Source organism: Arachis hypogaea, chromosome 1 (genome assembly GCF_003086295.3).
Source record: "Arachis hypogaea cultivar Tifrunner chromosome 1, arahy.Tifrunner.gnm2.J5K5, whole genome shotgun sequence".
NCBI lineage: Eukaryota > Viridiplantae > Streptophyta > Magnoliopsida > Fabales > Fabaceae > Arachis > Arachis hypogaea.
This window is the reverse complement of record NC_092036.1, coordinates 889,797-1,015,338: the sequence shown is the minus strand read 5'-3', so window position 1 is coordinate 1,015,338 and position 125,542 is coordinate 889,797. Positions and strand designations below refer to the sequence as shown.

At 30.7% G+C, this 125,542-nt stretch overlaps 8 protein-coding genes and 1 non-coding gene across 15 annotated transcripts; 6 read left to right on the top strand and 3 right to left on the bottom strand.

The window, feature by feature from the left end:
* Positions 1-7,668: 7,668 nt before the first annotated feature.
* On the top strand, positions 7,669-12,041 carry LOC112789033 (BTB/POZ domain-containing protein At3g50780). Of its 2 annotated transcripts, XM_025830760.3 has the most exons (3): positions 8,030-8,272; positions 8,380-9,185; positions 11,008-12,041. In XM_025830760.3, the coding sequence occupies exons 2-3, from the start codon at positions 8,553-8,555 to the stop codon at positions 11,965-11,967; spliced, it is 1,593 nt and encodes a 530-aa protein (XP_025686545.1). In that variant the 5' UTR covers positions 8,030-8,272; positions 8,380-8,552; the 3' UTR covers positions 11,968-12,041. The 2 variants fall into 2 exon arrangements, with proteins under 2 accessions (XP_025686537.1, XP_025686545.1); XM_025830752.3 differs by having other exon boundaries at positions 7,669-9,185.
* Positions 12,042-24,224: 12,183 nt separating this feature from the next.
* LOC112789025 (pectinesterase-like) lies at positions 24,225-26,662 on the top strand. The gene is made up of 2 exons (XM_025830740.2): positions 24,225-25,217; positions 25,745-26,662. Exons 1-2 carry the CDS (start codon positions 24,308-24,310, stop codon positions 26,434-26,436), a joined length of 1,602 nt encoding a protein of 533 aa, XP_025686525.1. The 5' UTR covers positions 24,225-24,307; the 3' UTR covers positions 26,437-26,662.
* A 33,677-nt stretch (positions 26,663-60,339) lies between these two features.
* LOC112789013 (BEL1-like homeodomain protein 2) lies at positions 60,340-73,962 on the top strand. 2 transcript variants are annotated; one of them, XM_025830719.3, is made up of 5 exons: positions 60,340-60,819; positions 61,136-62,672; positions 63,816-64,201; positions 66,904-66,964; positions 73,039-73,962. In XM_025830719.3, the coding sequence occupies exons 2-5, from the start codon at positions 61,296-61,298 to the stop codon at positions 73,642-73,644; spliced, it is 2,430 nt and encodes an 809-aa protein (XP_025686504.1). In that variant the 5' UTR covers positions 60,340-60,819; positions 61,136-61,295; the 3' UTR covers positions 73,645-73,962. The 2 variants fall into 2 exon arrangements, with proteins under 2 accessions (XP_025686504.1, XP_025686513.1); XM_025830728.3 differs by having other exon boundaries at positions 60,444-61,034.
* Positions 73,963-79,553: 5,591 nt separating this feature from the next.
* On the bottom strand, positions 79,554-86,532 carry LOC112789005 (protein DA1-related 1). 3 transcript variants are annotated; one of them, XM_025830707.3, is made up of 12 exons: positions 86,016-86,532; positions 84,518-84,608; positions 84,252-84,342; positions 83,220-83,541; positions 82,518-82,638; positions 82,276-82,359; positions 81,724-81,843; positions 81,404-81,616; positions 81,229-81,291; positions 80,555-80,673; positions 80,405-80,463; positions 79,554-80,144 (listed from the first exon to the last, which is right to left on the bottom strand). In XM_025830707.3, exons 2-12 carry the CDS (start codon positions 84,599-84,601, stop codon positions 79,804-79,806), a joined length of 1,617 nt encoding a protein of 538 aa, XP_025686492.1. In that variant the 5' UTR covers positions 84,602-84,608; positions 86,016-86,532; the 3' UTR covers positions 79,554-79,803. The 3 variants fall into 3 exon arrangements, with proteins under 3 accessions (XP_025686492.1, XP_072090691.1, XP_072090694.1); XM_072234590.1 differs by having other exon boundaries at positions 84,518-85,160; positions 86,016-86,408; XM_072234593.1 differs by lacking the exon at positions 86,016-86,532 and adding an exon at positions 85,512-85,637.
* A 386-nt stretch (positions 86,533-86,918) lies between these two features.
* On the top strand, positions 86,919-86,992 carry TRNAI-AAU (transfer RNA isoleucine (anticodon AAU)). Its single transcript has one exon. It is a non-coding gene; the product is annotated as a tRNA-Ile (tRNA).
* A 5,819-nt stretch (positions 86,993-92,811) lies between these two features.
* Positions 92,812-100,386, top strand: LOC112788984 (V-type proton ATPase subunit H). 3 transcript variants are annotated; one of them, XM_025830679.3, is made up of 12 exons: positions 92,812-93,085; positions 93,199-93,284; positions 93,460-93,585; positions 93,683-93,785; positions 93,903-93,975; positions 94,552-94,617; positions 94,731-94,842; positions 96,012-96,173; positions 96,821-96,946; positions 97,143-97,268; positions 98,521-98,700; positions 99,778-100,386. In XM_025830679.3, exons 2-12 carry the CDS (start codon positions 93,255-93,257, stop codon positions 100,024-100,026), a joined length of 1,353 nt encoding a protein of 450 aa, XP_025686464.1. In that variant the 5' UTR covers positions 92,812-93,085; positions 93,199-93,254; the 3' UTR covers positions 100,027-100,386. The 3 variants fall into 3 exon arrangements, with proteins under 3 accessions (XP_025686464.1, XP_025686473.1, XP_025686481.1); XM_025830688.3 differs by having other exon boundaries at positions 92,863-93,091; XM_025830696.3 differs by having other exon boundaries at positions 92,962-93,107.
* Positions 100,387-100,931: 545 nt separating this feature from the next.
* Positions 100,932-103,135, bottom strand: LOC112788976 (lysM domain receptor-like kinase 4). The gene has a single exon (XM_025830667.3). The coding sequence runs from the start codon at positions 102,993-102,995 to the stop codon at positions 101,076-101,078; it is 1,920 nt and encodes a 639-aa protein (XP_025686452.1). The 5' UTR covers positions 102,996-103,135; the 3' UTR covers positions 100,932-101,075.
* Positions 103,136-106,913: 3,778 nt separating this feature from the next.
* On the top strand, positions 106,914-111,486 carry LOC112788966 (uncharacterized). Its single transcript, XM_025830656.3, has 3 exons — positions 106,914-107,075; positions 107,209-107,476; positions 111,129-111,486. The coding sequence occupies exons 1-3, from the start codon at positions 107,027-107,029 to the stop codon at positions 111,184-111,186; spliced, it is 375 nt and encodes a 124-aa protein (XP_025686441.1). The 5' UTR covers positions 106,914-107,026; the 3' UTR covers positions 111,187-111,486.
* Positions 111,487-114,716: 3,230 nt separating this feature from the next.
* Positions 114,717-116,000, bottom strand: LOC112788955 (fatty acid elongase 3-like). Its single transcript, XM_025830650.3, has one exon. The coding sequence runs from the start codon at positions 115,861-115,863 to the stop codon at positions 114,973-114,975; it is 891 nt and encodes a 296-aa protein (XP_025686435.1). The 5' UTR covers positions 115,864-116,000; the 3' UTR covers positions 114,717-114,972.
* Positions 116,001-125,542: the final 9,542 nt, after the last annotated feature.

Below are 125,542 nucleotides of genomic sequence, written 5' to 3'. Positions count from 1 at the left end.
TAAATAAAAATATTTTATTTACAATGCATTTTGATAAATTATTTGACACGTTTCTCTAAATTTATTAAATAATAAATCACTCAATATTAAGTGATTTATTACTAACACTAAAATAATATATAAAAAAATATATCGTAATATACGAAGGGAAAAATATGTATACAAATATAATATGTAAATATTCTTAGAATCATTTAAATATGATATGTAATTATTTTAATCATTATTTTTTTTGCAATTCTTTCTATATATCAAATTAATTATAGAAGAAAAATATAGTACTAAAAAATAAATGTATGATATTATAAGGGATAAGAGTGAGAAGAGTGAGTTAAAATTAGGGTAAATATTCAGGAAATAACATAATTTAGTTAGTCAGCAATTTTATTATAGAGTTAGTATATATATATATATATATATATATATATATATGTGTGTGTGTGTGATGCGTGTATTTGATTCTAGTGTGAAAAGTAATAAGAAATATTTTTCCGTTACCTTCTATTTCTACTCTCAATTTTTTTTGTGTCAAAAAATTAGCACTTGCTACATAGCTTTTTGCTGCATCCTTTATGGTATCAAGAGCTACCATTTTATCATTAGATCCACAATGAAAATCACGTTATTAGATTGAATAAAGAAGACCTTCTCACCCATTACTAAAAAATTCAATGAAAACAACTCCTCAACTTGGAGATATCTTACACTTCTCACCATTGAAAGTTTGGAACTTAAAATCCACCTTGATCTATCGAAAGTTCTAGAACAATTCACATCAAATGCCACCAAGAAAACACTCACTGAATCAGAAGAGTTCAAAAATTGGTGCCAGCGTGATAGAACCCTCACAACCTGGCTGATAACTTCGATGACAAGCTCCTTCAAGAATAAAATCATTCATCTATCCAAATTTTCCAATATGTGGAATCAAATAGATAAATACTTCCAAGCTGCCTCCTCTGCGCGTGTACAAAGCCTCAAGAGCCAACTACGATCCTGCAAAAAAAACTGGTCCAATAACTGAGTACCTTGCCAAAATTCATAAAATTGTGGATTTCTTGTTTGCTGTGGGATATGAAGTACCAGAGGATGATCACCTTCAAGCTATCATTGATGGTCTTTCTGAAGATTATGTCGTATACATCTCTTCCATCACAGCAAAGAGAGGATCTTTCCGAGTTGTTGAGGCTGAAGCATTTCTCCTTTCGCATGAAGAGATGCTCGAGCGCTTCAAAAAACCTGATATTGGTATGCCAATTGCTCATTATGTTCAAAATTCTCCATCGAACTTTGATTACAACCCTACTACCGCCAATCGACGCAGCCGTGAAGCAGAAATGGTCGTGGTGGTGGACGTTTTGGCTTCAATAACAACAATTCAAGAGTGCAGTGTCAGCTATGTGGAAGATTAGGGCATGTGGTGTGGAACTGCTACCACAGATTCGACCATTCGTTCAAACCCAATTCTGAGAACCCTTCTACGACACCTCAAATTCCATACATCAATGTGGTTAATCTCGCTTGTCAATGTTATGGCGGCGGCATAAGAGCGGTGGTTAGTCCCGCTTACGTTGAGATGTGACGTCTATGACTGAGTATCCCGCTCGCATCCTTTTAGAATCACAAGAGTGTGTGTGGACACTATATTCTTGGACCGTGTGTCGGCCACGATATCCCTGGGGTACCTATTTGATTCGGACCGAAAGACAACATCTCCATGGAGATGTGTCGGGCTGACAGTTGAACCGACAATATGATATTACAGCCAATAGGGCAGGCATTCATCATGTGCATCTTCTATATGGTTGCTTGCTTTGTTTACTTGCATAATATGTCTAATTGTATAACCTGCTTAAGTGCTTCTTGATTTACCTGCTATACTTGAAAATTACTTGTGCTTTACTTGTATGAATTACTTGTATTTTCTACTGGGATTGAAGAAGATCAGTAGGCAGTGACAATGGAATCGCATGACAATTAGACTGGTAAAGACTGTGAGACAACAATGTGAATATTAGTCTAAAAAATCCATAAAATAGAGAATACTTTATTTTATTATGATTTTAAAATTATGGTTTTATTAGTTAGTGAAAATCCCTCGTATTAACTATTAACCCAACAATGTCACCAAGAATGCAATATTGTAAATACTAATATTTATTAATTAATGATATTTGAACAAATGAATTAAAATTAAAAAATTTAAACTCTGAATTTTAAATCTTAAATTCTTATTATAACTCAAAAATAACATGGGATGTTCAATACTATAAACATTAATAATTAAAAAAATCTTAAACCCTAAACTTCTCATGTAAACCTAAAATACCATCGAATACTGAACACCATAAACACTATTAATTAAAAAACACAAATAAAAAATCTTAAATCCTTTCTATCAATATGTTAAATGTCATGAAGAACCCTATACCATAAATACTAATATCTATTAGTTAGTAATATTTGAACAGATGTATTAAAATTAAAAATTTTAAACTTTAAATCCTAATTTATATAAATTTAAATATAAATAAAATTATAAATCCTAAATCCCTCCTATAAATCCAAAATGTCATAGGATAGTCAATATTATGAACGCTAATAATTTGAAGGGTAAAATATATTGTAAAAAAATATCTTTTAAATTTTATTTTATTTTAATTTTGTTCTTGAAATTTTTAATTTATATCAAATATATCTCTGACAATTAAATTTTTATAAAATTAAAGACCAATCCAGCAATAATACATGATATCTATGTCTAATTTGTTTATGTTAAAGGTTGTTTTTGTAAAATTGTTACTAAATCTATCTTAAATTTTTTTAAAAATCAACCGTCAGAATTATATTTGATACAAATTGAAAATTTTTAAAATAAAATTAAAATAAAATAAAATTTAAAAATACTTTTAAAATTTTTAATAAATTTTAAAGATAAAAAAATATACTTTACCCTAATTCAAAAATAAACTAAACTCTAAATTCCTTCTATAAACCAAAAAATGCAATGGAGTGCTCAACGTCACAAATACTAAATTTATATATAAAAAAAAAAACTGAATCCCGAACCCTAAATCTTTTCTATGAATCCAACAATGTCATTAAAAATCTAATACCATAATCACTAATATTATTTAGTTAAGTGAATATTGTACAGTCGTACAAAATTAACTATTTTTACTTATATTTTAAATTATTACATCATAGATACTAATTTATAAAACATTTGTGAAATAAAAAAATTGCTAATTCCATGAAAAATTGGAATTCATAACTTAGTCATATTATAAAAATTATTTAGCTCTAATAATGACCAAATTCTAAAAGAATATGTGCTGACGTATCTATTGTTTTTATTCATAAATGCTACTCTAGTGAAACATTATTGAAGATCCTAAAAGTTAAAATTGAAAAAAAAATAATGAAATGTTAAAGAATGAAAATACATTGTTTAGATTTAGTTATAATGTTTATTTATATGATTTATAAATGTTATGTTTATATAGATTAAACTATAATCATTAAAATATTTATATTATTTTAGATAAAATGAATGAAAATACACTGTTATTTTATAAGTTTATCTTTTAATTCTATCTTATTGTTTCCCACTTTATTTTATTACCAAGAACCGATTAATAATTTGATTTAATCTAATTAAGATCAATAATCAAAAGAATAAGAATATAAGTTGTGTTCATTAATGGTAATTATTTACTTTTTTGACAAAAATAAACACATTAAAACATATTACTATTAATTTGGGATAAGGTTGTGAAAGTAATGACTCTTTTACAAATCTCGCAACGTCCCACTTGCCTTGACTGACATTTCAATTCATTCGATCACTCCATGGCTCATGCGTCGTGGTATGACCATTATAGCTTTAATTTTATTTATGAAAAATGATTTGGAATCCACATTTATTTAGAAATTAATTTATGAATGGATTAATAAATGGTGATATCTTAGTATATTGGTGTATGGCGTGTGATGCACAAATATGGAGTTATCATGGTCAGATCTCCTCAAAATACAGATTACGTTTTGATGGAAACGAAAAATGAAAAAACTGCGTCTAGAGCAAAATGCAAACTGCGTTTGGCACGGAGAGTAAATCATGTCTCGAAACATGTTTCTTGTTCCCTGCATGCAGACATGATCAGTATTTGACCACCTTGAAACGCACCAATAAACACAGGTTACGATTGGCAAGTGACAAAGTCAAATTGAAGGTTGTGATTGGCAGGCACAAAAAGTGTATGAACGACACGTGTGCATGGAAAGTGCTGAAGCGGTCTTTATAAACAAAATGCAAGCTGGGCTGGGAGTGAAGCAAGGTTTTCACTTCTGCTGCGTTGCTGTAGAAGCCCTCTGCCGCCACCGGAGTTGCCCAAAATCACTGTTGTTGCTGCCATAGAAACAGGTGCTGGAATTGCTAATGGAGCTGCCATGTTTGGTAATTTTTGCGAGTTTTGACATTAAGATAGGGAATTATTTCAAAATAAAAATATTTTGGACTTTGAATACCTGAGAAGTTTAGTAGATTAATGCAAATAGATAAATACTTGTGATGTAAATGATTTTCTACTGTGATTGAACATGTTGTGTTTGAAAGATAGATATTATGATGTTTGGTCATGTTGATGCTGAATTTTAGATTGAAATTGATAATGATTGATTTTGAATGACAGATTTAGAAATGTTGAATTGAGAAAATTCATGAAGGGTGGTAAACTCTTATTTTTAGGGGAGGTTCTGTCAAAATTTTTGTAAAAATCGAAGGATTTTGGAAGTTTTGGTTATGATTTTAAAAATGAGTTTGGTTTAATTAATTCATCCAAAGAAATATGGCTTGAGTACTTTTTAAGATTTTAAAGTAAGTAAAGTAATGGATTTGAGGATAGATATTTTTGGGGTTTTTAATTAGGATTTTCAGTTTTAATATGGCTTGAAATCTTATTAAAAAAGTTTTAAAGATTGAAATAATTTTAAAATTGGTTTATGATATAACTTATTTAATTCTGAATAACAACAAAAAGAAATTTATTTATTTAGTTAAAGTTTTAAAAATTTAAATTACTTATTAATCCACGCATTCAGGTTTAAGAAGTGTGAAAGAAAAAATGTTATTAGAGTTAAGCAATGGGGTTGAAGGGAAAAAAGATACCGTGGAAGATGTAGTTAAGTTATGATTTATAAGAATTATGAGGTAATGATTGAGAATCTTGGGAATATTAGATTGATATCGAGAGAAATTGAGAAGTGAAGGATTGAATTAACAATGAGTTGATATTGTTGAATGAGATGATGATGATGATTGAATTTGATTGAGAACAATGAGGTTGGCTATGAAAATAAAGAATGACGAGGATTAATTTTAATTATGATTTTTGAATGAAGTGGAATGATATTGAGAATGGATTTGAAAATGAGATTGTATCTGATTGAGAAATACCACCGAGTAAGATGCAGTGATGTTGTCCACTTGCTACGGGTAAAGGTTCGAGACATCGAGTAAGATGTAAGGGTTGAAGTTGTCTCCCTTGCTCCAGGTTACGCGGGTAAGATGCAAGGGTTGCGGTTTAGTTCCACTTGCTCCGTGTTGTGGTGTTCCTGTCCAGGGTTCGCTACCGGACATGTTAGGTTTGGTTGTATAACCGATAGATGAGCTCATTGGCCATAGAACAGACATGCATACTTGCTATATTGTATTTACCTGCTACTTGATCTAATCGTTGTATCTGCTCTCTATACTTGTGTATTTCTTGTATGTTATGTATGTGTTTGAAAACTGAGAGATCTCTTATGCTGGTAGTGGTGACATTGAGGGTTGTCCCTATTGTAGTGAGGGAGGTTGAGGCAGATTGGACTAGGTATTGCCTTATTTCTCTAGTTTATGTATTTGATGGATAGGAATGAGCAATGTAAGTTTGTCGGGTAGGAAGCCTTTAGGCACATTTTTTGTCCTTTCTTTTTTTAAACACTTTATTTTACGGAATTATAAACTAAAAGAGTTTTTTTATGATCTTTCAAAGTAGATCTTCCCACAAAATTTTTTCAAAAAGTTATTTCGAAGATAAACTGTTTTTATAATGAAATTCTTTTTATTTGTAAGTATTTCTTTGCTTTGATGGTATTCCCTTCCCTATTGAGAACCTGCGACAACGATGTTCTCACACCCCTACATATTTTTCTTTTTTAGTGACAAGTTCAGGAAACTTTGGCGCGAATTCGTGATCGAACTACAGAGCTTTATGTATATATATGTTTTCATTTTCTATGTTTGATTTAGTCTTAGTTTTTATTTTTCCTTTCGTCGTTTATTGTTTTGGTTTTTAAGGGGGTAGAACCTCTATTTTAAAATTTTGAATAAATTTATGTATTTAATATTATGCGGATATAATTATGTGATTATGTGGTTTAAAATAAAAGTTTTTTTTATTATTTTCATAATTAAAAATTCGATTTGTATTTACGAAGGATCAATATTAAATAAATATAGTACCAAAATAAATGATTAAAAGTAGGTAGCACATGGACTTTTAGTATAATCATAAAGTATTAAAAGTTAGGGTGTAAAAAAAAAAATCTTCAAAGACCTAATTGAATAATAACTAAAAATAAAATAAAATTAAATGTAAAGTGGTTGAATTGTTACATGCATGGGTCAGAACACTGTTGCATAATTGCATTGTAATTTGAAAACATTGGTCATTGGGCTACCCATCTTTTTTTAGGTCCACATACAGGTATCGTTAATGCCATTTTTTCCCCCTTTTTCCTTTCAACAAGACGAAAGTGTTTTGTTCAAAACAAAATTTGCTGCTTGAATTTAATACTTAGCTGAAGTCTTCATTTTATCAATTCCCCTTAAAAGATAAACTCAGTCTTCCGCCTCAGCATTAGGTGCTTAACAGGAGTAATTTGTTGTACCCGTAAAAGCCAAACTTTTCATATATTAATTTTATATACACATTTTTTTTCTTAAATAATGGTTCAGTTTTTCAATTTTAAAAAATCTTAATACTTTATATACAACATTTGTTACATTAAAAAAAATTAATGTCTTCAGATTAGATATGACTGGATTTTAAATATTTTATCAGATATTTTAGATAAGGAAGTCGATATAAGAACACTTGTACTGAATTTGTATGTACTCGAGAACATTCGGTTAAATCTTTGAAGTAATACGTTTTTATTATTTTAATTGAATAAACTGAAAGTTTTTAAAGCGTAGGAGTAACCCAATAAAAATTTATCATTATAAAAATCTTAATAAATAACTTTATATTTTTTTTCAAAAAAAAACTATTTTCATTCATAAAAAAAGTCAAAACAATCTATTTAGAGAAAAAATATTAATGAAAAGTGAAGTCGACTTCACGTGAAATTAATACCTGAGAGCCGTTGGATAAAAAATTAGTCAAATCATCTAACGACTTTCAATTATTAACTTCAGGTAAAGTCGACTTACCAAAAATAAAATAAACAAAAGAGAACAACAAACAATGCGGCGTGCATGCTCATTTTTCCTTACAGTGTCTTGTTGTGTTTAGAGAACGGAGAACTGCATTTGGCAATTAGTAATTGACTAATTGCACATTTCACATTTGCAATCTTTCTTCCTCTCCTTTTTCTTTCTGGAAACAATCATACCATAGACAAGTTGCGTAATTCTGGGGTCCAAAGATGATGGCATTGCAAATTCTTAGACCCACAAAAGATACAAACATAATCATCAAAACTCAAAAGCATGCCACTGTCAACTGCTAAAGCGATAAAAAAGAAACAACAAAGGAGAACACGTTCAATGAGGTATCATTATCACCATCATCACCATCATCTATTCTCCATTCCCTTTTTCTTTCTCGTGTCTTGTGGTGTCTTTGTTTTTCTCTGCTTTACTGATTAAAACAGAGACTGCTATTACTATAACTACACTGCTCTAATTATGCTCCCCTCTCTCTCTCTCTCTCTCTCTCTCTCTCTCTCTCTCTCTCTCTCTCTCTCTCTCTCTCTCTCTCTCTCTCTCTCTCTCTCTCTCTCTCTCTCTCTCTCTCTCTCTCTCTCTCTCTCTCTCTCTCTCTCTCTCTCTCTCTCTCTCTCTCTCTCTCTCTCTCTCTCTCTGTGAGTGGTTCCCTTGAAGCTTAATAGTTAAAACTGCAACTCCATTTCAATCATATTTCAACATTCTTTGGGTTGAGTATTCTTTACCTAAGACATGGGCTTTAAAGAAGAGGCTTTTCATGAAACCATTTATTTCTCGGTAAGTTTCATTTAATGCTTACCCTTTTGAAAAAAAAAATAAAGTGTAGTTAGTTAGTGCTAATTTTTTTTTAATCTAATTCGCTTTTTCCATTTCATGCATGAAAGTAAGAAAGTAATTGATTACTCATTTGAGAATCAAACCCTTTACCCATTTGAGGTTCATAAAAGAAAAAAAAATCGGTGCTGCCATTGAACATTTCTCATTTCCCATGCAAATTTAATGAAAGCAATCTTCATCAACAATCTTCATGTGAAAAATTCTGTTACAACTTACCAACATGTCTGAAATTAAGCATAACCGGGTGGAACAAGGACAAACAAAGATTAAGAATGTTCCAATAGCTGTCACCCCAGAAGGGTTTTGGTGTTGTCCATCACCTGCTGTGTTCCAGAAAGGCCTCAGAAACCAAAATCCTTTGAATAAACCGACACCCTCTTCGCCGCTGCCGGCAAGAAGCACAGTCAAGAAAAAGACTGTTCCGGTGACAATGAATGAAAGAAGAGCTTCTTCTGCACCGCCAACCCCATCAAGATTGGTGAATTCTGATGAAAAGCAATGTCCGGAGCAGTCTTCTGCTAATGCGTCCGTGGTGTCGCCACGGGCGAAAATCGAGTCTTTGCCGAGGAAGGTTGCTATTGAGTTTGGTGATCCAGGAACGTGTGATATGAAGGTGGTGTTGGTGGGGAAGCAGGGGCTTTGTGTGAAGTTGAGTGTGCACAGGGATGTTCTGAAAGAGAAGAGTGTTTTCTTCTGTGAGAAACTTTCTGATGAAACCAACTTGTCGTGGCTCCAAATCAATGAATGCGAGGATGTTGAAATATATGTTGAAATCGTAGGTCTCATGTACTGCAAGGAGATTAGGCAGAGGCTTATGAGGCAAAGCGTTTCTCGCATTCTTCGAATACTAAAGGTAAGTTGTATAAATATAAGTGTGGTTTAATTTATTTTCAATGTATATTATATTTTAATATATATTTTAGATTGATGGCTGATTTTTGTGTAGACGTAACATAGTTGATTTAAGCCAGTAGTATGCTCAAGTTCAAGGTGTGGTTTTCCCATGCATCTCAAATCTTAATTAGATTGAAACTACACCAAAAGTTTGGAAATCACACCAAACTACTTCCACACATAACAAACTACTTTAAAATTAGTTTACAATATAGTACATTAGTTTAAATCAATTCACAAAAGAAAACGTTTTAATTTTATAAGACAAGTTAAAATGTGTATATATGAGAAAATCGATTTTTAACATATAGAAAACAGTAAAGTTACATAGGAAATTCTATGGTGCTGATAGTAAAAATCAGCATGTGATGCTAACACTAGATATTGCACTATAAAACTGCTGTGTGTGTAGGAAATATGTCTGTTTCACGTTATTTATTACTGCATTGTGACGGACCCAATATTATATTTTTCAAAAAATCGAAACGGAATAATTGGATCCGTCACAATGTGGTGATAAATAACATGAATCAGGCATTTTTTCTATACACACGATAATTTTATGGTGCAATACTTAGTGTCAGCATCACATACTAATTTTTACTATCAACACCGTAGAATTTCTCATATTATATAGCCAATAAATATTATCATTTTGAAACATTAATAGTTTGCACCCATGATAAAATTTATGACTTTTCTTCTTAATCTCTCTTACTTTTTCTCTCATGATTTTTTTGAATTCTCACATGATATACTAGTATTTTTCTTTTACATAAATAAAGAAGAAGGAAAACCTAAAAACTTGAGACATGACTCGAGAATAATTTAAGACATACTAGTCAAGTTTAGGAAAAACTCAGAACTACAATATGAACCAATTGAGAAAAAGAGGAAGAATGACTCTCATGTGCAGTATATGCTCAATGCGACGCCTCTCTTTCTGCAATTGTGCTGATGTCTTTCGTTACATAAAAATCACAATTCAAAATCTGTTCTACTACTTTGTCATTTTATGTCGTTATGCTAACTACAAAATTGTTAAGCCATAATTCTTTTTGTGTTTTTTTTTTTGTGCGGAATTGAGTCTTCAAGTTATACCCTTTACAAATGTTTTTAACTATTAAGCTATATATTGTTGTGGGAAATCAAATCTGTTCCCTTCAAATTATATTTCTTGACATTATTTAACCAATGAGGTATATATATTTTTTTATTTGTTGTGTGATATATATATATATATATATATATATATATATATATATATATATATATATATATATATATATATATATATATATATATATAATGCAGCCTAAGTGGCAGTTGGACATTAATGTTCTTCAATGCAAATGATTCTGTTTTTATCATAGAATTTACAGCAGTATACTAATGTGATCCTGCTGAATCTGCAGAACAGTTTTACCCCATTCGTTCAAGTTTTTGTTCTTGTTTATATCTATGTAGTTAAATTATATTCTGCCCCTATGAGGCCATTCATTTTTAGGAAATCTAAAAGAAACTATTTCCATTTTAAGGAGGATATCATAGTTCTGATACCATATTAGAAACAAGAGACTAAACTGGAGAAAAGATTTATGTATTATTGAGTGTATTTAAGTTATTTATCCAAATTGTCTGAAATGATACAATATAAAAGAGTATTTATAGATACTAAGAAAATCATAATAATAAAGACATAATTTTCTATAATAAATATTCAGATATACTAAATAATACTAATTCATCCTAATTGATCCTAATTATATTCTAACACACAGGTTGCGGAATTCCTGAGCTTCGGTTCATGTATAGAATCATGTTTGGAGTACTTGGAAGCAGTCCCATGGGTGGGAGAAGAAGAAGAAGAAAAGGTGGTTTCAACTGTACGACAACTCCAAGGAGAAGGAATTGGAGTCAACCCTGTGCTGAAACGAGTTTCTTCAAACATTTCTAGTGTCCGAAACGACCCTGTCTCGCAGATTATCGATCTTGTTCTCAAGAGCAACGAAGAAAGAGGTCGTCGAGAAATGAAGTACATAGTTCTGAAGCTCCTTAGGGAGAGTAACAGCGTTGCAAATCAAGGCGGTTCAACTGACATGATTTATAATTCATGCACAAGTTGCATGGATTCTCTGTTGTGTCTGTTCAAGAAGGCTTCAGAACCAGGCTTTGCGAAGAAACCAAGCGATATGAGAGATCCTGTTGTAAAGCAAATAGCTCTGGAATCTGATAACCTCTCATGGTTGGTGGAGATCTTAATGGAGAAGCAAGCGGCCGGTGAGTTTGTGGGCAAGTGGGCGAACCAGCGGGAATTGGCCATCTTACATGTAAAGCTGCCAACTGTATACCGGTATCACGTCAGCTGCATTTCCGGAAGGTTGTATGTTGGCATCGGAAGAGGGCAGTTGCTGCCGTCGAAGGAGACGCGGCAGTTGTTGTTACAGACATGGCTTCAGCCTCTAATCAATGATTACAACTGGCTACACCATGGATGCAGGGGATTTGATGGAAAGCTTGTGGAAGAAGGAATTGGGAGGACCATTCTGACGTTGCCGCTGGAGGATCAGCAGAGTATTTTGCTTTCTTGGTTGGCAAGTTTCTTGAAAAATGGTGATAGCTGCCCCAATCTTCACAGGGCTTTTGAGGTGTGGTGGAGGAGAACTTTCATTAGACCATATGTGCAAAGTCAAGGCAGCAATGCCATGACTCATACTTCAATGTTATCAAAGCAGCAATGATTATTTCAAATTAGTATAGATGGGATTTCAGGAACAACAATACTACATAAATATTATTTTATGTTCTGTGCTAATAATTTACATTCATATGTAGGGAGTTACTTATATAAATATAAAGCGCTTAAAACGTCTTTTTTTTTAAATGTTTTTTAATAACTAAAATTTAACTTATATAATCGATCAAACTGTGTAATTTTTGTTAAAATTAGACCAAATAAACTAAATTGACCAAAAAATTAATAAATTAAATTTTGAATCGATCTAAATTAATATTTTTTTTATAAAAAATGACTATAATACTTTTATTATAAAAATGACTAAAATATTCTTATTATATATATTAATTTTAAAAATCTTAAATTCTAATTCTACGATGGCATAGAGAGAAAAGAAAGATTAGAATTTAGAATTTTAAAATATATAGTAGAAATATTTTAAGTCATTTTCTATAATAGGAGTATTATAGTTATTTTTATAAAAAAATATTAATTTAAATCGGTTCAAGATTCGATTTATTGATTTTTCGAGTAAACCGATTTATTTTATCTAATTTTGACAAAAATAACATAATTTGTTTGATTATATAAGTTGAATATTAATTATTAAAAAAACATCTTAAAAAAAAGATATTTTAAATATCTTTATGTGCGTAACCCTTTCATATTTATATATAGATTTTAGGATAAAACAAACGAATAGATCATTTTAGCCTCAAAATTATGCCAATGTCTTATTTTAATTTTCGGTATAAATATGTCCGGAAAAATTCAATAGATTTGATTTACACTTTTTAGTAGTAAATCGAATAAGCTTAATTCGACTTAGTACTTTTAAGTTAATTGTTTATTCTATATTAACTTTAAAATATAAATGTCAATAAAACAATATTTTTATTTGAATTTAATTAAAATATAAATAAAACAAAATGAATAAGAATAGAAATCTAACTTTTGTGTTTTAATTTAAATCTCAAAAAATCTACATTTTTATAAACTTATTAATTTAAGACAAAACAATAAACGATTTCTAAAAATTCATTAAAAATCATCATTTGACTCATTAGTATTTAAAAAATTATTACCGAGACTATTGATGTTAAAAAAGTTAATATAAAATATAGTCCTCCAAAATGACATAGGGGTGGCAAACGGGCCTAAACACGTCGGGCTGACTCGCGTAACCCATCGAAAAAGGCAGGTCGGGTTGAAAAATTGGGACCGCCAAATAGTAAAAATCCGCCTAACCCGCACGCTTAAACCGCGGACTTTGGCGGGGCAAGGTGGCCTTTCCCGTCAGGCTTAGTATTTTCTTGACAAGGGGGTATTTTCCAATTTTTTGCCAAAATCCAATATCTCCCAACCCAACTTACAAGAGAATGAAGATGAAAATTAAGTGTTTTGGATTATGTTTATTTCGCTTTGGAAACAATATTTATAATTATATTTTGGATGAAAACTTGGTTTATAATTATGTTTATTAGATATTTATAATTACAAAGACTTTAATGTTTGTGAATATAAAAATTATAATTTTTTTATGCCTTTAGAAATTATATTATATTATTTAATAGTTAATAGTAAAAAGGAAAATGCTATGTATCCTTTAAAACTCAATCTTTATTCAGCCTTTAAATTTAAATAATATTATTTAAATAAATTTTAGTTAAAAGACATTCCTAATTTGTAGTTAAACATGTTGGTAATTAAAATTAATTTAAATTTCAAATACTAGAATTTCTCTAACTTCCTACCTACTTCATAAAATAATTATTTTATTAGTTTTTTATTTATTTGCACGTCCCCCTCCCCTCTCACGTTCTTTTTTTTTCTTCTCTCTCACTGTTCTTCACAAAAATTTTCATAGAAGAGTATTATTTCTCTACAGGTAAATTTATTATTTCATATTTAATATTTTATTATTATTATTATTATTATTAGATGAGTCGTGCTATTTTGTTTCTATTTCGAGTGACTTACATACTAATTCAAAACTCATTCATCATTATTGTCAAATGAAATTTTAATAAGATTATATCAACATTTGAATTAAACAATAAATAATCAGTGTATATATCAATATTCTTTTCTTCTTCTTTATTTTTTCTTTCTTTCTTTCTTTCTTTTTTTTTGAATTTTTTCATTGCTTATTTGAATATTAACGCTTTTAAAATTATTAAAATGTATGTTCGTAAAAATTATTTTTTTTCAATTGTAACACATCTAAAATTATTAAATTATACATAAAATATTTTTAAAACACATCCAAAATTATAAATCTAAAATTTAAATTTAAGCATTAAAAATAAAATTAATTTTTTATATCTTATTCGAGAAAAACTCATCTAATATTTCTCTTTTTTTAATAGTTAGATTTTTTGTTACTTATTTTAATATTAATGCTTTTAAAAGTATTAAAATGCTTGTTTGTAAAAATTCGATTTTGTTTTCAATTGTAACACATCTAAAATTATTAAGTGATACAAAAATATTTCTGAAACACATCCAAAATCATAAATAAAAAATTTAAATTTAAATATTAAATATAAAATTAATTTTTTTTATATCTTATTCGATAAAATTCATCTAAGATGGTTTAAGATTTATTTTAGAATTTTAAATTCAAAATTTTGAATTATAACTAATTTGATTTTTGGATGTGTATTTAAATTGTAATTATAATATATTAATAATTAAATATATTAAATTTGAAATAGAAATTTAAAATTTAAATTTAAATTTTAAATTTCAGTTTTATTTAGTTTGTATTTTGAATGTGTATTTAATTTTAAAAAGACACTAAATCTATTTAAAATTTTTAAATATGTTTGTTTTATTTTTTTTAAATTATTGTAATAAAAGGCTGAATATTGTACAACTTTTAAAGGATACCTAGTTGAACTGTAGTAAAAAAAGAGAGGAGATTTGGTAAGTTTAGCCCGTCAGCCCGCAGTTAGGCGGGGTGGGATGAGATCTTAGGACCGCCTCACTAGGCGGGGCGAGGCGGGTTAACCCACCAAAAGTGGGCTTTCAGCGGGACGGGGCGGGCTTTCCCGCTTGCGACCCCCTAGTTATACAATATATAATTAAAACTTCAAATATATTATTTTTCAAATTACATATTATATAAATATAGTTATTCTTTTTATATTGTATAACTATCTGAGTACTATCGGAATTACCATAAAAAATGAATAAAATTCGACGGTATAAACCTAGCTAAAAACTAATTCCGTCGGATTTCTTCATCCGACAGTAATTACCATCGGATTCTGTGATGGATTACTTGTCCAAAAAATTATTTGGTTACCGGCGAATTTTTCCAACGGTAACGTCGATACAACAATATCTTGTTTTCCGCCCTATTACCGTCAGATTATGCCCTCGGTAAATCCGATGGTAATGTCATTTTTTTAAATATTGTGACAATTTTTTTAAAAGTTTTGCTTTTTAATTTTAAAATTTTATTTAAATATAATTTTTACACAAATTAGTGGTTAAATTATAAATAATAGAAACTAACTATGTAATATTAAATATCAAATGTTCAAATAAATTAAAAGTCAAATACATCAAATACAATGAAACAGTAAAAAAAATTCCTAATCACTAAAGATCCTAGTAGTCGTCGTCATCATCATTCCCGTGGTCCTGCTGAGGAGGCAGAGAAGGCGATGATGTCAGTGTCCCAGCAGCAGCGCCGCTGCCATCGGCACGCATCTGAGCCTGGTACATCACCATCTATTGCTCTATCCGTTGAAGCCACTCCAGTTGCTCCTTCAACTCTAGCCTGAGGTCATCCGTGTCCGTCACGCGTGTGAGGATATCCTGATACCTATCCCGAGTCTCGGTCAGCTCCTGAGCCTATTCATGAAGGCTCTGAATGAGCTCCTGCACCTGCAGCCTCAAATCAATGCCTTCCTTGAGATCAATGGCTCAATTGGTGGCAGAGAAAAATGATGGCCTCAACCAGGACGTGCAGCAACTGCTGGTAAAGAATGACCCCAGTCCATATTTGTGGTTCTTGTATGATGTTGAGGCGGTCTCGTGCCATCGGGATCGACGACAGAAACTGTAGAGCCATTGGCGTCCTCCCCGCTTTGTTGAGATTGCTGAGTTGTGGCCTCCAGTCTCTACGTGTAGGACTCCTATGGAACACATGTTATTATGATTAGGATGACAACTGTACAGTTATTTGAAAACTTTATATCACAAGATCAAATGTTTACTCACACAATGATCTGCAAATCGCTGATCAACAAATCTTTCTTTGTTCTCCTTCAAAGTGTGGGTATACTTGAAGATCTCTGCCAATGTCGCATCGCGATCCAACAACTTCAACTACACATGTTGCATTAAAACAATATGTTAGGATGTCTACTAATGATATGTCAAAGAATTTAACTAAGTTAATAACAAAATTAGAGAAGTTACATACCACTTTGGCCTTAGTCTTCATGAATGTCACTAAACCGGTGGTATACTTGGACCACCTGACCGATGCCCTGTTAACTATGTTTGTGAGACGTTGATATATGAACCCTTCATCGGTCTCCTACTGAACGTACAAAGCCTTCTTGATTTTCGGGCAAAGCCAGATAGTGAGACGGTCACGCCTCTCACGTACATCCGCCAGCATCTGTTGCAGCCGCCTACCCATTCGATGATCGTATATCTTCCTAATGAGGGCATTGTACTCCTTATCCCATATAAAGAGAAGTTGCACAAAGAAACTTTAAAATTAGTTAATCAAAATATATCGTATTAAACACAATAGAAGATATAAAATAGCTAATAAGGTTTGACTATATTAAGTTTTTACTGCCCACTTCTGAAATAATTGCTCTCTGGTCTCAGAGGAGATTTTCTTGTAGCTCGGCTATGGATGATCGTACATCAATTTAATAACGTTGTTCATCTCCTGAGTACATGCGTTGTTGTTTGGCGCAAACCTATCAAAAATTCACAAACAAACTAATATGACACTATAAATTAAAACTTCAGAAGCAAATAATCATAATATATATAGATTTTTTAAAAATTTTAGCAGAGTTTTTATCTATAACTGAAATGCACCACAAACTCTATCCATCAACAATTAACTTAAAACAGCACCAATTGTCAACAATCAATAAACAATGGTCAATAATCAAGAAGCAACATCCATAAATTCACTAAATCCACTAAACTAGAATCAATAATCAAGATATATAAAACACTTTCAACTATTCAAACTTACAACCCTAAATCCACCAAAACTAGGATCAATAATCAAGAATCAATAATCAGGATACATCAAACATTTTCAGCAGTTCAAACCTACAACTCTAAATCCACTAAAACTAGAATTAATAATCAAGAATCAATAATTAGGATATATCAAACACTTTCAACATATAAAAGACTTAAAGTAGTACTCACGTCGTTCCGCCATCAGGCCAAATCGTCAACCGTACGTGGGAGATGGTGGAGGGGTATCATATGGCTAGATGCCGTGAAAGGATTCCAGCACCGCGGTGTCCGTCGCTGGAGACAGCGTCGCCGAGACAGGAGACTACTTAGCGGATAGAGGCAGTGGTGTCGCCGTAGACGCAGGAACATAGTTGGCATTAGACACTATGATGAACGGCTGTTCCGATACACCTGCAATCTGTGACGTCACCGGGATAGTCGGATTAGAGAGAGAGGATCCAGAATTTTCAAGGGTACTGGCAAAAACCCTCCCTCTACCACGACCACGACCACGACATTAGGCTGATCCGCAACACCTCTACCTGTCGTCATGTCTGCAAAGAGCATATCAATTAAAAATGTGCTAAACATATTCACAACATCATTCAAAATACACTTCGTTAAACTTAGTTAAAGAAATATATTATTCATTAAAATCAAATAAAACAAAAGAGGTAAGTGCACATTCTGACTTCACAAACATTTAACAATATATATTACTATATGTATAATTTTATCTGTCTGCAAATAAGAAGTTATCCATAAATTATTTAAAATGATCTCATATTTGATTTTTTTTAAATTTACTATCATTTTCACTCTTAAAACATATTGAAAATTAATATGACTTATTATCGAGGTTACTAATAAATTTGTTGATTATTGACTCATGCAAGAAATAATAATAATAATAATAATAATAATAATAATAATAATAATAATAATAATACCTTGACATAATAAAATATAATATATATTATAACGAATAATATAATATAATTAATTACACTAAATAACTTGAACTATGTGAAGTATATATTTTTAAGTTTGAGTATAACCAATTTACTAAATTCAATTCCAATTCAAAATCAACAACACAACAATAACAATATTACATCATTATAGCATTAGAACTCACAAAAGTCTAATAACCTAATTTAATCATATCTTAACCACGTAAATTTACTAAATAGAAAAATTATTTCTAACTAAATCATTATACTAATTAACAACTAAAACTTAAACTGATCTTAAATTTAAAAAAACAAAAATAAAATTTATTTACCAGAGAATGTAAACACAGAGGTAGACAGAAAAATGTTGGTGATGGCCGACGCTATTGGTGCCGGTTGGCAGAATTGGATAGTGTCGAGAGGGAGAGGGGCTGCCAGAGAGGATAAGGCGGCTAGCCTGACACGCAGCGGGGCTGATGGAGCAGTAGAGAGGGAGAGGGTTAGTGAGAGAGTGGAAGAAGAAAGGAGAGAGAGAGAGAGAGAGAGAGAGAGAGAGAGAGAGAGAGAGAGAGAGAGAGAGAGAGAGAGAGAGAGAGAGAGACGGATTGAGGAGGCAGACGACGGGGCTGACAGTGGCTGACTGCAGGGCTGACGGCGCGGGGGGAGGGAGAGGGTTATCGAGAGAGAGGGAGAAGAAAGGGTAGAGAGAGAGAGAGAGACGGATTCGAAATGAAGATGGAGAGCATTCGCACTTCGAATTTAGGGCAAAATTACCGTCAGATTTACTGTCGAAAAAGTTTAACGGTAACCATTGCAGGTCATCAAAACACAACATTTTTACTAAATGGATTTAATGGCAGATTTATCCGACGGTAAATCCAATACTAACTTGTGTGCCTTTTGTTTTTGTTTCCCTCCAATTATTACCGGCGAATTTACCGTCAGAAACGTAATCCGTCAATAATAATTTAACCTGACGAATTCGATGCCTTTACTGCCAGTAAATCCACCTCTATTTTGCGACGCTAATTCAATTGTACCCAGCATTTTTTTTTTCAGGTAAACACATCTATCCATTTTAAGGTGAGTTCTATGGTGCCTTTTACTATGGTGCCTAAATTGCCTAACTTGCTTTTAAAGATAAAAAATAAAATATTTAAAATAAAAAATAAAATATTTAAAATTTATTAAATATTATGAATTTGCCTTTTTTAATAAGTTAGGCACAATATCAAAAGCACCGTAGCATTCACCCCATTTTAATTTGAAAGTAATGCAACAAATCCGTTTTCGGCTTATAATCAAACCCAACCAACTGATTCAATCGAGAACCAGTTATTGATTTAAGAAAAAGATCGATGCTCAGTAAAACGGTAAAGGTATGAAAAATCAGTCAAACTGACATGTATTTAGTTATCAGACAGTATAAAATAATAGAATACAAAAGAATTTAAAAATACATATTTTATACATCTTTTATTTTATTATATTAAATTCAAAATTCCAATAAAACTTCGATCTAACTTTTAAATTTTTAAGTTTATGGATCGGTGTTCGGTTCAATTTTTTAGAATCTTAATTATATTCAAACTATTTGGGAGTATCCATCAACTTTAGCAAAATTATGCTGAGTCAAATATACTTTCACTAAGACGACTTTGATATACAACAATACAAGTTTGTCGAATAGCAAGGTTATATTACCAATAAATTTGTCATTTTTGATCGTCAGCAAAAAAAATTTACTTAAAAAAAAGATGAATATTAAATATAAGTCAGTGATTTTTGTGTATAAATATTTTTAAATTTTTAAATACTTTGATAATTTAAATTGGATGAATTATAAGATACAAATGTAAGTTTACAGATATTTTCTTTAATAGGATGAATGAGAAATTAATAAAGGTAGGACTTATATTTTGAATAAAAATAAAATAATAAAAAATAACTATAAAAAGAATTTATATTTTCTCTATACCACCCCAATCTGTATAGTAAAGTACCCCTTAAGTTGATATCGATTGAAAAGCCGCATGCATTAGCAGCATTAATATGATTTGGTAGGAAAAGAAGAAGTTGTGGGCAGGATTGCTTTAATTTGTACTTAGGTACTTAGTTTTTAATTTAATTTATTTCTTTGGGCGTGGTAGTCAGCTTCTCATTGTTCCTTTTCCATGGTGGTTGCATTGGCTACTTTATACTTAGGGTAGTCATGGTCCTAATGAATGTGATTAGCAAAAACAGCATTACCTTTAACATTATTAGTTCTGGATTAATACTATATATACATTAAACACAAATATAATACCTCCGTCCGTCCATCGTCCACGGAATAATGTAGCACCAAAAACTTTATTTATACACCCCAAATGTTATATCTATTTATTCTCGCTCTTTAATTTAAAAATATATTTTCTCCAATTTCTTCATTTGATTTCTCTTTTTTATTAATTTATATAACATTATGCTCAGCTTTTACTTTTTTCTATTTTTCCCTACAACAGTGCTATAAGTCAACAATAATGCTATATATGTGAATATAGCCTTTACACAATTTGCATATAATATGACGAGTCAAAGGAAACGAGAGGCCAATGACCTGACACCTGGAAATCATATATTTGAGTGTGTCGAAAAATTAAAGGAACAATTCTTGTTGGGACCAGCTTGAGACTCAGATGTCTTATACGACTTACTAACAACCATACGGCTTGGCATTATCAAATAATTAAAGCATTTTTCGTCGGTAACCATATCCATGATTCGAATTAACGTAAACGTATTACTTGAACATCGTCCATGATAACATATTTTGCACCTATAAACATTTTATTTTGTCTCTAAATAAGATTATTATGAAGCTAGAAATTAACTTCTCACAGAAATAAATACAGATCTGGCTTTTTAAAGATGAAAGCTTTTTGTGATTAGAGACGGTAAATGGGTCATAATTTGTTGGGTCAATTTGTCTAATTTGTCAAAAAAAAATTTGGTTGGATTAAAAATTTGAAATCATTATAATAAAAAAATTTGTCAAATTTATACCGTTTAATTCATAAATTTTGGTGAATTTTGGCATAATGAAACGAGTTTGTACCGCAAACTTTTAATTTTAAAATGATAATTGAATTTAGAACGTTATTTTTATGTTTATATTTAGAATATCTGTTCATTTTACTTTAAGTTATAATTTGGATTATATTTAATTGATTAAAGATTTGACCAATGTTTAATTATATATTTTTGACAATATTTATTTTATTTTAGATAATATTAGTGTTAGGATAAAATACTAAATTGGTCTTCTACGTTTGAGTGTAATCTTATTTTGGTCCTTAAGGTTTAAAGTGTTCCATTTGAATTAAAAAAATTCATTTAACTTTAATGTAATCCCACCGTGAGGTCAAAGTTAAATAATTAATGAAATGTTCTACATAACAGCAGTATAAGAACAAGATTGATAATTTGGAGAATAAGTACAAGCTCTAAAAGCACAAAATCAACCGTGAATACATCAATACATTTATTTATCATTCTTTTTACAATTTAAATGAAATATTTTCTATAGAACTAAAAAGAATGATAAATAAATGTATTGATGCATCCATGATTGATTTTGTGCTTTTGGAGCTTGTATTTATTCTCCAGATTATTGATAATGTTCTTGTATTACTGTTATGTAAGATATTCTATTAATTATTTAACTTTGACCTCACGGTAGGATTACATTATTGACACTTTAAACCTTAAGAACTAAAACAGGATTACGCCCAAATATAGGAGACCAATTTAGTACTTTATCCTTAGTTTTATTATTTTGTTTCAAAAAATTTAGTTGATGATTATACTTATTAGATATTTAGAATTATAAAGACTTTACTGTTTGTAAATTAGAAATTATAATTTTTTTATATTTTTAAAAATTATAAATTAATTGAAATATTTGTGAAATTATATATTTTTAGTATTTAATAATTTAATAATCGGGTAGACTTGCGTTGGCATAGAAGGATGATTTTGTTGTTCAGATTTTCAGTTGTTCTGAATTTTATATTGTTGTTTTGATAAAGGATGTTCTTCTGAACATTGAATAGAATTTTGTAAGGATTTATTTAAATTGCAATGAGAATATTCGGGTATCCCAATTTCAAAAAAATGTCTTGTTTATAGTGTAAATAATGTAATTATGAATATCTCGTTAGAAGAAGTAGTTCTAAAGTGCACCTTTTTATTTACTGTTAAGCCTTCATGAACCATCTTTCAAAGGTTGGCCTTTTATTTTTCATATATTCTCCAAATCTCCTTCTGCTTGCATCGATTAAGGAAGGAACTTTGTTCGAGGGTAGTAGAAGAGGAAGGCTACTTAGTATCCTAACGTTATAGAATATTTACTGTTGTTAGTTCACATCTAGGTTAGTTTATCTTCACCTTCACTTATCGGAATATTGAGGATTGCTTCAGCGATTCTGGTTGAAAAAAATTCTATTTTGATTGACCTTCACTTAAAGTTTTTGATTGACCTTCTTTTTAATATAGTTAAAAGTAACTCTCTTTAAACCTTAAACAATTAACGACGATATCTCCAAATACTTATTTTGATTTTCGATATGCAGAATCATAAGAATATTAACCAATTGATCTTGGGTTTGAATCGTGTATTTTTACCAGAAAATAGAGGATTTGAAAATCCATACATACACATACACATATACATTAGTAACATACCCATGTAAATATGGTGGGAGTTAGTCTTTGGAGCCTTTGAATTCTTTATATTTTTACATGTTTTAATAATGCTTATTTAATTATATAATATTTTTTTCTAGTACGACTCTCCTTTAATTTCCAACATTTCTGGATCCGTTTGTTACAATGTCTCTCCGTTTCCCTAACAAAGAGGTTAGAACTCATCTCATCTTGCCGGATAAGAGCTATATATAATTTGGCATATCATTATTCAACTCAAGAACGCTATCAATTATAAGAGATTCTAACTGCAAATAAATAACCAAAGTGACTCCAACCCGAAAGAACTGATTTGCATACCCATTAAAGTTTGTTGTCTATCCTCCAAAAGTGATAATAACAACTATAAAATAGAAAACTAATCTTTGTGGATGGGCTATTATCATTCTTAATAAATGCATGCATCACGTCAACTTTGTTTTGAAATATGACGTCCAAGAAAATTCTCGACATACAATAACATATTTTCTGGTGGCCTAGCTTGCACTGCACGTACGCTTCAAATAAATTTAAAATATAATTATTTTTGTTTAGCATTAGCTTAGCTTGCACCTGTCAAAATTAAGTTAGATTGTAATTAATTTTCTTTTCATAAATACTAATTAATTGTATATTTATAATTAATGTTTAAACTCCTAGCATATGACATTACTATGGATAAGCAATAATAAAAAGTCCTCCCATTATGAATTCAACTAAATATTTACCTAGCTACTATTTTAATCTATACATTCTAATATGTAAGACAAGAATGCTATTTAAAAATAATTGTTCTGATATTCAAAAATAAAACGTGCAGTGGTCACTATAATTTAAATTAGCTATATTAGATATATACTAAAATTAATATTAAAATTAATTATTAGTATAAAATATACATTATAAACGAATTAACTATATATATATTTATATATAAATATATAATGACTGATTTTAGTGTATAAAATAATATTTTTATATTTAAATAAGTGCCACATTTTAGTTATAAATAAAAGTATCATATGAATATAGAATAAATTTTCAAATAATGGTCCTTAATTATAGCAGACAATTAGGTTTTGGAAAACCAAATTAAACCATGATTTATTTAATTTTTATTATTTTGCAGATGAACTACTATACTTTTTTTATATTTTAATTGACACGTAGATAGATCATAAACCACATTGCCCTTAAATAGGTTATTAGTCAGCAACTTTAGAAAATACAAAACCCACATTAATACCTCAACTGTATTGTATCACTCACAAATAAGAATTATCCATACCTTTCTGGCCTATAAATAGCACATCTTCACTGGCACTTTTCATTCATCAGCATTCAACAATAATCCAAATATATACAAGCTAAGAATATAATTCTCTCATTGCTACCTATCTAGGTTGCCTTATTATTGGTCATTTCATTTTCATAATGGGGGGCAACTTGGTCATTGCATACATTATTTTATCCTTTTATCCTCTTTTCATTATTGTGCATGGCACTGATAATAAGTTATCATGCAATCAAACTCCATATCCCACTCTATGTAACCATTACATTATTGGCACTACCAATTATTCAATTTCCTCTTCTTATTATTCCTTCCATGACATGGCCCTTAAGGTCACCATGGACCAAGCAATAGTAGCACACAAACTTGTCTCATCAACCATGGAATCCAACGATTTCAAAGACAAGAGAGCCAAGTCCGCATGGGAAGATTGTTTGGAACTCTATGAGAATACAATCTATCAGCTCAACCGTTCAATGAGCTCAAACAATTTAAACGACAGGTTAACATGGCAAAGTGCTTCTATTGCCAATCAACAAACATGCCAAAACGGTTTTCTTGATTCTAACCTTTCATCTCACTACCTAAACTACTTTCCATCCATTTCAACCAACTTATCCAACTTGCTCAGCAACTCTTTGGCCATTACCAATACATTAACGTCCTTCACTTCGTTACCAAAACACCCGGTTGCTCGCGGCGGTCGAAAATTGCTTTCTTTTAATGGCTTCCCAGAGTGGCTATCTCCTTCCGACAGGAGGCTTCTTCAGGCTTTGCCGGGAACGGCGGCACCGAAGGCGGACATTGTGGTGGCACAGGACGGGAGTGGGAATTACAAGAGTGTTTCGGAGGGCGTGGCGGCGGCCGGTAGGGTGAATAAGAATGGTCGAGTGGTTGTGTACGTGAAAGCTGGCGTTTACCGAGAGAGTGTGAACATAAAGGGAGGTATAAAAAATTTGATGATGTTTGGGGATGGTATTGGAGCTACCATTATTACGGGTAGCAAGAATTATGAAGATGGCTCCACCACTGTTGGTTCAGCTACTTTTAGTAAGTACATACCTTATTTTCAATATCATCTTCTTATTATTGATTTATTCCATTAATTGTTAATAGAGTTCACACCATTTTCCCGATAATTTTTAATTTTTAAATCTTAAATTTTAATTTAAAAAAATAAAAATTAAAAATAATTTTATAATAACAATTAATTAATATTAATTATTTAAAAAAATTAGTTTTCTATACTTATTTTATATATATTATTAATTATTGTACTAAATTATTATTATTTTTAATAAATAATGTTAATTTCCTTTGAGAAAGCCACTATAACTTATCACAATAGGCTAACTAACTTCTTTCTGATCTTTTATATATGGGAAAGTAAGAAATATATTTTGAACAATTAACTTGATGAAAAACAAAGATTTTTACGTGAGTTTTCACTAAATTTTATCATAGGTAAATTTTATTAAACACTACCAGTTTCTTCAGTTTAGAGTAATTTAGAGTAGAGTAAGTCGATGCATTGAAGTAGCGTTACTTTGTGGCTTGACTGGGTTCCTTTGATTCAGCGGTGTCGAGTGATGGGTTCATCGCCAGGGACCTGACAATTGAGAACAGTGCTGGCCCACAGAAGCACCAAGCAGTGGCACTTCTTTCCAGCTCCGATCACTCCGTCTTCTACCGCTGTAGCTTCAGAGGCTACCAAGACACCTTATACGTCCTTTCCCAACGCCAATTCTACCGCGACTGCGACATCTACGGCACCATAGATTTCATCTTCGGTGACGCCGTCGCCCTCTTCCAAAACTGCAACATCTTCTTGAGAAAACCAATGAGTAAGCAACAGAACGCAGTCACAGCACAAGGGAGAACCGATCCCAACGAGAACACCGGCATTGTCATCCACAACTGCCGTATCATGGCGGCTTCAGATCTGAAGCCAGTTCAGGGATCTGTGAAGTGCTTCCTCGGGCGGCCGTGGCAGAAGTACTCAAGAACGGTGGTGGTGAAGAGTAGCCTGGACGGTTTGATTGAAGCGGCAGGGTGGATGCCATGGGCGGGAAGCTTTGCCTTGAATACATTGTATTATGGAGAGTATATGAATATTGGAGCTGGTGCTAACACTGCAGGCAGGGTTAAATGGCCTGGCTTTCATGTTATTACCAACCCTTCTGAGGCTTTGAAATTTACTGTTGCTAATTTCTTGGATGGTGGATCCTGGATTCCTGGCACTGGTGTTCCCTTTGAAACTGGCCTTTGAACTTGTCAATTTAATTTCATTAGTTGTGGGTGTGTCTTGGGTGTCTCTCTGTCTATAGTGTTAGTTCAAATTTGTGTTCCCTTAGGACAGGGGAGTGATTGGGAAAATGTGTATAGGATTAATATGTTGTAGGTTCAAAGTCTTCAATTTAATTTCACTAAATTTGTAATTATATACTTATTGAAAGAAATTTTCTATCTCCATGATGAATATTTGATTCTGATTATTTTGATAATTCAGATTGATTAGAGATTAACCAAATTCAATTGAGAAAGATAATGATGGTTATCAATAAGAATTATGCTACGCATTCAAATCTTTTTGATAATCCAATCCAATCAAATTGGTTCAATCTTACCAAAAATCAGTTTTTTTAGTGGAGCTTGAATACAAGACTCTAACAATGTGAAACAGTTTTTGCGTTTTTCTCCTCTTCCTCCTCCTTTTTCTTCTTCTCTTTATTCTTCGCGTTTCTTCTCCTTCTTCTTCTCATCCTTCTTTTTTGAGTTTATTTTTAGTTTTTTTTTGGTTTCTTCTTCTTCTTCTCGTGTTTCCTTCTCATCGTCGTTCTTTTATTGTTATTGCTGCATTTTTTATTTTTCCTCATCTTCTTTCTAGTGATTTTGCATCACTATGTGTTTTTTTCTTCTTTGTTTGATTTTTTCTTGTTTTTATTCTTGTTCAGAGAGTAAATGAGAAGGTAAAATAAAAAAAGAAATTAACAAGAAAAAGAAGAAGAAGATAATAATGATGAAGAAAAAAAGAAGGAAGAGAAAGAGTTTTGAGTTATCATTAAATAATTTTGGTGCATTCTAGATTTAAATAAGGTTAACTTTTGGTCTGTATTTGTTTTGAATTATGTTTGTTTGTGTGTTGTCATCATTAAGTCATTTCAGTGCATTTTAAATTTGAATTTCGGTGCATTTTTTGTCTTAACTTATTTTGAACTGAATTTGTATGTATGTCATCATCATTAATTAATTGTGGTACATTATAGATTTAAATAAGGTGTACTTTTAGTATGAACTTGCTTTAAATCGAATTTGTTTGTGTTGTCATCATTAAAGAATTTTGGTGCATTTTAGATTTGAACTGTTATATATATATAAAAATGAAACAACGATGATGACAATAACAATAATAACAGAGAAAAATGAGTAAAAAATAGAAGGAGAGAAAAAAAGCAACAATAGCTTCTTCTTCAAGTGTGTTATAAGTCATCCCAACCTTTTGGCACAAACAGTTGATCAACATCACAGAAAAACTAAAAAAATACCGAAAATTATTCATGATTAAACCAAAATGTCTTTTCAAATATACCAAAACTAGGAACAAAAACATATTCAACGAAAAAAAATTACATTACATTCAAATTCAAACCTTCAATCATGAGCACCAATTTTTACCAACAAAAATGAAATTATTCAACTACAAGAGCATTAAATACAAACAAACTATATTAAGGAGATTCGAACCAAACCTCATCCACTTGATTCGTTTCAAAATAATAATTCAATTCGTTCTTGTTCAACAGTGTGAACTTACATCATTCATTATCTTCAAAAATGAAATACCTGTTCAAACCTAATTTCATAGTTTAATTTAGAAAAAAAAATATCTAAATCTTCAAATCAGGTCAAAGAGCATTGATGGTGAACAAAGAGAATGCAGAGAACGAAGCAAACACAGAAAACGTAGAAAAAAAAATAACACATAAAATACAGAAAACGTTGAAAAATTAAAAAAATACAAAATTCAAATAAAAAGGCAGTTATATATAGTCGTGCATTAGTCAAATGGTTGTTAAAGATAGTAGTGCATGGAGTTGAATTAAGTTATAACAACTTGGTTAGATTTGGTTAGTTAAATGACTTGGATATAAAAGTTTATTGAATCATGAAATAAATAAGAACAATTTTAAATGATAAATATAAAAAATTAGTTAGCGTTAATTTGAATATAAGGCAAAAAATTAATATATATATATATATATTAATTATTTAATATTTTTTCATAAATAAAAAACTCATAATTTTAGTTTAGTTTTTTTTCATGGACTTAAAAGACATAAAATAGATGAAAAGTCAACCAAAATATAAGGATAATTCTATATGATGACGAGTTTTTTGCCAAAGAAAATAAAATAAGTATATAATTTATTTTAAAGAATTAATAAAAATAAAATGATCTATTTTTTAAAGTAAGTATTTAATTATTTATTAAAAAATTGATTTTTGTGGTCTTTTTCTTTTCTACTATAATATGTATTAGATATAAAAGTCTATAAAGCAAAAGTATTTTGTAAGTTGTCGTATCTTCATGTCGGACATATTTTAAATATGATATTTATTTAGCATTCGTTCAACATACATGTACTTTATTTTCATATCCAACCGTATTTCAAAAAAAAAAACTAAAATACTTCTCGATAAGCTTGAATTCGTCTAAATACTATCATGTGTCTACGTATTCAATCTTATTCTTAATTTATATTCTTGAGATGAGTTTTAAAATAGCATATACTATTATTTATTTTTGCAACTTTGACCCCAAGTATAGGGTATTGTGTTAAACACCTCATATCCGCAAACTATATGTAACAGACTAAGCCTGACTTGATGGATATTAAAGTGTGCAAAGTAGAAATTGACATTGAATTATTGATAAATATGTCGAGAATTATATTTGCTATTGGATCATTGATGAGAAGTGAGATTAATATAAAGTTCACGATGAGAATTATGATTAAGTCGAGTGATATATAAGAGATTATGATTGATGATGAAGGATTGTTATTTAATATGAGATTATGATTGATATTGTAGGATGGTGGTTTGTCCTGCTTACGGCAAGGACAGTGGCATAGTCCCGATCGCGTTATTGATGTTACACCAACACTTGGTAGATGCAAGCTGATAAGGAATTGATTGGGGCTTAGGAATTTTATCACAATAGATAAGAATTATTCAGTAAAGGGCATATCCAAAAGGACACAACGGAAACATAAAAGGATAGATAAATGAAATATTTCTTATTAGACCTCTAAAAAAATCTGTTCTTAGCAACTTAAGTCATCGGAAGGGGCCGGGCTTCCTACTAGACCTTCAAAGAACCTGTCATTGACAACCTAGATCAGATGGATGAAAACTGAAAGCAACCACCACGCAGATCACCTGTTAGATCCTTCAATCTTCTTCATGCAACAAGCGAAGCAAATCACTCACCTCACTTAATCACACTAAAAAAAATGTACATTAAGTACTAAAAAATTTTTATTCATCAAAAGTTGTCCAAATTGTCTCACCAAAGATGTTTAAATAGGCACCTAACAAACTAACTAAAAGATAAGATAAGATAACTTAATTTAAATCTCCTAAAGATAAGATAACTAATTTAAATCAGATTTGATCTTATTGGATTATATCAAATTTGATTTAAATTTTAACATCCTAAAGATATGATAACTAATTTAAATCAGATTTGATCTTATTGGATTATATCAAATTTGATTTAAATTTTAACATCCTAAAGATATGATAACTAATTTAAATCAGATTTGATCTTATTAGATTATATCAGGTTTGATTTAAATTTAAAATTCCTAAAATTACTACTAAGCAAATAAGAAGTAAATCAAATCTTTCAACAAACTCTAACAACAAAATAAATTAAAATAAATGCCTAAAATTTTGAAATTAATAATAAATTATGCCTCCCATTAAATTTGAAAAGTTTTCTTGGGCTTCTTGTTGTCCTGTCTCAGTCCAATAGGCCTTATGAGTTGTTGTCATTTCAGCACTACTGTTTTTGAGACGGACTAGTGGTCTTCTTGATGTCCAAGACCGGCATGGTATAATTCTTCTATTTCTAGTATTCAAATCTTTGAACGCGACGAGATTACCATTCTACCCCTTAACTCTAAAATGACAAAAATACCCTCTTGACCACGTACCACAAGGATGTTGATTTTGTCCTGCTTGTTCAATATTACGGTGTAGATGTGGGGATGGTGGTTTTGTCCCGTTCACATTCTTTCTGTTCGTAAGTGTGGTCGGGCACGCAATTCCCGAATTAGCTAGTCTTCAAGAGATGGTGGACAGGCACTCTCCTGTGAGACTATTTTATATATACATCATACATGTATGAGATAATTACCTCTTGGGGATGCGCGACAGAAAGATGATATTTGGGTTAGCTACCAGATATGTCTGGTCTGGCAGTATAACTGACATGTGAGCTCCCGATCAGTAGGATAGGAATACATCATATGCATTTGTTTGATTTGTTTGGGTGTGCATTTTGTTGTGTGATGTTTATGTGATTTATCTGATTATGTGCTACATGATACGTGCTTTATATGTGTTTGTTTTTGTGTGATTGAATTGTTTGATTTGATTGTGTTTGCTGATGTACGGAGGTGATGGAAGTTGAGGCAGATTGCACTTGGTATTGTCTTGAGACTCTGGTTTATGTGTCGAATGGATAGGAATAAGTGATGGAAGTTTGTTGGGATAGAAAGCCCTTAGGCATGTCTTTGGTCCTTATGAAAAAGCTTTAAAAAATTATTTTGGTTTCCTAAAACATATATATACTAAGAAAAGATTAAAGATTTGTCATGATTTGATTTCTTCCAAAATATATAATGACTAAGAATTACTTAAAAATGCAATTGTATATAAGTTAGTAAAAATGGTTTTCTTGAAAATAAAGAAATAAAGACGGTAAGTTTTGACAAAGATAAACTTTTTTGAGATGTGAATTGATCAGGTGTATGTATTTTTATTACTTTTACGACATTTTCTTTTTCTACAGAGAACCATATAGTTAGGTTCTTACTCCTTACAGCCTTATATATTTTAGAAAATGGATGAGAAAGTCTATAAAAAGATTACTAAGCTCTAGGGCGTACATTGTTATTTGTAGATTTTGAATTTGTTTATGTAGTTATTGTTTTCCTCACTATTATTATTATTAATTTGTTTATGTATTTATTGTTTTCCTCACTATTATTATTATTAATTTGTAAAGAGGAATAGGAATTATAATTATATATGTATGTACTAATTATATGTTACTTGTTAAGTTATTTCTTGTGAATGTAAAGTGATGAGTTGAGATGTATTTGTCTGTATATATATGTGGATCCCGTTAGGAAGATAATGGACTATTTGTACAATATATACAATGGGTTATTGAGTTACAAAATGAATATTTCCATATTATTTAGAATAACCATTCGAGTACTAGGGATAATAAACATCTTCCCAAAAGATTAAATTGATTTTGGGGTTCACCAATGATCGAACTCTTGATCTTTTGGATCTAGCGCTCTAATACCATGTTATGATACCACTCATCCCAAAAGTTTCAGCTCATGGAAAAAGATAACACTAATGGTTATATCTCTAATACTCCATAAACATCCATTGTACACATTGTACAAGTATTCCATTGGCTCCTCATACTTTCCCTATATATGTATGCATGTTTGTATAAAATGAAAAATGTATTTTTTATTTTTCAAATAAAAGTCGATAAGATTTTTAGATAAAGACTCCTACTTATTAATATATTTATAGAAGTCGTCGTAATATTCTCGTTATTAAAGAGGCGTAAGCAGAAGCATAATATTTTAGTGGTAAGAGTATTACACTATGTACCAAAAAAAAAAACGCAAAAGCTACTTGATTCTTTATTATTACAATACATGCAAAGTAACCAACATTAAAAGAAAGGGTATATATGTAGGTCCTAGATATAGAGAAAAAAGGGCAAAAGTTGGCACTAGAATTTAGTGCTACATTACACATTATTTGGTCAAAACTCGAAAAACTCAAAAACATAAAGCACAAGTATAGTGAAGTGAAGTGAGGTTGTGGTCACAAGTCACGAACCTAAACCGATTTGAGCTTGTGTAAGTACGTGCTCAAAAGCAATGGGAAAAGGGGAACATCCAAAAAAAAATAAGGGAAGGAAGGGAGGGATATACAAGGGACCATTCACCCATTTTCAAACAGCGTTAGTGTTCAACAACTAAGGGGTGCCATTTTATTCCTTTTCCATTTAACATGAATTTTAAGAGTTATATTAAATGATATGATTTTTTGAGCGAGTCTGTGTTATATATAATGTGTTTTTTTTTTTTTTGGGACAAGAGTGAACTGTTGCACTGTAAACTTGAAGGTGATTTCGAAATTGTTTATTAACATGCCATACACTCCTACTTTTTTTAAGGTGGTTTTAGGTACGAATCTTCTATACAAATTAATTGAAATTAAGAGTTATACTATTTATGAAACTCCAAACATTTAAATATACTTTATCTAATAAAAAGACATTTATTATAGTAATGTGGTATAAAATTATATAAAATTTATTAAGAACTTTTTTACACTCAGCTCATCCTTTAGAACATACGATCCAGTACGTAGCTTGTAGTTAAGGTTTCTAAATTCTCAATTAGTTCAAAACGATCCCTAAATTTCGAATTAAATAAAAAAGATTTTTAAATTTTTACTTGGCAACTTCATGTTACTCTTTCTAATGTCTTTATTAAAGATTTGCTGATATTGCATATTAATGTATCAATTAGTGCCACATGTCAAACCACGTCAAAGGAGTCATGATGATATATGTTACACATGGCATATTGACATGGACAATTCTGCAATGTGTGGCAATATAATTTATCATGTGTGAACAACAAAGCTCTTGGTTCTTTCTGTTATTTCTGTTAGCTTGAGGAGTATATATAAAGAGCTCTTCTATGCAGGGACGGATTTAAAAAGAGACGAGTAGTGGCTTCGATACCACAAAATTTAAAGGAATTATACTTATATATAAAATATATCTTTAAAGAAATAAAAAATTATGTAATTTAATAATTTTATATATATTACTTTTATTTTGTGATAAATTTATGTCTTAATTATTTAATTTATTAATATTTTTTATTTAACATAAATTTAATATTATACCCTCAAGTATTTGTATTTTTTAAATTAGCTTTTATATAATAATGATCACTATATTTATTTTTTTTTAAAATTAATTGTTTTTTAAAATTAACATATTTAACATTTATATTATTATATAAAATATTAATAATGACTTACTTAATTATGTTTTGATAATCACATTGTATATTATTTTAGATATTCTTTTTTTATAAAAAATATTTATTTTTTTAAATTTATGTTATTAAAAAAAATTTGTAAAGATATTCTATAAAAATACAGTGTCTTTCACATAATTAATAATTTATAATTTGGTTTTAAATTTTTCAAAATTTTTAAAAGAATTAATTTAAATTAATAAAATATATGATATTTTTAACTAAATACACTATAAATTATTGATATTTTATAATTTCATAATGTACTATTGATATTATGTTTCTTTTATATAACTGTCATGCTAAAAATAAAATTATAAAAAAAATTTATAATTTTTTTAAATATATATATATATATATTTTGATAAACCTTTTAAAAAACTAACTCAATAACTTCTAAATTGTTTTTATAAAATAAAAAAATAATTAAAAAATTCGTCTAAAAAAATTCTTTTCTTTCTTCTCTGTCAAATGTTTGAACTCTTTTTCATGAGTTCAGATTCTATTCTTAGCTCAAATACTATCATGATATCAAGAACTAACCTAATTCTTCTTTCTTCAAAATCTCATTCAATTTCTTCCTTTTTTCCTCCTTTTCGATCCTAATTTTTCTCCCAGTAAAGATCAAATCATGTCGATCAGTTTAGCTGAATCTGAAATATTCTTAATGATTACTTTGTTGAATCCTTTGCTACAAGAACTCAGAGCTTGAAAGCTCAACTAAAATTAGTTAAAAAAAAAGGTACTATCCCATATTACCTTCTCAAAATTCAATAATTGCTGAATTCACTACATTCAATTGGTTATCCAGTTCGACAAGATGATTGAAATTCTTGATGGTTTAATCAACCACCACCTTCTCAATTTAATCAACTACGTGCTTATTTTTCTAATCCACGGAATTATCAAGAATCAGTGTGATATCTAGATTTTGGTGTAAGTCTTGCTCAAGGTTACTTTATTCTTTGTGATAAAAATAGCAAATTAATTGGCATTAGCTGATCATATTTATTTTGAGTTTTGGTCTTATAATTGACAATTAGTGAGTCTCTCATCTTATAAACTCCTTACTCTTCTTTGCTTTCTTTGATGTGAGATTAACTTCATACACTCCTTATACTTGCAACATTAACAGATAAAACAGTTTTTGTAGCTCAAAGCAATAAAGATGTAACCATTGATCTTTGGCATAAACGATTAGGTCATAGTTCAATGCAAACAATTCTCTCTATATTAAAAAAGTGTGGTGTTTCTATTCAGTTTTAGTCTTCTCTTGCTCATGTATTGCACAATGAAAAAAATGCAACTTATAATGCTCCCTTAGATCTTATTTATATTGATATTTAGGGACCGTCCCATATGTTATCTAGAAATGGATATGGACATTATATCTCCTTTGTTGATTCTCACACAAAATTCATTACCATTTTTCTTCTAACACATAAATCACAATCTCTAGAAGCTTTGAAAAATTACAAGGCATTCATAGAAACACAAACTGGTTTAAAACTCAAAAGTTGTGCAAACTGATAAGGGAATGAAGTTTATATCACATTCCTTTACACAAATTACTAACTGAACATGGTATAATGCATAGAAAATCATGCCCTTATTACACACATAACAACTAGGTAGTGTGGAGAGAAGACAGAGACATATAACTGAGGTTGGTCTATCTCTTTTAGCAACTGCAGGTCTAACTTTTTCATTTTGGGAAGATTCCTTTATGTCTGCACTTTATATCATCAATAGATTATCTAGTTCTGCTTTAGAGTTTAAGTCACCATTTGAAGTGATATTTGGTAAATTCCCATATTATAAGTCCCTAAAAATATTTGGATGTGCTTGCTTTCCATAACTTAGACCATAAAACAAGGTTAAATTTGCTTTTAAATCTGAAAAATGCTTGTTTTTTGGTTATGATAATAGTTATAAAGGCTATAAATGCATGACAAAGGAAGGTAAGATTCATTACTACCGAAAATATTTGGTAACTAAAGAAAATCAGTCAAAAATAGTCATACTTTGCCTTATTTAACATTCATTAATGTTAAATAAGACAAGTTCTGGCTGTTTTTTTTTTTTTTTTGTCTCCCTAGCATTGTCCCATTACTACGGACATGTTATCTTTGATAAAATCGACTTTCCATATAAATCCATGTTTTGCTCTAATCAAATTCCATCAACTAACAGTGTTTTAAGTGAATTGCAAAGTTTTACATTTGTAGCTCCTACTACAACTCAAAACACCACATCAGATATAAGTGCACCCCCTACCACCACTAATATTATTTAATTGCCAATTTCAACCTCACCATTCACATGTCTTGATTCTCAAAGAACTTCGAGTGAAACAAATGATTGCACCTACTATCTATTGTGACAACTAAAGTGCATGTTTATTGGCTACCAATTCTATCCTTCATACTATATGCAAGTATATGGAGATAGATCTTCATTGTCTTTGAAAAACGGAAAACAAGAAGAAATTATATGCTGTTCACATTCCTTCCTCAAATCAAATTAGAAAACAAGAAGAAATTAAAGTAGTTTCTCAACCCGCTGTTAAGTTTGAGAAGAGACATGAGTGAACAGAGCTAGTTATAATAGTTAGAGTAGTTATCTATTATTAGAAACTACTTTTTGTTATTTTTGTTAACTTGAGGAGTATATATAAAGAGCTCTTCTATATACTTGTGTGATAGATAACAATGAATATACAATACAATTTTCTAATACTTTCTTTTTCATAATCTTTTCTTTTCTGTCAAATACTTGAACTCTTTCTCATGAGTTCAAATTCTGTTCTTAGCTCAAACACTATCAGTTACTTTCAGAATTTCATGTTGGTGATACCAGAATTACATGATTATGAGTTCAAGTTTTTCAAGTAACAGTACAAAAATGATTAGGTAGAAGTTAAAGATTTTATTTGAGCAACGTCATAAGCTACAAGATGGCTAGCTCAAAATATTGCATGAGATAACATCAAGACATTAATTGTATAATAATTTTTTTTTTGTTTTCCCAAATGGTATCCCCTAACTTGTTTGGCCAATGGATTGTTGCATGCAAAAGGTGGGGTTCGATCTCCCGACACTTGTTTAAGTGGACGAGTGAACTGACCACTCGACCAACCCAAGTTGGTTATTGTATAATAGTTAGTTCACTTAGTTGTGATGATGCTAGATCTGAGGGCAAGTTGGTTGGCCCTCTAAGTCGCCATCTAGAGTTGCAATTTAATTTGCTCCAACAAAATAGTGGAGGACAAAAAGGACGCGTGTCCATTATGAGCATGTATAGTGACAAGACAAATAACTAAACAAATAAAATTGTTCAAGTTAGTTCGCGAAAATTCACCTTAAGTTAGTCCCTAAATAGTTTTTTAAACCAAATTGTAAGCTAATTTTTTCATGAATCAAATTAATCATATAAAATCTCACAAAAATTTTCTGTATGTCTTCTCACTGTAAAATATAAATATGTATTTTTTTATATAGGGTCGTTAAAATAATTTAAATTTGTTATGTATCAGAGTAAAGTCAATCTTTACCGCCTTCATTTTGTTTTAATAGAATTTTATTTGATTTGTGGGTGCATTTTTTTAGCGTGAATTTGTCAATGGGATCTTTTGGTGTGAATTCGTTAATGAGATTGTCTGTTGTCACGGATTTTATAAAATTTGTCTGATTTGTGAGTGTGGATCTTTGGTGTGGAGTCACCAATAAGATCTTTTGGTGTGAATTCATCAATAACATCATCTGCTATCACAAGTCTTTTCACGCAAGAATTCTTTTCAACCCAAAGAGAATGACACGGGAGCAAGTAGAATTAGTAGATTAATTATATTAGTTAATTGTAATAAGGGAATACAAGTCCCATATTATTTAGAATAGTGAACTTTGTGTTATATATTAATCTCACATCGTCTAAGTTATGAAAGCTTTTCCTTCTCTCACTAGTATAAATAACTCATGTACCTTTTATTTATGAAATAGAATTGAAGTTGATTTGAATATGAAATAGGCTAATTTTTTTGTTATGGAAATAGAAGTGGTGATATACCTTAACACTGTAATTTTTGGTGTTTTTCAAAACTGTGGAAAGTACATAAATCGGAGGGTCCTGTTTCTGTACTTCAAATTTTTTATTTTTTTTTTAACACAAATCGGACGGTTCGATTTTGTGTACCTATCAGAAATTGGATATCGGAAGGTCCGATTTCTGTACCTCTAATAAATCGGACGGTCCGATTTTTGCTTCTCTAGTTAAATTATTCCATATTTGAGTATAACACCCCAACAATTCACATTTAAAAAAAATACTATTACTACTCCAATATTAAAAATAAAAAGTTCTATGAATAAGTTGTGTGCTTATTTTCTTCTAGGCTCTTTTGAGAGTAAGAGATTCATTATTAACTTAACCAACCAAGATCGATTCTTGACTATTTTTACCGTTGTAAAGTTGTTAACCTTGTCAAAATTGATAACGCAAACAACATCCTGTCGTCAGAAGTGCTCTTAAAAATTAATATGATTCACATCAAGAAACTATTAGGATCAAATTAATTCAAAAATAGGTAAACACCTAAATTGTTTTTTAAAAAAAAAATTAAATTGCACACTTTGATCCTAACAAATTTTATTTTGATTATTCTAAAAGTCATAGAAACAAATTAATCTCTTTGTAAATAACAGAGACTAATAGAAATTAATTGTTTTATAATAATATTTTTTTAATTTAATTATCAATAATAAAATTTATTTGAAATTTTGTCATACAACACACATAATAAAAATTTTATGGAAAACGATGAAGAAGGGACCAATTTCTCTAAAAAAATTAATTTTGAGAGACTTCCAACAAACTAGCTCATAAGTCCTAACCAAGTCACTTTCACTCTTACATATAAATGCATGAACCCTTCGCAATGTGTATAGTGCTCCTCAATTTTACATGATTCGTCACTACTCACTACTTGCTACCCATACCAATTTGCTACTACAGAAACCCCACTTCTCCCTCGCCATTTTCACGTGGTGGAAAATCACTTGTGCTATTGATTGCTACAGAGTGGACATTACATCATGAAAAGTTAAAGGTTATACATGCATTATTAAGCTAAACTGTAAATTAACTGAACGTGATAGGGAAAAGCACTTAACATCACTTGGTTTGACACAATATATTACATGAAAGGTAATATATGTATGTATACGAAGTGATATATGAACCTCTATGATTAGAGTTTTATTATAATAGATTTACTAATTAGTTGCAACTAGAATATATATATTGTTGGGGTTTTAATTAATCTTGTTGCTAAGGATGGGGACCTATCTAATTCTCTATGCCTATATATTTATGTCGTCACACTGAATTAGTAACGTGATGATTTTAACGTACGAAGACGGTACAACCCCTCTCCCACATAGGCAAGGGGATTAGGAGTTTAGGGCCCACATCGTAAGGCCTTAGGGAACTCGTATATGATAGGATGGGCAAGTTGATGTATACGATGAGACATAGAGATAAAGATATAGACATTAAAAATAAGAAATAAAATATACATATTTAAAAAAAATTAAATTATTTTTTATTTAACCATAAATTTTATCATTATTACTATATACTCATTATTCCAAATACTGCATATCATCATTATTAAATTTTTATTTTTTTTAATATCATCTTAAATTATCATTCAAATATTAAATATATAATTTTTTTGAAAAAAAATAAAAAATTATAAAGTTTATAATTTATCAAAGATTAATCAAAATTTAAATAAATAAAAAAATTAAATGTATAATTTTTTTCTTAAAGAAAATAGAAAGATAAATTTGGTTGTAAAATTTAAAAGAAAAAAAAAAAATTAAAGAGATAACAGGACAAATTTTAAAAATTTAATAAAGATAAAAGTATAAAAAATTAGTATCTCACAAATTAAATTTAGTATTTCTGTGTCTTTCTTTATCTTTTAAAAATTTATATCTCACCAAACTAAATAACAGATATATATCATCGTATTCATAAGATTTAGGTTATTAGCAAATGTATGTGATGGCTGCTTATTAAGGACCATTTACCTTTTGCTATAATATTATTACCTCTAAAATACCACTAAGATTGATGGTCATGAATCATCACTAGCTCAATAGCTCATTACACCTAATGATTTTATCTATTTAGTTTTGTGTGACTCAATATTTAGGTAAGTCAAGTATTTCTTGATATATTAAAATCAGGACATGTCTTTGTATACAATAATTAAGTGGTTGTATTAGTATTTAATTTATAAATTATTTATCAAAAATAATTTAAATTAAATTAAAATAACCCATATATATCTTATGGGATAAGGTGAGAGATTAAGGTAGTAATTTATCTTTTCAAAGTGTAGATGTCTTTTTGATGCTCCAAGCATGGTAGAGGGCGATGAGGCGTATTTGCTCATCGTGTTTCACTTGCCTTCGTGTTTGGTTTTTTTCGATATCACAGATTTAGTAATTATTGGATCGTTTGTGAGTTTGTTTTTGGAGTCGTTTTGTGAATTTAATTTTTAGGGTTCGTTTAAAAAATTTTAGAAGTAATTTTTTTTATTTTTGATTTATGAAAAGTAGTAGTATTAATGTATAGTGTAATTTTTAAAATCAAATTGCAACTTTCTAAAAAACTATTTAGGAACTTATAGAGAAATTTAAAAAAATGACTTCTCTCATAATTCTTCTACTTTTTATCACATTTTTATAAAATAAGTACTTTTAGAATTAAAAATCTAAATACAAAATAATTTATTTATAAATTACTTTTAACAGAATTATTTATTGTTTAAGTAATTTTATCAAAAAAAATTTAATTAAGTTGCTTACTCAAATTGGACTTTAATATTCATTGCCGCTATGGTATATGTTGTGCTTGTAGTGTTATTTGGGTAACTAACAAGGATTCATATGTTGTTTCCTAGTGCTCACCCGTTAATGTTTGAAGCAAGCATGATGGATTTAGAGAGAAATCTTAATCTTTGCAAAATTTTAAGAAACTATATTTATAAATAAGATATATATTTAAAAAAGTAAAAAATATTATGTAATTCAATAATTTTATATATATTATTTTTTATTATGTGATGAATTCGTCTTAATTATTTAATTTATTAATATTTTTTATTTAACCAATTTAATATTATACTCTTAAATTTTATACCTTTTAAATTAATTTTTATATAATAATTTCTATATTTATTTTTAAAAAATAATATTTATTTTTTAATATTTAACATATTTAATATTTATATTATTGTAAAATATTAATCATAACTTATGTAGTTATATTTTGATAATTATATTGAATACTTTAGATATTTTTTTCTTATAAAAAATATTTATTTTTCTTCTAAATTTACATTGCTAAAAAAAATTTATAAAGATATTCTATAAAGGTACTATGTCTTTTATATAATTAATAGTTTATAATTTATTTTAAAATTTTTAAATATTTTTAAAAGAATTAATTTTAATTAATAAGATATATAATAATTTTTTAACTAAACACACTATAAATTATTGATATTTTATAATTTCATAATGTACTATTGATATTTTTTTATATAGCTGTCATACTAAAAATAAAATTGTGAAAAAGAATTTATAATTTTGTTTAATATATATTGATAAACCTTTTGAAAAGCTAACTCAATAATTATAAATTATATATATGTCTAAATTGTTTTTATAAAATTAAAAAATATGACAAAAATAATTAAAAAATTCATCTAAAATTTAACATTTTCATATTAAAATTCCTAGATCCATCCTTAAAAGCATGAATTGTTTATATATTATTGTTATCTCAAAATATATTTTATGATAATCCGAACGAAAGAAAATAAGCGAGAGTAAAGTAAAATTAGAATAATCATCCAAATTTATCCCAGTAAATTTCATATAAGAAATTTTGGTTTTTTATAAATTATATATACATATATGTTATCTCTCAAAATATATTTTATGATAATCTGATCGAAAGAAAATGAGCAAGAGTAAAATAAAAATTAGAGTAATCATCCAAATTCATCTGCAGTAAATTTTTTATAAAAAGATTTTAGTTTTTTTTTTTTTAAACAAATGTTTATTCGCTAAAAATTCTTAAGAATTATTCACACTAGACAAATTGATTCCTCTATAATTTTGAATCAAATTTTTAACATATTTGTTGGATAAATAATTTTCTAACAAATTTTATTATAAGACAATTAGACTTCTAAAAATATTATAATTATAAGAAAAATTAATTAGTTTTAACAATCCAATTCTCCCGTTTGAGAATATTTTTAAATTTGACATTCTGGGTCTCACAGTTTTATTCTTGAATGTAAAAATGATGGCAAACCCTCATTGACCCATCAAAGCGTATTCACTGAAGTGGTATCCACATTTTAGTAAGATATGTTTCATTTTCCTCTTCAGACGATGTAAGACTTCATATTTTACTTTTTAATAGGGTCCAACGTCTTTATTGACATATCGATTTAAGCTTTGATAACTATCTATAATAGTTTAGCCCACTTATTGCTTGTGAATATTATCTATTTTGATATTACAGACTTCACAAATTTATTCTTTATAGCAGGGATGATAATAAATCTTTCACATTTACTCAAAAAATTTGTCCAAAAAAAAAAGATTATCACATCTTCATAAAATATGTTTTATTCTCTTGTCAACCCTTTATAGTAGTCCCTTTTAAAATAATAAAGAGAGTAATTTGTCTTACGAAAATAATTTTGGAAAACTTCTTAAGAAGAAATACTTGTTAAGAAACAAAGTGTTTTAAAATTTTTTTTACTATATATTAAATATTAAGTGTTCGAAGAAAACATATTGATCATATAAACTTTATTTATTACTGATTTTTGTGTACGCAAAATATACTTAGTTCATGTGTGCATTAATCAAGCATAAGTCTATGTGCACAAATTTGTCAAACATCCATGCAATAAGTATAAAAATTATAGTTTTGAGCACAAAATTGCTGCCGCTAAAATTTCTTATAAATTATTAGATTGAATATATTCTATTATTTGTTTATTTTACGAGACAATAGAATGATTCCCTTTAAATACAAGAATGACAACATTTCTTTGTTATTGTCGTACTTATACATAATAATGTGTACAATGGAGGTTTAGAGAATATTAAAAATATAATTATTAGTGTTACTTTTTTTCATCAGTTGATATTTTTGGGATGAGTGGTATCATGTCATAGTATTAGAGCTCTAGATCTAAAAGGTCAAAAGTTCAATTCTTGGTGAATTTCAAAATCAATTTAAGTTTTTATATTTATTATCCTTAGTATTCGGATGGTTACATTTCTACTTTAATCTGGTGACTTTCCATAACAATATAGATACAAATTTTCTATGTAAACTTCTTTTCGTATATACCTTTTTATATTCATTTTGGCAGTAAAATTATTTGACGCTAAAAATCAATAAGAGAGAAATAAATTAAATACATATGACTTATTCAAATATTAATAAAATTTAAGTGTTATTAAAAAGTGAACGATAAACATTTACTATGCAAAGAAAATAAGACATACAAAGTAACTAAAAAGAAACAGAAGTAAAATATTTTTTATCAATTATACATATAAAAAATATTACATGTTAACAAATATTTATTTTTCAATAATGTCCACTAAAAAAACGCTAGCTGATATGAGGTGTATATATGTATATAGAGAGACGCAGATCCTTTACGTGTAAGGTGTAATAATAATAATAATAATAATAATAATAATAATAATAATAATAATAATAATAATAATAATTTATGCGGAAAAATTAAGCACTACGTGTAATACTAATAATCAGCAAATTTGTCAACAAATTAAGTGTTGGAAGAACACGTCCAGGCGTTCTAGGAAGGGCGCCTAGCTAGTTGATGCGATGCACATCAAAGAGTCTTAAAAAAGGTGGGCTAGGAAAAATTACACTTCATTCACCAGCTATCTATGTGATAAATCATATCATCGTCGTTATCATAATCATTCACGAGCTATCTTAAGTTTTTTATGAATTAATTGAGAAAATATTTAATTTGGTCTCTAAAATTATATTCAAACTTTAATTTAGTATTTAAAATTTTAATTACTTTAGTTTAGTCTTTAAACTTTTTAAATTTTAATCACGTTAGTTTCTGCAATAGTTTTCGTCAAAAAATCAATTGAAAAGTTAAGAACTAAATTGAAACAATTGAAATTTTAAAGACTAAATTGAAATTTGAGTGTAATTTTAAGGATCAAACTAAATATTTTTTCGAATTAAATCTAATCAAATTAAATAATAAAATTTAAAATAATATTAATTATAATTAATTTTATTAAATTAAACTAACTTAATTAAATATAGTTAATAAAAAATTTAAATATATAACGTTATTCTTATTATTATTATTGTTGTTACGATCCAATTCTTAAATTGGGTGTGGAGATGCTCACTTGGCCTATTTATGGAGCATACATATCTAAAAAAAAATTATATCCCATAAAAACAGGAGAAAATCAGCAGAAGATTTTCTTTTTAATTTACCCGTTAAAAACTATAGAAGTAAGAGTCTCAAATTATTTTTTCTAATTTAAATTATTGTATCTTTTGAATCTCAGAGTAGTAATTTAATTATTGGAGTCTTTACAGATATATCACTCTCTATTCGACATCGAAATATCAACTCTCTGTTCAACGAATTAATCATCATTATGAATAGTTCTTAACCAGAATAATTATTGTTATTGTTGTTGTGTGTGTCGATCTACATCATGTTAATCTAAGAATAAAATATTCATATTTATGTTACCTACAATTAGAAATATATAGGATAAATGTTTAAAATAATTTCTAAAAAATTACCGTGTATTAGTTTTGGCCTTCTAAATATTAGTCCTTTTGCGAATTATATAAGGATCATAATGATCTATAACACGTGTGATTATTTAGATGATAAAATGATTAATATAACTATAATTTTTTTTTTTTTAAGAGAATCAATTTGAGGCTCTAATAGTTTTATGATTAAATTGATACACATATAGTTTTTTAGAATTCATTTTGAGTATTTACCATCATATTTATATGCTAAGAATAGGATAAAATATATTTTTTATTTTTAAAGTTTCACAAAAATTTTAAAAATATTTTTAAATTTTATTTTACTTTAATTTTGTCCTTAAAATTTTTAATTTACACCTATTTTATCGATTTTTAGCAAATCGAATATATTTTTATATCTAATAGTTTGAAAGCGAAACCTACTCCTCTTATGAATATGTACCAATTTTTAAAAGTGCATCAAAAAGGTCTTTCGATCGGACAAAACAATAAAATAAAATCAAAAAGGTAAATAAAGTAAACTTGAAAATAAATTCACTAGAATTAAAATAAATTGAATTGAAATTAAATAAAAGTAGTAAACTGCCTTGAATGAGATCGAAGGATTTTTGAAATCATAAATAAAGTATTGAATCTTAAAATTGAACAGAAAAGATAAATTAGTTGAAAAGTAAATTTACAAGAAAAATAAAAATTACAAGAAATTTAAAGATAATTTAAAAGATAGTGGAAGGAATCCTATAGAAAAAAAAAACTCTTAGCAAACTCAAAAATTCATTGAAAAATATGAGTGTGCGAGAGTGTTTTCTGAAAAGAGTTTTCAACCCTTGTTTCCTTGATCTTTCACCTATTTATTGAAGTCTTCGATCAATCAGATTCAAGTGTAACTCCCACCTGCACTATTCTTTGAGTAACTATTCCCGCTATTTTTGTATAACGTGGATAACTGCCAACAATCAGCTCTAAATGTTCTTTTTCCTCGATCAAGTTTATTTATCGATTGACTTCTACCTCCTCTTTTCGATGAATCCTTCTTGATCAGGATCACATCCTTCGAAAAAATATTTATTATACCTTGACCTAAGTGTCTTCGAAATTACATTTTTCGATCAATAAATTGTCCTCTTAGAATTAATGTGTCTTTTCATATCATTTGAAAACGAAACGCTTAATCCTATTCGACTTAACTTTACCACTTAAATTAACAAATTTGATTTAAATGAAATTCATTAACCGTCCATTACGGCACGTTCTCCATTACTCACCATCTCTCTCTTTGCCAATTTACCTTCTCAAAGAAGTTTCTCCTTTTTTTCAAATTTTCAAACAGTGAAATATAAAACGTCAAAAATGTTACTTACCCTCTTTACTTTCACTTAACAAAATTCTCACCGTTATATAACATTGACCTTTCGTCTCCCAATTTTCATTCTTCTTTTTAAATACATCTCCTTTCAATAACTTTACCAATCTTTCCCTTAGATTTCTCGTGGTCTTTCCTTCGGAAATAAATCAATATCAATTTTTTCTCTTTCTTTCTACACACATCAATGGCTTCTTTCTCAGTTTCAGGAACTTCAACTACCCAAGACAAAGGTAAATAAACTATGATTGAGACTTTCGAACAATTTGACCTAAAGATATTGTCTCAATTCAATGACACTGTCATTGAAGATCTTGAGAGCATACCAAATGACAAAAGGTTCCTTATCCCTTTTACTGTTGAAGACGATACTTGTTGCTTCGTTGGTCCTTTACAGACCTTAGAGCAAACCAAAAAGAATGCCCATTTCTTCCCAAGTGTCAAAGGGGAAGATTTGTTTATTCAACAAACTCTCTTCATAGTGCCTTTCATCGAGGGTAAAAAATCCTTTAGAAACGATTCCAAAGTCACTTCCAAAATTGATGATTTCCTTACCTAGTACCAACAGCTCAAACTAGTAAAAAGTGAAGTTTGGAGAGCATTAGGTATTCACGAACTTCTCCACCTTTTTCAGTTAAACTCAACCACTCACCACTGGATGATTGGTGTTGCGCTCTATTTTTGGAATGAAACCACAAACAACTTTCATGTTCCTTGTCGAATGATCGGACCCACACTTTTCGATGAATCTGCCATTTTCGGGCTCTCGATGGCTAATCTTGTGGCTACATTCGATATAAAACTTACAAAATCTTACAAGATAATTCAGAAAAGTTCTTACGGTGACTTTATCAAACACATATGGGTCATGAAGATAGTCCTGTTACAGATGACGAGAGCGTAGTGACCTTTTTGTATTACTGCTTGAACGCTATTATCTTTTGCTCGAGAAGTATCTCGATGTAGAAATTGTTTATCCTTCTAGCTGCCCTACTCCATGAAGGCCATAAATTCAATTTGGCCAAACTAATCTTGGGGAATCTATATGATGATCTGGGGCACTTAGTCGACAGCCTTTGCAAGAAGTCTTCGATTAGTGCGGGAGGTCCTCTTTGGCTCTTACAACTCTTGCTAAATGCCATTTTTGAGAAACATATGAAACAAGAAGGAATCACCACTTCAGAAAAATAGCATATCGAAGGTTTTCGATTGGTCACATTCCAACCAAACTTCAAAGACGCCACTTCGACTGAAGAGCTATCTTGGGAAGTATTTTCAAAACTTCATTCAAACAAAAGTTTTTGAAATGATGATTTGATGCTCACACCCTTTCTAAATCGAAACTATGGTCCAGCTTGGTTTCAACGCCTCCTTTTCTCTAATGATGATGATGACAATGCTCTGAGCAAAACTATTTGGGCCAACTTTCTTGTTGCTTAGGTGTTCCCCACAGGAATACCTCAATACAAAAAGAAAAATTTAAAATGACCCTCTATATATGCTCCTCATTATGTTGCAAGACAAATGTGTTTTTCACAAGTTCTTCCAGCTCCTTTTTCTCAAAAAGGCAAAGCTCTTTGCCATTTTGAATTCAAATCGAGAGAAGATATCAAAAGATGTCTCGACATCAATGACAAGAATCGGAGCCATTATTTTTATCTTCCTTACATTCATAATGACTTTGTCACCAAATCCTTCATTGAATGATGGAGCAATTATTACTCTCGCTACAATCGCTCTTTGCAAAAAATAAAAGAATCCTTGATTAAAACCCCTCCAGGAGTCACTAAGCATGTCCAAAAAAAACTCAAGAAAGAAAAATCGAGCCTACCGAAACCTCTAAACAACCAATACAAAAAAGCGCAGAAAATTTCCATCAAGACCACCAAATCAACAAAGGTAACAGCTTGGTCAATTTTCTCTATCGATCATTCTTCTAGAATTTTTATCTTAAACTCTATAATCTTTATTTCAGAAACAATCATCGAGTGAGAGCTCCTCCGATGAATTGTGAATCAAGCATCTTTTGAACCATTATCGAGAACCACAATGGCAAAGTTTGGTAAGATTCTTTCCATATATTGAAAACTTTGGCTATTGACTTCTACTTTTTCAACCAAGCGTTTCGGTAACTAATGGTGTAGTTGAACCTTTCTTGAAATTCCACAATTATAGATTTTACCTTTATGGATGGGTCAGATTCAACCAATGGCTTCATAGCCTTAGCAACCGTGTTTGAGTCTAACTGAGTGATCCTGTAAAATCATTCCCTATGGAACACGTGTGCCTCCCATTGTATCTCCGAATCTCCCAACAACCTTTCTTCTGTATCACGTTGGCTCGGATAATCCAATTGCACCCACGTCTATAAGTCTTACATTTTGCATAGAACGTTTGTGGCTTGGTTTCATAAATAACGTAATCGACTCCTTTGGAGATAGTGTAACTCCGAATTGTTGCGATGGCTGATTTCAAGAATTGTATTCCATTTTGATCCTGAACTCCACATCCTCAGGATCAACAACACCTATAGAAAAATAAACTATCATCATCGATCCGTCCAAAAAAATTAACGAAAATATATTACCCACTCATCACGTATCTATGTTTGCATATTCGGGGAACTCCGGTGCATGCATGGCATCAAGATCCAAGCTACGCATAGAATGTGGAACGTCCATGGGTTGACTGACTGCGGGTGAAACTACTATAGTTTCCCTGACTGTCTCACCTCCCCCATCGCCGTCCTTGTCCTCGTCCTCGTCACCGGCTTCGTACATAGCTTCGAACTCCTCTTCACTATCATTATTCATTCCTTCGTATGCTTCAACTCTGTAATCTTGCACGTTGAGTCATGTTAAATCCCATCCACATCTATATGTTTAAACTCAACATACAATTTAATCTTTGGGTGTTACACCTGAGTTTGGTTGTGAATATAAAACATCTGTTGGATACTTGTTTCGTCAATGATCGGCATAATCTCAAATTGTATTAGGCCGCCAAACACGATAACTTGACTCCTGTAGAAATTATTGCTCACATTCTTTAAAATATTACTCTCTATGCTTTGACTGAGACCGTACTGTAATTCTACGAATGTCATAGTGCATGGAACCACAAACAAAAATGAATTCTCATGCGCAAAACTCACCCTCTCATGTATTTCGTATAATCTCACTGTGGTGATAAACCACTATATTTACAGTACCTTCCATAACACCAACAATTCACTAAAACATAAATCTTGCAATGTAGTAAAATGGTAACGAGTTTCGATTTTGTAGGCAGAATATCCACCTCGTAGGTTACATGGTAGAATCACAATAAATTGGTAATTGACACATATACAACACGCATGTAGTGTGTTGTCCTGATATCTGTCACGTGTCCAACATGCATGTAGTGTGTTGCCTCTAATGTTGACACATGTCCAATACATTCCATGCATGTTAAATCAGCACGTTATGACATATTGAGTTTACCATATCTGCAGCGTCCACTCTCCGGCATATAAAAAAAAAAAACCTATTTCAAACAAAAGCACACATCTCTTTCATATTAAAAAAAAAAAAATGAGCCGTTGAGATGTGTGATATATATAATTCCATATGCACTTTAGGAGGAGTTAGTGTCATAGTGTGCGTGTGTTGGATTCATAAAATAAAGGTATTTTGAGATGGTGAGATTTTAATTATGCTTTTCCTGTTTGAAACCATGAATCACATAGTGCCATGCGAAAATGGAAAATGGGTAAAGAGAGCCAATGCGATGTGGCCCTTTCCACTTTACAAAGTTTAACCGCCAAAAAGAACAAAGGGATGGCTACTACTGTTTATTCTATAGCTTTCCCAAAGCAGTGCGGCACTTGCACCTATAACGTGAACTTTAATAATTATACTCTTTATTTAGGAAGGGTGTGTTCTGAAGTTGCTAAAGGAAATTAAGGGTAAAAATTTTGAAGGAGAAGAATGGAAGACGAACGGAAGGTTTAAGATTTTCAAACTACTTTTTATTTCCGAGTTTAAAATAACTAACTAAAGACAAGGGGTTTAGAGAATTTACTATATTTTTACAATTTTATCTGAATAATATCTCAAAATAAATTTTTTAAAGAATTTTTTATCATACAATTTAGCTTTATTTAATAATTTTTGGTTATTAAATCAATTTTCAAAGTTTTTTATTTCATAAAGAAATTAATCGTCTATACATAGAGAAATTGAGAATTTTTTAAACAAATAAAACATTAGAGATCATACTTTTTAAGCAATTTTTGGTACATGATTATAAAAATAAGATAAACTTTACTATATCAATTTATCAAGTAGATTTTTTGTGTGAATAATCAATCTTTTTTTAAAAAAATAAAAAAAGATTTAGAGAATGAATTTCACTCTATTTTTTACATGTACTTTCTAAATAGATACTTAAACGTTCCATAAAAAACTTAGATTAAATATACAAGTTGTAAGAATCGGTAGCTAATTACCGCTTAAAATAAAATAAAATAATAATTTAATTACTTAAAATAAGTTCAAAAATTTAGAATGTGAATTTGAAAATTTAGAGGTAAGATTTGAATTTAGTGAATTTTTTTAAATGGAAAAATATAATTTTTGCAAAAAATTGTGTAAAAAAACCGCGTGAGAGTAATAAAAATTGTAGAGAAACTTAGGAAAATAAGTAAAGTTGAAAATCAGGCGCTAATTCTAAATGTTTTGTCCTAAATTGGGTCAAACAGGCCAAAAACGTAAACAGGTTGGATCGGGTCTAAGTTGGAACCAAACCCAACATATATAATAAGTGTGTAAAATAAACCCAATCAGCATCATAACACTCCATGAACAAACCTTAACAGCTGTCAAGTAAGAAGAGAGGAGAGCCACCAAACACTATTCACAATTCCCTTTAATAGATCATAACTTGAGTTACGGTACTCCGATTCGCGTCCTATTTGCAGTTATGCGAAGCTCTTGTCGAGCCTGTCAGTTCTAATCACTTTTTTGGTACGATTTAGAGTTTCATACTCCCTTTCTCTGTCTTAAGTGAATTTCAAATTTGAGGTTTGGCTTTTAAGTGAATTTTTGTGATTTGGTTGTTTAGGTGCCAATGAATAGTAATAAATCATTGGGTTTCATCCCCAATTTCTGTGATTAAGGTAAAATTTCTCAAAAACCCTTGCGATTTGATATATTGTGAATTCTAGGTATTGATGTTAGGGATATTAGTATGTATAGCTTGATATATTTGGTGACTTTGGAAGTGGTGTTGGTGATTGAAAGCTTGTTAGAATCAAATTTGGTGATTTTGTGCATATAGAGAATCGGTCAAAGTATGGTTTTAATTTTTTCAATGTAATATGTAATGTTTCTTGAACCTTATACTAGTAGACCTTAGGATAGGATTGAATTAGTTGTTGATAATTGTTGAATTGAAGATGCATGATGTTGTTGTTAATGAATGATATTGATTATTGAGTTTGGGATTGAATGATGATAATTTTGAGAATTGATGATGATATAGGATGAATGATGTTTATGATGAAGAGTTGAATTGTGCAAAATTGTTAATATTGAGCTCTTGATTTAGAAATTGTGGGTTTTGTTGAATTATGGTAGAAAGAGGTAGAAAAATTGAGTGAAATAGGTGTGGAAATAATTGAAGTTCAATGAAATGGTAAATTGTAGTATGTGGTAGTGTTTGGTGATGAAATTGAGTAGGTTTTGATTGGTTTGGTTTTGAGATTTTGGAAACTAGAAAACTTTGATGATTTTGTGTAAAACTTGATTTTTGATAAAATTTGACGAGGCATAATTTGGACTCCGAACCTTTGTTTTTGACAAAATTTAATTTAAAAGAAAGTTGGGTCCGAGAGCTTTTAGACGTTCGAAGAATGGACAAAAAATGTTTTAAAACGAAAAAGTTATGCGAGTTTGAAGTTCGGTATAAAAATATGATTTCTGCAACTTTACAAAATTTTCAAAGTCTCGGAGTGCTTGCGTACGTGGAAGCTCAATTTTAACCCATGCGTACGCAAGGATTCCATTATGTTTTGGATACTTGCGTACACGAGTAGGGTGTCACGTACGCGACCACCCTTTTTCAACTATGTGCGTACGCAGGACATGGGTTCGCATACGTGGGACAAGGGTTCGCGTACGTGAGACCCCCTGTTTTGCTGAAAATTGATTTTTCTTCATTTTTAAGGGTTCTCTAGCTTTCTAAACTTTTTTGACTTCTAGTTTAGACTCTTAGCTAGTAATTAGACTCTAAAATTAGTAAAGATGAGTTAGTGATTTATATGGGTGATTTTCTGTTATGAATTTTAGAAGACGGAGACTTAGGTTTCTGAAGTTCTAAGGACGAACTAATTGTGTATTGTGACAGTACTATATTGATGATGAATTTGAGGACTTGAGAAAAATTGATGGTTAAGGCGAGTTTGAAACTCGGAGTTGAATGAGGAAATTGTTGAATACTAAGGGTCATCATTGAGAACTATTATTGTATACTGTTTTATGCTGAGAGTGTTGAGTCGCTATGTGCCTGGCAAGGACACTAGTTAATCCCGCTTGTCGAGGTCGCATCACTGGTATAAGGACAGTGGTTAATCCCACTTACATTGAGATATGAGGTCTGTGGTAGGATATCCCACTCACATCCTTTCGAGTCACAAGAGTGAGTCGAGCACTATATCCCTGGGGTTCTCATTTATATTCATGAACGAAAGACGACATTCCCATGAAAATGTGTTGGGTTGACAGTTGAAATTTTTAACAAAATTTTTAAATTCAAATTTTTAAAAGATCATTTTAATATTATTTTAAAAAATACAGTTAAAATTAAAATAACATTTTTTATTATTTAACAATATTTTTTAAAAGATATTAAAAATACTATCAAAATATAAAAAATATAATTTTAATTTTAATAATATTTTATAATTACTATAATCATTATAAACACAGACATAATAGAATTCTATATATATATATAAAAGCTTAACAGTTTACACTATATTTACATACACATATATACAGAGGATAAGATAAAGCACTATAGCAGAGTAAAGGAGGGAATGAAGAGAAAGAAGAGGAAGTTGGTATATTAATTTATCCTAGGTGGTGTGAGTTAACACATATTTTGTTAACAAGAGAGGCTTTATATTGCGGCAGTTTTTTTTATGATTAGCGGCAGTTTTAAACTGCCACAAAATCAAAGGCCGTCGGCTTAGTAAATCGTCCTAATTATTGGCGTAGGGATAAGGTTTTACGGTGATTTCCAGCAACTGCTGGTATAACCACTGCTGAATCAATATTTTGCAACAGCTAATTAAAAAATCATCACAAAATGCGAGTGTCACGTTTTCGCGAATGTTTATTAGCGGTTACGGACCGTCGCTATTTAACATTGTCTTTCTAAAGTTTACGGCTGTTTTGCAGCAATTTTAAAACTGCCGCAATATGAAACTATGGGTTTCAAGCATGGTTAGCGGCAATTACAAACCGCCTCAATAATCTAGGACGTATTTTTCAATTTTTATTACTCTTTTTGGGGGGTTTAAAATCGCTTCTAAATTTAAAAAATTTAGGGTTTTTTTTTAAATTGCGGATTTTTTTAAAAATATTATAGATATATATTTTTTGTATTTTTTGGATTTTTTCATATTTTAAATTTTAATTTTTTCAACCCTAAAATCTAAACTTGTGACAAAAACAAAAAAATATTTGCAAAATAAAATAATATATTTATAAAAATATCAATAAAACAAATCCAAAGACAAAGTATTGCATAATTAAATTCAACTAAATGTTTACTTCAAACTAAAATAATTTGTATCCTAATGTTCTATTTTTTACTCTATCATTCTACGAAACTCATTCTTGTAGCGATGTCTGATGACAGCTCCTTATCCTGCTGTTGAAACAGATATCTTGTAACATTCTTTATCATCTGTCTTTTTTTTCTGTTACTACTTTATCTTTTATTGCCTTCCTTTTCAACTTCTCAGTAAAAAACTTCGTTATAATGGACATTTATATTATTAAACATGTTAATTTCATCTTGATATAAAATAAGTTATTAATATATTGATATTTATGTTTAGTTTGATATGAGATAGATACATTTATATATCACTTTTATAATAAAAGTATGTAGGAAAATTATTCTAGTACGACTATACTAGGATGATTACAATAATAATATAAATATTATTAAAATTAAAGTTATATTTTGATTTTTTTTTAAATAACAATTTTAAAAAGTGTTGTTTAATAATAAAAAAATATTTTAATTTTAATAATATTTTTTAAAATAATAAAACCACTGTTAATCACTATAATATAGTCATACTAGAATAACTCAAATATATAACTCCATATACTATATTTTCTTTACAATTAAAGAAAAGAAATAGTGTCTTGCTTCCCCTCTCTCAGTCGAGTGTTTGAGTAAAGAGAACCAAATTGGATCTCTAAGATTGAGAGCTATGTGTGGATATAGCTCCAGCTTATTATCGAAAATAAAAGAGGGTATATAGCTCTAGCTAGCTGCATTTGGAGGAAGACAATTCCTTCTTTCTTTCTTCCAAATTCGTATTTATAATCCTACTTGCATTCCAAGGAACCAACCATATGTCATTTATTATTGTTATTTATATATAGTTGAACCTTTCAATGGAACTCATCTAGGAGTGAATCTTTTTTCTAATTATATAACTAGGCGAACGCCATAACTGCAGTTAACACACCAAATGGTCGAGAATTGAAGATTGTTTAATTTATATAATAATTTTGTGTAAACATCAGTCGCTTTAAATAATTTATATACGTTAGTTAAATATTCAAGCCGTACAATTTTCTTCACCAGCATTGCTGCACAATTTAAAAAATTATCATCGATTACAATTCTTTTATAAACATATGGTAGTTGTTAGATTAAATGAATCATTATCTTTCACTTATTTATTCAACAGTATTTAATTAACCGCATTATTATTCAGATAACTATATATCTTTTTTTTAAAAAAAAAATCTCTCTCTAGTTCTTCTTTATTATTATTTTGCCTTGTCTAGCTATCTCTTATGCAAATTTCCAACTTGTAGTTATTTTTAATGTTTTCTAAAATCTCTTGTAAGGAACACGTAAATTTTTAGTGTGGTAAAACTTTTGAAGAAGTGTTTGCACTATAATAGAAGAGTATTTTTGTAATGGTTAATTTTATTGTTTAACGATATTTTAATAGTCGTAAAAAATTTTTGGCGATGATTATAAAATTGTTTTTAATTTGAGCGTTATTTGATAACGGCTTGAGTCAATCGTTGATAAAATTATTGCTAATTTTTAACATTTATTTGAATATTTTTTTGTTTGTTAAATTTAGCGGCAGTTTAAAACCATTAATAAATCATTAATTTTTGTTACAATTTTTTTATAGAAATTAGTGACACTTTTAAATCGTCGCTAAAAGGACAAAAGAAATTATTTTAAATGCTTTTGACAATTTCAAATGTTGCGATTTTTTTATTATTCAATTTTTTTATTTTTAATTAGTAATAAATTATTTTTATTGTAAATATTAGTTTATATAATATTTATATACTACAATATCAAAATTTCTTCTCAAACTTAGAATTGCACAAAAATACAAACATTACATTTCAGAACATGCTATTATGTAGCAGCAGTTATAATCTTCCGAAATCATAAATGCAAGCAACAAGTCTTTAGTATGTTTCTATAATATTTAATTTCAAATAACATAATCCTAACATATAAAGTTAACAACAATTTCAATCATAAAACTCTTTAAATATTAGATGGTCCATTTTGTTAAAATTCATAATTAACAGAAAAAGATAATTTTATCTGCACCGATAATTCAAAATCTGTAATTTAAAATTAAAAATAAAAAAATAAAAATATTATTCATATATCAAAATCAGCTACTAAAATTAGTTATTAATATATTTATGTATAAATATATGTATGGTTTAATTATTTTTAATATATATTTTATACTAGTGACTGATTTAGTAACTGATTTTAATGTACACGTAATATAGCCGATAAAAAAAATATTTGCGGAGTTTATCCGTGTTTTATACACAATGAAAACTTATTTCTAGTCTCCAAATTTCTCACCCTAATATTTAGACAGAATTTTTTATATGAAAAAACCTGGACTACTTGAACTTCAAACCATCTATTTGTTACATTATCTCATAAACTTTCACCACTACACTGCTTTCATACTCAAGTCTTTATTTTTATCCAAAAAATCACCGCCAGTTGCTTCTCAAATATAATCTCGACGGTTGATCAAAGTCTTATAGACAGAATCAATTCACAAGTCATAAATGATCTCTTGGTCTTTATTTTTTCTGTCTCCACTCTCAATTTTTAAGATAACAAACACTTAAAATAAAAGTGGACCGAATAAAATTAACCAAGAAAATGTAATAACTTCAACTTATAATTGATTGCTCATTCACCTGCGTTGGAAAATAGAAAATGGTGATACGAAATATAATATTTAAGCTTCTAGGAGTTTTATGATCAATGGTAACATCAATCAATTGAACACCATACATAGTTCACATGGGGAAATTAAATAGCTCATTTGTACGCCATCCAATCTTTGCCATGAAAAGAAAATAGATAAGTCCTTTAATTTCCCTTGGCACCAATATGGAAAGCATCAAACATGTGTTTTAAAAACGTAGTAACATAATTATCAAGCATCACATTGGAGATGATGTATTTTCAAAGAATAATTACTTAGATAATTGATGTCAAGAAAATTAACATATTAATTTTTTTGAGAGAGAGACAGAGAGAGAAATTAAAGCTGGGAATTAAGAGAATCATTTGATATGCCTTGCCAAAATATTGTTTATTATTCTTTCCGTTGACAAACTAGTTAACTTTTACATGTTTAACGAAAAATAATTGAAGATGTCTCTCTTCTACAAAATTTGGAAGATGTTATGTTTTTGGAAGGGGCAACTGAAATAAATAATAAAGGAAAAGTATAGGTAGACATGAGAATACTAAACAATGTGAATAATGGATATATCAGATATTCAATTCAATATGTATATAGATGATTATGCTGATTATTTTTAATTGGATGGTTATTTTTTTATTCGATTTACTCATGCACAGTTAATAATAGCTGAATGTTCAATTCACTAGGTATGCAAATAGTTCTTCTAGTGTTAAAGTTTAGGAAATAATTTGAAGACGGAGTATTTTTTTAATTTATTGGATCAATTTTAAAGTTTATTTTTTACATCATTTACAAAAGTTATTGTCTAGTTAACAAAACCAATTAATAAAAGATGTGAACTAGTGTTGCAAAAGACCAAAAGTCAAAACTCAAGCTTTTACGTATCCGCATACAAAGTAAGGAGACTAGTAGCTAGAATGGCTATAAGCTGCAATAATTTGGAAAGAAGAAACCATGTGTGTGTAATCAATGTAGCTACAAGTGCAAAATATATAGCCCTTATAATTTTTATAACAACACTAGTTGTACGTCAAAATTCAGCCATAAATAAGTTATACAAAATACATAAATAAATACATTAGCTTATTTAATAGTTAATTTTTAATATGTACATAATATTTTTGTGTAATTTATTTGTTAATTGGTACAATTTTTTTCAATGTATGATTTTATAGAAATTATTTAAACCATTGCTACAAATGTTAGATACTTCAAATTAAAGCTGATATATAATTATTATTTTGTGAATTTGATATTTAAAAATTATTAAATAATATGTTTGATTAAATTATTATTTTTTAACTATTTTTTATTATAAATTTTACGTAAAAATAAAGTGCATTTGAGTTTAGTTACTAAATTTTGAGTTTAGCCACTAAATATATTAAGAACACCTACAAAAGATTAAAAAAATAAAATATTACATGAGAATTTTTAATAAATGCCCATAATACACAAACATTAATACACATATTTTTACTTGAGAATTAAAACGAAGACATGTGATGAGAATTCATGAACCAGCCGGTGTTCTTAAAATGGTGGAAACTCAGGTGAAATCGACTTCACGTGAAGTCGATACTAAGAGTTGTTGGATGATTTGACTGATTTGACTAAATTTTTATCAATTTCACATGAAATCGACTTCACTTGAGTTTTCACCTCATAAAATAGGGCAATCTTGTAATAAGATGCGAAATCAGAGAAACCGTTGCTACCTTCGTTTCTACTCTGTCATTATCCATTTGGTGATAAATTGAAAGATTAGAAGTTAAAGTTAACACTTAACGCCATTGCAAGATTGATAATTAAATGCAGGTAAAAGAAGGCGAAACATGAAGAACACCTGTAAAAATCAAAGGCTACACCAAAAGGGAAAATGAACATGGCCATCATCCCAGTAACAGCGCCAAACCTTAAAGCGGTTAAGGGTGCTTTTCACAGCCCTATGTCTCCCACAAAATTAAACCTAACTTGTCTCTTTGCTCATCCGATGCCACGTGCCATCCATCCACCTCTTATACCATTCCATATTCATCAAGGTAAAAACTCAGGTGCAGTCGATTTCACGTGAAGTTGATAGTTGATAATCGTTAGATGAAAATTTAGCTAAATCAGTCAAATCATTTAACGACTATCAATTATTAACTTCACATGAAGTTAACTGCACCTGAATTTCTACCATTTATCAAACTTCTGTGTCGCCTCCTTCTCTTCTATCTTACTTCCGTGGGGTTATTGATTAAAATTTAGTTTTAACGTCTTCGTAATATAAAATAATTTTATATACATATTTAATTATACAATATTATATTAATAAAAATAATTATTTTTAATATTAATTACGTGAATAGTTAATAAAAAACGAATATAATTAAATAAATATATAAATTATTTTATGATATTAATGTATTAAAATTAAATTCTATTAATTATTATTGATTCTTGAGTGAATTACTTCAACTCTTTAGAAAAAGAAAATCTATTTGTATATTAACAGCAACTAAAACACTTATTTTTTTAATTTATTTTCATTTTTGTTTCATTTTTTTAAAAGAAAAGGTTAGGAATTAAATTTAAAAATTTAGAAAGGTTGTACTTTTGCTAACAAAAGTATAGATGAATGAACAAAATCTTTAATATGCTTAAAAAAGATTTGATTATATGTTTTTCCCAAGATCCCTAAAAAACTTAGTTCTTCGACAAATTTACTTTAAAAAATGGCAAAATGTCAAAATAAAATAATTTTTTTGAATACTTAAATTTTTTTATGAATTTTTTCTTATCGGAAATACAATTTTCTTAGTAATTTTAGTATTATACTTTTTATTATGGATTTTTTTCTAGCGAAATGACTCCTTTGACCTCAGTTGTTACAGGCAGGGTCTCTGATGCCTTACCAAGCATTATCTAAGGGCAATATGGCCATTTCGACGTATCAATAAAGATGGTGGTAGTTTGGATCATTGAGATGACCTTGTACTGACCTTATCTTTATTTTATTCCGTAGTTTGCGTTGGTTTCCAAACGACGTATGCAAATGACAATAAAATCCGTTAGCTGGCGATGGGCATTATAGTCAATAACCAAAAAAAAAAAAATTAAAACCTCGTGTGTAATTGTTTTTTATATAAAATTTTGTTAGTTAAAAATGAAAAAATAATTTAATATATTTAATTAAATTATTATTTAATAGCTTTTAGTTTTTACATTTATATAAAAACAGTTACATGTGAATGTTCAATAAAAAAATTAAATTCTAAAAGAATCTTCTGACATTAATTCATCAAAATAAAGAATTATAATTTGTTGGCAATGAAAATACACATGTAATTGTATTTATGTGAATTTAATAATTAAAAATTATTAAATAATATTTTTTAAATATTAATTTCATATAAAAATAATTACACATGAATTTTAATTTTTTTTTGGCCAACATGCATTTTTCATATTTTTACCATGCCATTTTAATAATATATTGTTAATTTTTTTATAATATTTTTTAATTTGGTAAATCAAAGATTAATTCATTGTAGTGCTGAACTCTATTTAAAAATTCGTCGCTAATCAATAGATTATTGTATACATAAAACAAAATTTAAACTCTCAACACTTATTTAAATGAACTAATGAATTAATCACTAGATCAACCTAAACAAATTACATCTCTACATAAGTAAAAATTCAGATGCAGTTAATTTTACGTAAAATTAATAATTGAGAGCCATTAAATAATTTAATGGATTTAACTAAATTTTTATCTAACAACTCTTAGTTGTTATTAACTTTACGTGAAGTCGACTGTTTTCACCCTCTAGATATATTCTCTCCTAGCCAGTTGATTTTCCTTTACTGTCACTTATTAAAATTCGAATGATAGTTGTTCTCTAAAGTGCGTAGATAAGGTTATTATCGTCATTCCAGACCACAAATATATTTTATTCGCTTGCAATTTGTTACCATATAATATATTTTTTATTACAAATATAAATATGTAATATGATGATTCTTAGGAATATGATGAAATGAAAATATAAAAAAAAAAAAAAAAAAAAACTAAAGGAAGAGGTGAAGATAGTATAGAGTATATAGACTAAAGGAGGAGAAGAAACAGCGACTTCTTCTCTTCCCTCTCTCTTCCTTCGCACACTGCGTTTGTTTGTTTTCAGACAGATATATGAGTCTCCCCAAAAGCCTCCATTTTTAATATTATTATTGTGTGTGTGTGCAACTTCAATTGCATCTTTCTTTCTTTTTCCATAAGGTGATTTGCAAAAACACTTACTGCAAAGAGCAACAAAGAGAGAAGAAAAGAAAAGGAGAGAAAGAGAAAGAAAGAGAGACGACAGGAGACAGAGTGACAACACACATATATATACAGAGAGAGAGAGAGAGAGAGAGAGAATTGAAGAAGAAGCTTTCAATACCGCAGAAGGGAAAACGATGTCTGAGAGCTTTACATCCTTTCATACTCTGCAACTCTAATAAGAGGTACATATGTTTGTGTGTTATATATATATGCACATGAATTGATGAGCATAGCTGAAACTGAAAATGATAAAAGGAAAGACAAAAGAATAAACATTTTTAATTTAGATGAAAGGAGATCCAAGAAAAGCTTAGAGAGCATAGCTACAAAAAAAACTTTTGTTAGTAATTTGTTTCTTCATTAATCACTTCCTCTCACTCTCACAATTAATACTCAGGTACCCACTCTCAAAATTTCTCTTTCCATTTAATTTGTTTCTATATAGTTTTGCTATAATTGACGACTTATTGAGTTTAATTTCATGATGTGGGTTGTCAGATTCGCTTATGGTTCCGGCGCTGATCCTCAACCGCTCATCACTCATCAACTCAATTATTGCAGAGTGGTAATTTACAAGAGAGGGTGAAATTAAATTAAAGTGGGTTGCAGACCAAAGAAAAAAACCGAAGATGATGAGCAATAATAATAATATTTCATCATGGGAATAGCAACACCGCCACCAATTCCTTCCATTCTCTCTCACTCAAAGACTAATAACTACCAGCAGCACCATTCTTTCACCATAATCGAGAAGCCTGAAGAAGAAGAAGAAGAAGGATTAAACGCTTCTAATTCTATGTCCCAAGATTACCACCACCACAATCAAGGAATCTTCACCTTCTCCAATAATGGGTTCGAGAGATCCACACAGGTAACAAACCAAGAACACCATCACCAACATCAACACCACTTGGCTCAGCAAATTCGGAGGGACAAAGTGAGGGTGCAAGGCTTCGATCCACAGCAACCGCCTCCGGCACAGCCACCAACAGCCATAATTGGAATAGAAGAATCCGGAGGCATCCCGGGGTACGAAACTGCCGGGATGCTATCGGAGATGTTCAATTTCCCGCCGGTTGTAGATGCTGCGGCCGGGGAATTATTGGAGCAGCCAATGATAGCGACGTTTCGTTCCCCAACGACGACGAGGTCATTGGGTAGCGATTGGTATGGTGGAAACAGACAAGGGATGATAACCGGGTTGGGAGCGTTGGGAGATAATTCAAAGAATAATCATAATCAACATGATCAAAGTAATTTGAACAACGGTGGTGTCATAGTTCATCATCAACATGATAATCAGATTCCTAGCATTAATGCCGATTCAGCTGCAGCCATGCAACTTTTCCTCATGAACCCACAAACCACAACCAGATCACCTTCCCCTCCGTCCCATCACACCACACCCACTCCTCCTTCGTCTTCTTCGACGCTTCACATGCTTCTTCCTAATCCTAATCCCAATACTTCCCTACAAGGCTTCCATGGTGGTGGTGGTGGTACCTTCAACCAAATCACATGGGCCCCTGACAGTGCTCAAGAAGCTCAAGGCCTCTCTTTATCCTTATCCTCTTCGTTACAGCACCTGGAAGCCGCGAAAGCCGAGGAATTGAGGATGGGAGAAAGTGGTTTCCTCTTTTACAACCAAGGAGTTGGTGGTGGTCCTTCATCTTCCTCTTCTTCTGCTCAGTATCCTTACAAGAATCTCCCTGGCCATCACCAACAACACCAAGCATTGCATATTCAAGGACCCATTGGGTTTGGATCATCATCTTCGTCTTTGGGTCTAGTCAACGTCCTCAGGAATTCCAAGTATGTCAAGGCCGCTCAGGAGTTGCTTGAAGAGTTCTGCAGCGTTGGGAGGGGTCAGTTCAAGAAAAACAAGTTCACTAGGCAGCTCTCAAACCCTAGCTCCAATCAAGGTGGCGCCGCCGCCGCTTCTTCATCTTCTTCAAAGGAACTGCCTCCTTTGTCAGCTTCTGATAGGATCGAGCATCAAAGGCGGAAGGTCAAGCTTCTCACCATGCTTGATGAGGCATGTAATCTTTCTCTCTCTCTCTCATGAAATTTTCTTTGTGAACTGAGATATATAAAATAAAATAAAATAAAATAAAAGACGGCAGGTACAGTAGGGTTGCCACTCCATAGCTAGGATCATCATCAGTTGGTAGTTGGTGAGGGATCTGTTTTTCTTAATTTAATCCAAACTCATTTTTTAATCCTCCGATCCGATTGGTGAGAGGGAACATTTTTTAGTGTTTCGAATGGTAGAAACTCAGATACAGTTAACTTCAGGTGAAGTTGATAGTTAAGAGTCATTAGATAGTTTAATTGATTTGACTAAATATTTATCTAACGGTTCTCAGCTATCAACTTCACGTGAAGTCAACTGCACCTTAATTTCCACAATTTCAAATATCTTATTTGTATTTTCATTTTTCATTTATATTTAATTTATTTTCAGCCATAGTTTGGTGAAAGTGTGAAACCAGAAAGAAAGAAAGAACACACTAATGGGCATTATAGGAGAATACGTCAATCAAGACGCGACGTTTCTTCTAATTATTAAGACAGACTCCAACTGAAGGAAGCCACTCACCCAATCATATATATATAAATTAAAATTACGTAACAAGTTGTTAGGAGTGTGCTACTGCTCCCTCAGATCCATATCACAGAAATATATATATTTGCCATTGTTATCATATCTTAGTTGACCGCCAACAACAGAGCGCTCTTTTCTTTCTTCTTACTTTTTCTTTTTATGGAATCCTTTTTCCATAACCAATTTTCTTAATTAATCAATCGGGTGTGGTGGGCGAGATAGATGAATTTATTTACAGTACCAAATAGTTTGAATTTTACTCCACATATCCCCAACAAAGTTCTTTGTATTGGTTCACAAGTTTTAATTTAATTTAGAAAGAAGAAAGCTAGGCTCACTAAATTCAGAAAGTGGGAGCACACGTGTGTTTTTGTTTCACTATTTTGCATGTGTTAATTAATTAATTCTCATATATGATATTCTTATCTATTTGGTACATCCTAAGATTGATGCATAAATAAGAACATGCATGTAGTACGTACTAATATCTATCATTCAAGCACTGTAATTAATTAAAAGATGGTACACATTAAAAGAGGTGGTTCAATTAATATTCAATTTATTACTAAACAGGTGGACCGTAGGTACAGTCACTACTGCGAGCAAATGCACATGGTGGTGAACTCGTTCGACCTGGTGATGGGGTACGGGGCGGCGGTACCGTACACGGCGCTGGCGCAGAAGGCGATGTCGCGGCACTTCCGGTGCCTGAAGGATGCAATAACGACGCAGTTGAAACACAGCTGCGAGGTACTTGGAGAGAAGGAAGGGGTGGGGACGACGGGGCTGACGAAGGGGGAGACGCCGCGGCTGAAGATGCTGGAGCAGAGCTTGAGGCAGCAGAGGGCGTTCCACCAAATGGGGATGATAGAGCAGGAGGCTTGGAGACCCCAAAGAGGCTTGCCTGAACGATCTGTCAACATTTTGAGAGCCTGGCTCTTCGAGCATTTTCTTCACCCGTACGTTCTCTATTTCTTTTTTTTTCTTTTTGCTTAATTGAAAGTTTTTAAATAGTTTGATATATTTAATTAAATGATATAAAACTAACGGTTAAAAATTATTAAAGAATTTGATAAAAATAAAAATTTATGGTGAAAACTAAGATGAAGTCGATTTTACGTGAAGTTGATACATCAGAATTGTTAGATGAAAATTTAGTTAAATTAGTCAAATTATCTAACGGCTTTCAGGTATAACTTCACGTGAAGTCGACTGTACCTGAGTTTCCAACAAAATTTATATATAATTATTTTTATGTGAAGTTGACTGTTAAGAGTTATTAAATCACAATTTAATTAAATTTGTCAAATGTTTTAATAACTTTTTTCTATTAACTTTACACGAAGACATTACATGAATTTTTATCTTAACTAAATAAAAAATATTAAGAATTATCAGAATTTATTGGTTTTGACTATCATTTAGCCATTAACTCAATTTTTTTATATAATTTTTTTAGTTTTGTAATTCAATAATATATTTTTTATATACTTTTAAATATTGATGACTAATTGATAAATAAAAAAATTATTATTTAATAATTTTTAACTATATGTCAATTTTAAAAACAATAATTGCACATCAATTTTCGTTTATTTAAATAATTTTCGTGAGGAAAACCTAGTTGCATGACTCATTATTCAAGAATTAATTTACTATCATAGTGAGTCTCAAAATCCTAAAAGAAAAATGTTAGATGAAAAATGGTCTCACTAATTTTTTTTCTTTAAATTTAAATTAATATCAATTAATTTTCTATTCTTTTACTAAATTTTTTTAATACTAATAAATAAACTCATGCTTGAAATTGACTTGGATTGATATTCTTCTTCTTAACCACTAATTTAATTACAGTGCCCGGCTGTTATTGTTGGTGCATATTATAGAAGGATGATTTTAGGGTGTTTACAAATTTTTTTATTTAAATTGTTTAAATGTGAGTGTTGAAAAATAGAATTTACCTTTTAATTAAATTGAAATATGTGTATTTTGTAAGTACCATAGAACGTATAATTATATAAATATATATAGTCGGTGTAAAAACATGAGGTAAAAAGTTGTAATTTAAAAATTCCAGAGAACATAAGAAGATTCCCACCCGTAGGTTGTAGGTACGGCTACATAAGCTGCAGTTAAAATTTATAGAAAGTACGCAATAAAAGGCAGATGATTAGTATACTATACATTTGAGAGAAGAGTTATTAGTTGATAATTGCATGCATTTAATTTTTAATAAAAAAGAAATTAAAGGGCACAGCACGGCTACCGTTAAGTAACAAAGAGAGAAAAGGAGTTGCAGAAGGAAAAACCGAAAGAGGGAATCTAAAAGCCATAATTCATGTGTCGTATGTACACTATCGTTTAGAGGGACAGCCATTAACATGTTGCAGAGTCCCCTTGGGATGTTAGCTAGCTCGTCACCAAAAAGCTGTTAAAGAGATATGTAGTACATTCACGACTCCCATCATTTCACATTTTCATGCTAATTAATAAGAGAAAGTCTGGTCAGCAGATTTTGTGATTTTTAGTTATTAATAATATTTTTAATGGTATAAAATTATATTTAATAATATAAAATTATTTAATTTTTTTATAATTAAATATTGACTAAAATTTAATAAAAATGTTGGTCTCCTAATACTCTTCAATTAATAATTATACATGAGAGATGTTATATTATAAATTTTTAGATAATTAATCAAACATATCTGATCAAATATATTAAATTATTTAATAGTTTATAATGCTCTTTTTATGTGAAGATATTATCATCTACTTTATTTATATATATATATATATATAGTTTAGGCTAGCCAATTTTTTAAATTATAATTGATAATTGCACTATAGTAAAATGTAATTATTAAGTAGTGACCATTTTTAATAGAAAAAGTCTTGAGTGTCAGTATTTTTAATAATAGTTAATTAATAGTTATAAATTATAAAATTTATTGATTTTTTAGTACTTTTTTTTCACTATTATATATGTTAGAAGGAAAGAATAATATTTATTAGAGACATTAATTATTTAATTATATTAGTGAAAGCTATCATTTAATTTGACTATATTAAGTGTATATAAAAATTAGTTATTAATATAAAATATATATTAAAAATAAATTAAAATAATATATATGTATAAATATATGATAATTGATTTAGTGAGTGATTTTTATTAGTATGTGCAGACTTTATTAACTTAGGTGTATAGATATTACCTTTCTTTGCAAACAAATGGCAATAGGAATATTTTGGTTGCAGTTAAAAGTTAAAACTTTATGTAGCATTAAAATTTTATCACCAAAACATGTTAAAGTTAAAAGAAGGAATTAACATTTGAGTGAAACTCACATGGATGTGTTGATATGTGTAGAGTAGTAACATTTTTTGCTTGCATTGCATAGCTTTAATTTTAACTGCAATAATAATAGAGAATGGTATCTTTTCTCTCTCACCCTGACTAAACAAACAATCCACTTTAATTTAACTGCTGCTGATGGTGTATGTGTAGCAGCAATAGGACGTAGATCTTTCTTTGTTTCTCTTAGATTCTCACGCCCCATGAAGGGACAGAAAGAAAGGTTTCATACTCAGAAAGCTGAGGCCTGGGGTGGTGTATGTCTCTTTATACTCTGATGTCATTTTCTGGTCTCTTTCTCAGGTACCCAAGCGATGCAGATAAGCATCTCTTAGCAAGACAGACTGGGTTATCAAGAAATCAGGTTGCTTCTCTCCCCCTCTTCCCTTTCCTCCATACATGATGCTATTTTGTGTTTATTATACGGTGAAAACTCAGGTGCAGTCGACTTCACGTGAAGTTGACAGTTGAGAGTCATTAGATGCGACTAAATTTTCATTTAACGACTCTCAACTATCAATTTCACGTAAAGTCGACTGCACCTGAGTTTTCACCTTATTATATTTACACCTTTTCATTTACCTTTAGGATCTCATGCATAATACTCAACTTTTTTATTGTTGGACTATTTTTAATGCCTTCCATGCATCATAATTTGATTCGAATTATTAGATAATTTAATAAATTTTATTAAATTATTATTTAACAATTTATAATTATCAACTTTAAAAAAAATAATTACACGTAAATTGTTATCATTAGATAAAAAAATAATAACTATATTTTTTAATTATAAAATTTAAACATTGGTTATGTTAATTATAAAATATATAAATTAATTAGTTAATATTAATCGTTCAAACTTATATGAAATAAATAATTCATTAGATAATATTATCGAGTATTTTAAATAATTTTATTAAAATAACTTAAATATTTAATAAATATAAATTTAGGTTATATTTTTTTATGTTAGAATTATCATAGATTAAATATTTTAACAAACTTTTACTTAGAAGATTAAGGATTTAAATTTTGAGAAGCTCCTTTTGCAGTTAGTTTGCCATTCCAAATTCAGTTTAGGCTTCCTTAATCTAAAACACTGACTCATTTCCTTAATTAATCTTAAATTCTTAATATATAGACGTACAACATATACAGTAATGTAAATATACATGTACATTAACTTGACGTACCAATGATAACGAATAGACCAATCATTGCCCATGTTTGCACTACTAGAGAGAGAGAGACGGAGAGAGAAATGAGAAAGAGACAATTTTGTCTACTCTCTCCCTGTGAATTAATTAATTATTACACCTACGGACCACATGGGAAAAGAAGAAATTAAAGAAAGAAAGAAAAATAAAATTGAAAAGAAATCCATGGCCTTGAAGGGAAAGAGGGACCAGCAGTAAGTTCAGATGTAACTTACATGGTTTTGGGCTTATTGTTTCTCTGGTTTCTCCTGTCCCTCTCTCTTCTCCCTTTAGAGAGAGACAAACAACAACGTGGGTTTTATTGTTTCTTTCACTCTCAATACATTTTCCTTTAGTTACATGAAAATATAATATATATAAATATTAGGATACAAATTAGATAAATTATATCCTTTAAGGCTTTAACTTCTTTGGGTTTATCTAACTTATGTTTCAATAACACATATCAAGATTACAAATTAAAAAAAGAGTTATGCTACGTACACCAAAATCAACCATCAAAGTAAATATATGTTGAAATATAAATACACATTGAAAATAAATTAAATTACACATGTATTTATATATAAATATATTGGTAGCTGATTTTAGTGTACAAATAGTATTTTTCTTAAAAAAATTACTGAAAATATAACAAATTTAAATTTTAAAATATTTGTTTTAAATTTATTAAAAATATATTTAGAAATCTCTATTAATAATAATTAGCAAAACCCAACTTATTTTAAAAGATTTTTAGTCAAAATTTATTACTTTTATCTTTATTTAGTGTACATTATAATATATAAATATTAAATAAAATAAATTTAAACCATTTGAGTTGATTTTTTTTTTGTAACATTACTCATAAATTATTTCATTGTTTAATTTCATGGTATGAATGTTGAAATAATAGAGATGTTCTTTCAAGACATAATAATGTCTGAAATTAAGATGTTCCCTTGTTGAAATAAAAAGAGCATGGTTAAGTACAGAAAGCAATGAGACCTTGGAGTTAGATGTATTATTTGGAATCTGATCTGGCTCATTCATTCACTCCTTATCACTTTTCTCTCTCATATCAATTGGCTTCACCCAACTACTCAGTGGATCAATTAATAGGGGAAATAAATGATCCTTCTATTGGGGATATTATGATCACTCATTTATAGGAGTAATTCTTTAACTAGTTTATTTATGCCCTTTCATACTATGATAATTAATGCCATATCAGGTATTCATGCAACTTCTACAAGTTTTCTCATTATTTTTTTAGAGTGAAAACTCAAGTATAGTCGACTTCACATAAAATTGATAGTAGAGAGTCGTTAGATAAAAATTTAGTCAAATCAATTAAATCATCTAACAGCTCTCAATTATCAACTTCACATGAAGTCGACTGCACCTGAATTTTTACATTTTTTTAATATAATTGATAAATCATTTACTATAAAAAAGTAGAAAAGAAAACTGTACGTATAATATTATTTTCCAATCTTAAAAAATTTAGAACTAAATCCAATCTGAAGATATAACCAATAAAATTAAAATTAAATCATAAACTCACAATTAACTACTCAAAACTAAGGTATGCTTTTCACCCAGCAAAAACTAATCTAAATATAAAGATATATAAAAAAGAAAACTATGAAAATCTTTGTACATAGTTCAAATTATATCATAAAAATCAATTTTCACAAAAATTTAAATTAACAAAAAATATATATAATTATATTTTTAATATATTTGTCCACTCAAGAGTTTTTATTTTTAAAATTTATGTGAATATTTTTATATAGATTTGCTATCTCTTTTAATTGGCCTTTTAGTGAAATTCTTTCTTTTGGTTAACAATGATTGAAATCTGAGTCTTTAATTTGTGTCATAAAAATTTTAATATTATGTTATAATATTATTTTTTCTAAAAATTTAAATGAGATATAAATGATTATATATCTAATCAATCATATCATCATATTTAAATCAAAACTTGTACACATATTTTGTATAAAATCCTCTTGTTTAGTTTAAGATATCATCAGTAAGAGAGTAAGAGGGTAAAATATATTTTTTATACTCAAAGTTTGCTAAAAATTTTAAAATATTTTTAAATTTTATTTTATTTTAATTTTGTCCAAAAAAAATTTATTTATATTAAATTTATCCCTGACGATCAAAAAATTTATGACAAATTTAGGAATAACTCTACCAGAACAACTTTTAATATAAGCAAATTAAACATATTTATCATGCATTATTATTAGATTAGTCCTATTTTTTTAAAAAAATTTAGTTATCAGTGATATATTTGATATAAATATTATTTTTAAGACAAAATTAAAACAAAATAAAAGTTAGGAGTATTTTTTAAATTTTTAACAAATTTCGAGAACAAAATTAAATTCTTTTAAAATTTAGTTATCAAAAATATATTTAATGCTAATAAAATTTTTTTAGAATAAAATTAAAATAAAATAATATTTACAGTATTTTTTAAACTAAATTCATTCTTGATTTTTACACGTTTTATTTGAACCATTAATGTCTTATTTTACACAAACTGTCAGGGGCACAGACGACACAAAACTTTGCACCCTCAAAAAGTCACAATAACAAATAGTTTTACTTCACAAAATATTTTCGGTTAATTTCAATAAGACACAGTAATTTCTGTAGCATATCATCTTAATGGTTTTCTGAACATCTGCAGATCCTGTGATACGCGGAGTCGTTCTTTTTTTTTTCTCCTTTCCCTCTCACGGAATCAAGAAAATATAAAAAAATAACTACTTAAATAAAGATGATAAAAATATTTTTTTATTAAAATATTTTATTAAAAAATATAATTTATTTATTTAGTTACACTTTAAACAAAAATAACATTTTTATAATATATAAAAATTTAATCATATAATTTATTATTTAAAACTAAAATAAAAAAATATTTTTATATATAAAACAATTATAAAATCTTCATAATAATATCTACCATATAAAAATTGCTCTCAATACTATTCTGACTGAATATTACAAAAGATTAAAAATATAGTGATGGTAATGCTAACACTTTGTATCAATGTTTAGTCTTAATTGATTAATTTTGGATTTAAAATAGCTTTACTTAAAACCAAGACCTAAAAGAGCTTGTGCTGCATTTAACCAAAAGTAATTTGAGTGACCTATTTGTATATGATAGAATTTTATGTGTCTTGTATAAATTTAATAGTTAAGAATAATTAAATAATTTAATAAATTTAACTAAATTATTAAAACTATTAATTTTACCTAAAAACAATTGAATATGAATTTTCACCTTGTATACACAATATGTATTGCCACCACCGCACCAAATTAAATGTATATCTATCTACTTCACATAAATATATAAAGCAATGGGACTAGTTTAAAATTCTCTTAGTTAATTTATACCTACATAAAATAACAATCATGTCACTAAATATCAGTTAAAAAAATTAATTATTTATATAAAATATATATTAAAATATAAAATATATAGTAAAATATATTATAATTATCTTTTATGTATACATAATATTTTGCCAATTTGCCAACAACTATATATCAAATGACATAGTCTTTTCATACTCACAATCGTGAGTTCGAATCTCCCTATCTTCTATAAACAAAAACATTTTGACAATTTAATTATTTATATAAAACATTAACAATACTATCATTTATTCTAAGAGTTAAGTTGATAAGAAAAATTATATACAAGTTTTTCACATAAAATTTCTTTTTTTGTACGAGACTTAAATTTGTATAAATTATTTTTTTATTATTTTATGTTGAAATTCTTTTTTAGAGTCAATAATATCTTATTCTAAATCTTTTAATTATAAAAATTTAATATTATAAAATTATTTATTTTAAAACTTAAATTAATAGAAAAAATTATATATTAAAAAAAGACGTATAAACTTTCTAGCTAGCTATTGTATTATATACATACACTTGTAGTCACCTGTAAGAGGAAGCACTATACAATCCTTTAAAATTTGAAAACATTAAATATTATTTAAAGCATATTGTCTTTGTCTAGGAAACAATATATTGCTGATAGGTTTATAGAGTCCATAAAACAATAATATCTGGTTACCTTATTTTCTTTTGGATAATGGGAGAAAGTTTGACTTGATAAGAGAGAAGTAAAGAGTAATATTTGTCATCAAACAAAATCACTATAAAAACTCTATGAATTTTTTAAAATTAAATTAATACTACTAACTCTATAAATAGAGTTAAACTTATAAAAATTACAATTTAAAGCAAATTTCAAAGTCTTTGATATTTATTAGTCTGCATACGAAACTACTGAATATATCGTTTTGATGAGTTCCTATAGCTTATGACTATTATGTTTTGGATACCCCTAATATTAGATCATAATATATTATGGAATAACAATTAAATGTAATTTCTTATCTTACTACATCATTGTTATATATATATTTAATTCAAATTGATCAATACCTGGTGTCGTGTGCATGTAATTTCTATGTTGTAGGAACGTGTTCGATATGAAATATACCTAAATAGATAAGTACATTTTGTTTAAATTAGTTTAAAATGATGTTATTTTGATTAAGTTTTATTTCCTCTTAATATTTTTATTCTAAAATTATTTACATGTACAGTTTAAAATATTATGTTGACCAATTTAAACTATTATTTTGAATATTTTTTAATTTAAAATTCATTATTTATATCATTTTAATATTAAATTTGATATAAAATATATTTTTATTATTTTTAAAAATTTATTTACTTATATTTTTATGTCTATACTTATACTTATGTATCTATATTTTTTTTATTGTACCGTAGTTGTAATGGAACCTAAAATTCATATAATTGATATTGTATTGTAATATGTCACATTGCCAATTATAAATAGCATCATCTAGGTTTGGCCTTTTTTTTCTTAAAAAATATAAATAGATATAAAAATGGTGAAACTCAGGTGCAGTCGACTTCATGTGAAGTTGATAAGTGAGAGCCGTTAGATGATATAACTGATTTGATTTGACTAAATTTTCATCTAACGACTCTCAGCTATCAACTTTACGTGAAGTCGACTGCGCTTGAGTTTTCACTTTTTTTTTATATAAATGAGTATAAAAGATATAGATCCAGCATTTGCCTAAGGTTAGAATCCAAGAACAACTATCATCTTGATTAATGAATTTTTTAATTGAATTTATGTTTCATATTTTAGGTGTCAAACTGGTTTATTAATGCCAGGGTTCGGTTGTGGAAACCCATGGTTGAAGACATGTACCAACAAGAACTCAAAGAAGCAGAGAGTACAATAGCAGAAGAAGAAGACGACAATGAAGGAGAAAGCAACAACAATAGTGGCAATCATGTACAAACGCCACTACCACCATCATCAACAACTACAACACCACCACCACTTCAATTATCATCGTCAACACCAACAAGTAATAATAACAACAATGTTAATAAAAGATCAGATATTATCATCAATGCTCAAGATAGTAACCCTTCATTAGCAGCAATTAATAGACAAGGCTTAGAAATTCAAGCAAAGCAGCCTGCTACAAGTTCCACCGCCATCACCACCGTCACCCCACCTGTAGTGTCACAGTGTTTTGACTCAGAGCACCTACTAAATGAGGATACGTGTGGCCATGGAAGCATAGTGAGTGCAGAATATGGAACCCCTTCTGGTGTTGCTGCAATGACTGAGATAGGGTCTTCTTCAAGTACTCTCATCAGGTTTGGGACTACAGCTGCACCCGGCGACGTGTCACTCACGCTAGGGCTACGACACACTGGGAACAACTCCTTTCTCCATTAGGAATTGGTGGAAACTCAGGTACAGTCGACTTCACATGAAGTTGATAGCTGAGAGCTTTAGATGAAAATTTAGTCAAATTAGTCAAATCATCTAACAGCTTTCAACTATCAACTTCACGTGAAGTGAATTGCACCTGAGTTTTCACCTTATAAATTTTGGAGGCATTTAAGAAAAAACAAAGGAAACTAAAAACTCAGCCTTATATTATTAAAATTATACTTCACATGATGATGAGTTGATGATAGTACACATAGGATATGAGACTTTGTTATATATTATATGATATTGTGAAAAGAAAACTAAAAATCATTTTTCCCACTGGTATTTTAAATTCTGTATGAAATGATATTTTTCCTATTCCATAGTTTGTAGTATGTGCATATTGAAGTGGTGTACAATTATACAATTAATATTGAAAACACATTAGTATGAGATGCTAGAGTGACTGTTAGTGTAATGTTTTTTTTTAATAAAACTTTGCAATACTTAATAAGTGTAATTAGAATTAAGGACATATTTTTTTATTATTTAACAATTTTTTAATTTAAAATTAAAAAAATATCAAATTAAAAAGTGTGATCAAATAAAGAAAAAAATATAACCCTAGTTTTAGCTATACTACTTAATTATTATCAAAATATAGCCTTATTATTATGTGATCATCATGCAGATTTAGTAAGGTATAACTTTGTGGTAATTGTGTAATTATACAGTGCTTTTCATTTCCTTTTTCTTTTCTTTTTTTTTTGTAAAATGAACATTAGACAAGATTCCTAACTTGATGGAGTGTCTGAAAAAAAAAGGCTAGATATGATGTATGTGTAAATATTTTTTTATATATACATATTTAATGCTTTAAGTTTTATGAATTGTTATTAGAATGTCATAAAAATCTAAAATATATATGTTATCAATCTTATAACAATTAAAATAATATCCCATCTAACCTGAGTAATTTTGGATTTTTCATCTTTTTTGTCTCAAATAAATTTTCACTATAAAATAATCAACTTACATAATTATTTTTAGGTGAAAACTCAGGTAAAGTCGATTGCACCTAAATTTTCACCTAATCTTTATTATCTGTATAGGCTCAACTAATAAATTAACAAAATATTAAAATAAATTTGATGAGAACCAACTTAACTTACTAGTCCTATCACAAATCTTAACCAATCACATTTCTATACAAATTACGATTATGACAGATCACTGTTAAACTGGACATGAACAATTTTCTTTTCTTTCATGCATGAACAACGTTATTAACATGTTGACAGATATAAGGATCCGTTTACATATATGAGACCACAAGAGGGAAAAGATGGTAGGACATTTATAGTATTAATATTTAACACCAAGATAGAGAAGGGTAGGGTCCTCTGAAAAATAGAGATGGTATGTTGATCCATTGAACATTATTTTAACATTGCGAGATGGAGAAACACTGCACACATAAACACACATGACTCCACTCCACGCCTTAATCAATGTAACAGGCCAATCCAGAATGGTATGTTTGTCTTGTCTCGCTGTTCTAAAAACTTGGCACATTCAATTAGGATAAGAGGACGAAAATTTGATTTCTGGACCCAAGTACGGACCCCACTTTTCTGAACCCCAATGAAAATGTTTTAAAGATGGAAAGACGACGATACATATATGTGACAGCAAATTGGGTTGGACCCCCCCTTCATTTGCCATATGAAGAGAAGAAGAGAGGGTGCCCCCATCAGAGGCTCAGATCAGACACCCTGTACACATTTTGGTCCCCAGATGATCAAAATTCTTGTTAAAAAGATGAACGACACAAAATTCAAGTGATCACTGTATAGAATACAATACTATCTAATTAATTTTAAAAACAATTATACTAGCTGTATACTAAAAGAATCTCGCTAGGGAGCCAATGGAGTATTTGTACAATGTGTACAATGAATTATTTATTTGGTCCAATATGGTTAAAAAATGAATATCTAAAGAGTAAAATACTACTAATTTTTCAAACACAATACATCATACTATTCAGAATAATTATCCGGATACCAGAGATAATAATCCTACTGAATCGGACATCCCTAAAACTACATTGTACACATTGTACAAATACTCATTGGTTCCTTATACTTCATCGTACTAAAAATCAGTAATCAACATAAAATATATGTTGAAATATAAAATACATACTAAAAATTAGTTAAATAATACATATCTTTATCCATAAATACATTGTGACTGATTTAGTAACTGTAGATAGAAAGACTGAGACGAAGAGATAGAGATTAAGAGACAGAGATTGAAATAAATCTCAGTATTCTGTTTGGTGTAAAGTGAGAGACAGAAATTAAAATAAGAATGAAATTCTAATTTAATTTGCAAAGGGTAAAATTGGAATTAATTAATTGAAATGAGGATATTTTAAGTATAAAATGTTATTAAAATTTCAGCTTTCATTTCTAAAAATTTTAGCTTCCTGTGTCTCTATTTTTTAGAAATACTGAAATATTGAAATTTTAAAAATAGAGATAGAAAGTTTAGTACCAATCTCTAAATTAACAAATATAATACTAAAGTCTCAATCTTTCGGTCTCTGTCTCAATACCTCAAAACAAATGCTACCTTAGTGTTAATGTATATATAATATTTTTGTTATACGAATAGTAGCAATTGAGCCCATAAGCGAGAGTCAAAGTGTTATTATGTTGAAGAATAAGAGATTATAAACTAATTAATTTCATCTCACAATCTTTCAGAGAGTATATATTATGCTAACGAGCTTGTTAAAGCTATAACGATGTGGCATGCACATGCTCAGCAAACAAGGTATGTAATTTTTATGAGTAAAAGGACGTAGAGGTCTATGAGGATTTTTTGGGGGGACTCGTGTTTCATACTTCAAATTGGTGGAAATTTAGATGGCAGTCGACTTATAAATTTTTATTTAACGACTCTCAGATATCAATTTCACGTGAAGTCGACTTTACTTTAGTTTTCACCTTTCAAATTAAATTTTGACAATTAATAAATAAAATATATAACTATAAATTTTATTAATGTAATTTTTTACGGTTTTCTCGATTTCTGAAGTACTGAAATATTTCTTTTAAGTAATTTATTGCGACCTAAAAATGAATTAGGCCTAAGAATAGTGGATTCAATGCGTAAACACCTCAAGACATGAACTTAAGTTCATAATTCATATCAAAAGTTACGAAAATATGATTACTGGACTTCAGTAGAAAAGCACCCAATCCAATTCATGTATCTTTTGCTCAAAAAATATAAACTTGTTCAACAAACTAAAATGGTTAAAATAAAAAACATTTAAGTACATTAAAGTTTACTAAATCTGTCAAGTTGAATATGAAGGAAGAAAGGGTTACCAACGTCACTTTTATAAACTCACTATAAATACAAATCAACTGGCCTTATGAAGAATTAGAAGTTTGGTTTAATTATTCTCTTGGTCCCTATAGTTTTGCAAAATTTTCAATTAGGTCCCTATATTTTTTTTTCTTTTAATTGGATTTTTGCATCAATTTTTTTTAATTAGGTCCCTCTTAACATTAATTGGTTTAATTATATAGGGACTCAATTAAGAAAAAAATTGGTACAGAGACCCAAATAAAAGGAAAAAAAATATAGGGATCTAATTAAAAATAAAATTTGGTACAAAGACTCAATTAAAAGAAAAAAAATATAGGGACCTAATTAAAAATTTCACAAAACTATAAGGGCCAACAACGTAATTAAACCTAGAAGTTTTGAATAGAATTGAATTGCTACTCATTTGTTTTCAGGTATTCTTCTTGAGCTTTTAGTCTTTCTTCATTTTCTGTAAATTCTTCATACATCAAAAGAGTAGCCACAAGTTGCTTGTAATTAAGTTGAATCTTTATTTGTTTTATCTTGTATGTATTAGATTAACAAACATAATTTGAGTAGTTCCTACAGTTTTATAAATCTTGGAACAAAAATTTCAGATCTAGAAAAGTGTATTTCATATACAAATTTAATTTATAGTAATTAAATCCATTAATGATTAATTTTAGTATTAGAATATGTAAATTTTGTTAATATGAGTTATAATGGTATCTAAGAAGACTTATTTAAGAATAGTTGAAGTTCTTAAATTGGTAATAATTTAAGTTGCTCCTCAAGGCATGATGCAATCATATCTAATAGTTCTTAGATTAATTGTGATATAAGTTATTGTATCTTAAAAAGACTTAAAAACAGAATATTTTTTTAAACAGTTATTAATGTCATCAGCTCCACAGTATCTTAAGTTGAGTTTTGATGATTAACAACCAAATATAATTTAATGATTTCATTGATTGTTATCTAACATTTGTTCAACCAAAAAAAAAAAAAAACATTTGTTCAAATGTATAATGTTTTAAGAAATTTTTTCTTAAGTAATATAAGTAAATTAGGAGAAATATGAATTTGAGGAAGTGTTAAATAACCTCGAAATTGAATATGATAAACAGACCACCTCAAAAGCAATATCCATGTTCCTTAACTGAAAAAATCTTAAAAGTGCGAGAATGTTCACCTCAAAATTCTGTCAAGTAATATGTACATTTTGACCAACATTTTAAAGTATAGTACAAAAAAAAAAAGTAATGATGTAGATATACACAAGAAAAAAACTTGTCCTTTTTATGCATATTTTAAAGAATAAAAAGCTGACACAAAAAAGGAATTTTAAATGATCTTTAATACTCTTTAGCTATATATAAGATCTCATAGTGATTTTTAGTCCTAAGAAGACTGAAAATAAAAAAAAAGAATATCTTAATTTTTTAAATTGTTAGGTATCCGATTCAATTTAACTCATGAAGAACCAATCTAAATTACTTTATAAATTTGAGAAGACTTAAAAAATAATATCTAAGATTCTTAGATCGAATTATAGTCCAGTATGAGTCAAAGGTTAATTTGAGAAAGTTTAAAAAAAAAATATCTTTAGTATACTTATTCTAATAGTAAAATTTTTCTGTCTATTTAAGTATTAGACATAGACATTTTCTTACCACTTGATGACATCTAAAAACACCCTAAAACTTTCCTTTGTATTTTTTTTGTTGTTAACCCTCATCGAATTTATATGAACTAGATTTAGACCTGTGTACGGAAAAAAAATTTATATTTTTTTTGTATATAATTTTTTAGATAATTAAAAAAATAGAAAAATTTTTTGGTTGTATAGTTAGTTTATAAAATAATATATATATATATATATATATAACTCTTAAAGTAAAGAATTGTATAATAATAAATTCTATGATAATAATATAAAATTCATAATAAATTTTATGATAATAATATAAAATTTTGTGGCATTATATTTTATATATTATATTTTATATATATTGAAGTATTTGTTTAAGCAAATGTTTCAATTTGTAAATCATATGTTTTCCTGCATAGTTTCAAAATCAAAGTTAAAAATAAATAAACAAAATTTGTCGTGTGATGTTTTTTAACCTTTTTTTAGTATTGCATTTTTTATTATCATAAAAAAAGAAACGCAACTAACTTAGGTTAATATAATGGTTAGCTCATTAATCTGTTTAAAAGTAAATACTGAAAATTTAAATTTCGTCTTATATATGTAACAACCCTTTAGTTAGTAACAAATTATTAAGTGAAACTAAAATTTACAGTAGATTAATCTTGACTTGTGTGGGAAATACCATAAAAAAAAAAAGACAATGCATAATACAAGAAAGATTATTTTATAATTATTGTGCCCAATTTAAAATGGATGACATGGCCTAATGATTAATTTTTCTTTTTAATAATTGTCACTTATCCAAATAGCTTATATGGCAAAATGAAAAGCAACAATATAACTTAAATACATTATAATATAAATACTAGCATATGAAACATCATCAATGTATATAAAACAAATACTCATTATTATTATTAACTGCTTCAGCTGTTTAATTTTACCAGCTACTTAAGTGTTTATAGTGACACAAGAGGAGCATTTTCATTTTTTCTTTATACAGATTTTCGTGTATATTGTAAATTGTGAAATTATGTAATTTTGTAATCTTTGGATACCCTATATAATTTATATGACAGCTGAGAAAATATTCATTTGTGTAAAGGAAAATAAAGAGAAAGGAAGTTATGTATCATACTTCAGTATGGAAAACTTCCGGTTAGTCGAATATGATCAAGGGTACTTCTTAAACCATACTTGAGCACAGCTTGGTTCCCCTCTCTGAATCCATCTCCATAAGCCGATGAGCGATCGGACTCAATCTGGTGTTTGAAAAACTCGCCAAGTTTCTTCTCGAAGTCAGACCGTTTACCCTTCTTTGATGATGTAGAAGAGGAAGGCGAGGATGAGGATGAGGATGAGGCCGAGGACGATGATGCACTATCACTTCCTGAACCAGCATAGATCTCTGAATCTAGCCACATGTGAGCTAGCACTTGGCAAATTCCTTCTTCAACTTCTGGCCTTAAATTGCCATAGCCTACCAAAAAATCCAAATATTTTCCCCACTCAAACTACATGAACAAAGACAAAAAGAACAACAACAAAGACATGTCTCCCACAGCTAAATGGATCAAAGATACCTATTATATCCCCTGTTATGAATCATGCATGAACTAGGCCTATTGATATAGTTTTCTAGGAATTATCTCTACCCCAAGCCAACTCATCTACATGAAATAGATTAGAGAATGCAAAGTCTTCTATACATAGTGTTGATCACAAGGAAGGGGAGAGTACCTTTAAGCCTAAGCCAAGCATGCATCATCTCATGGGCCAGGATTGAACCCGTCAATAACCTATAAACATGACAGTTTTGAATTAGTCACATGAAAGCAAAAATGTAGGAAGAATTATAGACTGTGAAAATGGATGGGATTGGAAGAAGACCTAGGAAGGCCATACAAAACAAGTATGGCTGTCACTTCGCAATGGCGGATTAGCCTGTAAGGCTCAGTTATCATATCTATGACTCGGTATCCTGCCCCTATCCTTGGTCTCCTTAAAATCTGGCATTACACGAATATATTAAAACCACCATCTGACGCATCAAAACAAATTTATCATAATTAAAAAGTAAAAGTACAATTTACCATGCTAAATTTCGAAAAAAGATCATCTAAAGTGAGGGAAATTGTAAAGTAACAAAGTAAAGAGTTAATCACCATTGAATTTGTAGTTTTTATCATGTGTGAGTCTCATTACCTTAATTCAAGGGTGATTAGGCTCTCACTTTTTTACTTTATCAACTCCTTCATTTAAGAGGAGCTTGATTCCGAAATTTGGCTCTTTGCAATTTACCCCCCTAAACTTCTAAAATGTTCAATTTGACTCCCTCAAGTTAAAAAACGTTGCAGGAAAGATTGGCTACATTTTCATCCAAAATTAGTAGCAATTTTTTATGATTATTTTTTTCACCGTCTGATAACTTCAGAAAGTCAGATTGCGCATTTTGAATGTGTATGCAATAAACTGCACGTGACCCAAACTTCAAGGGGGTAATTGCAATTTATCCTAATTAGAAAATTGGTTAGTAAAACCTATCACAACTATAACATCCTTACAGTGGCGACAGTTTGCTCTTCCGACAAGCAAAGTCCTCTTGTTTCCGGTAAGTGGTGATGACCCTACCAAAGGAAAAGGAACAACCCAAAGTCAGGATAAATTTTGAAGGACAATTAAAATAAGCAGCATATCCCATGAAACGAGAGTTTAGTTCAACATAGTAAATATTTTTACATTCTTTTCTCCCTCCATGGCCTCGTTGAGTGCTTGTCTCTCAACTAAAAGCATTGGAACTTGCTGTTCTATTTTCATATTTAAACCTTCATAGAATTCTTGTATTTCAAGATAGAGAGGCTGGCATTCATGCGTATCCATAATAGCCGAGTCTAGACACTCTAGGCACAACTTTCGACCGTCATCGAGCAAAAGATACTTTGTATCCCTTGACTGCACTGATTGGAAAGTTTAATATTAGATAAGGAAATTGAAAAAGAAGACAAAAACAGAGAAATTGTAACAAACAATGAAATATTTCTGTAGCTAATATAACTGACCTCCATTCTTTCGCAGCTACAACAACGAGGAGTTCCATCACGCTCATGTGAAGGACAGTATTTCTGCATCCAGAAAGGATGTGCTCTATACTCAATGAGTCCAGCTGAATTTGGTGGGATCTGAAACAGAAGAATCAATCGTTCAATTATATATATATGTTTCATTTATATGCACACACTTTTTGTTTTTAATTAAAACTTGTTCAGTCAACATCTATAACATTTCTAAATCAATTATACCCTGAAATGGAAAATGAACTTCGACCTAGATAGAAACAGATTTCGTCTGCCATTTTCCTGAAATCTGAGTATCCAATTTTAAAGTATCTCTAATTATGTTGGACAACTGAAAATGGTGCATAGTGTCAGTCTCGTGGTGTAAAAGTATGACACAGTATATTGGACTGATTTGTGAGTTCTTAATTACCCTAAACTATTATCAGTGATGTTCTTTGCACACCAACATTTAGTGCATTCTTTTTATGACATCAAGCACTGGAGTAATAACTAACAAAAAATCTGGAAACCAAGAACCAATGCTGATACACTTACGAAGTTCTTGCAAACATCACATCTTGGGTGATGCAGCTCCTTGTAGCAAGATTTATGGTAACGACGATTTCCAGACATGGAAAACTGTAAATGCATAATAATTAAATGATTATTAGAAATCAAATTTGACCCCAAAATGAAGGGAAATAAGTCAAAGCATCAATTTGTGAACTGGAGGAGAAAATAAACATAGTTATATTCAGTTTAGGGAAGCATGCAGGAACAAAAAATGAGAAGCTAACCTCATAATCAGTGATTGGCAAATTACAAGCATGGCAACAGAAACATTCTGGATGCCAGACACCTCCCATGCAACTCAAAAATCTGCCATGGCCAATCTCTGAATTGCAGCCAGCACAGGTTCTGCAAACCATTTTCAAATCATTTAAGTTGTGCTAATAATAAGACTCCAATAGTTATCAAAAATGAAACTTCATATATCCTTCCAATATGCATCCTTGCAGTCATTAATAAAGTCAACATTTCATTTTTCATACAGTGGCAATAAAAAGAACCCGAAAATGATCACAAGTGCTCACATGTTATCATCAATAGAACAATTTTATATTAACCACTATTGAATGCTAAGGATAGTTCTTGACTCATTATCATCTAACCGAAAGGTACTTTGAGAAGAAAAGGAAAATGAAAGGTAACATACACCAAGGTATGATCCAAAATATCCTGTTGTGTTATCTATAACAGTTCAATCTTTCACACCAAGGTAACTGAAATTCTTCATACTGAGTTATGGAAGTTGTTGTCGTTGCTTTATTTTTTTAAAAAAAAAATAAAAGCAAAGATATTGCATTAAATCACTATTTCAAGATTCGGAAAAGAAATGCATCAATGTCCCTTCATTTATTAAATTAACTCACTTTAGCAGCTTCTGTCTATTGTATTTGGTATTCCGACTCACACAAAGACAAATCACACCTAGTTACCTGTATACAGGTCGAAGGAGGTGTGGAAATGGTTGAAATAAAGAATCTCTTTCAGCTCTGTCTGAATCAATGTTCAAACTTTCTTGAAGTGCTCTGGCAAGTTGTTCATCTTCCTCAAGCTGCGCTTCTGCAAGATGCTTGTCATTATCCTGTTGAATGTTATTAAGATGGTCATCTTCCTCTTCCTCAACTTCACCAACAGATTCATCTTCCTCTTTGTGATGATTACTTAATTCTTCATGTTGTTCAACTTCACCATGATATTCATCTTCATCAGTAAGTTCACAGAGTTGTTCATCATCAGAAGATTGAGGGTCGTCCTCTGGGATATTATCAGGTCAATAAATATGAGATCCTTTTGATATTTTGGCAGGGAATAGAATAAAAACAAATAACCCTTTTTCCAAAGTCGTATACCAAATGCAATGTCAAGGGAGATCAACTATATGAAAAATATGCTAAAAACTTTGAGTTTCAACTAAAGTGAAAGCCTTAAAATCAACAAATCTCCATATTTGTTTTAAAAAAAAATAGAGAAAAGAAAAGAACGGAAAGGTAATTCATATTATTGATGATAATTAAATCATACCATGGTCCAGAGGAGATCTAGCAGAAAAGAAAGTGGGAAGAACCCCAAAAGCATTGTCTAAGTAGGACAAGCAAACACAACCGAAAATAAACTAAGAAGAAAATCTTAAAGGAGGAGCTTCCCCAGCTCTGAATTCTTCATAGAGGTTTTTGCGCCTTCCATGATTTCTCCTGAGCTAAGGGAGCAGTTATGTCAAACACTCTTGTTTCTCGCACTCCATAATTCTAGTGTTGAGGTTAAATTATAATTTAACTAAAAACTTGTACCACTACATCTTATTATTCTACTGAAAATTATCAAATCATTAAACAAGACAACCTAGACTTGTACCATTACAATGCACATTTTAGGTATCTCATTAACTGAATCACTCAGTACTGGATACAAGTTTCACAAACATGCTAAGAAATTTTAACCACTATTTGCAAAAGCATAAATCTTACCAATTACTTTTTTCCCTTTCGGATCTTCCTCCGAAAGAGAGAGCGCAATTGCACGATCAATTTCTTCTCTCTCAACATCTGTCAAATCATCCTGCACTCAATTCGGCACTACTACAACTTCAGAAGATCTGCTTATAATAAGTCTCAAAAGAACTAATCCCCATATCATGTTATGTTCATGCTACTCTCTTGCTAAAAGCAGATAAATAACTACAATAATGACAATAGATTTCAACAAAAATGGTCTTAGTGGAAACTGTTATTACCATGGAATTATCATGTTTCCCATGATATTTTCCTCTCGAAGATTTATGGTTGGATCCCTTAAGCAACTTGGTAAACCAACCCATACAGTTTCTGGAAAGACAAGTTTAGTAAGAAAACATATGCAGCACTTACAGAAGGGGAAATTGCAAATTTCAATTAAGAATGCCAATAAACTACAATCAAGGTCTGTTGTTCAATAATCACCACAAAGCATGCCCATCAGTCTAAAGTTTATAGATATATCACATCACCATAAATGTTACCGGACAACAAAGCTCTAACTCCAGTGTTAAAATTCAGTGGTATTGTTAAAACTAGGGCTTTCAATTGCAAGGATTATGGCTTTAGCAATGCACATCGCGGCTGTTGCAATATGAAAATTTGTATTGAACTTGAATTTGACTCTATTGCAGCTTGGATACAGTTATGTTGTGGTCAAATTAATGAATTGGCATCACACTGCAGTTGAAGCCATAATTGCTCAGGCGATGGTAATTTTTTTTTAATTTCCCCGAGTGTTCCTCAGCTGGCAGACTAAAGTCGCGGACGAGTAAAATGCATACACAAGGCGAGATTCGAAACTCCCAACACTTACTTAAGTGGATGATCACTTAACCCACCGAAACCCAAGTTGGTTAGCAACTGCAATTTAATTCCCTGAACTTAGAACTGGCCTGAAATAAGCAACACCTAAAGCTACAGGGCGCGGAACATAAATACCATGCCTCTATCTTTGATGCTCAAGTTTTCATGTGGGAACTACAACTTTACCAGTTCCTCTAATCATCAACAGTTGGACAAAAAATAAAACAGAAAATGAAGCAAAAGAAGGACAACAACAAGAAGTAGGGGGTAGGATGATTTTACATGGAATATCAAATAAAAGAAAACCATTCTCAATGCCACAACTTTGATATTTTGAAACAAGAAAGATACAAGAAGGTTCCTAAGTAACCCATCGCATACTTAAATCAACGGTTGTTGTTCACTTACCAGCATCAACCAAATCTTAAAGCATAGATAAAGGACTCAAATTGAATTTGCTTCAAACGAAATTCAGAATTCAGATAGCACATGCATTTAGAAAGAAAAGCAATCATCAACCTGACCCAATACATACTGATCATAATTGATTAGAAATACCGCAAGCATAAATAAGAATAAAATAAAGGAGAGAAACTCTGTATCTTCTGAGTATGTGGATGTGTAAATTATGAGAAAATTTGTAGAGAAAAACATAAATAAGTTCCTAAAATTTTAATTCGAAAATACATAGTTTTTTCACTAATTGAAAATACAAAAACATTACTAACGAGACATTTAAGTATTTTCAAAATATTCGACGTTCCATTAATTTTAGTAGTTAATCTCAATCATGAAATTATATATATAATCGAGACCATCGACTAAAAGTAATGGAATACCAGTATTTTGGAACAGCTGAAACTATTGCTTAATTATAATATAGAGCAGACAAAGAATAAGAGAAAAACTCACCAGAAAAAGTGTTATTGGGAATCAGAGAGACAGAGAATCAGAAGAATCCCAGTTCAAGTACAATTTCTTGTTCCCAAAACAGTAATATATATGTGGCACTGTGGCTGTGGGTGTGATTCTGTGATCCCAAAGTAGCTTTATTTGAGTGCAAACTGCAAAGAGTAAAAGGAAAGCAGAAGAAAAATAAATAAATAAAAACTTGTGTTCTAAGCAAAGAGGCCCAAAAGGGATAAAATTTGCAAGTAGTGGAGTGATAAGCTTTTATTTATTTTTATTTTTTTTTCTTCCGCGTCTTTATTTGCAAAGACCCAAAAAAGACGGATGGTGAAGAAAGAAGGAACAGAAGAGAAATGAGAATGAGAAGCAGCAGTTGAGCTTGTAACTTTGTATTGTATTCAATTCAATGCCACCACCACTGCGCTGTATTTTCCTTCGGCATTGTAGGTCCCACAATTTATTTTCCTGACACATTCATTCTACCAAATGTCAACCACACCATAAAATATTATCAGGTTTCTTCGTAGAAAACTGAAAAGGCCATGTTATCAATCCCAACCGGACCGCCGGTTGTCCGGTTTAACCCGTAAAAGCTGGATCGAGCGAATCAGTGGTCAGTGTGTTTGAAGATTGAACTTTGAAGACATAATTAGGTGGAAATTTAAAGGCAGTTAATTTTATGCGAAATTAATAATTAAGAGTTGTTAGATGATAATTTAGTTAAATCTGTCAAATTATTTAACCATTCTTAATTATCAATTTCGCATGAAATTAACTGCATCTAAATTTCAATCACATAATTATCATATCTAAGTGACTTAGTCCGAGTACTGAATTATTAAATAAAAAATGTTAGAATGCTATTAAAATTTATTGTTTTTAGTTAATTAGTCATAAATATTAACTGGCCTATTAGTTCAGTTGGTTAGAGCGTCGTGCTAATAACGCGAAGGTCGCAGGTTCGAGACCTGCATGGGCCAATTTATTATTTTATAGTCACCAAGAAAAATAATCATAAATGTTTAAGAATATGAGTTAAAATATATTATTAGATTATTAAATTAAAAAAATTAGATTAATGACTAAAAGTGATGACAAAAAATAATTCATTCTCATAATTTTTAAATATTTATCTTATTAAATTACTTATTCAAGCATTAAATTACTAGTTGAATGAATAACTATATTATAATTAAATAATTATATAAAAAAGACTGAAATGTGTTGTGAAATAAATAAATAAAGAAGATATAAATATAAGATAGATGAATATAAATATAAAACTCTTAGTATTAATGTTCACCAATATAATTATTTTGATATAATAGAAGTAGTTTATATATATATATATATATATATTACTAAGTAAGATCAAATGTAAAAGAGAGAGAAGAGTATAAAAAAAAAGAATATTAATATTGATTATTAATTGTGTGTTGTGTCAGGGACTTAAGCCTCTATTTTTGTGAATTAATTCACAAAAACGTAGGACAAGAATCAAGAACCTTGTGCAAAAGTTTCAATACTATTGCCACTAAGCCAAACATTTTCTTTGAAAATTATAGGCTAATAATAAAATATATAATAATAAAGTTCACATGAGAATGCTAAACTTACAACCATACACTAATTCATATGTGTAAGATCAATTTTATTTATATATAATTTTTTTTAGATTAGACCCGTTAAATTAAAGACTAATAATTTATATAAATTATATATATATCATATTAAAGTAATAAGCTAATGAAATTTATATATAATTTATTTAAATTTAAATAATATGAAATATTAAACATTAATTTTTATTTTCAATAAATATTGTATTATAATTTTATATATTTATTTAATTATTATCGGGTTAAATGGTTCGACCATTGATCCATCGGTTGAACTACTAATCCAGTGACCTAGTAACTTTACCGGTCAATTGTCGGTTCGATTTTGATAACTATGTGATAAAGTATCCTTATCACAACACTCCCCTTGGATGCCCATTTAGGATTATGCCTCATTAAAACCTTACTAAAGAAAAACTTAATAGGAAAAACTTTAGTGAAGGAAAAGAGTACAAAATCCTTTGTGATGGGATTGCCTCATTAAAAACCTTGTCAAGAAAAACCCAATAGGAAAAAAACCTTACCAAGGAAAAAATAGTACAGTCTCCCCTTCTTGTCAACATTATTTAATGTCTCGAAATCGGCGCATCCCAATCTCATGTACCAATCTTTCAAAAGAGGATTTCGGGAGTGACTTTGGGAATAAATCTGCCAGATTATCACTTGAACGGGTCTGTTGGACATCAATTGTCCCTTGATTTTGAAGATCATGAGTGAAGAAGAATTTGGGAAAAATATGCTTTGTTCTATCGACTTTGATATATCCATCCTTAAGTTGAGCAATGCATGCTGTATTATCTTCAAATAGGACAGTTGGAGCTATCTTATGATCAATCAGTCCACATGATGACAAAATATATTGGATCAAACGCTTGAGCCAAAAATACTTGCGACTTGCCTCATGTATCGCTAGTATTTCAGCATGCTAGAGGATGTTGTCGCAATCGTCTGTTTCGTGGACCTCCATGATATAGCTGTACCACTATATATGACAGGTATCCTGTTTGAGATCTCTTTTTGTGTGGATCAGACAAGTATCCTGCATCTGCATAGCCAACTAGTTGTGACTTGGATCTATAGGGATAAAACAATCCCATATCAACCGTTCCATGAAGATATCGAAAGATTTATTTGATTCCACTCCAATGTCTTCTGGTTGGAGAGGAATTATATCTTGCTAGTAAATTCACAGCAAATCATATATGTCAGGTCGTGTATTATTAGCAAGATACATTAGCTCTACAATAGCACTGAGATATGGTACTTCAAGACCAATAATATTTTCATTATCTTCTTTAGGATGGTATTGATCATTTTCTACATCCAAAGATCTTACGATCATTGAGGTACTCAAGGGATGTGACTTATCCATATAAAATCTCTTCAAGATCTTTTCTGTGCATGTTGTTTGATGGATAAAGATCCCATTTTTTGTATGTTCGATCTACAGGCCGAGACAAAATTTAGTCTTTCCAAGATCTTTCATCTCAAACTCTTCTTTTAGAGCTTTTATAGTTGTTGGAATCTCTTCAGGAGTTCTAATGATATTTAAATAATCAACTTACACAGCAATTATAATGAATCCAGATGCAGATTTCTTTATGAAAATACATGGGCAGATATCATCATTCTTGAATCCGTTTTTGGCCAGATACTCAGTAAGATGATTATACCACATTCGTCCAGATTGCTTCAAACCATATAAAGATCTTTACAATTTAACTGAGTATAATCCCTGTGAATATACATTTGATGGTTTAGATATCTTTAAGCCTTCAGGGACTTTCATATAGATATCACGATCTAATGAGCCGTATAAGTAGGCTGTTATCACATCCATTAAATACATATGTAGTTTTTGATATGCGGATAAACTGACCAAATAACGCAATGTTATCGCATCCACTACAGGGAAATACGTTTCTTCATAATCTATACCGGGCCCTTGTGAAAAACCTTCTGCCACAAGTCGAACTTTGTAGCGCATAACTTCATTTTTCTCATTTCGTTTTCTCACAAATACCCATCGGTATCCAACTGATTTTACATTTTCTGGTGTACGAACTACAAGTCCAAAGACTTCACGTTTTGCAAGTGAGTCTAACTCAGCCTTCATGGCTTCTTCCCATTTTGGCCAATCATTTCTTTGTCGATATTCTTCGTCTGATCTTGGCTCAAGATCTTTACTTTCAAGCATGATATTTAATGTACCATTATATGCAAATATTTCATTGATAATTGTCTTATTTCGGTGCCATTTCTCTCTTGTAAAGACATAATTTATCGAGATCTTGTCATTTTCACAATTCTCGGGTACCTGAACGTCTTCTGGCGTTAAAACAATATCAGAATTTTGGACAATTATCGGTGTCTTTACTATATCTTTTTCAACAGGAATAGTATTTACCTCTTTTCTTTTTCGAAGATTTTTGTCTTTGGAACCGACAGGCTTGTCACTCTTCTGGCGTGAATTTGTTTCAGTGGCTATTTGTCCGACTGGGACCTCAATTCGAATTGGAGCATTTTTTGTTGGCATATAAGATTTGATTATCCTCTTTGTATTGGAAAATGTATCAGCCAATTCATTTGCTATTCTTTGCAAATATATAATCTTTTGAACTTCTAGTTCACATTGCCCTGATCGAGGATCTAGATGCATCAAGGATGATGCATTCCAATTAAGTTCATTTTCAGGAAGCTTATTCTCTCCCCTTAATATTAGAAATTTTGGTTAATCAAAATGACAATCCGCAAACCGGGCTTTAAATACATCTCCAGTTTGTATCTCAAGATACCTCACTATAGAGGGAGAATCATATCTAACATATATCCCTAATTTTCTTTGGGTCCCATTTTGGTGCGATTAGGTGGTGCAATAGGAACATATATCGCACATTCGAATATTCTTAAATGGGAAATATTTGGCTGCTGGTCAAAAGCTAATTGCATAGGAGAGAACTGATGGTAACTCGTTGGCCTCAAATGAATAAGTGTTGCGGCATGTAAAATAGCATGCCCCAAACTGAGGTTGGGAGATTTGTTCTCATAAGTAATGGTCTAGCAATTAATTGGAGGCGTTTAATAAGTGATTCTGCTAACCCATTTTGTGTGTGAACATAAGGTACTAAATGTTTAACACTTATTCCATTACAATAAACATCAAATGCTTGGGAAGTAAATTCACCAGCATTAACAAGATGAATTGCTTTGATTGGATTTTCTGAAAATTGTGCTTTTAATAGAATAATTTGAGCAAATAATCTCGCAAACGCCAGGTTGTGAAAAGATAATAAGCACACATGTGACCATCTCAAAGATGCGTCTATTAGGACTATAAAATATCTAAAAGATCCACATGGTGGATGAATAGATCCACATATACCGCCTTGAATCATTTATAGGAATTCAGGGAACTCAAATCCAATCTTTACTGGTGATGGCTTTAAAATTAACTTTTCCTGAGAATATGCAGCACAACAAAATTCACTAGATTTAAGAATCTTCTGGTTCTTTAGTGAATGTCAATGGGAGTTTTCAATAATTCTCCGCATCATGGTTGTTTCCGGATGATCCAATCGATCATGCCAAGTTATGAATTTATTTGGGCTAGTAAATTTCTGGTTTACAATGGCATGTGATTCAATTGCACTAATTTTGGTATAATATAACCCAAATGAAAGCAAGGGTAACTTTTCTAATATAACATTTTTATTTAAATCATGAGTTGTGATACATAAATACTCATGATTTCCCTCATTCATTGTTTCAATATGATATCTATTTCGGTGAATATCTTTAAAACTCAATAAATTCCTTAGAGACTTGGTAAATAATAGTGTATTATTTATTATAAATTTTGTTCCTCCAGGAAACAAAATTATAGCTCTTCCGGAGCCTTCTATCACATTCCTTGAACCAATAATAGTATTAACATATTCTTCTTTTTCTTTGTCATCCTTTTTCAAGGATGCTTGATAAAGATCGATTAGGTGCCTTGGTGTACGATAGGTACGCGATCAATGACCCTTTCCACCACAACGGAAACACTTATCATATGTTGATTTATTTTGCCAAATATTTCCTTTTTTATCCCACTTCTGGTGAGATCCTCTCTTTTGAACATAATTCTATTTCCTTCCATAAATTTTTTTATTACCAAAACCTTATCATTTACCTCTTATGGGGTAATGATTTGCCGCATTTACTTCAGGAAATGGGGCGGTACCAGCTGGGCGCGCTTCGTGATTCTTTAAGAGTAACTCATTGTTGCATTCAGCAACAAGAAGGGAAGAAATTAACTCAGAATATTTTATAAATCCTTTTTCTCGATACTACTACTGCAGGAGCACATTTGAGGCATAGAAAGTCGAAAAAATTTTCTCTAACATATCATTATCAGATATCTTTTCCCCATATAATTTCATTCGTGAGGTGATTCAAAAAATTGTAGAATTATATTCATTTATGGATTTAAAATCCTATAGATGCAATTGCGTCCATTCATATCGAACTTGAAGAAGTATCACCCGTCTTTTGATGATTTTACCTTTCTTCAAGGTCTTTCCACAGATCTGCGGGATCTTTTAATGTGAGATATTCATTTTTCAATCATTCTTCAAGATGACAACGAAGAAAAATCATGGCCTTGCCTTTATCCTTCTGAGATATATTATTTTCAGCCTTAATGGTATCTCCAAGATCTATTGAATCAAGATGGATTTCAGCATCTAATATCATGATAAATAGTTGTTTCCAAATATATCAAGAGTATTAAATTCAAGATGAGAGAGTTTTGACATAATGAAAATTTGTTACCTGCGTCTTCTTAGAATATGTTCAGAATCTCGTGCTAATAATGTATTGTGAAATAAATAAATAAAGAAAACATAAATATAAGATAGAGGAATATAAATATAAAATTCTTAGTATTAATGTTCACCTATATAATTATTTTAATATAATAAAAGTAGTTTTTATATATATATACTAAATAGAATCGTATGTAAAAAAGAAAGAAAAGTATAAAAAAAAGAATATTAATATTGATTATTAATTATGTGTTGTGTCAGCAGTTTAAACCTCTATTTATATACGTAAATAATGACACTTTTTTAAACTATATTAAATAGAGTCATCTTTAAAAAAATTATATATCATCAAAAATCGACATCACTTAAGATGTGATAAAGTATTATCACAACAAAATGAGAATTCCTACTAAATTTCCAAACGTTGCTAAAATGAGGTGAGAGCCCACGTGGCACAAGGCAGAAAAAAAATGATTGAATCTGTACAGTAGTGTATAAATGGACGTGGAGGGAAGGATCCCCGATCCATGATCAATCTCACTTTATTTTCTTCCGAAACTGATCTATTTCCTGTCTCTCCCGAGTCCCAACTTCATTGTCTCTTCTTATCTCTGCCTGAATTCCTGAAACCATCAGATTCCACCGGGTGCGTGTAAGAAATTAAGACGGTTGCTCATTCCTCTCTCTCTCTTTTTCGCTGTTCATTCATCAATTTCAATTTCACTTCTGCTTCACCCCACTTTCATTTCATTTTTACAGTACCGAATTCTGCTGCAGTGAACCAAACCTTGTGTTTTCTAGGTTTTCAAACTGCAATGGACCATGCCGAATTAACCACCGACCAGGTTTTACCCCGATCCATTATCTCTCTATGTTCCTGTTCTTCGATCTGATTGCAAAATCCCTATTGTGCTCGAGTCTCTTTTGGTTTTTAGTTTGTCAGTTCTCGTAGATTGTAATTGTAGTCTTGTAGTAATGTTTCAAGTGACATTTATTTTCTGTTGTAATGTTTTCTGGAAGGTTCTGAGGAGGGACATTCCATGGGAGACGTACATGTCTACCAAGCTCATCTCTGGCACAAGCCTTCAGCTCTTAAGGCGTTATGATCACCGATCAGAGAGTCACAGAGCACAGTTGCTCGATGATGTAATCTTTTTATTAGTTTTGTGTTTTTTGAAGTTGAGCTTGGTTTTTGAAGAACTATTAAGTTCTGGATGATATTGAATACTGAATTTGGTGGCAGGATGGTCCGGCTTATGTTCGCGTGTTTGTTCATGTCTTGCGTGATATTTTCAAAGAAGATACTGTAGAATATGTTTTGGCTCTAATTGATGAGATGCTGGCTGGTAATTTGTCGAAACTGGCCCTTTTGTTGATTCATAAAAAATTATTCATACATTATTTATTCGTTATATTCCTGTGCATTAATAGTGAAGTAAACTTCAAATTGTTGTCCTTTCCAGCGAACCCGAAAAGAGCAAGATTGTTTCATGATAGCTCCCTTTCAGATGAAGATACCTATGAGCCTTTCTTAAGTTAAGTATTTAGTCAAATCATGTGTTTTTGTTCTGCATTTTAAATGTTAACTTAGTCTGCTTTGAAAATGATGGCAAATATTAGCAAACTTAAATAAAAAAAGGCAGCCCAGTGCACAAGCATCCGCGTTAACGCAGAGTTCGGGGAAGGGTCGCATTCAAAAGGTGTAATGTACATAGCCTAACCTGATAATTTCATCGGTGGCTGTTTCCACAGTTTGAACCCGTGACCTTCCAAATATTAGCAAACTTGCTTCAGAATTTTCTACTACAGCCAGTTTGCACATTGATCCATTAATTCATTATCACATTTATGCTTATGTGGTATACATGCTTTCTGGGAAGATTATTGTTTTTAGTAAAGGTTCATGAAACAAACCCTTAACATGTAACATATCTGAGTTCTTAACAAGTACATGTATCTTTTCAACCAATTTCTACAACTTGAAGAGGAAAAGCTATATATACCACTTGGGAAGATGATGTTGTATAATTTTTAACTATTTTAATTATTTTCTCAGTATTTCGTAATTATGGTTGCAAACAAAATAAATAACAAACGTTGTTCATCTTTCAGGTTGCTTTGGAAAGGAAACTGGTTCATACAAGAGAAAAGTTGTAAGATCCTTGCTTTGATAGTTAGGTAATACTACCTTGAGGCATGCCCACATTTAATTATTAGACTTAATTCTAACAGTAGGTTGTTTTTACAGGTAATATTTATATTTTTAACTATTCATCTTTTTCTGCCTGCAGTGCCAGGCCTAAAAATCAGAATGGTGTTGTTTCAAATGGAGATACATCAAAGAAACCCTTCACCACTATTGATGATGTTTTGAGAGCATTGGTAAAATGGCTTTGTGAACAGGTATATGATACTGAAATGTTCTCCTTTCTTTTTCTTGTCCCTGGAATAAATTCCTATATTGCATGGATACTGGTACTATACCCATATCCAGTATAGATAGATACTGGTACTTCACATAATAAATAGAAAAGATATTGAATTTCATCATTAAACAAGTCTATTATCAGCATTACATCTGAATAAAATTTTGTTCTAAACAAGTATGCATTATGCATAGCAATATTTCTCAACACTTTCATTCAGCATTGACTGAGTCATATGAAAATACTTCTCAGCAAAATTTCTGCTAAAAAATTACATAGCAATATAGCAACCACATTGTGAAAACAATGCAGGAGAACAAAATCAGTCTTATTGTATCAGTTCTTAGACAATTGTAACTTTGTGGGCACTAAGGCAGAATGAAGAAGGCAAAAGCAGGGTTGGAGGTAGAGGTATGGTTGTTGCCATTGTACTCTTGATTGCCACCTTGCCACTGGTGTGGTTCCACAATCTTGTCATGTTCTTAGCTAGTTGGGTTTCAGTTGCTGCTGCTGGTATTGCTTACCAGCAGTGGAGTGCTGGCCAATGACTGATGTAGTGGCAGTGGCTTGTTGCGATAGAGATGAGAAAAGGAAGAATGATTTGTGAATTATGAGGGAAACATAATGAAAATGAAAGAGATGGGTTGGGGTTTCAGTAGAAACTTGCAGCACGAGGGAGAGAAAGACAAAACCAAGTGACATAGTTTTAGTTAAGTGAGTGCACCCTGCTGTACCCAGTGGCGCTTATGTCATACCCAATTTTTTATTTTTTATCTTTTTATTGAAAATATTTGTTTGTCAAGTAAGTACTCATGCATGCGGCGTGCCCAATACATTACTGTTACCAGTATTTCCCAAAAGTTGCATACTCTTGCCTCAGAGCAGTTCATTAATGGATAATCTTTGTTAAATGAATGTTGGCATTAATAATCAATTTGAGAGAATAAAGTCTAGAGATAAACATGTTCTAAAAATTATAGATTCTGAAAAGGAACTTCAGAATAAAATGCCAAATTGTGATGCTAGATGGTAAAGAGACTAAGTTCTGTGTAGGTGGATTCCTACTGAAATTGCAAAGATGGTGAAGTGACTAGGATCTTTATATGGATTCTAGCATATATCTGATTATAATTATTATCTCTGTAGCTCAAGAAGCCATCTCATCCCAATCGTGGAGTCCCAACTGCTGTCAATTGCTTAGCAACTCTGCTTAAGGAACATCTGGTTAGGTCTTCCTTTGTTCAAGCAGATGGAGTGAAGTTGCTTGTGCCATTGATTTCACCAGCATCCACCCAACAATCTATTCAGGTAAGTTTGTGGAGTTGTCTCTGAGAACCTGAATAACTTGACTGCTTTTGTAAGCGTGGGATATCTGTTCCTATATATAATGGGAATATGGGAGAGGTTTCGTACACAACTTTTTTATTCCTAAAGTACCCATCATCCTATATCTTTATATATAATGGGAATGTGAGAGGTTTGGTGAACAAATTTTTATTCCTAAAGTACCTTTCATCATACATAATTCATAAAAAATATGTTTTGCTATTTCTAAGACTTGAGCCCAAGACATTAGAGTATATGGTACTTACCATTTTGACTAATATTATATTTGTTATTTTTACACACATTTAATAAAAAGAAGGGTGGATTATCCACTAGTGTAGTTATAGTCCCTTTATGCTTGCGCAAAAATAAATTATCTATATGTTGCATCTGGTTATGGATGGCTGGCTATATTAAACATGCTTGCTTAGGTGTATGTACCCTAATCGACAAATACTGATCAAATTCTTTTCTTTCAATGACAATGGTTTGGTGGTATATCTGGATTTTCCTGATTTCTTGACATCCGGATTAGGTTATAAATAGAAATATTATTGATTAAAATTGTGAGAGTACTTGCCTAATATTCAGGAATCAAAGGAGTTAATTGAGAAATTCTTCTGTAACAGATTCTGTATGAAGCATGTCTCTGCATATGGCTGCTATCCTATTATGATCCGGCAATTGAATATTTGGCTACTTCGAGGGCCCTTCCACGACTTATTGACGTTGTTAAGACTTCTACAAAAGAGAAGGTATTGAGTTGTTGAGTTTAACTGTTTGAATTTTTTCACTTCAAATAATGTAGTTCAGTCTTTTTTCATTCACTGAATTTGTGTTATCTTTCCATCATACATATTTTCATCCATGCTATGATAACAAGTATTGGTATTATAACTTTATGTGGCATAAAGGTCTAACCTTAGCACACTTATCTTGCCAATTTTTTAGGTAGTTAGAGTAGTGGTCTTGACTCTTAGAAACTTGCTGTCAAAAGGGAGTTTGGGTGCTCAGATGGTTGACTTTCAGCTGCCACAAGTTGTTCAGAGTTTAAAAGCTCAAGCTTGGAGTGATGAGGTGAGAGAATTAGAAGGACCTAAAATTGCTTTTGCTGATGAATTCTATTTGTGCAATAAAAATTTTAAGTGGTTCCATGTGGTCAATCACAGTAAGTATACAGGTTACCGTACTTTCATGATCTTGTAAAGAGAACATGTAGTCCTCCTATCTATTTGTACTTGTCATCATCGTAAGCTTATCTACTTATCAACAACCACAGAGAAAACAAATCTTGCCCTTAGTTGGATATGTTTCCATTCAGCTCATATTTAGCATTTTACAGATTAAGTGGTACCTTACATTACATGCACTCTTTCTCCATTATGTATCAACATTTTGGAAGGCATATGTAACAAGTGGTACCAATTAAAATGGTAAAAAGAAGCAACAAAGTATTGGAAGTTCAGGGATAGGAGTATATCAGTGTGATATCACCCCCTTCCCAGTTATGGAATTACTGAAAAATGCAGAACCTCAAATTCTATCTCCAATTCTTGCGTAGACCCCTCCCCCCCTCCCCCAAAAAAAACAAAAAAAGGGTCCACTTTCTCTCCTTTCATTCTCTATATAATAGACTCTTTCCTTTCTCCTAACAGAATCTGTCTAAGATCACACCTCCCCAATAACTCCGCCACATGGCCTCATTAATTATACAGCAGGTGATTCCCTGCATTTTCCCCTTTCCCTCTCCTATTCTTTCTACTATAAATAAAGGGTCAAGGTGGAATTCTCTTGCCCCTAGAACCTACCTCAATTGAACCTTCTTTGCTCCCATCCTTCTCAGGTTATGGAACAGCATACAACTTTGTGCTATTCATTTCAATTGAAAAAAATGAAATTCTGAGGAACCATTATTTTGGAAATCGTTGAGGATCGCTTAATTATGATGCAGTTAGGATCATTGTCTTGAAGGCTGGCTCATGACTAACTTGTTTTCCTTCACATCATTTTCTTTCACTACCATTCATGAACATCCTTGCATTATGTTACTAACTCAACTACATACTGGGGGAGGCTCACCAAAGTTCATTTAGTTTATTTGCAAACTACAGTTAGCTTATTTTTGTGTGAATTGACTTTATTAATGATTGAATATTATATATCTCTATACTTTGTTGCTGTCCCAATATTGACATTCCACATTCTTGAAGTATATATTATATTAAAACTAAACATTGCGGGTGGTTTTCAAATGGCAACCTTTTTCACCACTTACCTGTTTTTGATCTAACTCATGGTGCCTACCCAACACTTATGTTGATTGCCACAGGACCTGCTGGAGGCATTGAATTCTCTTGAAGAAGGGCTAAAAGATAACATTAAGAAACTTAGTTCTTTTGATAAGTACAAGCAAGAAGTCCTGCTTGGTCATCTGGATTGGTCCCCGATGCACAAAGATCCATTGTTTTGGCGAGAAAATATTAATCACTTTGAAGAAAATGACTTCCAGGTATATATATATATATGCGCATTATCTCTCTGTTTTGTGTGCCTCAAATTTTATTATTTTGAGCATGCCCGAAATTGTTGACTGAGAAACTGTTAAGTGCCTAATGAAAGAGTGAAACCACAACTTTAAAGCAAGGTGTTAAGAGGGGAAAAGCCACTGTCCCTAAATACAACTCAAGTATCTCATTCCACTTGACATGGGACCTTTGGCACCCCATATTAACCAAGTCCCTAACAGAAACATAAATGGTTTGCATTGTTTGCTACAAAATTTTTGTCCTTTCATATTGAAAATTAGTGCTGGTTGAAGATACTTACTGGCCAGATAGCAAGCTTGTGTTTCTGATTTTGTGCGTGTCTTAGGCTAGATGATGGGGAACTAGTTGAAGTATTCCATTGAATTCGTTTAGTTTTGTGACGGTTTCCTTCCATTTGTGATCATTACATTGGTTGATTTGGCCTGGCCACTCCAGGAGGTGGCAGGGTGTCTTAATAATCGTGCTAAGATGTATTTTCTTGTGCATAAGAGATAATGTAATTTCATTAGGAAAATCTGATTGTTCAACCTATAGTATACAATACATAATTAGGAATTTAGGATGCAATATATTATGGAATCATTAGTGATTTTTACAGGATCTCTGGTCTCTGTCTTCACCCCACTGTTGAAGGATAAAATAAATTTTATAGCTTTCTTTACAATCTGTTTTGTGATGAGTAATAAGAGGGCGATGTTGGCCAAATCTATTGAAAAATGCTTTTGAAGAGCATTTGTCGACAGGAATAAGAAACTGTCGACTGTGGTTATTCATTTGAAGAGGGTACTAATTATGATCAAAGGTTTCAAAAGATCTGTTCCTTTGAAGGTAGAAAACCCACTTAGTTGTTGAAGTAGGTTGTCTGTATTGCACCATGGATTCCATGATTAGGTTCGTTCGTAAAATCTTGAATGTTTCTTTCCGCTCAATTTGTGTGGAGAGAAAGAATTGTAAAGCAAGGTCAGATGATTTCGCTATATTAATTTTGCCATATGAAGTGCCTTCTATATGATTTCACTAACAGTTTTCATTCGTTTCAGATTCTAAGGGTCCTAGTTACAATTCTTGATACGTCTAGTGATCCAAGAACTCTGGCTGTTGCTTGCTTTGACATTTCACAGTTCATCCAGCACCATCCTTCTGGCCGGATCATTGTGGCGGACCTTAAAGCCAAGGAACGAGTAATGAAACTAATGAATCATGAGAATACCGAGGTTACTAAAAATGCACTGCTCTGCATCCAACGGCTTTTCTTAGGGGCAAAGTATGCAAGCTTTTTGCAAGCCTAGTTCGGTGCTTCTGTTGCTTATCCATGGTGGCCTAGTATATATGGCACATTCCATCCTCTTAGAAGTTGTCACAAGTTGGGATCGGCTGTCTTGTGCACAAGATCATTGTTTGGTTTAGTGAGTAATTTATTGTCTATGGCCATTAAGATTTCGATTTCAAGCAGTGCAAGAAATTTGATGTGAGAAATAAGTTTCCTTGATATTCTGCTATTTGAATAATAAATCAAGTTTTGTAACTAAATACTCAAGGTTGTGATGTGTAGGTATGTTGAGTATCTAAAACTAGGAGTTAATAATATGGATATGTAATTTTTTAGGAAAACCAACCTATTTGATTTAAATGAGCACATCTTTTTCTCACCTTGGTTTGTATATGAAGTTCCTGCAATTTTGATTCCTTGAGGACTTGAGTAGAACTATCAAATTGAGCCAAATTTGTGAGGTTAACTGATTTATCCGTTAAAATAAGTGATTCAGATTGTAAAATGTTAACCCATTTAAAATTGGTGGGTACTTCAATGAAAATTTTATAATTATCATGTAAAGATATTTTATTTTGACCATTAGATAATTGATTTTAGAGCTTAATTTTCATATGCTATAAAAATATTATCTTTGTTTAAAGTGTAGCAAAATAAATAAGTTATACTTTTTAAACCAAAATCATCATAAGAAGATGTTTTTCATATATTCATTAGAGTAGTTACCTTTAAAATAAGCGAGTTACTAAACTATTGTCAAATTTCTTACAACAATTTTGAGCCTTTCTTGTTCAGTGTTTATATGCTGATATGTGCGAGTATTGGTCAAACTCTTAATAGTGATTTGATATTGCCATTTAAAATCAAAGGAACGTTTCCTTTTTTTTTTTTTTTATTTCGTTTGTACGTGAAGAACATGGAAGATTATAAATAAAGTAGGAGATGATGTTTATAGTATTTTAGAAAGGAATAAAGAAAGAAAAAGAGAAAGAGAAAGAGAAAGAAATAAAGAAGCTACAGATTTGTCAAAAGTCACAACATCAATTTCTTTTTTTAGCTAAAGCCCTGCTATCCTGAGATATTAACCGAGGATTCCCAGTTCAATGAGTCCAATGCTTTGGACAAAGATGACACAATGTCTTGCATTGAAGGTCGACTAGCTAGATCTTTCTTTATACATTTTTCAATCATTCCAATAATAAACACAGCATGCTCCGTTGCATAATTTCCTTTCAATAACGGATCCATAAATTCCTTTAGTTTTCCATGATCACCTTCCTCTTTAACTATGCTGCTTAAAATTTCTTCTAAATTCTTCTTGTCATATTCCTCGTAGATAGCAGCAACCTCTCTTCCAGAGAGTATTTCCACCACCATAACCCCAAATGCGTAGACATCAAGCTTTGTAGACACTATACCATTCTGCAAATACTCAGGAGCCATGTAATTTCTTGTCCCCACTATGTGCCTTGTCATCGAAAATTCGTCTTCCTCGCCTTGTATCGACCGGGCGAGGCCGAAGTTGGCAATCTTCGCCCTGAAATCAGCGTCTAGAAGAATGTTGTCACATTTTAAATCCTTGTGGATAAAAGGTGGAGAAGTGAAACTGTGAAGATAGTCAAGTCCTGTGGCCACATCCAATGCAATTTTTATTCTCTGTTTCCAACTCAAGAACTGTCCATTTTCCATGAAAATACAATCACTCAATGGTCCATTAGCAGCATACTCATAAACAAGATACCAATGTCCCTCGTTGAAGCTAACGCCGGAGAGGCGAATCACGTTAGAATGATTCACTTTGTTCAGCAATTGTACCTCTTTAGACACATCTCTGTTTATCTTCTTGATTGCAGCTAAATCTCTGTTTATAAGGCCGCGATACACCGACCCTTTGATCAAGAATTCGGAACTGAAATCATTTGTTGCACTCTGCAGTTCCTTGAATCTGTAAACCTTGAATGATTGTGCTATGTCGGATATGATCTCTGACAATGTTTCTGAATCTTCCTCCAACTTCTTCCCCTGTTGTTTCTCAATTGCTTCAAAGCTCTTGGACACAATCACAGAATTGCCTTTCTTCTTCTTCCTGATAAAATGCTTCCTGAAAATGATGGAGAAGAGGACTAAAACTAAGACTAAGACTACACCTCCGACAACTCCGACAACCACATAGACCCAAGTCTTGCTTGAACTTCCACCAGAAGAAGACGGAGGCGGTGGCGATGGCGACAGAGACGGAGGCGGTGGAGTCATAACCGTTTGTGAACTTGATGGCTTTTCTTGAAGGGGAACCAAAAGTGTGGTAAAAGGATTGATGGTTGGTTTCTGTGAAGAAAGGCTATTAGCTTCAAGAATTGTTTCAATGGTGACACCAAATCTTTCACTGATTTGAGAAACATCATCTCCAAAGGAAATTAAGTAACTCAATAGGTACTTGAAACCTTTCTCTGTTTGATTCTTTGTAGGACAAGCACATCTAAGAGGAACTCTAAGTTTATCACCGGGTGAAAGCTTTAACTCATCGATTTTGTTTTGATCCTTCATTGCTTGACATGTTGAAAGGCCTTCAAAAGTGTTGTTAGCAATGATGAAATAGTTGTCTCCACTTTGGACCTTATAAGAAGTGTTATACTGATAATACTGATTAGCAAAACAGGAACAGTTTACAGGAACAATCACCAGCTTGTTTATTTCAAAGGTTGCGTTCTGGGAAACGGAATTCGCTTTGGAAAGCTGGGTGGGATCAATGTTTAACAAAGAAGAAATTGTAGGAACAGAGTTGTAGTTGATTTGAGACTTGAAGGTAAGGTAAGATTGGCAACTAGGTTTCAAGCCATTGCAAGTGTAACCAAGGATTGAATTTGAGTTAAGAGTTTGGGAACATGCATTTGTGGCCACACCAATGTAAGGTTGCTGAGCTAGAATCACATAGAAATGATACAATAAGGACAAGGTGAGGACATGGATAATGATGGTAAAGGATTGCATTCTGAGTGAGGAAGAGGGAAGGATATGGAAGAACAAGGTGATGGATAAAGAAGTGTTTATAGAGAATAATTATAGGTTGCATTATTTTTCGTTTAAATGTGGTCCTTTATTTTGGATTTAAATCTTCTAAAGTTTGAATTTCATTTTAGAGAGTAAAATATGATCTCTCACCATTTATTTTATAGGTGGTGGGTCAAGAGTAAATATGAGAGAGAAATCATTCAAGGGTAGAAGATCACACTTTACCCTCTAAAGTAAAAATTCAAAATTTAGAGGATCCAAATCCCTTTATTTTAGGTTAAATTATACAGTTGGTCCCTACACTTTTAGTGAAATTGCAAATTGGTCTCTATATTTTAAAAGTTTATAATAAATTCCTAAAGATAATTAAAATTTGTAATTTAGTCCCTGTCGTTCAAAAAGTGTTTGATTTAACAGAATATTCTCAGTATATTCTGAGAATATTCTATTAAATCAACACTTTTTGACCAACGGAAATTAAATTGTAAATTTTAATTTTCTTTAAAGATTTAATTACAATTTTTTAAAGTATAAAAACTAATTTATAATTTCACTGAAATTATAAGACCAATCGTGTAATTTAACTTTTATTTTATTGAGTTGGTCTGAATTTAATATTGCAAACGCGCAGTGTCTTCAAATTGCTGGTCAGAATTGGTGGTTAGAAATATTCTCTTGCTCTTGCACAACAGGTTGGATTGGGCATTGTAGACCGGGCTTTTGAACAAGTCTCACTTATGATAGTTTGTGTGCAATTCAATCAACTTATATATATATATATATAGTCATTTTAGTATATTTATGTTATAATAACTAGAGTAGTTATGATATTTTAAAAAATATTAAAATTAAAGTAACGGTTTTATATTATTTAGCAATATTTTTTAAAATTATTGCTAAATAAAATATAATTTTAATTTTAACAACACTTGCATAACTACTATAGCTATAATAATAATAGTTGTTATCATTGTCATCAAAGTCAATATTTTTTTCTTAATCATATCCTCGAATCACAAGTTTAACTTTATTTCTTGCCATGGAACTATCTTTTCTCAAGTTATCTCGGAATTCAATTTTTGATATAAAAGCCAAGTTGTTAAACTCCATATTCTTCAAGAATGATCTAATAATCATAGATCTCTTATGATGAATTCCTCTGATTAATTCTTGTGGATCTGAAATTTTTATTCTTTAGGCTTGGTTTTGGTGTCTGCTGCACAAGAGTCCAATACTTTAACATTGCTTTTTTCTTGATTGGTAGTGGTAGACTTAGGTTGATTGTTCAAAAATTCTCCAAAAACATCTTCACAACACTAGAAGCAGCATTCATTCATTTTAGAATAGTGTTGTAAAGAAAAATCATAAGATAGATGATTCCCTTCATTTTTATGAGGCTCTCTCCCTTTTATTTTCATACAATTCCAACATGACATTAAGAGTTACGATAGTGTTGGGTCTAGATGATGTGATCTGAGTGCTTACAATGGCTTTTCTGTTCATTCTTTAGACGACGGTTAAAAAGTAATTACAAAAGACTTTGATGTTTAAGTTAGTAAAAATTTTAATATGGGTGTAATTAAAACAAGATGATAATTATCTAAGAGATTGTGGTATTTATAGAGGAGGTAGGTTGGATGACTTAATCATATTGGAAAATAATTTCTGTTGATGATAGGCAATTATTCCCCTTATATTTGTGGATAGTTACTACAAAATGAGGTGATTATTCTTTTACATGTTGAGTATATGAAGTTGCGAGAAAAACCTCCTTACTTGCTCTTCAAATCGAGATTGGATCACGGGTCATGAAACCGAATTGAGCACATTTATGCACGTTGACCCAGCCAATTCATTAGATAGAGAGACCTTTTTGATTTCTTGGATTAAGTTGAGCAGATTGGTCCAATTCAACACTTTATCTCTTATACTTGAGCCTTAGGCCTTTAATGCTTTGGACTCATGTAAGAACATATAATTAGATGAATTTATGTTTTTCTTTTTTCAGTTTTAATGGACACCTTACGAGGATACTCAGCTACAACATATGAAAATGAAAATGAAAATAAAAATAATAAGTACATAGGCTTTTTAAAATGACAATAAAAATGATCGATAGATAGAATTTTTAATTATAGAACGGAAATAATTCATTGGTTCGAGATAGGAGTGTTGGAACATCCTCGTTTAGTATGACCTCTTGCTGATAAAGATTACATTTCTTTTTAATTATCGTAAATTTGAATCATCGTCTTTTCCTTCGCCATTTATAACTTTTGAAATGATAGCTTGAAATGATAATTCTACTACACTGCACTTTGCAGGAAACGAAGGGATTAACATATATAATTAGTAGGATCACAATACAAATTAAACTTTTATCCAACTAAGCATGGTCTTGATACATGGTTAGCGCCAAATAAGTATGTGGACCCCAAATTTATGCACCTCCTTGCAAAATTACTCATAAATATCATGATCTAGTATATAACATAATCAATATTTACTTGTTAATTTCATAAAATCAAAGGACGACACTTACCAGTACTTCAAATTCTGTCGAAGTGCTACAAGAAGACTCCATAGATACCCAACAGAAAATTGCTTGCATCGGTAATAGTGTTTCAGTCTATCTGACTCAAAAATTCTGTATTCCGTATTTCTTCAAATGTTGTAGTTCTTCACTGCCATAAGAATAGCATCTCTACTCCTAAACCTATGACCCATCCAAAATTTTACGCTGCCATCCGTATTGTAATCTTCTCCTTTGTCAAGGTTGAAAGGATCATCTAGTTGAATCGCCTCTAAATTAAGAGTGTAGTAATGATTTGGAACTTTTGATAATTATGAAATGGTCAAAGGGAGAGGAAGAAGAAATAGAGTACTTCCACCAGTTGGAGTCTTCGACACATACTCTTCAGAGGAACCACTCTCGTTAGACGAACCAGTTTCGGCAATGTAATCTGAATCAAATTCACTCTCATATACTTTAACACTATCTCGAGGTTAGACAAAGGTGAATCAGTCTTGCCGCAATTGGGATTGCCTGCGGTATCGAAGAGGACGGTTTACAACCACCACCTACATTACGAACCGCAACATACCACTCCCATCACATGTTGCGGCATTAGTCTACCATGTACGTCGAACATTATCCTCACATGCTAATCAACTTCAACCCAAAATGTCTTGTTAATAAACCATTCACTCGGCAACGCTGATAGAAATCTATATGTAACTTTTTAAACCTTATTGAAATATATTGCCCCCATGTTATTCAATATGATATTCTTGAGCGCATCTAGAGTTTCAATACAGCAAGCGTAACATCACAGATAAATTGCACTCATATGTATCGCTCATTCTCACCCTTTCTTATTATCTCATTAGGATAAAGTAGAAAAAAATGATTAAAACAGTGTGTATAAAAAAAAGAATAAAAAGAATAGAAAGTAAAAAAATGGATGTAATGTAAATAATGGTATCAAAAAGCTCTTTATATAACATTTTTTTATGTAATTATCTAAGATATAGAGACATTTAGATAAATATATACATATTTCGGGTATATTTGCCATAATTTTTACTTACTATATCTTAGATCCTCAGCACTCGATTTATGTACAACTACGCAGTTGTATCATATCTTGGATGTAATAGTTTCTTTTTAATGTATCTTATCTTGAGTACATAGTATCCATCTTGTGCTATTATTGATTTTCAAAGTATATACCCGAGATATGTAATATCTATTTAAAATTATAATTTACTTGTACATTATTTAAATTAAAAATATCTCGAGATACACATTAAAAAATAAAAATCCTCATTCAGACACGTGTTAGCATATTATTGAGGGAGGCCAACAAAACAATTAAATAACCGGTCCCACCAACTATGCATCTACATCGTCTTTGGTTTTTTCTCTAATCTCTCAAACCCTTTCTTCACAATTTCTTCACTGAAAAGATTTAGCCACTTGGTAAGTTAGTAGTACCCACAAGACCAAAATGACCAGAGGACCCCATGAACCATACCCTCCACCGCCACAACCACCAGGTGCTCACGATCAATCAACATTTTCTTCTTTCTTTTCTTCTATTCTTCTTTCTATATATACAAATCGTTTCTGTAATTTTTCAAGAAACTTGAAACTTCTCTTATGAAATCAGTGTATTTTTTTTCTACCTAGGTTACGGATCTCCTTATCCACCCCCACCACCACAACCGGGGTTCCCATCGGCAGCGCCTCACGAAATATACCCTCCGGGGCCGCCACCACCGCAGCCACATACTGGGTACCCGCCGCCGCGGCCGCCGCAGGCTCCACACCCACCACGCTATCAAGGATACCAGGGTTATTTCAATAGCGGGTATCCACCGCCACCTCCGCCGCACTCTCATGTCGTCGGACATCACCATCATGATGATGATGGCTGTTTTTCAGTCTTGAGAGGCTGGTATGATTTTTTTTTCATTTTATTTTTCCAATTTACTGCTTGGATAACTAATAATTCTTAGTTAATTTAAAGTGAAATTTTTAGCCTCTGGACTGCAGCTTAGAGGGTATTTCTTCTTGTAGTTATTAGGGGTGCACATGGGCCGGGTGAAGCCGGGTTTGACGTGACCCAGACCCGGCTCGAAATATACATCGGGTCTATTTATTAGACCCGAACCCGGCCCTAGACCCGATGAAACCAATACACTTTCGGGCCACAATTATACCGGGTGAAAACCGGGTGAAAACCGGACCGTTAACATTACATTACGTAGATACCTTCTTGTAAACTAGCATGTAAAAATATCCAAATTTCCAAGGCTCCAACCATTAGTTAACATGATAAAATTCACTTAGAAAAATATAACAAGAACCAATCATTCTTCAAAATTAAAGCATAACCACAATCAATATTAAAGCATAACCACAATCAATACTAATATTGTCTAATAATACCAAATATTTAAATCAATATAAATAACACAATCTTATATATTAGTCTAAAATCTTATGCATTCTAAACATAAAAATTTAATTTATTTATAGTCTTATAATGACTAATAACACAAAATATTAAGGTTTACAATACTTAAATTCCACGTAAGAATAGTCATGATCCATCACTAATAACACAAAATATTAATTGTGTATGATGACCGGGCCACCGGGTCGACTTCGGGTGACCCGAGCTATGGCCCGGACCCGATCCGAAATAATGACCGGGTCTATTTTTGAGACCCGTACCCGACCCTAAACCCGATGAAATCACTCCAAATTAGTTTCTAAAGTGTTCGGGACCGGATGGCCTAAGCGTACAATGTGTACAATGGGCTAAATCTTTGGTCCATGAATAAAATGAACATCACCCATACTACCAAAATAACCATTTGGATACCAAGAATAATAAACATCTCATGTCATAAAACCTGACCTTGCGGATCTAGAACTCTAATACCATGTCATGAATCCACTCATCCCAAAAGGGTAACTTGACTGAACAATGTAACACTAATGATTATATTTCTAATACTTCCTAAACTTCCATTGTACACATTGTACGCTTAGGCCATTGGCTCCCTATACTTTCTCTAATTTAATTTGTTACTCATTCTTCTATGTAAAGGTGTTTCCTTCTTCTATGTGAGGTGGAGCGTAGGTAAGAGCAAAGACTAGATAGAATGTTGAGCGCGTTCCTGGTCGCTTACCAGCTTTTTACTGTTTCCTCCTATAGATATGGAAGGTAGCTTGCTTCTCTTCTCCTGGGTGGCTACCTGAACATGTTAATCTTGATGGATCCATTTGAGCATTTACTCAACCCTTTCATAACTAAATATCTTGGTCCATGGAAGAAAGCAGAAATCTAGACAACATTCATTTCTTTTATCTAATTATATTTCCTGTTAGAGGAGAGTAAGTGAGGGAAGGAAAAAGAAAATCTGACACTAGCTGTACGCTTCCTTTGTCGCTGAGGGTCTTGAAAATTCTCATGGTTGTAGCTCCTTTCTCCCTTAGGGAGGGGCATTATTGAACTTTCCAAACTACTAGGTTGTGATTTTATTGGATTACGCCATAGCTGCAAGCATGTTATCTTTCTAGCTTTTACCCTCTTTCTTCCACAGGATTAGGCTGTTAGGTTGAGGGAGTTAGTTACCTGCGACCGTCAGAATGTTCCATCACAGAATCAATTGCTATGCTCGAAGTTTCAAACCTAAATTTTATCGCGGAATCTGGATGATAAGAGAAAATGACCATGTGCTCCCAAGAACTACTTATACTTGGTACATATTCAGTTTTGGTATGAAAACCAATGAATGGTACCCATACACCCCATGAGCGCTACACATCTAATCATTATCTCAGTCGACTATTTGGTTGATAAAATTTTGATTTTGTTTGTGTGATATCCACATTGCTTAGAGAGATTCAATCATATGTAACATGCACAATGCATTTCTGCTTTCAAAATATATTAAAAGGATAATCTACTAATCTAAATTAAAATTATTACTTTTTGTTCAAGGTCTGAACCAAGACTTAACATTTCATTGATGAATTCCTCTTCTCATTTACAGGAAAGAAATATGTAATTCTTGAGTAGTCTATCTTATTGGAACTTTTCTATCTGTCTCGCTAACCAAACACATTGTGCATCTCTCTATCTGTATATTTTTGTCCTTATCTACTGTACCAAACACTTCCAACAGGTTTCCTTCTCTATACTATGTGTCATTCCTTGATCTCTCAGGTCCAAATTTTAGGATGGATAGACTTGTGTAATCTTGTAGCACTTACCATGAGGCAGTCTTGTATTATTCAAAAGAAATCTATTGGGCTGCGTTTGTTTTTAAGAACAGGACAAGACAAGACACTAAGAACAGTACATAAAGGACAGAGACACTATTTTGTGTTCTTGTATTCTGTTTAGTGATAAATTAGAACAAATTATGAAAATTCAATTTATTCTCATTTTTTTCATTCAAAAAATTTGAAACAAAAAATACAATAATAAAAAATATAATTATGAAAAATTAACAAGAATAATGAAAGAAAAAATAAAAAATAAGGTGTGTCTTTTGTTAGTGTCTCCGTGTCCTTCCTGTCAGGATGGACACAAAATACATTAATTCAGTGTCTCTGGACACATTGTCTTTGTCTATGTCTCCTTTGTTAAACACGATTTTGTGTCTCTGTGTCTCTGTCTCAGTGTCCTGTCTCTGTAAACAAACGCTGCCTTGGAGACACTAAGATAATAAAATCTCCACTTCATATAAGAATTTGGAATTTGCAATCCTTAGATAAGATCGGTTTAGGATCATAGAATCTTTGTCTATTTAAGAGGATTGTTGGACTCAATGGTGGACTATATCTTCTTGGATATAATATCAATTTGGTTCTAGAATTTTCACCGATAATCAATTTGTCCGAGTTTTAATAATAAATCAAGTTAGTCCCTCGAACATATATTATTTTGATGCTGCTAGTGAAGTATTGGAAATGGAGCGTTGGAGCAACAGTTGAGTTGTCTCTTTGTGATCTCAAGTCATTGGTTCAAACTGTGGAAACAATCGCTGATGTAGTTATCATGTTAGGTTGCGTACGTTACACCTTTTGGGTGCGGCCCTTCCTTGGACCCTGTATTAACGGAGCATGCTTATGCACCGGGCTGCAGTTAGTTAAGTATTACAGGTCACAATGATTTCTGGCATTGATAGGCCATGCTACTCTGCCATGTGGCATTTAGCGGCCGACGTTAGCACCCCTCTAATAGTGTCAAAACAGAATTTGTACGAGGGACTTGATTCATGGTTGAAAAGCCAAGGACTAAAATATTGCCTTTTTTTAAATGACCTTGGTTGTACGGAAGAAGACCTTGGAGAGGATCAAATTGATCATTATCTCTATCTTCTTGTATACTATTTAGGCTTTTTACTCTTCATTAGTCGTAATCTATGTAATTGTTTTATTTCGGCTTGAAAAATCGACTTGTCATTTTCTCAAATTACAGAATCCATGATATGTTTCCTTAACTTTGTTTTTCCACTTCATGCATTGTTTATTTTTATGGTGCCATGCTGCTAACTGAGTTACTGAGAGGCCTTTGTTTCCCTGTACAGCGTTGCAGCCCTGTGTTGCTGTTGTCTGCTAGAGGAGTGTTGTCGCTGCTGCTTTTGATTATGTGGCTGAAAACTGAAGTTGCCTCATAATCAACTTGGTTATAGAACTTGGATATCTATGGAATATATGCAATAAAATCCTCAACGTTCATAGACTCTATATCATGTGTATCAGTGTATGTCCATACGAAGTTATCAATTATTTCACAAAGTATTTGTGTATAACTTGAGAGGCATTAGCATTATCTACAACGAATGCAAACAATATTATGTGCACTGCATTTGTGTAAGATAATTATCCGTCACAGTTGTAAAAGATGATATATATTATGGAAAATCACACCATAGCTTTGAACTACTTTATCCGTTCTCTTTAATTTATCACTTTATTAGAAAGCACAAATGTTAAAAAGAGCGAACATATGAAATAAGAGTTAATTTTTATATAATGATAGTGTGAAATATTTTATATAATTAAGTTTTATATGTTTTTTTAGATGATTATTTACGTAATTAATAAAAAAGTAATTATTTTTGTATTTGATACATGTGTAAAATTGGTTTTTTTAAATAATATTAAATTCTTAAAATAATATCCAGAAAAGAGATGAAGATTTATTTATAGATAATTAGATATTTTGTTAGGAGAATGTGCTATTTTATTTGTATTAAGTTGTTGAAATAGATTATACCCACTTCTTTTCATTCTCTTCACACAAATATCTCTTCATAGTAGAATTTATCTCCCTAAAAGATGATAAGTTGATAACTACTGATAAAATGATTAAGTTAAAAAATTGAGTCTGTTTTTATTAAAATTGACATTTTAAATTGTAATATCGTAATGTTTTTGTAATAGCTAGATTTTGAGTAACCTTAAATCAATAATTCCTAATTGAAGAAATCTGAATCTTTCTACTCCTTAACTTTGTAATTTTATTCTAGACAGAGTTTTTTTTTTTCATCGATTAGTTTACACGGTTTGTGGATTACGCGGTAGTTTTATTTTAATTTTTGGGATAATTCACACATTAAATAAACTTAACTCAAAATTACACCAATATTCTAAACTAAATTTGCTTACATAAATGTTTCTTTTACAATTCTATATAATTGTTTCGATTGATGATATTTAATGTTAATTTGATTTACATATGTATACGATATATCGATAGTAAATCGAATCAATTATGACTCAAATTGTATATTATATAACTATCTGTTATTTTTAACTCTAAAAAAAAATTTAAGTTTTAACTTCTTGCCACCTTAAAGGTCTATACTTTATAATAATTTTTTCAACATAAAAAATTCCGATAATAATTTTTTATATGCTAAAGAGTTAAAAAATGATTTTTAATGAATTTTTAAAAATTATTTATTGTTCTGTTTTAAATTTATAAGTTTGTAAAAATGTAAATTTTTTAAAATTTGAACTAAAAATCTAAAATACAAAATTTAGATTTCTATTATTATTCATTTTATTTTTAATATTTTATTTAAATTCAAATGGTGTATTTTTTTATTGACATTTATGTTTTAAAATTAATGAATGATTAACTTAAAAGTAAAAAATGTCAATGATAATAAATCGAATCAACACGTAAATAACATAAATTGAATCAATTAGATTCAATTTACATAGAATTATAATCGAGACATACATGTAACTCAATTCAATTTACGATATTGGTATAATTTTGAGTTAAGTTTATTTTATATGTGTGAATTATCCTATTTTTTTAGTTTATTTTATCAAATACTTGACATCTTTTGAAGGCCAGACTAGTTTCATTTATTTAGAAGCTATTTTGTGGGAAATAATTTTTTAAAATACTACGTGTATACTAAAAATTTGCTGCTAAATAAATTACATATATAAAATATATATTAAAATATAAAATATATAATAACTAATTTAGTTATTGATTTTTTATGTGTATATAATATTTTTATTTTTCATATTATAAATCAATTAATAACATAAAATTAAAATTAAATATGTTTAACAAACGAACATTTACCACATTCACCAAACACTTTTCTGTGGTCAGTTGTACTTACTATATCATTTCAACAAATACAAATTTTCAATAAACTGATAAAGTCATTAATATATGTATTAAGTAAATAAGTTCTAAATTAATTTTATTACAACACAATTAATTTTCAAAAATATTAGTTGACAATGATGTATCACAATTTTGAAATCATTGTAGCAAACTAATAACGAGAAATCCTTAGACCGTCTTGGAGTATAAAATGTTATGGACAACCTAAATATTCAATCAAATTTCTTTTGGAAACCAATTTAAGTTGTCAATCAATTTCAAAATATTATCTTATTTTAAGATAGCATATGATAACATTTTCACCATTACAATCAAGTTAGATACTGGGAAATTCTTGTCAAATAGGTCAAATAAAAAAAAAATAACTATTTATTTGGTTTTTTATTAGTACTAATATTTAAATGAGATATAATTAAGTAGTGTAAAATATCTCATAAAAACTAGGAAATACCTCCTAAGTCCTAACCTCTTTGAATATTGATACGAGATCGCAAATTGTACCACAAAACCACATTCTTTATAAACTTTGAACTTATATTCATATTTTGTTAGCTTTCATTTATAAACTTTAAATTTTCTCTTCCATGTGTGTTGTGCATTGTTGTGGAGACTGTGGGCGTTAGATATGGATGTGGCCATGTGGGACAGTTGTTTTTGAAACAAGGGATGAAGAAATCGGACTATCTGATTTCTTTGTAAAAAAAAATTAAGCCTACTGACAGTCTGATTAATATGGAGGAGAAAATTTAAATTTTGACGAAGGTAATCAGACCCTCCAATTTGTATTTTAAAATTTAAAAAAATTTGGAGTACACAAATCAGAGGATCCGATTTGTGTACCCCAAATTTTTTTTAATTTTAAAATACAAATCGGACAGTCCAACTTTTGTTCATAACCACCTATACACTTTATTACTGCATTAGCGTCCTACACTATTCTCCTGACCACATCTAAATTAAAAGGTGTCATTTTGGCATATTTCATGATGTTTAGTTGTAGAAAAGCACTAAAATTTCCAACCAGTAGACAGATATATAGCACCCAACTCCAACTGAAATTTATTTGAAGGATCATGGAATATCTGGCATGTGCTTCGTATCTTGCTGCTATGCAGTGACTTCATTATTTCAACCTAACGTGAGATGAATATTCTACGCGATATGCATCCGTGATAACCAAACACAACAAATTCTCAATCATATTCATTACACGTAATTGACAAAACTTTAATTTTCTACATTATTGTAGTTTCAATTATTTCTATACTTAAAAAGTACCTTCCACTTTCTACTGTTTTTGTCTTAGCTATACTTTTGTACAAAAAGTGACCAACCATTAACCTGGAAATTTTGGACCCAAACAGCAGCATAGACCATAGAGAGTGCCACTCATTTTCTGATCCTCAGCTTACAATTATCATTATCTACTCCCCACCGCTTTGAAATAACTGTCTACTCCGTAAGATGAGAATTCATCACAAGTTATTTTTACGTGAAGCTATTACATCGATGATAATTTAGTTAAATATATTAAATTATCTAATATTTTTCGTCTATTAACTTTAAGTAGAAATAATTATAAGGGAGTCTTCACCCTTTCATAAAGGAAAAAATTCAAGTGCAGTCGGCTTCACATAAAATTAATAGATGAGAGCTATTAGATGATCAACTTCATATGAAGTCGACTGTACCTGAGTTTCCACCTTTCATAAATTAGTACATTGGATTTTTGAATGGACAAACTATGAAGGACGGAAGGGAATAACTGATTTTCAATTTCCAGAGATCAAAACAGGGCACGATGAGCGAGCACAGTCACCATGAATGATCTTTCTCTCCCTCTTGCCAAAAACATAAACCCTCACATAGAAGTTGAGGAAGAGCAACAACACAGCGCCGTTGAGGACAGAGTTGAAGACCCACGCGCCAATCCCATTGCACCCACCCTTGAAGAAGAAGTGGAGAAAGAAAACCCCAACGTGGCACGCAACGTTGCAACCGAGGAGGGCGATCTGACAGTTGAGGACGAACGGAAAACAGGCGCCGCGGAAGCCAATAGCTGTCCAAAACTTGTAACCGTAGACGAGGGAGTAGACAAGAGTGGTGAAGAGGATTGCGAGGACCTGAAAGGACTGAGAGAATTCGAGCCACAAAAATGACGTGAAGGCGGAGATGGAGTGGTTAAAGACTTGAAAAAACAACAACCTGCGACGTCTTAAGATTGCAAGAATGGTGGTGAGCATATGGAGGAAGCGGGAGAGATAGTAGAGGTAGGACCAGAAGAACACCCGGCCGGAGGGGCGAGTGCCGAGTGGGAAACAGAGTAGCCACTCCAAGGGGGTCTTCGTGCGGCGCCAGAACCACCGGGTGTCGCGGATCTCTGCGGCGGCGGAGAGGAATATGCCGGCGAAGATTGTGGCGGAGAGGAGGGACAAGGCGAGGCTGTGGAGGGCGGGGAGGGGGCCGAGGGGAAGAGGACGGCGGAGGGGGCGGAGGAGGAGGGATAGGGAGAGGGAGAGAAGGAGGTAGAGGGATATGGAAGAGAAGAGGAAGGACCACGTGGAGCCCCACGATTGGGTGTGGCTCCAACGGAAGCCGACAATTGAAGGGTGCTCGGAGAGGTAGAAGGTGATGAGGGCGTGGATCGACGGTGGGTTGCCCATGGAGGTCGTGGTATAGTCAGTTGGGTTTTTTCATTTGTTCGGAAACTGCGTCTCAGAGACACTGGGATATAGCGAGCCTGCCAGTGCCAACTGCCAAGCAGCGCGATGATTAAACAATTATTCCATTTGAGAGAAAAAGATCATATATAGTAGCGCACCTATTCATTAAAATTAAATTAATTGAGATAGTAAATAATTTATCAATTTAATTAAAAGATTTTGAATTTAAATTTTTAAAGTATCATTTTTTGAATTATATATAATAAAAAATATTTTAAAAAAAGAGACCAACTCTTCTAATGTCTTCGTTATATATAATATAGATATATAAAAATAATTATAATAGCAAACAAAATAGTTATTTAAATTGCTATCTAAGTATCTAACAAATTTGAAGTGTGAAAATATTCTACTATATATTTGTTGTATAAAAGTTCTAAAAAATTATATTGGTAACAATAAATTCCTGTTAACTTTGTTAATATCCACAATTTTAATATAGAAAAGTATAAATAGACAATGAAAATATTAAATAATGTGAACAATAAATATATCAAATGTGGATGGTTATTCTAATATTAAAATTTAGATAAATAATTTAAAGTATAATATATTGTTCAAGAAAGTTATTAATTACCTAACATAACTCTTTTAATATTGTTGAGGAGTTAAAAGTGCCTAATCAATATTTTTTTAAGACAAAACTAACCCCAAGTATTACTCTTTTGAAATTAGTCTCACGCTAACATACGTTTCATCTAAAATCAGTAAGAAATTCGTCACTTTATTTTCAAGTAAAATGTAATACAATTAGCCTTTTCTAAGACTATAATAATTATTTTTTTATATGGTGTACAAAATTTATATGTTGTTCCCTCCCCATCAAAAGATAACATGAAAAACAAAGTTTACTAGCTAGTTATGTGAAGTTAAGAATATCTTTATGACAAGAAGAAGCAACACTTTGAAGATGCTTAGCCCAAAACTTCAAATATTTGATACCCATTATATTATATTTTCTTTAAAATAGAATTCTAAAATTTTAAATTCATTCCCCTCTGATCTGAGGTGCTGATCGTATTCGTTTTTTTTTTTTTCGTTTTTGTTTGACTGTTAGTTTTCTTAAAAAACAATTTGTGTGTTTTGCTAAATAATTTATTAATTTTCTTAAAACACACAAATCTGTTAACACAAACACCTCTATCAATCGATTTAGGTTTTTTTGTGTTTTGCTAAATAAATTATGCGTTTTTTCCTATAGAAATTTATTGTGTTTTTGGGTGAAGCTTTTCATATCATTAACTAATTTAATGCACAAAAAATACATTATTTAACTAAAAATAATAAATAAAAAATATAATTATTTCATAATAAACTAACATGACGAATAAAAATTATTTCATATCATTAACTAATTTAATCCATAAAAATATATTAATTAATAATAGATTATCATAATTATTTTATAATAAATTAACACGACAATAAACATTATTTCATATTATTAACTAATTTAATACACAAGAAAAAATATTATTTAATTAAAAATAATAAATAAAAATTTATAATTATTTTATAATAAACTAACATGACAAATAAAAATTATTTTATATATACCTAATCAAATTTTAACTCTACTCTTTTAACAAATCTCATTCAAATAAATATTAAACATCTAATTAACTAAAACTAAATAAATCAAAATATATTAATTAATTTTCCATTAAAAATAACAAATACATGACTTTGAAATTCAGTATTTCGATCACATATCAGGTTGCATTCAGTCTATTAATATTTTTTTGTTTTATCAAACGTAATCCCTCATCTAGATGTATGCTTTTAAAATTATCCAAGACTCTAGAATAGTAGAATATAAGAAATGAAGCAATAGTTTTCACTTACACACCCCTTATATGGTGGTAGAAGACATCTTAAGTACTATGCTCTTTTTTCCATTAAGGACGTATCCAAGGTACACTAGGGTTCGTTTGAAAAGATTTAAAAATAGTTTTTTTGAGTTTTTATTTATAAAAAATAGTAATATTAATATTTGGTGTAATTTTTAAAATTAAATTATAGTTTTTTAAGAAGTTATTTAAGAGTTTATAGAAAAGTTAAAAAAATAACTTTCTCTCATAATATTTTTATTTTTTATCACATTTCTATTAAATAAGCTCTTTTAAAACTAAAAATCCAAATACAAAATAACTTATTTATAAACTATTTTTTATATAATCATTTATTGTTTAAGGTATTTTTAAAAAAAAAACTTAATTAAGTCGGTTAACTAAATATCCCTTTACCACACTTGGGTTATGCTTTCCTGTTGTGTTTCATATTTAGTGTACTCAAGATGTTTGTTTAACATGCTTTTGGGTAATATATTCGAAATATAATTGTTAATAGATAAACGTAGCGTTACAGATTACACATTTTTTGTAAATATTATATTTAAATAATTAAAATAAAAAAATCACAAATTATAAAAACTTACTACCCTGCCACTATTTATATATTAATAGACAATACTAGTTTTGTTAGAAATAGTGACAGGAATCTACAATTTATATATTTTTGTAAAGTATATTACTCTATCATGATTTATGTACAATTTCAGTTTAAAATTAATTCATAAATTGTCCCTCCCTACCACAATATATCTTTTGAGGTAAAATTGAATACTCTAACACAGTTTATATAAATAATTAAAAAGAGACTTTTGTGTATTTTATTTTCGAAAAATCATATAAAATCGATTTTCTAATAATTTATTTATGTAAAAAAACCTTAAATTTATTATCAATTTAATTTCAAATCTCTGAGTTCAATTTATATTTCATTTGCCAAAACCACTAATAAAAAACACAAGTCATAGTTTGCTTCAAAAGGACAACAAGCATGATAATTAATTAATTATTCCTGGGAAGCTTCGTTTGAATTTTATGTGTTGGTTTCTCTTTAAATCTCAATTTTGACTTTTTCTTGGTAACATAATTTTCAAATATTTGGTTATTTTTCATCCCGTTTCTATTACCAGATAAAAAACAATTTGCACATTTTTTACACTATTCCTCTTGCGGTCCCTCCTTCTTACTTTCTCTATATATTTTATTAAAAAATTTTAAGAAGCTAATAACTTTTATTAATATTAATCTAATATTTTAATTAATAATTTATTTTTATATTATTCAAATTTAAAGTAATATTTAAAATATAATATATAATATATAAAATATTAATTAAATATTATAAATTTTATTAATAATGTAACATTATTATTATTCTATTCCCTTTTATATTCCTAACCCAGGGCCAGTGGGTTGGGTTATCATCATCGGAGGCATATTCGTCTTAAATTCATTTTGATGCTGAGGAGTGAGGAGCGGTCAAATCAACTTTAGAAACTGGCTTGATTGTATGATACGTTACGTTGACGGCGTGCAATTGCCAAATTAAATGAGAAATTGAGAAATCGTGATTGAGAGAGAAAACGATTAACTTGGATCTAAAATGAGAAAATTTTATAAAGAAATAGTTGACAGAATAGAACTGTAACTTGGGTAAAACTTATTTTCTGTTGTATTTCAAGTTTTAAAACTTTAATTTATTCGTAGGTATTTTAAAATACCCATCTTCAATGATTTTTTATTACCACCATAGAGGGTGGTTAGTGAGAACGAATTTCAAATTCTCATGAGAATCAATGTTACCATAAAAAAAAAATACAAACAAATTTATAATTAATTACCCTTCAGGAATCTTAATTTCATTTGTTATACATTCAATTAGTGCGAAACCCTGCAATGAAAAAGACCACACTCTATATTACAACAATTCAATTGTATGTATATGATTGATAAGTTTATTGACATTTCGATTTCTAACGACATAATGTCAATAAGAAATAAAAGTCTATTTTTAATATCACTTAAAAATGTAAATTCAATATAAAAGTGATAAAGAAATAGGGATATCACTAGTGAATTTTATTTTGGTCCAGTGAATTTTCTTCTATTTTACATCATTTAGCCTTTTCATAAAGATATTACTCATATAAAGATGACAAAAATAACTTTTTTATAAATTACTCATATAATAAAATAAATTTTACTAACTACTCCGATTCTATTAAGGATTTTCCAGTTCTTACTTCCTCTTTCTAATTCTTTCAGTTCAGTTACAAGTGTTTTATTGTGAAGCTGTGGAAGCATATAAAGATTTTGTTCAAGGATCGAGTTGTTGTTAGGATTTATTTTTTCCTTACCTTATTAGTTGGAGTTTTATTCACAAGGGTAGATTTTGTAGTTGTATGTAGAATAAATAACCATTTGTACCCATGAGAGATGAAAACGCTGACATTTGTATCCATGAAAGCTCGAAACTAATCTTGTACCCATGATAGATGCTGTCCGTGTGACAAAAATACCCTGACTTGGATCTGAGCTTGGTTCATGGGTTTCCGAACCTACGTGGCACTCCCACCCCCTCCCCCCAACCCATATTGAGCCAACCATTCACCATCATCATCTTCATCTTCTTCACCATCATCCCCATCCATCACTGTCTCTTCCCAATCACCATAACCTCCATCACCATCACCTCAGCACGCCACAGCCACCGCCCTTCACCACAACCTCCGGCGACAACCCACACCGTCTCGCCCCTTTCTCTTCTTCTTCCCCTCTTCTCACCTCAGCTGAGCCCAAAAACCACAGCGCCAGCTCCTCCTCTCCACCAAACAGCCGTGACACCCAACCTTCTCCGCAGGGTCCTTACGGCGTTCCAACCCGTCACCACTCTCCTGTCCGAACCCTACCTCCCCCAAAGCTCCCAGCAGCATCAGACAAGCCAAAATTTTCAAACAAGCAAAAATTTTCAAACAGTAGCATGAATCAAAACAGCAAAATTTCCAAACACCAGCATGAATCAAAACAAACCTAAATCCACTAACATGCATTTCTAACTAACCAAATTAAGCAAAATGAACTAAAAGCAATACAATGAAAGAAACAGAACTCAGGAAAAAACGCAGGGGATGGAAGACACAGGAGAAAACGGAGAGGATGGAAGACACAGGGGCTGCACCCTGTTCTGGAATCGCGACGAGCTAGGCTGGTTCGCGATAGTGAGACGGGATGACAGAGAAGGAAGAAGAAAGGGGGAAAGGGGCTCATCGTCAGCGTCGCTGTGGCTCGTCGACGGCGTGGCGGTTCGGCCAGTGAGAGAGAGGGAGGAGAAGGTGGCCGGTTCGTTGGTGTGGCTGAGGAAGACAGAGAACATACAAAGGGGAGAAAAGGGAAGAGGGTTGCGTGACTCGTAGAGGCCGACGGTGATAGTTGGCGGAGCTAGGGTTCGGACAGGGGAGTGGTGACGGGTTGGAATGCCGTAAGGACGCTGCGGAGAAGGTTGGGTGTCGCGGCTGTTTGGTGGCAGACGAGAGGAGACCCAGGAATGGAGAAGATGGCCGCTGCCGCTCTGGGCTTTGGTGGAGAGGAGGAGCTGCCGCTGTGGTCTCTGGGCTCAGCGGAGGTGAGAAGAGGGGAAGAAGAAGAGAAAGGGGCACGGCGGTGTGGGTTGTCGCCGGAGGTTGTGGTGAAGGGAGGTGGTTGTGGCGGTGCTGAGGTGATGGTGATGGAGGTCATGGAGGTTATGGTGATGGTGATGGTGAAGAAGATGAAGATGATGATGGTGAATGGTTGGCTCAGATTTGGGGGGGTTTGGGAGTGCCATGTTGGTTCGGAAACCCACGAACCAAGCTCAGATCCAAGTCAGGGCACTTTTGTCACACGGACAGCATCTATCATGGGTACAAGATTAGTTTCGAACTTTCATGGGTACAAATATCAGTGTTTTCATCTCTCATGGATACAAATGGTCATTTATTCAAAGTATTACTATAATGTATTATTAATATTATGTGATTATGTGTTATTTGTTTTTACGGAGAAGTTTTAACTTTTTAGTAAAATTGTCGACAGATTAACGCGTAAAGATTCAATATTAAATAGATAATAAAGGAATTAGGTTAGTAACGCCTTATTTTTAGTACGATAATGACGTATTAAAAGTTGGGTCGCTACATTGTGCACACCATAGCATACATTAAACTACCCACTACTAATGCATGTGGAACTTTTTTCGTGCCTTTCTTCTCTTCTTCACTTGATGGACTTTGATTGCAACTCAATTTGAAGTTGTAGCAAGAGGAGTACTAACATCTTTGCTTTCTCTATTTGGAATCTATGTAACATTGTCTCGATGTACTTCTCCTGTGAGAGCCAAAGTTAGGTTTAATTACTTTGTCGGTTCCTATGATTTCACTGAATTTTTAATTTATGTCCCTATACTTTTTTTTCTATTTGATTGAGTCCCTATATCGTATTAGATTTTGTAATTAAGTCCCTGTCGTGACAAAAACATTAGAATCAATAGAATATTTCGTTAAACAAAATGAATATACATAACACTTGACTGAATATTCTGTATAGTTAAACGGAATATTCCATTAATTTCAACTTTTTTGTCACGGTAGGGATTTAGTTACAAAATTTGATATAGTATAGGGATCCAATTGACAACAAAAAAGTATAGGGACCTAATTGAAAATTTGGTAAAACTATAGGGACTGATAGAGTAATTAAACCTTTCTTTTTCTATCACACTTGATTCTTATACCAAGAATCTCATTTTATGGCTCAAGATTCTTTATTGCAAATGACATCGCAAGTTTTTTCTTCAACATGTCAATCCTAAAAGTATTCTGACCAATAATAAGCATATCATCAACATATATAAAAAAGATAATAAAATCATTACTAGCAAACTATTTAACAAATATACAATCATTAGAAGTATTTTTCTTATAGCCTTGTTCTGCCATAATAGGCTCAAACTTCTTGTATCATTGTCTCGGAGCTTGCTTCAAGGCATACAAGTTCTTTTTCGGGTTGCAAACATGTTCCTCTTTGTTTTTTTACCATGAATCTTCATATTGTTCCATGTAAATTTCATCCTTAAAATTAATGTGAAGAACAACAGTTTTCACATCCATTTACTTTATCTCTAAATCAAGACTTGCAATTAAACTCAAAATAGTTCTAAACTTCTAATAGAACATCTTTTCACAATCGGTGAAAAGATTTCATTATAATCAACTCTCTTTTTCTACCCATAACCCTTAACCACCAATCTAACCTTGTACCTTAGAGATTGAGAACTTTCTTCATACTTCAACCTATAAACCCACCTCTTCTGCAAAACTTTCTTCTCTTTTAACAACTTTACAAGTTCAAATGTTTGATTATCATGCAAAGATTTCATTTCATCTTACATTGCATCAAATCATTTCTTATTGTGGTCACCTTCCACAACTTTCTCATAACATTTACGTTTTCTCTCATCAGTCAAGATCACATACTCATCATAAATATCACATACTCATTAAGAGAATACCTTATTGAAAGTCGTCACTCTCTAGTAGACCTCCTAGAATGGAAACCTAGTGAATCTTTAGGTAGCTCAGGTTGATTTATAACATCATCATCAACTGGAGCATCACTCGGATCTCTCATCTCTTGATCATCGGAAACCAAAGTCTCATTTTGCTACATATGATTCTGATCTTATTCTCTGATAGGTCTAGTGAAGGAAGCAGCTAAATTAGATCTATATTTGTCAAGTCACTGCTCTCTTGTGAATGATTCTTTTCTGCCTTATTAATATCTTCAATGGTCTGGTCTTTAATATACTCTACATTATGACTTCTTACAAGCTTCTTTTCAACTGGATCATAAAATTTATAATCAAGCTCATCCTGACCATACTCAATAAAAATACACTGCTTTGTCTTCACATCCAATTTGGACCTCTCATCTTTTGAAATATGAACAAATATTTTGCATCCAAAGACTCTTAAGTGATCATACGAGACATCCTTTTTTGACTAAATATGATTCGAAACATCATTGTCCAAAGCAGTTGCATGACTCAGATTAATCATATAAGCCACTGTAAGTAATGCCTCACCCTAAAAGACTTTAGGTAGCTTAATTTCAATAAGCATACACCTAACTCTTTCAATCAGTGTTCTAGTCATTCTTTCTACCAAACCATTTAACTGAGGTATTTTAGGAGGTGTCTTTTCATACCTAATGTCTTGCTACTTACAGTACTCATTAAATGGTCTACGATACTCACCACCATTATTAGTGTAAATACATTTAAACTTTTTACCTGTCTATCTTTCAACCAAAGTTTGGAATTGTTTGAATATTTTCAAAACTTGGTTCTTTGTCTTCAAAACATAAGTCCAAAGCTTTCTTGAGTGATCATCAATAGACGTAATAAAGTAAATAAATCCACTAAAAGATCGTACCTTCAAAGGACCACAAATATTAGAGTGCACTAATTTCAAGAATTTTAATTTTCTTAAAGGTTGATACTTCTTAAAGCATAATCTTCTTTGTTTGCCAGCCATGCGATGAGAACATTTTTCCAACTCTGTATTCCTTAAAGCGGAAACAATATCCTTTTGAGCCAAACAATTAAGTCTTTTTTTACTAATATGACCAAATCTTCTTGTGCCACAAGTTACAAACTTCTTTACTTTCAACTGCATTCACACTACCTTTTGCAATCATGGCATGCATCACATACAAATTTCAAGTACCTTTTTCTCGAGTCACTACCAAGTTGCCTTTAGTGAGCTTCCATTGTCCAAAGGCGAAAGTATTTACAAAGAAAGCATCTTCCTTCTATTCTTGCATACCTTTGTTTTTATTTTTCCAAAGAAAGCAATATTTTTGGACGTGCCCCCATTTTAAAACAGTAATGACACTCAACATTTTTACATCTTGACTTGGATTTGTTCCTGCTTTTCACCTCTACCCTTTTTACCTCTGCTCTAATTTCTTCTGTTTTCAGTAACTAACATTTTAGATTGTGACTTCCTTCTCATCTCTTCATTTAAAATGCCAATTTTAAAAAGTTGTATGCTCAATTTACCATTCGGAGCAAAATTACTAAGAGGGATACGAAATGTCTCCCGGTAAAGTATTTAGCAACCACAATTCTTGAACCTCATCTTTAAACTTGATTTCCATGCTTGACAACTGATCAAAAATCTCTTAAAATTCATTCAAGTGATCTAATATTTGTGATCCCTCCTTATATATCAAATTCATCAACATATTCAACCAATACAATTTATCATTGCTAGATTTGGAAGCATACAAGGATTTAATTTATCCTATCATGAGTCTCATTAGCAATATGATTATAAACATTATCATCCACCTATTGCCTAATAAAACCACAAATTTGTTAGTATTCAAACTCTCATTCTTTATCTGTTTTAGATTCTGGTTTTTGTGTAGAAAATTCGGATAAATATAGATTTTTTACAAACAACAAACCCTTCATTTTGTCCTTTCATAGATGATAATTAGTGTCATTCAAACTTATCATCCTAGTAGAATTATTTGCCTCCATCTTTCAAACAAATAACAACCAAATGTCCAAATATGAGTTTTGATATCAAATGATAGGAATAAAAAGACTCAATTTCCTACTTAAAATAATTAGAGGAGCAATAATACCTACTCACAAATAAATGGCAACAGTAAGAACACACTAATAGCAGCGAAAAATGCACACACAAAAAAAATCAGAAATAGAG

Bases quoted from the DNA above. Each gene is read 5' to 3' on its own strand.
- LOC112789033 (XM_025830752.3), top strand. From the start codon at position 8,553: ATGTCTGAAATTAAGCATAACCGGGTGGAACAAGGACAAACAAAGATT. The intron at 9,186-11,007 runs GTAAGTTGTATA...TCTAACACACAG, and splicing joins GCATTCTTCGAATACTAAAG to GTTGCGGAATTCCTGAGCTT.
- LOC112789025 (XM_025830740.2), top strand. From the start codon at position 24,308: ATGGGGGGCAACTTGGTCATTGCATACATTATTTTATCCTTTTATCCT. The intron at 25,218-25,744 runs GTAAGTACATAC...CCTTTGATTCAG, and splicing joins TGTTGGTTCAGCTACTTTTA to CGGTGTCGAGTGATGGGTTC.
- LOC112789013 (XM_025830719.3), top strand. From the start codon at position 61,296: ATGGGAATAGCAACACCGCCACCAATTCCTTCCATTCTCTCTCACTCA. The intron at 62,673-63,815 runs GCATGTAATCTT...ATTACTAAACAG, and splicing joins TTCTCACCATGCTTGATGAG to GTGGACCGTAGGTACAGTCA. The intron at 66,965-73,038 runs GTTGCTTCTCTC...TTCATATTTTAG, and splicing joins CTGGGTTATCAAGAAATCAG to GTGTCAAACTGGTTTATTAA.
- LOC112789005 (XM_025830707.3), bottom strand. From the start codon at position 84,601: ATGGGTTGGTTTACCAAGTTGCTTAAGGGATCCAACCATAAATCTTCG. The intron at 83,542-84,251 runs GTAAGATTTATG...ATAATATCCCAG, and splicing joins GAAAGGGAAAAAAGTAATTG to AGGACGACCCTCAATCTTCT. The intron at 80,464-80,554 runs GTCTTCTTCCAA...TCATGTTTATAG, and splicing joins GTTTTGTATGGCCTTCCTAG to GTTATTGACGGGTTCAATCC.
- LOC112788984 (XM_025830679.3), top strand. From the start codon at position 93,255: ATGGACCATGCCGAATTAACCACCGACCAG. The intron at 93,786-93,902 runs GTAATTTGTCGA...TGTCCTTTCCAG, and splicing joins AATTGATGAGATGCTGGCTG to CGAACCCGAAAAGAGCAAGA. The intron at 96,947-97,142 runs GTATTGAGTTGT...CCAATTTTTTAG, and splicing joins AGACTTCTACAAAAGAGAAG to GTAGTTAGAGTAGTGGTCTT.
- LOC112788976 (XM_025830667.3), bottom strand. From the start codon at position 102,995: ATGCAATCCTTTACCATCATTATCCATGTCCTCACCTTGTCCTTATTG.
- LOC112788966 (XM_025830656.3), top strand. From the start codon at position 107,027: ATGACCAGAGGACCCCATGAACCATACCCTCCACCGCCACAACCACCA. The intron at 107,076-107,208 runs GTGCTCACGATC...TTTTCTACCTAG, and splicing joins TCCACCGCCACAACCACCAG to GTTACGGATCTCCTTATCCA. The intron at 107,477-111,128 runs GTATGATTTTTT...TTCCCTGTACAG, and splicing joins TTTTCAGTCTTGAGAGGCTG to CGTTGCAGCCCTGTGTTGCT.
- LOC112788955 (XM_025830650.3), bottom strand. From the start codon at position 115,863: ATGGGCAACCCACCGTCGATCCACGCCCTCATCACCTTCTACCTCTCC.